Source organism: Boleophthalmus pectinirostris, unplaced genomic scaffold, assembly GCF_026225935.1.
Source record: "Boleophthalmus pectinirostris isolate CB_2022bp ecotype Guang Dong unplaced genomic scaffold, ASM2622593v1 HiC_scaffold_2, whole genome shotgun sequence".
Lineage (NCBI taxonomy): Eukaryota > Metazoa > Chordata > Actinopteri > Gobiiformes > Gobiidae > Boleophthalmus > Boleophthalmus pectinirostris.
The window spans coordinates 16,245,247-16,389,425 of record NW_026571152.1 but is presented as its reverse complement, the minus strand read 5'-3'; the positions used below and the strand labels follow the sequence as shown (position 1 = coordinate 16,389,425).

The 144,179-nt window shown below is 38.2% G+C and overlaps 1 protein-coding gene across 1 annotated transcript; it reads right to left on the bottom strand.

Moving 5' to 3' along the window:
- Window positions 1-53,298: 53,298 nt before the first annotated feature.
- Window positions 53,299-124,119, bottom strand: LOC110166846 (hepatocyte growth factor). The gene is made up of 18 exons (XM_020932166.2): window positions 123,929-124,119; window positions 112,422-112,581; window positions 108,877-108,989; window positions 106,199-106,313; window positions 100,316-100,464; window positions 87,974-88,094; window positions 84,662-84,780; window positions 80,277-80,442; window positions 78,280-78,413; window positions 77,205-77,298; window positions 72,773-72,903; window positions 70,902-70,931; window positions 67,511-67,616; window positions 66,685-66,759; window positions 66,445-66,594; window positions 65,462-65,568; window positions 64,403-64,545; window positions 53,299-58,285 (listed from the first exon to the last, which is right to left on the bottom strand). Exons 1-18 carry the CDS (start codon window positions 123,996-123,998, stop codon window positions 58,106-58,108), a joined length of 2,163 nt encoding a protein of 720 aa, XP_020787825.1. The 5' UTR covers window positions 123,999-124,119; the 3' UTR covers window positions 53,299-58,105.
- Between the last annotated feature and the right edge of the window lie 20,060 nt (window positions 124,120-144,179).

Sequence of the window (144,179 nt, the reverse complement as noted above, 5' to 3'; positions counted from 1 at the left end):
AACCTCACACATCAAGATGGAGTTTCGTAAGATTTGTGAAGTAGTAGTAGAAGAAGGAGGAGAAGAATGAGAAGAATGACATCCCAACATTCTATAGGCCAATGTTATTAAATACAGATGGGTGCAGCTAAAATGAATCATTTTAAAGTGTATTTTTGTTGTAATACAGTGAGTTCTTGGGTCTAGTCACAAACAGAAATCATCAGGTTAACGCACAAACCCTGCATATTTAGGCTGAGTTTTTCCTCTCAAACTGAAAACACTCTATTCCTCCTTCTGATGTCATGTGGTAATACAGGAAGTGCTCCACTGTGTTTTTAAACTCGACACACATTTCAAATATCTACAGAACAAAAGGTAACTTAACTTAAAAAAAACTACGCAGCATTTTGAGCTTTGGAGATGTACACAGACAAATAAACCAGAATTACTCAAACATGTGAATGAAACAAAACACAACTCCAGGTATGTTTTTGATGAGCTAACTGCATTATAACATGGCTTGAAGCTCACATGAGTCAACTCCGTGTAACATAGGACCTTTAAACTAGGTGATTTGTCCAATTATTAAATACATGAATGTCAATCGATGCTAAACACAATTGAACACACCAGTTATGCCCTCCCCATAACAGCCCCTCCTGTCAGAGCTGTGCCCCAGCAGGAGAAGCAGTTACCAGGCAACAGTTCCAGCAAGACCCCCATATCAGTCCCAGTCGTGGTACTCACGGGGCCCGCACTGATGCTGGGACAAGTTTATGCCTGAGTGAGCCTCTAAGTGTGGAGAGGGGGAGTACATCAGAATCAAAAAGATACAAGATACAGCTCCAACAGTGAAGAGGAGGATGAGTTTGGGTCTATGTTTATTTTTATTGTTTGTGCATTTACTATTTGTTTATTTATATATAGACCTTTATAAACTTTTTACATGCCTATGACAGGTTGAACTTCTCATCTGACTAAAGCACAGTTAAGATCATTATATATAAGATTTTGCAAAACATTTTAAAACATTTTTTTTTTTTGGAAATCATTAGCCTGATACATCAGTTGGTTTCACTTTGTGGAAACTGTCTGACCTCGCAGCATTAGGATTTATTCGCTCGACGGTAGGCGGGTACTTTTTTATTTAACCAATTACTGCTATTTGGTCATGATGTATGTAATGCACCAAATCTTGTAGGAAGAAGGGTAATAACGTCTTTCCCCTTGATAAAATTCACCCAACATTCTCTTCGTTCCGGCTTTAAATCCTTGATCTCGCGAATCGTTGTCAACACAGAATGTATGGCTTCATCTACATCCATTTCGACCGCTTTGTTTACTGTTGTGCTGTAGCACAAAAGGCGGTCATGGTTTCACAGGTCATCGCTGATTGGCTGGTGCTAGAACTTCCAGGGTTCTTGCAAAACGTCTAGTGTATTTCAATTCCTGACCTAGCAGCTGGAGAGAAATGAAATTGAGCAGAGGCACTAGGTGGCGCCAGTCTGGCTAGGAAATCATAACGTCACGCTAGGGAATTCCACTCCTAGCAACCTTGTAGTACACTGAGCCAAAACGTCTGTATTTTACAAAGAAAATTTCTTTTGCTGAAATCATCTTTAAAATATCAGAAAAAATATATATTTTGCATGTAAATTGTGTTGAACTTTTGGATACCTGTACTGTGATGTCCTTTGGAACTCTCTAAAACAGAACTTTCTACTTTCTGTAATTTCATATTTTTCAACTTTTCTTCGCAAAACAGCTTATTGATTGGTATAAAATTATGATTTATCTGTACAAATGATATTATCCCACTAACTAAAGTAGAAATTCGAGAATTGTCCAAACTTGTCATTCACACTTTAAGCCTGTTATAATGGTTTTCTCTCATTAGCCTGCTCACTGTTGTATGGCCATTGATTTGTTCATGTTTGAGTAATCCTGTATTGATCACTCACTCAATATAATGTTACTTATCCTGGAGGGCAATTTTGTGTTGTTCTACATGCTTTACAAGATACTTTTAAAGCCATAATATGTCACTTTTAGCACAAAATAGATAAAAATAAAAGCATGTTTTTGTTAGTTTTTTGTTGTTTTTTATTGCACTGAAAAACTGAACCATGAGTGGGATTGCATCTTCAAAATCCTGTCTCTTATTTAGCTTGGAAGTTGGCTTCTTATTTCCATGAGATTATATTCTTTTGGCTTTAAAATTCCACCGTATGGCATAAAATTGATCCACCTCCATGGAGAATGTTTCAAAGTATGGTTTTAACTTCTATTTCCATGCCATCATGCAGGTGATGTGCTAATGCCAGGAAGTTAGAAACTGTACATTTAAAGGTGTACGTCACAACTTTTCTGTTGGAGGGTCAGTCACCTGCTTGTCACCTGCTTAAACATATCCAGCTAGCATTTACTCATCGCAGCTTTTTGTATTGCTCAAAAATACAATATTCCCTCTGAGAACAGAGTTGCCTCTCCACAGATCTGAACTGTACTGAAGCCTATAGTTGTCTCCCCTGAGATAGGGATAACATCTCTATGAAGTCAAAATACACCAACAATTTCCTCGCATGATTAACTTACTCAAAGTTGCATTTTGATCAATTCTTGCCTTTTGAAGAATCCTGTATTTTCCTGGATTCAAAGTTGCCCATATTCCTAGTTGCAATTGTTTACTTTAGGTTAAAAAATGCAGCTACTTTTCCAAAAATAAAAATCCGCTGTGTGCTCCCACTATGAAGAGATGGGGCATGTCAGTTCTGCAGTTTTGAATGTTTTTTTTTTTTTTTCTATCACTTATATAGTGATTAATACTAAGTAGTTGGGGGGAAAGCGTAATATGTCTACTTTAAAGGTGCATTATGTAACTTTTGTGGTGGATGGAGTAAAAGTACGTGCAGTCACTTCAGTAGTATTTGTTTTATTCCATGTGACATCATTATTTTACAGCAAATACAAGTTATTTAAAATCTTATATTTATCAAATGTTAAATTCCTACTTTCTCTCTTGCAGGCATGGACAGTGCAGGTGACATCTCCCTGTTTAGTACACTTATTTTGGCTGCCATTTAAAAATAACTTATCTGTGGATTGGCGGTCAGAGAGAGAGATAGGGAGAGGCAGAGAAGTAGGACATTTTGAGTCCTCAGGCTACAGGCTCAACATAAGCATAGAAAGCAGTCCACTAGTGATCAATATAATCTTTATTTGTTATGTTATTATGTTCTCTCTTAAAAAACATACCCAGAGTTGTGTTTTGTTTCATTCACACATGTTTAAGTAACCTTTTGTTAACGGTCTGTCTACATCTCCAAAGCTCAAAATGCTCTGTTCCACCTTGTGATGTCATGTGGTAATACAGCCTCATACACCGTCACTAGAATAATATGGATAATTTCAGCCTTGGAGTTGCCCATCTGTACTGAACTAAAGGTAAAAGGTAGTTGTTAATTTGAAAACTACAGCTTCATGACATCACAAGGTGGAACAGAGCATTTTGAGCTTTGGGGATGTACACAGACTAATAAGGATTACTCATAAATGTGTGAATAAAACAAAACACAACTCCCGGGGTGTTTTTGAGGACGAAATGGCATTATAACATGAATCTGAAAATAGCGTGATATGGGTTCTTCTCCTGCGTCAGGTACCTGACAGGTATCCACAAATAGTTGCTGAAATGAGCAGGTTTTAACATTCTGGAATTTTACGTGCGGGTATGCTGGTGGGCAGCGATTACACACGGGCGGGTCAGGTGGATCAAATGAACTACAAACGGGAAAAAAACTGTTGCCCTGGAAACAAGTGCCATTTCCCGGTCTTTTCCTGGAACGATGGACCAGGCTGAGAGAGACTTTAGTGTATTTAATAGACGCATCAAGAATCTCGGACTTCTGGTCATTGTGCAATCCATACTGCATCAAACCTCCATGTTTGTTTTCCCAGTGGGATGTGTCTATTGACAAAGCCGATCTTTTCAAGTCTTTTTAACCATATCACTTTTTTTTCTGGTTCTGATATTGTAATATTTTAGTTTTGGGATTCGGACATCGTCATTGTTTGGTTGTTGGGTCCTAACAGCAGAAAACGGCTCGAGAAATTTGTTTGCGAACTCCATAAATGCAAAAGTGAATCTGATGTGTGTGACTGTAAACCTCTGTACAAAATGTTTCCCTTCCCAACGGAATTGAAAAATGGTGAAAGGTGAAGGTGATGGGCAGTAATGATCCACGGGAAGGATGAAAAAGGTAACCTTTGACTGCCTAAATCATCCCGAGTTTGCAGAGAACATTTTGTTTGAGGAGCACCATCAAAGCGGGATCCCGCTTGTTAAGCGAGAGGTGCAGAAGACAAACAGACTGAGCTCACACTTTCTTGTTCTTGTGGCTTTACAGCAACATTAAGTCCTGGTCGCTTTGCAGTGGAAGATGTTTGGCGAACAGCTGGTGCCTTTCGCTTTGGCGTTGACTTTTTAAATTCATAACCAAGTCTGAGCGAGTGGTCGGGATTTTGCTTTGATGGCGCTCCACATATAAAATGTTCTCCGCAAACTCGGGATGATTTAGGCAGTCAAAGGTTTCCTTTTTTGTCCTTCCTGTGTATCAATACTGCCCTTTGTCTTGCACTATTTTTCAATTCTGTTGGGAAGGGAAACAATTTTAACGGAGGTTTGCAGTCACACAGATCTGATTCACTTTTGCATTTATGGAGTTCGCAAACAAATTTCTCGAGCTGTTTTCCGTTGTTAGGATCCAACAGCCACACAATTACGATGTCCGAATCCCAAAACTAAAATATGACAATATCAGAATCAGAAACAAAAGAGATATGGTTCAAAAGACTAGAAAAGATCAGCTTTGTCAATAGACACATCCCACTGGGAAAACAAACATGGCGGTTTGATGCTCACTTTTTCGGAAAATCCTTCCCAGTATGCATTGCACAATGACCGGAAGTCCCAGATTCTTGATGTGTCTATTAATACATAAAACCCATCAGCGGAGGAGATGGGCTCAGCAGCTGTGCTCCTGGTTTAGTCCTGGTTTAGACCTGGTTAAGTCATGGTTCAGTCCTGGAGTAGTCCTGACAATCGTCTCTGTGGTTTGCAGTGTGTATATATTGATAATTTACTAATGATATGATGTAGGTTCAGTCCTGGTTTAGTCATGGTTTAGTTCTGGTTCAGTCATTATCCAGTCCTGATATAGTACTGGCGATCGGCTCAGTGGTTCCGGTATGAATATATTTATGCTAATCACACTGGTTCGGTCCTAGTGTAGTCCTGGTGTAGTCCTGGTGTAGTCCTGGCGATCGTCTCTGTGGTTGCGGCATGTATATAGTTATAATCCGCTAATGGCACAGTGTAGGTTCAGTCTTGCTTTAGTCCTGGACTACTGGGCTGTTGGACTAATGGGCTGACCCCGATTTATCATGGGCACGGGCGGGTAATGGGTGGAATGTTAACGTGTCGGGGTTAACGGGCGGGTGTTGTGCTGTATTGCGCGGTTGCGGACGGGTGCGGGTCTTCAAAAATGGACCCGTGCAGGACTTTGCTTCCTGGATGTGACCCTTTGCCAAGCCTCCATGCCAAAAAAAAAAAAAAAAAAGATTGGATATCACTTAAAGAGGAGGTATTACACTTTTTTGGGGTCTTAATTAACATATAACATATTTCGATCACTATGTTACCGTTTATTGTTTTGAAAATGCTATATCCGCCAAAACCAATGTATTAAAATGCCACATCTTCCCTTTGCTCTTCGCACTGTCACTCCCCTTTCAGAATGAGATGCCATAACAATCGTTGTGCATCTGCTAATAAATCCTCTGCACATCGCATCAGGTTTGTGGAGTTGTAGTGTATTTTTTTTGTATCGTGCTTTTATATATCTATGAAAAAAATTGTGCTGTAGACTTGTGGGCTGAGCTTTGGATAGAATTGTACTACTAACCGTAAGTACTGTAAGTTTGAACAGAATAGATTACACAAACAAGCATGGATGACATATAAAACCACTCCTTGCATGTTTTTGATAAGGTAAGATTACAGAAAGTGGATTTTGCATAATACCCCCTCTTTAAAAAGCCAAACATTTCTGCAGTGTAACTTGAGCGTCACTGAGCTTGACAGATGAAATGAATAGAGCCGTATCTTCTGTAGAGGGAGCAGCTGCTTTTCCACACAAACACTTTTAGCTGCATTACAGATATGAGCAGACAGTCGCGATCTGTCAAGTCCACGCGGTTATTGTGAGGAGGCTAAACTATTACTTTGATATATGTTGTGTTTTAGCTCCGCTGCCGTACGCTCTTGTGATGCTTGAGATTAGAAGCATCCTTTCTAAAAATGGAGCTCAGATAACTCACACGCACACTTGACTTACGGACGATAAACAGTGAGGAGTGGATTGGGCAAAAATGGACTTCTAAGTTATTATATGGGAACATGGGTTATACTGTAGTTCTACAAGAAGATATTAAAACTCACCAATGATTTTGCTTATACAGCCCAGATTAGGCAATTATTATTATTTTTTTTTTATCTCTGTTGTAATGTTGTTTCCTTATCACAAACATACCTGGACTTCAGCGGTGTATAAAGGCAAACAAACGTAAAGTCATCAGCCCAGTTAATTTTTACTCTAAATGATGCGGAATCATTAACGCCATTCATGATCACCTACAGAATATAAATCATAGGCTGCAACACATCTGCACAGGACTGAACCAGGACTGAACCAGTTTTAAACCAGGTCTATAGCAGGATCAATCTTGGACTTGAGAGCAAGATGAAGAACCCTGAGCCCATGGAGCAGGGTGTTCGCAAAGCGCGATCGGGCGACAGCTACGCAGAGATCTGCACTAGTTCTTTCGCTTGCGGTCACCCAACAAGCTACGTGGGTGCAGTGGTTCAGTCCTGTTTTAGTCCTGGTTTTCCTGGTTTAGTCCTTTTAGTCCTTTTAGTCTTTTAGTCCTGGTTTAGTTCTGGTTTTAGTCTGGTTTTAGTCCTGGTTTAGTCCTGTTTTAGTCCCATTTTAGTCCTGGTTTAGTCCTTTAGTGGTTTAGTCTTGGTTCAGTCCTGTTTTAGTTCTGGTTCAGCTCTGGTTTAGTCCTGGTTTAGACCTAGTTTAGACCTGGTTTAGTCCTGTTTAGTCCTGGTTCAGTCCTGGTTTAGACCTGATTTAGTCCTGGTTCAGTCCTGGTTTAGACCTGATTTAGTCCTGGTTCAGTCCTGGTTTAGATGAAGAAAAAGAGGTAGAGCGCTTCACTGGGTCATAAAAGAGTAAAAAATAGAAGTACAGGTGCTCTACGAGGGTTAAAACAGTACTCTTTAAACAGAAAGCTACCCTTACTGGAAAATGAAAAAGTGGGCAAGGTACAAACCCAAGGCACTCCGACAAATATATTAAAAGTCCTTTATTTCATGAAGAGATGCCAACGCGTTTCGACCAGTAAGATGGTCTTCATCAGGGCAAAGTGGTAAAACAAGACACACCGGTGTCATTAAATACAATCAATTATCAATATCCTGGTTTAGTCCTGGTTTAGTCCTGATTCAGTCCTAGTCCCCTCATGTCTCAGGTCACTATAGGACAGTACTGCAGATGTCATTTTCACCATTGCCAGTAGCTCCGGTTTGACATTTAAGTTGTAGCTATTTTATATTTGTTATTGTTTTATATCTCACGTCGGGAGAAGTGTTTGGACTGTGTACCCCCGCATATCACGCCCACTACACCCCTGTTGGAGTTGTGTTTTCTTCTCTCAGTCTGATAACACTCTGTTCCACCTTGGGATATCACGTTTTTTTCCCTTATCCATGGCGACTGTGCAAGAGACTAACTAATGAGCTAGCTTTGAACATTTGAGATACTACAGGCTTTTTACACTATACTGTATGTGGCAGCAAATGTGGGAGAACACCTTTCAGAGTAAACACTTTGAGGGACTGAACCATTTCATCACCAACCAAAACACCAGAGTAGAGTGAGTTCTTTCACTGTTGTATTCACCTGGATCCCCTTGGACATGGCTGTGATGCTGGAGGACATAGAAGAGGGACACTTTTGTCTCTTCGCTCTCCTCAAACTGCCCTCACACAGATCTACAGACACTACCTGACCAGGTTTTCTGTTATGCTGCACTGAGACCTTTGACTGAGGCACAAAGGCGACTGAGAAGCACAGTGTAAATGTTGCACCAGGCAAAACCTGAATTTCCCTCGAGATCAATAATAACAATAATAATCTCTCTCTCTCATTCAGAAAAGTGCTCCACTGTGTTTTATAAACTCCATATACTTTCACTAGAATCATTTGTATGATTTCAGCCCCTGGAATTGACAATCTGTACTCCATTAAAGATAAAATGATAAAAGGAGCTGTTAACTTGAAAACTACCACTTCTGGACATCACAAGGTGGAACAGAGCATTTTGAGCTTTGGAGATGTAGACAGACTAATAATAATGGATTACTCAAACATGTGTATGTCATATTGCTGAATAAATTATAGAAGATAAACAATAAAAAATAATATTGAAACTAATTATCCATCCAAAAAAAACAAAAACCTAAACGTACAATATTATTAAATAACATGAGGTGTAACAGATAAATAGCAGAAAAACACTGTAAATATTATTATTTTTTTTTTTTTATTTTTTTTTTGTAAATTATACATTAAAAACATAATAATACATTTAAATTGTAAACTATATATAATGAGTGATAGAACTGATTTATTCAATCCTCTACAGCCAGCTCAAATGTTAATGCTCATGTTCATGTTAATGCAGTGCAGAAAAATAAGACTAAAATATCTCCTCAAAAGTAAAGAAATTGTACATAGCCCCAAAATATTGTTCCAGCTGACATATATCAAATGATAAGCAGTACTGTAATAATTGTGACATATATAATCAAACCAGGACAGGTCTGAATATTCCAGTAATAGTTCCTAGGTGAAAGTACTGCTTATTATTGTCTTTAGACTGTCTGGACTTTATCCCTTTACTTTAAAACCCAAAGGTGACCTGCAGTTTGCACATGCTCAGTGCGATGACATTGTTCTTCATTATATTTAGAGTGGTCTGTCAGCATCTGCATCACCTCTGCTTTTGGTCCAATGTGAGCACAATGTCCTGCTTTTACTCCCACTACAGTATTCTCGCCAAAAGTTTACTCCATTTTGTTCATTTTTTAATATTATTGTAGTTTCACATCACTGACGTTGTTTTTTTGAAATCCTTTTGAATAGAAAGAAGTGAAAATGTGAATGTATTTTCTTATGTTTACGGTTTTTCACGGCGCTAGACATTGAAATAGAAAGGCTGAGAATTTCAGATGAGAGTTTCATACAAAGGTCATTTTTTCCTGAATTGCATTCACACATTTTAGGGGCAGCTATTGTTATTTAAAGCGGAGCTAAAATCAACTTTTTTCCCAGCTATCTAAGTGTGCATACAGTGTTTTGTTAGCATTATCTATTGTTCCTTGTCATTTTTTTTGGCAGTTTTAATGCAAAAAATAGTGTGTGCAAATTCAAGTAGTATGTGACATCACACAAGACTGCCCTGACCAGGCTGCAGGGGTGGAGTTTGAATTGTGGTTGTGTTAAAAAGTGGTTCTGGGCAGAGTTTATGAGTATAATCTTAATTTAAATTACTTTAAATTAACATCTACTTAAAGGGACAGTCCGGAATTTTGGACATAGGACCTCATTTTGTAGTTAGCCAGAGTTTTGGAGATGTGCGGAGACACTTTTTAAAATATTCCGTCCAATCCTTGTATTTGCAGAGGTCGCTGGTGCTAGGCTAGTGCATGTCAATGGCCATAGTTAGCCTGTCACTAAAAACAGTCTTACCCACTCCACAAAACACCCAAAGCAAATCTATTATTACACCAAACTATTGATGTCAATGTCTGTGTCAATAGAATAATGTTTGAAATAATACTAACTTTGTATTGCATGAATTGTCGCATGTTGAGGGGCTATTTTCTCGGCAGCAGCAGAATTTTACTTTGCCGGTAAGATAGGTGCTAGTACTGCTGTCGCTCTTTGGAAATTTCTCCTGTGGTGCGGTATAGCGGTTCAACAGCGCAGTTTGCGATGATATCGCAACTCCTCCCCCACCCCCCATCCCCCCAAGTTACACTATTTCCAGTGGCAATGAAAACTCTCTCTGATGATGCACTTGTTGCGCAAATGCATATGTGGTTTGGTTGTCGTGTGGATATAGCGTGTGTAGCGTGGGAGAAGTAACATTTGGCTGCATCTCTCCAGCTCTCACTGTGGCAGCTCGGGTCCTGCACTGGGTCGGGTACCCGCTGACTTAAAGGAGAGAGCCAGCAGAGCAGGGTGTCCGCAAAGCGCGATTGGGTGACAGCTGCACTTACCTTCGTGGGACGGGGAGCTCTATACGCCAGTCCTTTCGCCTGTGGTCTCCCGACACGCCTTAGTCCTGAGTTAGTCCTGGGTTATCAAGGACATAGGTGGTGACAGGTGGCATGTTAATGGATCCGGGCATGTGTGGGTCTCTAAAAATGGACCCATGCAGAACCCAGGGTCGGGTCACGTGGTCACATGCGGTGATCACGGTGGCCCAACATACACCGCAGTGAACCTCTTAGTACCGTGGTGATTCATTTTTGAGGTTATTGCGACACCCCTAGGTGCTAGGTGATATCAGTCTGCCACTGCCAAGCTTCCTATAAGGAAGTACAACTCACTGCTGCTGCTCAGACATAAATCCTTCAAATGCAAGGTTGGTTTTATTTCTAAAATTATTCTATCGACACAGACATTCACATTGACAGTCTGGTGTAATAATAGATTTGCTTTGGGTGTTTTGTGGAGTGGTTAAGAGTTTTTAGTAGCAGGCTAACTATGGCCATTGACATGCACTAGCCTAGCACCAGCGACCTCTGCAAACACAAGGACTGCATGGAATATTTTGAAAAGTGTGTCCACACGTCTCCAACACTCTGGCTAACTAGGAAATGAGATCCTATGTCCAAAATTTTGAACTGTCACTTTAAAATGATCTCCATTCCACACTGTTGCCAGCAGAGGGAGCAAGAACAACCAAGGCCGAAGTCTGACCACCACTTACTGTTAGCATGAACCATTTATATATTGGAACAGCGGCTGAGAGGCAAGCACTCATACTTCACAACAAGACGATTCCAGGTCCAATCCCCAAGTCTTTCTGTCTAAAGGTTGCATGTTCTCCCTGTGTGTGGGTGGGTTCCTTTGGGCACTACAGTTCCCCCATCAATCCAAAACATGCACAATAGGTCAAAAGTTTCAGGGACGATAAAGTGTATATTTATCTGAACTGTAACCAAGACTAATGATTTAGAAAATGCATTTTACATTTGATATTGATTTAGTACAAGTTTTATTTTTCTTTCTAAAAGTTAAAAAAGTGTGAAAACATCGCCTTGTTAGCTACACTGATACGTTATAGTACAACTACAAGTTTTGTCTCAGCTTACACACTGGAATTCACCATGTCCTGCATTTATATAAACTACCTTTGTTATGAGAGCAGTAGTGTCTGCATCGTGCCCTCTTCAGATCAAGGATATGCTTATTGAATAAAGTAGTAAACAGACCAGCCAAAAGGTCAGGCTGCGCTAGCTCTTCAACGTAAACACCTACACATCGGAGTCTTTATGCATTAGCTCAAACAACATTACCAGACATTCAATTTCTTTTGACGAAAACATAAAAGTTGCAATTATCACCTTTTATGAATTGTAATCTGTATCATTTTGAATTCTAGTTTTTCCTGTTTTATAGATATCTAGACAACAACTTACCTCAGTCATACAGGGTGAGTTTAAGTGGCCACCCTTAAAGGCTCACTGCATAACGTTTTGGGTGGGGGTCCGTCACCTGCTCGTTACTATGGAAATGTCATTGCTCTGCCTGTAATGTTCCATAGTAGGACATTAAACAGCTCAAATTTACATTTATTAAATTACAAGTGGTTTTACTGCTCAAAAATTGCTAGAAAAACAGGCAAACATCTACATGAAGATAGAAAGGTTTAATGTAATACTGTGAAACAACAAACAAACAGAGCAATAGCATTTCCATGGAGAAAGGCATTTGACAGACCCTCCACCAAAAAGTTATACAATGCACCTTTAACTGGCAAAATTGTAGCTGCCGTTTTGTGCCCTCTTTTTTAACACTTTGGTTATAAAGATTTTGATAAAGAAAACATATTTATTTAACAAAACATATGACCAAACTTTACTACCCAGAAACAAAAAAAATGTAATAATAGTGGATGCAGCAAAATATAAAATTTTAAGACATAAAGTTGCAAGTTTAGTTGAAGTTCAAAGTAGTGGTGCAAAAAATATATACAAGTAAGAGTAAAAAACATATTTGGGAAAACATAATTTAAGAATACCAGTCTGGACATCACATATGATTTATAATTTGAAGCTGATATAATTGAAAAGACAAACTTCTGTTTCTCTGAGCTCTGAAATCACCTCCTGAGCCACTTGATCCACTGTGAGCAGCAAGTGCAGGATCCCCAAACGCAGAACAGCATTCGGAAACTCAGCCTTTTCATGCGTGGCCGTCCGTCAGTGGAACATGTTACCAACTGAGCTGATCACTGTACAAACTGCATCACTTTCTCACGCCTGGTGAAACAGTGGCTCCTCTCAAACCAAACCTGCGCCCATAATGTGGACTGATGAGTGTCTGATTAGTGAAGAGAGTGTGATGTTCTGGAGGGAATGAACTGAATGATGATTTTGATAAGGATGATGATTTTAAGATGCTGAGAGAACTGGGGGTGAATGATGATACAGAACTGTTATGATGCTCTGGTCATTAAAAAGGCATTCTCTTTGTCTGTTTGATTTTATGAACTATAACACCAACATGCCCAGAGACTACAGGTGGAAATTAGCCTGGTACAATGTGTCTCTCCTGTTAAGGTTAATGTATATTGTGCACTGTCCCTGTCTCATTAAATAAATAAACTAAACACACAAAACTGAGAAAAAAATGAAATCATATCTGAAGGAGCATTGCAAGAAACTAGGAGATCAACAATTGTATACTCCTTCACATAAGTGTACTTGAGTAAATGCAACAGCATACAACATACCTTTCTTTACAAGTCACTGAAATGGTACATATTTCTGGGTACGCTGAAATAAAAATAGTTGAGTTTCTATCTCTCTATGATTGTCTGTCTGCAGTTTGCAATTTCAGGGAATTCTGCCTTCGTCTAGACAAACTTCACAAACACAACAGTCTTTGAACAGTAAAAGCATTTCTACTGGTTATCTTCGCTCTATGTAGTCGATTCTGCAGCGAATGCATTTTGGAGTCAACCATAACTAGGGATATAAGCATATCAGAATCTTGCAGTACTCACAGTAATATTATGATGGTAATCAGAAAATTATTATTATATTATTATACTGCATGATGTTAGTAATAATAGTATTTATACAGCACCTGTCAAATGCTCTGGGCTAGACTGAAGAAAGTGAGGCAGCCATTCTGCACCATCAGCTTCCACCAGCTCTCGCTTATGTCACATTCACACTAGGCAATGTGGTTGCAGTGCCTTGCCCAAGGACACAACAGTATGTAAAAGCATCACATGACAAAATCTACTTATGTACAAGTAACCATTTTAAAATGTTCTCAAGAGTAAATAGTAAAAGTATTTCTCTCATATTTTGAGGTCTAATGAGGCTTCAGATGCAGTGATTTTGTTAAGATTAGTGCTGAATTTTGTTCAACAAAAACAACTGAATTGCACAAAATGTTCCCAGATTTTTTTCTTTGTATATTTTAGTTTGCTCAAACTATGAACAAAATTCAGTAATTTCTGCAGGTCTTAAACTATCATAAAAAGGGTTAGGGTTAGCCATATTAGTCAGTCTTGTTCAAAAATATAGTGAGGTACAAAGTACAGATACCTACTCTCAAATGTAGTGAAGAAAAAGTAAAAAGTATCCACTTTAAAATGTACTAAAGTAAAGTACAGATACCTGATCTCAAATGTAGTGAAGTAAAAGTAAAAAGAATCAAGTTTAAAATGTACTTAAGTAATGTACAGATACCTAAAATGTAGACACAAGTACAGTACTTTATTACTTTTCCTTCATTACATTCCACCACTGCATGTACAGTAGATAAAGTCCCACCTCCAGTTACACAGTCTTGCTTTAAATGACCACTGTATGAACAAGTACCAAATTACCTTCATAATTTTATGATAGTTCACGGTAATAACTTGAGCTGAGATTGTATCTGCCAGAAAATTATCAAACTTAACAATATTTTCTTATCACCACTCCACCCGCTCCCGAAGTGAGATAAATAACTGGGCAAATGTACAATCCATCAGGCAAGCACACTCCAAAAGCAGTCTCCGAAGGGACCCCGAGTCTCTGAAGAACAAAGACACCAAATAGCACCAAACGGTGGCTGTGAGGAGGCCGCTCTGGACTGTCATCAAGCACTCCCGGCTCTGCAGCTTGGCGGGCTAATCACCGCGCACACGCCAGCAAGATTCGACAGAGAGGGAGAGAGAGAGAGAAAGAGTGAGAGCTGAACTTAGCGTGAACTCTTTTAGGACTCAACAGGAGGCAGACGGGAGTGTTCTGGAGTGGAGGTACACTCTCAAACAGTTTACAATTTTAGGTTTTTCTGATGTCAAAAAGTATGAGGTGTGTGGGTGAGTGATTAGTGGTGGTCAGACGGGCAGGTAGATGGTTGGTAATATTATTATTATTTGAAGAAATTAATTATGGATGGAAAATAAATATTAGTGTCATTTAAGTATACTGCAAAAAGGATAAAAAAAACATAAAACACACACACACACACATTATAAATAAATAATAAATAATATATATATATATATAATATATATATAATAAAAAATATATATATAAAAAAAAAAAAAATGTGTTTCTCACCTTCCACGGTGGTAGGTCTCTCTCACCTCATTGAGCTCGGGTCCTCTACCAGAGGCCTGGGAGCTTGAGAGTTCTGCGCAGTATCTTTGCTGTTCCCAGTACTGCACTTTTCTGGACTGAGATGTCCGTTGTTTTTCCCGGTATCTGTTGTAGCCACTCTTCCAGTTTGGGGTTACAGCCCCGAGTGCTCCGATCACCACAGGCACCACTGATGCCTTTACTTTCCAGGCTCTCTCCAGCTCTTCCTTGAGCCCCTGGTATTTCTCTAGCTTCTCGTGTTCCTTTTTCCTGATATTACCATCGCTTGGTATTGCGATGTCAACCACCAACGGCTCTGCTCTGTTTCTTATCCACCACCACTATGTCTGGTTGGTTCGCCATCCATTCTGTCAGTCTGTATCTGGAAGTCCACCAGGATCTTGGCCGGTCATTCTCCATCAACCTTTGGAGTGTTTCCACCTTGATCCTGGGGTCTCCAGCCCATACTCTGCCAAGATGTTTCTGTACACTATGCCCCCACTTGGTTATGTCGTCCATGTATGCTTTCCTGCACACTCTTACACACCCACATATATATATATATATACTATATATATATATATATATATATATATATATATATATATATATATATATATATATATATATATATATATATATATATATATAAATTGTGGCGAATATCAGTTACTAGCCACTGTAGCTAGAACAGAAAGGCCATTATTGGTATCAACTGAAAACATTTGTTATCAGATCATTCCTAAGGTTAAAAGAAAAACAAATAGTTAAAATAGTTACTTATAATTACATATAAGAAACACCTTTTTACATCTTGGCACCTTTATATCAGATCTTCCTCTGTCTTCTTAGTCAGGTTATGATGTTAGAAGAATATGTTAGAGGAATTTTTTGAGCCAATTCTTCCGAGCCTTCCTGTTGGTCTAGCCTTAGTGTTGGCCTAGGGCCAGCAAAATATTGCCCTGAGGAGGCAGGCCGTAGTTTGGACATGCCTGCTTCAAAGGTTCTATTTTATGCATTGTGCAGGCTATTTCATATTCTGTTAGACCAGAGTCTTGGTCTGTCATTGCTTGGGAAGACTACACATTTTTACTGTTCTACTACAGACCTTTTGAGACTAACTAGCTCCTGTGAAAACTCCTTTGTAAACCAGAAAACACAATGCAACTCACACACTCAACTTCTGTCCATCATCGTGATGGACACCTCAAGGTCTTTTCTCCAACATACCTCAGTAAACATATGTAGTATTGTATGTATCTGTATGCATGCAATAACCCAGGATCAAAGTACTGCCCTCTCAAAGGAGTATGCATACACACACACACACACACACACACACACACACACACTACACACACACCCCCTACACACACACACACACACACACACACACACGCACACGCACACACACACACACACACACACGTGCGTGCGCGCGCATCCCCCCCGCACACACACATATACTCCACAAGGACGAAAATGCGAGACATCATCACTGCAACATCTCCCAACGCCAGATGTTTAGGTGGAGTTCCATAAATGTCATCCATGTACGGGAATGACGGCGGGCGAGGAGGTTACGATGGCGCTGAACGAGCAGCCATGGTGATTGACCTAATTTTGCAGTAGATGAACATACATAAAAAGGCATGGGAGAGTGTTTACGTTCCGAGGCATCGTAGTGAATGCTCTCATAAAAGCGCTGAATGGGCCAACTAGAAATAAACGGTGGTGAGAGATAAAGGGGAGAGTGGTGCGGAAGGAGGGCACTGTATTGGAGAGAGGGAGGAGGAGGAGGAGAGGAAGAGGAGGGGAAGTCTGCTCAGTCTGTCCCGTGCCTCCAGGTTTAAAAATAGTGATGCTGTAATGAGCCAGGAAAATAAACTCTACAGACATAAGAGAGGGGAGATGAATTGGCTGCGTAGAAGGAATTTAATTTAGAATGGATAAAAATAATATTGTTTAACAGCTGCTTATAGGTCATACTCTATAATTTGATGCTCATAATGTGTTTTATTGCATCGCCTATCTTGCCTGGGGTCTAGGATACACGCCTTTCCAACACTTTAAGAAGATGTGAGTCTGGTCACTGGTAAACCTCATTGATGGGAAGTGCTCCACTGTGTTTTTTAACTCCATCACATGCACTTGAATAATTTGGATGATTTCTGCCCTGGAATTGATGATTCTCTACTAAATTAAAGGTAAAAGGGATGTGTGTGAGGAGGTAACAACACTCTAACATGGCTTAAAGCTCACAAGAGTCAATTTTGTGATAGGTCGCCTCTCCACAGATCTGACCTGTAACTCTGTCTGGTTTGGTCTCCCTGAAAATAGAAAGGTTCAATACCATACTGTGAAACTTTCCAGACAAAGCAATAACATCTCGATGGAGCATTTGATGGACCCTCCACCAGAAAAGTTACACAATGCACCATTAAAGGGTCCATATTACGCAATTTTCTGTTCTATGTTGTTTCCTCATCAATACATACCTGGAGTTGTGTTTTTTGTTTCATTTACACATGTTTAACACACAGATCTTGCATATCGTTAGCCTAATAGCATAGTTGCCCAAGTCATATTTGAACGTTTTTGGAAAACAAGAAAAAAACGGATTTTTTAGCAAGCACATTGGTATTTTTTATTGATATTGTAAAGAGATGACCAAGGAAACACAGTGATTTTAGACTCTAACAAGCGTTCTGATAGGCTGAGGACATAGGCAATAAGGCAGGGTGATGCAGCAGTGGCAGGAGAGTAAAGTTAGGCAGATATCACAATTTGGCAAAAAAAATTACTTAGGCAATTATGCTATTAGGCTAATGATATTTAGTCTGTGCTCTTCTCTTAAAGATCACATATTGTGTTTGAACTTGTTATATAGTTAAAGTGTACAACATCCATGGATCATTATGCTGTTATTTACCGTATTTTTTGAACTATAAGTCACACTTTTTTTCATGGTTTGGGTGGTCCTGTGACATATACACCAGTGCGACTTATATATTAAATTTTTCACACTGACAGTCGCGAGAGGGCACTCTAGGTTTGTCTGTCAGTATCTGCTGCTCCTATTACTTCTGTACCACTGTCACTTGGGGCTCTGCGCATGTCTCCTGCAGAAAGGGTCTCTGTCCTGCTGCAAGTAGTGAAATATTCAGCCGTAAACGGTAATCGAGCAGCAGAAAAAAGTTTGAAGTGAGAGAGAAACTTGTGAGAGACTGGTGAAAGGAGAACACAACTTCCGGCAACTGGACATTTGCACCATGCAACTTCAGGTCATTGGATGGATCGACAAAGCCTGGACTTCAGTGATAACCGAAACCATCCTGTCGGGATTCAAAAAGGCCAAAATAATTCTAACTGGAACTGTGATGAGTCTGACAACAGCTACGCAGAGGAGGAAGAGGCGCTCCATTTACATCCGGAGGTCGCCGAGTTTAGTTATTTAGAGTGAGATCGAGAGTTTGGTAAACTTGTTATGTTGTTCTCTACTCTATTGTTATTTTACTATAACTTGCCTTTTGAGATGAAATGTTGCTTCCTGGTCTCTGATTTTATAAAATAAATTTCCCCCAAAAAGTGCGACTTATAGTCCGAAAAATATGGTACACATTTTAAATCACAATAGTCATCTAAATCACTTAATTAAAGAAATAATCCACAGAGTACTGCTTTAGAAAGATGCAGTTCCCAATTGGAGCTGACGTCGCTGTGGACAAACACAAACAGAGTCAGTGTTCTGGATTTGTTGTGTGTACATGGCTCATATCGAGCACGCCCTCTACAGACCTTTGGGATGATTTAATAAAATGATACACACTCAAAACACGGGTACTGAGTTTAAAATGGAATATTAGGTTTATGAAAGCTGGGTCCCCGTAAGGCACACCCACATCTCCACATGTTGACATATCATCACCAACAGATCCTTAACACCAGCAATACATGTGGATATCTGTACATCACGCTAGCGAGCAGTGTTTTTTTTTTGTTTTTTTTTTCATTTCTGCTAGGACTACACTGACAACACTACGCTGCTGTATGCTATGTGTATTACTGATTGAGAAAATAAAATTGTAGAACGAAGTTATTACAGAGCAGTGGCCGTACGCCGGTGGGGGTGAACACAGGACATGATTGGCAATATGGCTTCTTGAAAATAAGTGATTAAAGTTTACTCAAACAGGCACAAATCACTGCAAACACAACTTCCAGAGGGTAAATGACATGATAAAAAGTTCTGAAGTCAATTTTGCATAATAGGTGTCATTTAAACAGAAAACACTTGTGATGTCATGTGGTAATACAGGGTGTGCTCCACTGTGTTTTTAAACTCCATACAGCTTCACCAGAATCATTTGGATGATATCAGCAGTGGAGGTGCCAATTTCCTCTGAACAAAAGGTAAAAAGTAGCTGTTAACCTGAAAACTACCACTACATGACATCACAAGGTGGAGCAGAGCATTTTGAGTTTTGGAGATGCAGTCAGACTAGTAATACAAGATTAATCAAACATGTGAGAATGAAACAAAACACAACTCCGAGTATGTTTTTGATGACACAACAGTATTCTAACATGGCTTAAAGCTCATTTTCAAGAGTCAATTTTGCGTAATATAAGACCTTTAAACAAACCACACATCACACTCCAACAAACACCTCTTGGCTCTGAGCACCGCCTGCTCTGACAGTACGGGGCCAATTTTAGCGCTTTAATAACAGTGGCATAGTTGGTACCTGCGATAACCTGGGGGAGAAGGAAAACAATTCTCTCCTCCCCAAAGCCCCGCTGTTTAATCCAGGCCATATCCTTGGGAAATTACGCTCCGTCTAATCATTGCTGTGGTCATCCTCCTGCTCCGGCATCGATGTCCTTTTGTGTTGGTGGAGCCCATTAGTTCTGACACATGTAGAATTGATTATCATATTAACGGCGAAAAATCATTGCACTCATTTTTGCCGAGGCAGAGGAGATGGACAGGGTTTATAATGGTTCTGGGCACTTGGATCCATATTGGCTGTCCCCTTTACTTTGGCTGCATGGATGTGTTGCTTCCTTGTTCAGTTTGATCGTAATACGCACCGTTGATTAAGGGGCCCATGTTATGCTATTTTCTGATTGATGTTATAATGCTGATTCCTTATCAAAAACATGCCTGCAGTTGTGTTTTGTTTCATTCACAAATCCTGCGTACCGTATTTTCCGGACTATAAGTCGCTCCACAGTATAAGGTCGCACCAGCCAAAAAATGCATAATGAAGAAGAAAAAAACATATATAACTCGCACCGGACTATAATCTAGTCGCACTTTTTTGGGGAAATTTATTTTATAAAATCAGAGACCAGGAACCGACATTTCTTGAAAGGCAAATTATAGTAATAACAATAGAACAGAGAATAACAGGCTGAATAGGCGTCTAGTATGTTAACGTAACATATGAACAGTTATTCAGATAACTATAGCATAAACAACACAACATAAGTTTACCAAACTCTCACTCCAAATCAATAAACCCACAGAATTCTTGATCCTCTGTGTCACTTTTGCGCAACCTCCGGAGGTAAACGGAGCGCCGTTTCCTTTTCTGCGTAGCTATTGTCAGACTAGGCATCAGTTCCAGTTAGAATTATTCCAGCCTTTCTGAATCCCGACAGGATAGTTTCAGTTGTCACTGAAGTCCAGGCTTTGTCAGTCCATCCAATGACTTCCAGGAAAGCTGCATGGCGCACCTGCCTGGTTGCCGTGAAGCTGTGTTCTCCATCCCTGCTTTCTGCCAGTCCCTCACAAGCTTTTCGCTCACTCTAAACTTTCTATCTGCTGCTTGATTACCATTTTCGGCTGAATATTTCACTACTTGCAACAGGACAGTGGCTCTTTCTGCAGGAGACATGCGCAGTAGAGTAAAGTGACAGTGGTACAGGAGTAATAGTAGTAGCAGATACTATCACACGCCTAGAGCCTCACACGGCTGTCAGTGTGAAAATTTTAATATATAAGTCGCTCTGGAGTATAGGATCACCCAAACCATGACAAAAAGTGTGACCTATAGTCCAAAAAAATATGGTATTTCTTCTGTCCTACTTTGTGGTGTCATGTGGTAATACAGGAAGTGCTCCATTTTAAACTCAACACACTAGAATTATTTGGATAATTTCCTTCCTACAATTTCAAATTTCTAGTGAAACGGTAGCTACTGACATGAAAACTTCATGACATCACAAGGTGCAACAGAGTGTTTTGAGCTTTGGAGATGTAGACAGACTAATAATAAAGAAATGAATGAGTGAATGAAACAAAACACAACTCCAGGTATGTTTCTGAGGAGGTAATAATATTATAACATGAGTCAATTTTGCATAATATAGGATCTTAAAATGCGTATGACAAAATTTAATGATTCTCTAATTTTGATTTCATTTGGTGGAGTTATAATTATTGTAAATTTTAATTATAGCTTTACACAAATCAAGAAGAAATTTGTGAAGAAAAAATGACTTCACACTGGTCTCAGAGAGTAGTGAAAAGTGCTTATAAACTCATCACAGTGAACAATAAGGATGCTCAAAATGTAAAAGTGAGGAATAAGTTTGGACTTTTTAAATGAACTTGTTCTACAAACCTTTTAAACCTTTTGTTCACAAACCTTTTAAAATGAACTTGTTCTAGGTGTACTTTGTAACTTTTCAGGTGGATGGTTGTTCACCTGGTTCTCTCTGTAAAGATGTTGCCTAGAATGTTCCAAAGTATGGCAGAGACCGCAGGCGATGTCACAGGGCCAAGTTACATATTAGATCTGTGGAAAGGCAAGCCCACTCACAGTAAGAATGCAAGTTTTTAGGTCAAGAAAAACCCACGCTATTGAGTAAATGCAAGATACATTTAATGCCATACCGGGACATTCCAGACAAAACAGAAACATCTCCATGGAGACAAGCAGGTGGCAGACACTCCAGATCAGAAAAGTTACACAGCGCACCTTTAAGACAGTACAAATCAGGTCCAGAAATGGCTTCACTGACTTCCTTTTCAAAACCGCAGAGCTGAGTCTTTGCTGCTGGTTCCATCACTTCATTGAAACATATCATAGTAGCAAAAATCTCATTTGATTTTAGTGTTTTGTTTCTTTTAAATTGGCTTTGTGGCCCCTTGTGTATTTGCGAGGCGGTGGCGGTGGTAAAATTAGACAGTTGTCATATTTTGGAACCAGCGTTGTACATCTGGTTCCATAATACAACTTTAAGTAAGTGAATAATGTGAGGAAACACTGTATTATGGTTAAAAGCTCCTCTACACACAAAGGCAAATGAGTGAGGCCCCAGTAGACAAGAAACCAACAGATGGAGATATCAGCAAGGCGATGGGGCGGAGAAAGTTTAAATGAGAAAAGGAGTGGCTGAGGCGGCTGATGTTTCTGCTGCTCTGATGGACATGGAGCGCAGAATGGTTTTAACTGAAATTGTAATTAAAGCTCCTATATTACACAAAATGGACTCTGGTGAGCTTTAAGCCATGTTATAATGTTATTACCTCATCAAAAACATACCTGGAGTTGTGTTTTGGTTCATTACACATTTGAGTAACCCTCTGTTATTAATCTGTCTACATCCCCAGTGCTCAAAATGCTCTGTTCCACCTTGTGATGTCATGAACTGGCAGTTTTTAAGATAACAGCTACCTTTACTTCCTACATATTGGCAATTCCAGGGCTTTTATATTACTGTAATTTCTGGACTTTGAGCCGCTACTTTTTTCTCACACTTAACCCTGCGGCTAAAAATATGATGTGGCTAATATATGGACAAATTCTTAGTTTGACACATTATCCATTCATATATACGGTCTATGGTTTGGCAACATAGCAGACGCGCACAGTCTGAGTGCAGAAAACGCCACTGTCTGTGCGGTTAACACATAGAACATGAACGTGCAGGATTACCTAGCAATGTTATCAGTGCACTTAAACAGTTGATCGTCATGTGATAAAATAAGGTATGATGATAAATGAACATTAGTGAGGAGACGAGAAGAAATGTCTCAAACTTCAGTAGCCGGACATCCACTCATACCTGATCGACACATCTAACCTAGCCCTCGGGAGAGACTGATATTTGCTGAAATCTTCCAAGACACTGACATGATACAGACAGGAGAGTGGCTCTTGCAGGAGTCATGTGCCGTAGAGTGCGGGGAGAGACGGGGGTGATGCGCCGAGGAAGATGCTCGCTTGACTGTATTTTTGAACAGTTATTTTGCGCTTCATACGCACACCCTCCTCATGGAAAACACACGAAGAAATGCACGTGACCTCGGCATCAGTGAGTCGATGATGAGATTTTGGCGACGGCAGCGTGACGAACTGACTCACTGCAAAAAGACGACAAAAGCTTTCAGAGGCGATAATAGCAGACAGCCCTAACTTGAAAACGTTCTTGAAGATGTGGGACACCTGCAGCTTATATTCAGGTGCTAATTTTTTTAAATTTAGTTAATGCGGCTTATATTCAGGTACGCTCAATAGTCCGGATATTGCAGTGGCTCATCCAAAGGATTCTAGTGAAGGTGTATGAAGTTTAAAAACACAGTGGAGCACTTCCTGTATTACCACATGACATCACAAGGTAGAACAGGGTGTTTTAAGTTTAAGAGAAGGACTAAATATGCAGGATTTGTGCTCAACATGTTTGAATGAGACAAAACAAATCCAAGTGTGTTTGTGATGAGGAAACAACATTATATCATACATCAGAAAATTACATAATACAGGCCTTTTAATACTGAGTTGAGTTTAGTTACACTACTAGACCGACTCATCCTAGCACACACAGTTGTCCAGGAGAGAAGTATTACAAAAGTGAAGAGCCAAGCATCATTACAGTACTTGTCTCTGTCTGGAGTTCAGAGTTCAGTGGTCAGCTTAACTCAAGAGTCCAGGAGTGGAGCAGAGTTATACAGACAGACGCAGAGGTAGTCTGTGCACCTCCAACACTGCAAGACATGACCTGAACAAAATGAAGCTGTAAGACTATTTAAAGGGTCATTCGTTTTTTGCTGTTAAGTTTTTTGTTTTTTTTTTACCTTAAAGGGTCTATATTACATTCTACTGTATGTTATAATGCTGTTTCCTCACCACGGACATACCTGGAGTTTTGTTTTGTTTCATTCACAGATGTTTAACGCACAACTTCTGCATATTTAGGCTCTATTCCTATGAGGTCATGTGGTATACAGGAAGTGCTCCACTGTGTTTTTGAACTCCATGCACCTTCATTAGAAAGATTTCAGCTCAGAATTGCCGATCTTTAGGGAAAAAAGGGTAAAAGATAGCTGTTAACTACTGCTTCATGACGAGGTGGAACAGAGCATTTTGGAGATGGCAGGCTAGTAATAAAGGGTTACTCAAACATGTGAATGAAACAAAACACAACTCCTGGTATGTTCTTTCTGAGGTGACAACATTATAACATGGCTAAAAGCTTACAAGAGTCCATTTAGTGTAATATATTGTAGAACCTTTAAAGTCTATACACCTTCACCTGTCATATTCTGATATCAGGGCTCCAATGGCATGGTATGCTTTTATTTGTACAGGGACAGTGCGCAGCAGTCAGGCGAGCTGCTGCCGGTGCTAGGTTATAGCATGAATGCTAATTTACACTTGTAATCCCTGAGCAGGTTGGTGTGAGTATGTTAAGAAAAGACAACTGAGGGACCCAAAAATGCAGACAAAAAGGATTTATTAACAAAAATAGTCTTAGGGAGGAAGTGGGTTCTGCGGCAGGACAGGTCCAGGAAGGCAGCACACAGGAGGTAGGTGGTGGCTCGGAGTGAGCAAAGGTTATCAGAATATGAGGCAAATGTGATGAGGCTGGCTCCACCTGAAGGATCTGAAGAATGGACAAAAGAAAACTGATAAGTCTAAAAAAATCTTCAACATACACAGACAATAGAAAAGCCTGAGTTAAAGTTCACCACTTGATGACGGAATGATCTGACACTGGAGAGAAGGTCAGCAGGTCATTTACGGCAGGAGAAGATGGAGTGATGAGGATTGGGAGTGGAGCTCAGCAGGTGAGTGTAATCGGGATATACCCAGGAAACTCCAAACAAGGTAAGGAGAGAAGGGGAGAGGGAGCAGGAAAGGAGGGGTATGAGGAACAGGATGAAACCCTCTCAAGCTGTCTTCAGGTTGGTCAGAATGGTGCCGGTGCTGATTCCCGCACCAGTTCCACTGGGAACAAAAGCGCTCACCGGTGAACAACCCGCGTTCATACTATTCACGTGATTCCCATTGGGAACCAACTTTCCGGTTCCCGAATGGTCTGATTTCCAGTGTGAAGACAAGATTACGTGCGGCAACCAGAACCGGCACGGTTCACTTCAGTTATCAACTTCAGTGCTAGCAGCTATTGTTTGAGCCTGATTCAAACTGCTTGTGTGCTTGTACCTTCTCCTTGCATGACAATGTAGGGGACTTAATTTATTTTTGATATATTGTACATTCATTTAAATGTGTGTAACTTTTCTGGTGGAGGGTCAGTCAAATGCTTTTCGCCATGAAGATGTTATTGCTTCGTCTGGAATGTTTCACATTATGGAATTAAACCTTTCTATCTTCATGGAGACCAAACCAGACCAAGTGTCAGATCAGATTTGTGGAGAGGTACCTGCCCTCACAGCCTGTTTTTCTAAGTATCTTTGAGCATAACAACCATGCATAATTGAATAAATGTAAAGTAGAGCTGTTTAATGTCACACTGTGGGACAGGCACAGCAATGATATATCTATAGAAACAAGCAGGGGACAGACCCACAACCAGAAAGTTACATAGTGCATCTTTAAGTTACATAACACAAATGTACAAAGATTTAAATTGCCCAAAGGCAGTTAAAAAGCAAGAACAGTGCAGAAAATATCCAAGGACAAGCTTTAATTGCTATTTTGGTCTGATGAAATTTGTTAAAACCCAAAGTAAAAAGTAGGGTCCCAATTCTCTGCAACTTGTCTGTTGCAGAGATTTCAAGGTTTCTGCGCAACAATTGTGATATAATAAAAAAACGGACTGTGTTTCTTGGCTGAGGAGTGTTTTATGTAATTCTTGGAGAAAGAAATGTCAAGGTAACTTTTATAAGAACATTCTTGCACGTTGCAGTTGTGAAAGTGGGGTTGAGACAAAGGATAAAACAGGATTTAGATTGGGTTTATCAATTATTGTGTGGATATGGCTGTAAATGCATTAGAAATACCATGGGACTAAAGATGTGTATTCACCAAAAACAGACCTGGAGCTGTGTTTTGTTTCATTCTCACATGTTTGAGTAACCCTCTATTATTAGTCTGTCTACATCTCCAAAACTTGTGATGACATTAAGTGTTAGTTTTTTTTTAGTTAACAGCTCCTTTTACCTTTAGTAGAGAGTGGCAATTCCAGGGCTGAAATCCAAATGATTCTTGTGAGAGTGTATGGAGAATAAAAACACAATGGAGCACTTCCCATCTTGCCACATGACATCACATGGTGGAACAGAGAAGAATTTATGCCTCAGTATGCATGATTTTTGTGTTAAACATGTGTGAATGAAACAAAACCCAACTCCAGGTATATTTGTGATGAGGAAACAACATTATAACATAGATCAGAAAACTGTGTAATATGGCCCTACATTGTGGAATTAACCATAGCTAAATTCATTCAAACAGTGAAACAGTCTTTGGTCAATAACCAGCAGCAGATTATCCAACATCCACAACAATGTTACTTTCTTAAAATCAAAGGAATACTTGTACAGAGGTGGGTATTTACATTACATATATAAGCTGCATCTGAGCCACTTTTATTGTAGCAGGTCAGTGCCGCATTACCCTGATTTTCCCCACTTCCTTTAAGTTGCGGTTTCGCGGTGTCACCTCCTCCTCCTCCTCCTCCGCTATGGCTGTGGCATGGTCTGGCGTCGGCAAACAATTACCCCAAACTTTAAAACTACGGATCTTACAACCGTCTTACTTAGCTCCTCCATACACGTTCTTGCAATACGGGCCGTGCATGGGGAGCCTATTACTGCCCGGAATTCAAAGGTAAGGTTTTTTTGAATGGACTGATTCAACTCTAATTCCACTTGGCCGCATTCTCCAACTCAACTAAAAAACATACTGATGGCGAGTTAATATACCCTGAAACTGGATTAAAATACCTCAGATTATACGAGCTATACCCATAAAGTGCAATAACTGGACTGTTTTTTATTTTCTATTTGTTTGTTGTTGTTGTTCTATTTAAATTATTTCAATATATATCCCAAAAACTCTAAATTCTGTCTCTGGTCTCAACAAATCTTCTGATGCAGCTTCTGAAGCCGTAGTCTGCCCCATAGCCCTAAAATTTGCGTCACACATACACATAATTAGAGTACATTCTTAAAGAAATTTTACTTTTCTGGCAGCATTCTTTTACCTAGTAATACTTTTACTGAAGTAACAGTACTCATGGGCTTACTCAAGTAAAAGTTGTTCCTCTTCCCATTGTGACTAAGTCTACAATTGACTTCACGTTGACAATATGAAATGATTTGAACATTTGTGTTTCTTGTACCGCTCTTTCATGATTTAGTTTGTCCCATTTTGTATCTATTCTTTGAAAATACCAGATTTTGTTCATTATTTAATGTTTTGTCTTATCATATCTTATTATAAATTAGATGTTGCGGCCTGAAAGTTACTCTTACTATGTGGTTTTATACTTGTTCTGATTCAGCTCAAGATTATTATAAAGCTATTCAAGAAAGGTTCATTTCTGTCCTCTAAATGTGACTTTTTATTATCTAGTTTTTGTATTGATTCGTGATAATTACGGTTAGATTTGAATTATTAATATTGTTCATTAAAAAAATTATGTGTTGGAATGTGCTTGGAGTGAAGTATAAGGGACAAACCAGGCTGGACACGCGAGAAGGTAGAAGATAGACTGTTGATGACGTCAAGGAGGAGTTGGCTACAAACCCACCCTTATCTGTGGCTTGTATCCCACGGTTACCATATGCCCAACACCGGCGGGATCCTGGGCCCCGAAACGCACGGTGACGCATTTACAACATGCATTCACCGCAGGAAATCTGGCTTCTCCGACTGGAACCGGAGCACACAAACGCAACGCGGTTAATAGTCTTTTGAACGCACTGCGATAAAGAGTGTGTGTGCTTGGCTCCAGCTCAGGGGAGGTGTTACACAAAGCTCCCAGGGTTAGGAGCAACACAGAAGGCTAATATCTGAAGAATCTCCGACCGCGCTAGCTAACACACCTCTTTCCCCCGCGGGACAGAGCCGAAGAGGAGAGAGATGGAAGGAGAACTAAAAAGGAGAAGACGGGTGAGAATATATAATGAGAAGGGGAAAAAAAACAAAGGGATTATGCACATAGAAGTGGGGTAGAGTCTTGAGACAGACAGGCTAGCAGTGCATGCCGTTGGTAACAAGAAAAACACACAGTTGATTTAGTGGTGTTGTTAACAATGGCTGTCCTTGTAAGCTACGAATCTGTAATCTGTGAACTTTTCCACAACAATCTTACCTTAAAATCTCTATTTTTACGAACACAATGAAACAATATGTCAATATAATTCTACTTGAGTGGTTATGTAACTAAGGCTACGTTCAGACTTCAGGGCGTAATGCTCAATTTGGATGTTTTTGTGAAATCTGATTTTTTCGAAAGGTCGTTCACATTTTCAATAAAATGCGCCTTGTATGTGAACTTTAAACACCCCAGAAGTGTCCCGCATGCATATTGAAGGACACGATAACGTCACATGCAGCGAGTGTTCTCAGTATTTATGGAAGTAGCCTAAAAGCTGGGCTTGTCTCCCAAAATATGGTCCAGTTCTTCGTAAATGGACAGGTTACATGTCCACGGCTGCTTCGTTTGTTTGAATCTTTATCCTCCTTGTATTTGGCTTGCAGGCTCTTTATTTTTCGTTGACACTGAAGCAAGGAGCGCCTGTAGCCGCGCTCGGCCATTTCTTTGGCAATCATTTCAAAAACCGCCCAGTTCCGATAAGACTTCTCCAATTTGTCCTGAATACAGCGTCCCCCCAAATATTAACTCGCTAACCTCGCTTTCTATCCATTGACTAGACTCCGAGCCTAACGTGTGGGTGGGACTGAAGTCGTATGTCACAAAATCGGATATGTATTCGTTTTAGGAGCATATATCCAAGTGGCCTGGGTTGCATTTGAAAAAAATCTGATCTGTGTCATTCAGACTGTCATTAAAAGATCAGATACAGGTCGCAAAGGGGTGAAAAAATCGGATTTGGGTCACTTCAGGCTGCAGTTTGAACGCAGCCTTAGATTTACACCCTGAGAAATGGAACTCAAAATTTTTTTTTTTTTTAAATTCTCATGAAACATTCTCCTGTACGAAGGACACTGGCATAATATTAGGCCACAAATTACAAACTTGTGATTAGAGTTTTCCCATAGACTGTAAATATAAATGGACATAGTTTGTCTACTAGCCACCGTGTTTCAAATAGGAAGTGAGCGTGAACACAAGCGTCCGGCTCCATTCACATCGACTCCATCAAGTTTCCAATTCACTTTCTATAACTACTGCTGTCAGGTTCCTTATTTTGGTCTTAAAATGGTCGTATTAACCTGCTCCACATTGTCCTGGTGTTTTTATTTCACAATTTTGTCCACCGATTAATTCTTATTCCAAATATGGAACATGGCTCCAAGTTCTCCACATCTCCAGTAGCACTTTACAAAGGTGTGAGTGGTCACCAGTGTATCTCCCCGAGTTCAGATAAGCATGACAAACAGGTGGATTAGCCAATCAGCGGCACATATCGTCTGTCTGTATCAAAACAAGTATGGTTACATACAGGGAAAACATTGTACATTTCTCAGTTCCATGAGTCATTGAGCAAAGCTCTAAACTCGGTGAATCTGAGGTGAGAGGAGTTTCATTTTGTTCAAAATGACAGATGACCAACGACCTCCTTCGTTTCACATCCGTCACAGAAATCAGCACAGAGAGATATTATTCTGGACATGCAGGTAAAGCCACAGGACCAAACAGAGAACTGTGATGTTTTCTAATGAATATTGTTGCAATTATTTTACATAACTTGAAACTTATGTATAACCAGCATTTACAACGTTTACCTTGATTGATCTCCAGTGGTAGAAGAAGTACTTAATTGTGTTGTACAAATACTTTAGCAAAAATCTACGTAAGTAAAAGTATTAAAGTACCTCTGTAAAAATGTACATAAAGAGTAAAAAGTAAAAAGAGATTTTCAGGTCTAATGCAGTGATTTTGATACAGATTTTTGCTGAATTTTGTTCAGCAGAAACAACTGAATTTATTTATTTCCCAACTGTGTTCATTAGTATATTTTTGTTTACGCAAATTACGAACATGGTAAAAATAAACCCCTCTGGCTTTTTAGTAAGTCTCATACAATAATGTAGTAGTAAGTACAGATATGCTCTGTACTCTTAAATGTAGTGAAGTAAAAGTAAAAAGTAATCACCTTAAAATCTACAAATACCTACAATTCATACTTAAGTACAGTACTTTACTACTTTTACTTTGTTACATTCCACCACTGTTGATTTGGCTCTACTATCATTGCATATTCCTTGGACGAGACACTTACTGCCCTTTTTCTCTACAATTATGATTAATACTACTACACTGAAATAGTATAAGAACTCCTCACAGCTTATCCAACTCTCTGACCCCGCTACATCAAGCATAAAGGCTCGAGATAGCGAAGAAGCCGGACGGATAGCATACAGCCCATATATAAAAGTGAGCAGACAAGAAAGCGGTGGAAGTAGGAGCATATGGTGGTTTTGCGGTGTCCTATGAGAGATCCAGCCTGTTTGTGGAGTGATAGCTATCGGGTCGGCGGGCTGTCTCCGGAGATACTACTGCTCGCTGGTGTACTTCGCCAGATAAAACCTCCCCGCGCCGCTGATAGAAAGTCTCCCACAGATAATGGCAAGGTGAAAGGCAAAGCGGGAGCAGGTCTGTCAGACAGGCTGTCCGACAAAAGATTGGAAGAATAGTTGATCACCTGCGGTTCAGGAGTCAAGCTGCTGTAAGGGAGGAGGTGTGGGGAGGAGGGGAGATACATGGAAAATGAAGGGTAAGGAATGGCAAAACCACAGCGTTATGGAACCAACTGCTGTCACAGATATAAAGATGAAGTATCGGAGGATGTTGACAATTCTGATGATGCATGACTATAATATTTTGGGGATAAATGTACAGAAATTGAACTTTAGTATTTTTGTTTGAGGTTGGGTCCACAAATTGAGGTCTATTTAAATTATGCAAATTGTGAGTTTTAAGCCATATTATAATGTTACCTCCTTAAAAATACCTGGTCTTGAATTTTGATTCATTTTCATATGTTTGAGTAATCCTTTATTATTACTCTGTCAACGCTCAAAATGCTCTGTTCCACCTTGTGATGTCACAAACTGATAGTTTTCAAGGTCACAGTTACCTTTTACCTTTTGTTCAGGAGAAATTGGCAATTCTAGGGTTGAAATTATCCAAATGATTCTAGTGAAGGTCTGTGGAGTTTAGAAACGCAATGGAGCACTTTCTGTATGGCCCAAAAAATTGAGTTTGGCTTTAATGCAGTGGCTCCGTCTCCATCTTCGTCAGTACTCACACTCACTGCACCGGGGCTCGAGGATCGATTTGAGTGACTTGAGGCAGACACGGACATTTTTTTTTTTCCCAGGGCACAGTCCCTGGCTCGTCGTTGACATCTTATAGAAGTGTGCGGGAAAGAAAAAAGAAGGCAGCGTGAGCAGAGACTCCGCCCACGCAACTTCTTATCCAGTCATCTTAGCCCTGCTGGCTCCTAAGCTCTCCCCGCTCCTGCTGATGATGTGTGTGTGTCTGCTGCATGAAGCCTGACACAGCGGCGCCTCATTCAACCCAACTGTAACGTGTCACTTTGCTTTCCCGGTAACGATAACAGCGTTGCAACTATGGGAAGTTAATGCCTTTGTACTTAAACGCCGTTATTCCCAACACTGGTTTTGCCACATGACATCACGAGGTGGAACAGAGTGTTTTCTGTTTGAGAGAAGAACTCAGCATAAATATGCAGCGTGTTTGTGTTAAACATGTGTAATTGAAAAAAAAAACACAACTCCAGATATAATTAAGAAAAAAAAAAAAAAACATAACTAAACATCTCGGGGTCTTGTTCACGAGTGGGGGAGGACGGAACGTGAGATTGACAGGCGGATCAGTGCAGCGCCGGCAGTGATGCGGTCGCTCTATAGGACCACTGTGGTGAAGAGGGAGCTGAGTCGAAAGGCGAAGCTCTCGATTTACCGGTCAGTCTTTGTTCCTACTCTCACCTATGGTCATGAGCTCTGGGTAATGACCGAAAGGACGAGATTGCGGATACAAGCGCTCGAAATGAGTTTCCTTCGCAGGGTGGCTGGGCGCTCCTTAGAGATAGGGTGAGGAGCTCAGTCACACGGGAGGAGCTCGGAGTAGAGCCGCTGCTCCTCCACGTCGAGAGGAGCCAGTTGAGGTGGCTCGGGCATCTGTTCCGGATGCCTCCTGGGCGCCTCCCTCGGGAGGTGTTCCGGGCATGTCCCACCGGGAGGAGGCCCCAGGGGAAGACCCAGGACACGCTGGAGGGACTATGTCTCTCGGCTGGCCTGGGAACACCTCGGGGTCCCCCCGGAGGAGCTGGAGGACGTGTCTGGAGTGAAGGAAAGTCTGGGAGTCCCTGCTTAGGCTGCTGCCCCCGCGACCCGGCCCCGGATAAGCGGACAAAAATGGATGGATGGATAACTAAACATAAAATTGTGTAATATGTTTTGTTTCATGTGGATATGCTCAATTGGTTAGTGTGCTCCTTCATGAACTACCAATGTTGTGTCACTAGGCAAGACACTTCACTCACCTTGTTGATGTATGAATATAGTAATGGTTGCCTCGCTTATATCAGTATATTTCAGGGTAGCTGAGACTAAAGAAATAACAAGTAAATGAGTATCTTTGACTTTTTGAAACTTGTATTGGTTTGTCTCATCTTTTGATCAACAGACGTGTTATATGCAAAACCTAAAGCACTAATTCTTTTGACCAATATGCTGGATACAGATCTGAAGAAAGGTACCTGACACATACTTCAGTCTACTTCAAAAGATACCTTTTATCCCCACAGATGCCCTCCCTTTACAGGGAACTGGGGTTAGGACACCATCTACTGGCAGAAGAAGAAACTACTATTGAAAAACAAACAAAATCTAGGGTTAGCAATCTTTTCCGACATGCGTTTAACAGAAACATGCAGCTGTAACAAACGTCATTTGATGCCAGAAAGTGTTGAACAAGTTTGGTGATGATTTACAAACTTTTAAACAGTCTATGAGACCTTCAGACTTTTATCTGCAATGCAACAATCCTGGGATTTTTTACTAAGCATGTGTGAATATAATACAACTGTCCAGGTTTGTTTTAAGAAGCAAAGTATTGTGTCTGTGCTAATGCTAATACAGCGTCCTTTTCTAAACATCAGTGACTAAAGGGCAGACAAACCAGGAAATGGAAGTGAGCAGTAGTTAAAATTCAGAGGACAGAATTTATTACAAAAACTATAATTTGTGTCTATAATATCTAATAATTTAACAAGTGGTGCTTAAAGTCCCAAAGAAGCTTTCAATAAAACTATCTGCTATAAACATTCAATTGCAGTGAGACTAAACTGTAGAGTCCTCTATTCTCCTCGTGGCCCAGAGGGGCTCAGTCTGACCTAGGCCACACTATAACAGAGGTGGCAAATAAAATATTAGCTATAAAGGTGCACTGTGCAACTTATCTGTCCAGTACCTGCTTGCCTCCATGGAGATGTTATTGCTTCCTCTCACTGTTCCATGGTATGACATTAAACACATCTATGTAGTTATTAACTACAGGTTTTTCTACTGCTCAAAAATACAATAATTCTTTCTGTGAATGGGGTGACTCTCCACAGATCTGAATTGTAATGTGCAGAATTCTAGTGCTGTAACCTGCTTATCTTCCTTGTGATAGGTAGGTTTAAGCTGCACTGTGGATCATTCTAGACAAAGCAATAACATTTCCATAGAGACAAGTAGGTGACCCTCCACTAGAAATTAAAATAATCAAAGTTGTAATGTTGGTTTATTTGCATTTTTACACACACACACAAAACAATACTACTACTACTATAACTGTACTATAAAGTTCATGTTTTATATCACCAGCTCTAAATCTTGTTTGTAATTAACCCATGTGTAAGTGTAATTAAGCGATGTAAGCTGTTATGATGTGTCCGCAGTAAGATCAGTTTATATCCTAGCCTGTATATATAAATGGACATCGTTAACGCAGAAGCCACCGCATTCCCAATCGGAAGTTCACATTCGTACGCTTCTGGCTCCTACTGACCCTGGCTCCCACTGACTTGCATTGGAATAGTTGTCTCCCCTCTCTGTAACTGCTGCTGTGAGTCTCATCATTTTAGTCTTAGAATGTTCGTGTTAATCCACTCTACATGATCCTGGTTTTTGTTTTGTTTTTTCACTATTTTGTCAGTTAAATAATCCTACACATAATATAGAGACTGGCACTAAATTTGCTCCTGTAACAGCGAGCCTCGTGAGCTTCAATTGTGTGGAGCTGAACGCTGTGCTTGACGTAGTCCACTCCTTTATACAGTTGAGGATTTCTGTCCAAGATCTTCAGAATATTGCACTTGTATAAAACAGCACAGACAATGATCAGGGGCGTCAAACTCAAATTCACAGAGGGCCAAAATTAAAAACTGGGACTAAGTCATGGGCCAAAGTAAATATTAACTGAAAAATTTTAAGAACATCTGCATGTTTTCTCTTCTTTCAAGATATGTAATCCTCCACTCCTATCAAAATAAAAAATAATTTAACCTTATTAAAATAAATGTTTAATAATAGTTTTGCTTAAACAATCTAGAACAAGCATAATATAAAATAACAACATTTTAAATAAATAATGTCTCTATAGTCCATCTGTAGCTGGCAGGCAGCTCTAATACATATTTGATATGATCTTGCGGGCCAAGTATGATTATATCGTGGGTCAAATATGGCCCTTGGGCCTGAGTTTGACATGTCTGGACTACATGTTTAATGGATAACACCACAGTCAAACATGGTTCATAGTTTGCATAGCCTACCTGTGCTGCAGAAGAACCACACACAGACACAATTTAGCTGTGTATGAGCACTCCTCTTCTCATCTTCTCCCTCTCCTCCTCTGCTCATCCTCCACTCCTCTGTCATTTCCTTCACTCATCCCCCTCTCCTCTGCCCATCCTTTACTCCTCTACCATCTCCTCTCCTCATCCTCCACTCCCCTGCCATCTCCTCCTCCACTCATCCTCCACTCCTCTACCATCTCCTCCTCTGCTCATCCTCCACTCCTCTGTCATTTCCTTCACTCATCCCCCTCTCCTCTGCCCTTTCCTCTGCCCATCCTTTACTCCTCTACCATCTCCTCTCCTCATCCTCCACTCCTCCTCCACTCCATTGCCATCTCCTCCTCTGCTCATCTTCCAATCCTCTGTCATTTCCTTTGCTCATCCCCCTCTCCTGCCATCTCCTTCGCCCATCCTCCACTCCTCTGCTACCTCCTCCACTCATCCTCCACTCCTCTGCCATCTTCTCTCCTCATCCTCCACCCCCTACCATCTCCTCCACTCATCCTCCACTCCTCTACCACCTCCTCCACTGCTCTACTCTTCTTTGTAAATTCACAATGCCAACGTTCTTTCTGTCCTCGGCATTCAACAAGTGCTCTGCAGTCGTGTTGTGAAGTGAAAGTAGAGAGTAAAGCCGTATTATCTGGTAATACATCTAAGCACTGCCTGTTGTAAACATCCCACTCCTTTAATTTACAAGAAAACTGAACTCCACCTACAAATAAAGTTTTGGGCAGCTAAAGTAGCCCGCTGTTGATCTCCATCTCCGTTTTTTGGTCAACCAGAAACCAGGAAATGAAAGGTTCCGTCTTACAATAAAGTGAAAACTGGAAAGCTGGTAGAAAATCCTTGTGTATTTTTGCCACAGACGGGTCAGAGACATGGCACCGTGTTGTAAACAGCTTCTTTCTTATTAACGGTGCATTATGTAACTTTTCTGGTGGTGAGCCCATCAAATGCTTTTCTCCATGGAGATGTTATTGCTTTGTCATGAATATTTCACATTATGGTAGTAAACCTTTACATTTTCCAAGAGACCAAACCAGACGAAGTCACAGGTCAGATCTGTGGAGAGGCAATCCAGCTCACAGTCAGAATGCCTGTTGTACAAGGTATTTTTAAGCTATAAAACCATACGTAATTGAATAAATGTAAGGTAGAGTTGTTTAATGTCATACTGTGGATCATTCCAGACAGTGCACCTTTAATAACTTGACTTGATAAATATTTGTTTTGGGGTTTTTTTTGTCAGGTTTTGAATAATCTAAACATAGTGCTTGTTTGTGTAGGAGCTTGTGATATTACTCTACACAGCCCTGGAGTACATGGACGTCATTATATTTCTCATTATCAGGTCCAAACTCCAGCAGGGCTCTCACAAAACTGGACATCAGGCCAAGGCCAAGGACAGGCCAGGATCACAAGTCTGTTGGAGTGAATTGTTGGAGTTTTCATTTCCAAAACTGCTCCTTGTTCAGTTCAGAGCTGTTTGTGCACAGGGGGAATCGTCTCAAGGTCAATGGCATCTGAATCCTTCATCATGGGTCTGGCTTTGTTGATTGTTCTAATTAGTTATTCATCAGTGGCATTGGGTGACTTGTCAAAAAGGGAAATTGCTAGAAGCCCTCAAGACCCACTTCAACTTTTTATTTTTTTCAGCTTTGCTATTTTGTGTTGTACAACTTATTGTAAAGAAAGAAATGAGAAAGTGATGAAGTGCAACAAATGACTGCTGGTAACTTTCAAAATAAACCAAATTTGTTACATTACATTGTAAAGAAATGTTAAAGCAACATGTCACTTTCTAGAAATGGCACGCCACCTGCATGATTCCATGGAAAAAAACATATTTAGCTAGATAAATGTAATGCTATATTGTGGAACATTAATGGCCATTGGAACATTTCCAAATAAGAGTCAGGATTGTGGAGACAAAATTGATCCAAAATGAAAAACAAAACAACACCCCTCTGCCCTCAGGACGGAGGTACAGGGCGCTCAGGTGCAGGCCATCACATTTCTAAACAACAGGCCCCACTGAGTGTACTGTAATGTCTACTGTAATGTGTCTGTGTGTGTTATGTTTTTGCTGTATGTGCTAAACAAGCAAGTCTAAAGTCTAAAACATGGTTTCATTTTCTAGTTCCATTTTCACATTAAAGGATTTTTTTTTTTTTTTTTTTATGTATGCCTTGGATTTATCTCTTTGCTGTCAGTGTAAGTGATGTTTCTGCTGTGATCCTGTTGTGCACCTGACCTGATAATGAATTGGCCCATGCACTGAAGCACTCATCTTTCTAATCATTAATGGCATTATTCTTTTTTGGGGTCTATTTTTTGGCTAGAAAGTTACGCGATTGGGCTTAATGTGCTGAAATAATCAGAATGAATTAGATGAAGGTTTGCAGTTTCTCTGAATCTTCTGTGACTCGTTTGACTAAAAGCTCTTTTTTCCACAATTAATTAGTTTGATCATATTCAGAAAGAGATAAAGGCAAAACAAATCACTTGAAAAAATGAAATAACTTGGGACAAATGGAATAAATATCATGCAAATCTCATAAAAATAAAATGTTCTGTCTCCTTAAAGGTGCATTGTGTAAGTTTTCTGGTGGACAGTCTGTGAAAGGCTCCTTGGAGATGTTATTGCTTCTGGAATGTTTCACAGTATGGCATTAAACCTTTCAGGCCACATCTGTAGCGTTGCAACCTCGCTCACAGTCAGAACGCCTGTTTTTCTAAGTGTTTTTGAGCTATTAAACCAATTGTAATTGAATAAATGTAAAGTAAAGCTGTTTAATGTCATACTGTGGAACATTCTAGGCAGAACAATGGCATATCCATAGAAACAAGCAGGTGACGGACTTTTCAAAAAAAGTTATACAATGCACCTTTAAGACAACCTTGTGAGAGACGTGCACTTCTAGTCAGTCCTCACAAAATATTTACATTCAAATGACTTTTTATAGAGAAGAAGTGTATTTGATGACACTTCTTTTCTTTTCAAGACATAACATTTTATAGAGAACAATGAAGTTACATCCACCTCGGCTCCTGACCATGCAGAATTATCCTCTTTGTGACAAATAAAACTTCACGTCCTGTTTGAAAATCAATATCACTGTTTTGGACTTGCCTCAAATGAACCACAAGGCAACCATCTCACAAGTACCACTGTTTTATTTCCCATTTGAAGCACTCAAGCTACAGGCTGGAGGGTTTATTTATTATGTCCGGCACTATTGTCCGGTATTGCTGTTGTGTAGTTGAGCAAAGCACTATAGCCTTAAAAAGAAAGATGAAAATAAACAGTTTTTGAGAGACTGACATTCCATTATTTGCACCATAATCTATAAAGGTCCTATATTATGCAAAATTGACTCTTGTGAGCTTTAGGCCATGTTACAATGCTGTTACCTCATCAAAAACATACCTGGAGTTGTGTTTTGTTAGCCAGGCTGGTGCCACCTAGTGCCTCCGCTCAATTTAATTTCTCTCCAGTAACTTGGTCAGGAATCAAAATACACTAGACAGTTTGCAAAAATCCCGGAAGTGCAAGTTCGGGCACCAGCCAATCAGCGAAGAGCCATATATTCTGTGTTGGCAACGATTCCCGAGATTGAGGATTTAAAGCCAGAATAAAGAGAATGTTTGGTGAATTTCATCAAGGGAAAAGACGTTATTGCCCTTCTTCCTACGGAATTTGGGGAAAGCTTAATATATCAATTACCTCCGTTAGCGGCACATTACATACGTGACTATCAAATAGCAGCGACTGGTTAAATGATAAAAAGTACCCGCCTACTGTCGAGTGAATGAATTCTAATGCTGCAAGGTCAAACGGTTTCTAAGAAGTGAAACAAAGTGAAACCGGCTGATAAATCAGGATAGTGTTTTGTTTCATTCACACATTTGAGTAACTCATTATAGGACTGTTTACATCTCCAAAACTCAAAATGCTCTCTTTCACATTGTGATGTCATGAAGAGGTAACAGCTCTTTTACCTTTAGTTCAGTAGAGATTAACAAGGCCAGGGCTGAAATGACCCAAATGATTCTAGTGAAGATGTATGTAGTTACACCCTATCATTTTATTTAAATCTATTTCGCAAAGTTTTCAAAACATTTTAGACTTCTTTAGATTCTGTAACAAAACAGATTTTTTTTCTTTCTTTCTATTATCAGAAACAATGTTTACTTGATCTTTATCATGGAGGTGTAAGCATATTTTGATAGCAGTGAAAGCCTAGTGACTTTCAAAACTGTGTGTATGTATGCATTGTATGTTTTGTAAAGTAAACCTGCAAGTTTGTATTGTTCTGTACTGTACTGTGCTTTATTGTGTATGACTAATGTTTTGTCTTTTTAGACGTGATTGCACATCTCAAGGGGCATTCCAATAAAATAAAATGAATTAATTAAAAAAAAATTGTACTTCTGTTTTTTTGGAGAGAAAACAACGCCATGGACATTAGCAAGCCTCCGTCAAACCTTTTTTTCATTTTTTTTTTTTAAAGTCTATGGCAAAAAATTTCTTTGAAAATTTTGCAAACTTCGAGCTCCAATGTCCAATGCTTATCCTACCAAAGATCCAGAATTGTATGCACATCATTTGCGTTTATTCATCTATTCATCTTAAAGGTCCAACATTACACCAAAATTGACTCTTGTGAGCTTTGAGCCGCGTTATGATGCTGCTACCTCCTCAAAAACATACCCGGAGCTGTGTTTGAGTGATCCTTTCTTAATAGTCTGTCTACATCTCCAAAGCTCAAAATGCTCTGTTTCACCAAGAGGCAGTAGTTTTCAAGTTAACACCTACGTTTTATCTTTCATTCAGTAGAGATAGACATTTCCAGACATGACATCACAAGGTGGAACCATGGATCTATTAAAATACCTGGATAGGGTATTGCTGCTTGTAGCTGCCTCCAGTTGACGTAGTGGCCCCTCACTGTTACTCCAGATGAAAAAATCCCATGGGTTGAGAGAGGATTTTTCTCACAGAGTGTAATGTAATCACAAACTGCTCATGTTTGGCTGACAGGGCAGCTACAACTTTCAAAAATGTTGGATTTTGTGGCAATTTTAACTTTTTTTTCTCAGCTCAAAATCCTTCAGTTGTCTTAAAAAATGCTTTATAACCATTTGCTCCAACTCCGCTCTGCTCCGCTCTAGCTCCTCTCGCTCTGATTGGTCAAAGTGATCACGTGATACACGAGAAACACACACACAAAAAGAACACTACTGTGCATGCTCAATCGGCCCACAGCCACCGGAAGTACCAAACCGGGCTAAAGGCTAATCTGGAATAATGCGCCGTTGAGCTCGGCCCATTGACTTGAATGGGCGGCCATTTTGAAACACTGGGGCTTGGGTGGAACAGAGAATTTTCAGTTTGAGAGAAGAACCCAGCCTAAATATGCAAGGTTTAACCTGTGAATGAAAACAAAAACACCACTCCAAGTATGTTTTTGAGGAGGAAACAATATAAAATAGATTTTTTTTTTTAAATAGCATAATATGGGCCCTTAAAGTTCTGATTCAGTTATGCTGTGGTTACATGTAATCATGGTTACCTCTACTTGACTCCTACTCACATCTTCTTATGGAGATTTTTCAACAGTGCACAGGTTAACATAAAGTGAAGTATATGGACTGATACACCTGTAAAAAGCTCTCTAGTATGTATTTATGTACGGTGCAGGCCAGAGCATGTGGTTAAGGTTACCAAATCATCTGTATTTCAGTGCATGGTGCCAAGTTCAATATTTTTTCTACAGTGCTCCAAGCCAAGGTGAGATGCAGGAGCGAAGAAATAAATAAGATTCTTATGGTGGCTGAGGGAGCTGCACATTCAACCACTATAGGGGTACCATTTTAAATAGGCTACAATACGTGGAGTACATTTCAAAAGAGTTGGAAAATCTACTTTTAAATTCATTTCTGAAACTATAAAATGAGCTGTAGTTGATTTTTACTGAAAAAGAAATTAATTTATGAAAAATAGAACTAGTTCATTTTAAAAGGGCCCATATTGGGCTATTTTCTGATTTGTTATATTTCCTCCTCATAAACATTCCTGGAGTTTTGTTTTGTTTCATTCACACGTTTGAGTAACCCTTTATTAGTCTGACTTATCTCCAAAACTCAAAATGCTCTGTTCCACCTTGTGATGTCATGTCACTTGTAGTTTACAAGTTAACAAGTACCTTTCACCTTTAGTTCAGTAGTGTTCTGCCCTCGATATGTGCTGAATACAACTGGACAGACAGCTCAACCCCTTCGTGACATCAAGACTGAAGACGTTATCTCGTTGTCCACAGCTTTATTGACATGGCAAAAAAAGATGAAACTGAAACAGACATAAAACATAAATTACAATGTGCACCTTTAACACATTCACAACAACATATGCAAAACAATGTTTAAATGCATGTTTAAATCACAAATTGATTGTATATCACTACAACACAAATTTTTTTAGCTTTTTTATAATATTAGTTATTTCGAATGAAATGCATCGTGCCATTAGCCTGATTTATCAGCCGCTTTCACTTTGTGGAAACTGTCTGACCTCACAGCATTAGAATTTGTTGGCTCGACAGTAGGCTGTATTAAGCTTTTCCTAAATCCCATAGGAAGAAGGGCAATAACGTCTTTCCCCTTGATAAAATTTGCCAAACATTCTCTTTGTTCTGGCTTTAAATCCTCAATCTCGGTAATTGTTGCCAACACAGAATATATGGCTATTCGTTGATTGGCTGATGCCCGGACTCGCACTTCCAGGGTTGTTGCAAACTGTCCAGTGTATTCCGATTCCTGACCTAGTTGCTGGAGAGAAATTAAATTGAGCGGAGGCACTAAGTGGCACCAGCCTGGCTACCATCCCATCACATGAAACCAAAGATACAGTTGTACCCTTGAAACCCCCTTCCCATGAACCAAAATGGCTACAGAGCAGTTCAACATAGTAGCAACAAGAATATGGCATCATCAATTTATAGCTTCCCTTTCCAACCCAACGCCCTACGATTTCCCATCAAATAGTCATATACTAGTGAAGATATTAAACAAATTAACAGTACATACCCACCATGCTACCAAAGGCATAAGATTTATGTAGATGTGTCTGGATTAACTTGGATGAGAACAACACTCTCAGATCCATGCTTTCACTGAACTTCCTGATGTTAGTGTCACATGACCTATTGATACAACAATTCCTTTCTTAAAGGAGCCACAACACAAGAAAATATGAAACAGAAACAAAAATAGTAATTAGCGGCCTCAAGTGGAAAAAAACTAAAACAACACAGTAGAGATTGGCCATTTAAGGGCTGAAATTATCCAAATGATTCCAGTGAAGGTGTATGGAGTTTAAAAAAAAACACAACGGAGCACTTCTTGTGTTACCACATGACATCACAAGGTGGAACAGAATGTTTTCTGTCTGAGATAAGAACCCAGCCTAAACATGCAGGATTTTTGTTTTAAACGTGTGAATGAAACAACACACAGCAGCACGGTGGCTGAGTGGCTAGTAATCATGCATCACAGCAATAAGGTTCTGGGTTCGATCCCCAGGTCGCCCAGGCCTTTCTGTGTGGAGTTTGCATGTTTCTCCCTGTGTCTGGATGGATTTTCTCTGGGTGCTCCAGTTTCCCCCATCAACCCAAAACATGCTACAGGTCTCCAGAACAGTTGATAGTCAAGGTCAGTTACATACAATCAATTTAATCATTGTGTGTCCTTAGGCAAGACACTTTGCCCACATTGCCTAGTATGAAAGTGGTGTGTGAGTGATGGTGGTGGTCGGAGGGACTGTTGGCACCAATTAGCATGGCAGCTGTACTTCTGTCAGTGTGCCCCAGGGCAGCTGTGGCTACAATAGTAGTTTACCATCATGGAGTGAATTAATAATGCTCTGTAAAGTGACTTTGGGGACAAAAAATGTCTGTGAAAAGCGCTATATAAATAAAGATTTACTAAAACACAACTCCAGGTATGTTTGTGATGAAGAAACAACATTATAACCACAGATCAGAAAATAACATTATATCGCCCTTTTAATTGCACTGAAAATACTTCATCCCGTAAATAAAGGCACGTATAAAGTAACAGTTGAATGAAGATAACCATTCTTAACATCTCAATATGTCGGATGGAGAAAATTGCTTTGTCAAAACAGATGCTAAAGCAGTGTGTAGTTAACAGCGCAGAGGAGAGTGGAGCATGTGGAGTGTGTGCAGCGGAGGCACTGTCGGAGAACGTGATTTCGCTTTCCTTATTTTTGTTTTGGCCTTGTGAGGATCTGCGGCGAACAAAAGATGAAAGAGAGCTTCACCTTGATCCTCCAGGACGTGCGAATAGCATTGTTTGCGTCAAGTTATGGCCAGAAATACTGATGTAGTCTGTGAGAGTATTTCAAAAGACAAACAGCCGTCAGCGTGGTGCAGAATACAGGGGAGTAGAGGTTGTTGTAGTAGTATAGTAGTAGTAGTAGTAGTTTTACGCCTCATTCACACATAGATCCCAATAAATTGTTGGGTAAAAATGCCATACTTGACTTTTTTTTACTCTTTTTACCCTTCAAAAGACAAACAGCCTTCAGCTCAGTGCAGAAGTAGTAGAAGTTGTAGTTGTAGTAGTAATAGTATTAGTAGTAGTATTAGTAGTAGTAGTAGTAGTAGTAGTAGTAGTAATATTAAGCCTGATTCACACAGATCCCAGTAAATTGTGGTTAAAAAAATGCCATATACTTTACTTTTTTACTCATTTTACTCTTCGAAAGACAAAAACCCTTCAGCTCAGTGCAGAATACAGAGTAGTAGAAGTTGTAGTAGTAGTAATAGCAGTAGTAGTAGTCTTAAGCCCCATTCACATGCAGATCCCAATAAATTGTTGAGTGTAAAATATATATATATAAAAGTAAATTTAAACTAACAAAAAAAAAAGAAAAACAGTAAGGGGGAAAAAATCAATTCAGTTGTTCACTACATTTGAAGCCTGATCTGTGCAAAGTACTTTTATGTTTTACTCTTTAAGTACATTTTTAAATGGGTACTTTAATACTTTTACTTAAGTAGCTTTTTTCAGGGGATACTTTTACTTAAGTAATACAATTGAGTACTTCATCCATCAATGGCAAAGACCATCTTTCACACATGCACAGAGGTGGGTAGTATGTAGTTACATTTACTTGAGTAACTTTTTAAAGAAATTGTACTTTTCCAGCCACATACTTTTATTTCTACTTGAGTAATGTTTGAACTGAAATAACAGTGCTCTTATTCCAGTCCAATCCAACTTTATTTGTATAGCACATTTTATGAACAAAACAGTTTCCAAAGTGCTTCACATACAGTAGCAATGCAACATTTTACATAAAAAAAATAAAAAAAAATCTGTTTAATAAAGACACTGATAGAAAAATAAATAAAATAATAATAATAAAACCAATGACCAAAAATAATAAAATCAATACATAAAAGCAGTACTAAAAAATAAAAAGATAAAAAACAATAAATAAATAAATAAAAGAAAAGAAACAGAGGACCACACAACTCAGGCTGTATTAAACGCCAGAGAGTAAAAGTGAGTCTTAAGACGAGACTTAAAACACTCACAAAGCTTTAAAAACAAATAATAAAATCTTAAAATCAATTCTACGCAAGAATTGGGGTAATGTGATCGCGCTTTTTGCTCCCTGTTAAAAGACGCGCAGCAGAATTCTGAACTAACTGCAAGTGATGAAGTGCGTTTTGGTTCATTCCTGTGTAGAGCGCACTGCAGTGGTCCAGACGAGTAGAGATAAAAGCACGACCTGTTCAAAATGATTAAAAGGTTTCACTTTGGATAAAAGACAAAGGTGATAAAAACTGGATTTAACCACAGAATTGACCTGCTTGTTAAGTTTAAAATCACAGTCTACAGTTGCTCTTATCAATTACTACCACATGACATCACAAGGTGGAACAGAGCATTTTGAACTTTGGAGATGTAGACAGACGAATAATAAAGAGTTACTCAAACAAAACACAACTCCAGATATGTTTTTGAGGAGGTAACAACATTATAACACGGCTTAAAGCTCAAACAGTCAATTCTACGTAATATATGACCTTTCAAATGTTAAATTAATTTGTTCTTTGTGCTAACCCACTCCCCCTTCAGAGTCTTTTCACAGCCCAACCGAATTAAACTATAGCACATCGCATCAGATTTGTAAAGTTGTAGTGTATTGTTTTGTATCGCATGTTTGTATATTTATAGTGGCGTGGGCTCGTACCTCTAACCGTGAGGAGGGTTTGCATTGTGCCTGGGAGAAATACGCCTACATCGAGCCTACACACGCTATAACTTCTAACGCATAAACCCCCGGTGGATGTGTTTAAACAGCTCAGAATAAAGCCTGAAGTGGCCTGACATTAGCCATGGTTATTAGATCAGTGTTGGTATTTTAAACTAGACTTGATTATCTCTAATGGGGGTCTTGTGGTATTTAAAAGCTTTTCCTAGAATTCTTCCCTGCTGTTTTTTCCCCTCTCTCTCTCTCTGTCTCCCTCCCCTCACCTTGCTCCCTCTTTTTCTCTCATGTTTTATTCTGTCTTTCTTTGTTTCTCACACCCTCTGTCTATGTTATCTCTTGTTCTCCTTATCTGTCTTCTCTTTCTTTCCCTTGCTCACCTCCCTCTCTCTTCCTCTCCTCTTCTCTCCATAGACCCTATAAAGAGGTGGACTAAGTGTTTAGCTCCAGTCAAATGAAGCTCATCGAGGCTTGCGGTTATAGGAGCAAATTTAGAGCCGAGTTCCAAATTAGGAAAATCGAAAATCCAAGCGCCAGGATCACGTAGAGCGGCTTAATACGGACGTTTTAAGACGAAAATGGCAAAGCTCACAGCAGCGTTTACAGAGAGAGGGGCGACAATTTTTTTTATGTAAAATCAATTGGATTGGATTCATGGGGCACTTCCGAGCTCACTTCGTATTCGGCGGCCAGCGGGTTAGCTCTGTCCATTTATATATACGGTCTATCTACGGTCTTCTCTCTTCCTCCCCCTCTCGTCTCTTTCTCTCCATTGCTCACTGTCCTGCTCCCTCCTGTTCTCCCTCTCTTGCCCTTTATCTCTCTCTCCTCTTTCTATCTCTCCTGTTCTCTCTCCTCTTCGCCCTCTCCCTCTCTTCTCTTTCTCTCCTTTGTTCACCATCCCCTCTTCTCTCTCCCTCTCCCTCTGTTTTCTTTGTCTCCATTAGTCACTGTCCTGTTCTCTCTCCTATTCTCCCCCTATCTCTCTTTCCTCTTTCTATCTATCATGTTTTCCCCTCTCTAGCTCCTCTTTCTCTCCGTTGCTCAATGTCCCGCTCACTATCGCTCCTGTTTTCCCTCTCTCTGTTCCGTTCTCCCTTTCTCTCTTTCTCTCCCACGCTCACGCTTCTGTTCTCCTTCCTTCTCCCTTTACCTATCTTTCTTCTTTCTGTCTCACTGCTCTCCCTCTCTCTTCTCTTTCTCTCCTTTGCACACTCTCTCCCTCCTCGCACATTTGTGTTGCACCGCTCCTTCAGATATGATTTAGTTTGTCTCATTTTTGTGTCTGTCCTTTAAAAATACCAGATTCTGTGCATTATTTACAGTTTTGTCCTTCCAGTTATCGTATTTTTTGGACTATAAGTCTCTCCGGAGTATAAGTCGCACCAGCCAAAAAATGTGTAATGAAGAAGAAAAAAACATATAGAAGTCGCACTTTTTTGGGGAAATGTATTTAATAAAATCAGAGACCAGGAACTGACATTTCATTTTGAAAGGCAAGTTATAGTAATACCAATAGATTAGAGAACAACAGACTGTTAACATGTAACATATGAACAGACTAGGGATGGGCATGATTAGTCGATTAATCGATAATTGATCATTAAGAATTTCATCAAATACATTCATTTTAATTGACAAACCGAATGTAGGTTGCTGTGCGTAGCGTAGGGTGACCAAACGTCTGTGTCTGGGGACAAACGGTCCATGCATGTATCTCTCTGTAACTCAGAAGGAGCGAGACACAAACAGGTGGTCAGATGCAATGTGCTGAAGCGCAAATGCGTATTTAACGATGACTTGTGCAAGAAATTCCACGCTTTCTGTTGCGTTTGGGACAAGTGTCTCATATATGCATCATATGTGTCAGCACATATGTTTTCATGTCCAGTGCGAAAAAGTTCACCAGGACACAGAAAACATGAAAAAGTTTTGCCAGGTGAGAGTCGCACGTCGATGACGAGGCCCCACCTCCCACCCCCTGTAAGGTGTCCTAGTTTTGACAAAAACTGGTTATGGTTTATATGTCATAAAGTTGAATTTATTTATGCAGATTAGTAGTGCAGATAGTAATAATAATGATGATCATTTGAATATAAAAACATTAATGATTAATCGATACACAATCATTAATTCTCCCGACGATCGATTAAGAAAATTTAATCGAATGCCCATCCATAGAACAGACTAAAGCATAAACAACAGAACAGAAAAATTTACCAGACTCTTGATCTCACTCCAAATCACTAAATCCATTGAATTCTACATTCTCGGTGTCACTTCTGAGCAACTCCATTTACCTCCGGAGGTAAATGGAGCTTTTGTGTAGCTGTCGTCAGACTCAGCGTCAGTGCCAGTTAGAATGATTCCAGCCTTTCTGAATCCCGATAGGATGGTTTCGGTTGTCACTGAAGTTACTGAAATTTAAAGTAATGGTGCAATCGATTGACATGATACAGACAGGACAGCGGCTCTTTCTGCAGGAGACATGCGCAGGAGGGTGAAGTGACAGTGGTACAGGAGGAGTAATAGTAGCAGCAGATACTGACACACAAGCCTAGAGCGCCTCCTCTCGCTGCTGTCAGTGTGAACATTTAATATATAAGTCGCACTGGAGTATAAGTCGCAGGACCACCCAAACCATGAACAAGTGCGACTTATAGTCTGAAAAATACAGTACATTCACTTTAAATTGTAGCTCCACCAGCCACACTACTCACACTTGTGTAGAAGTTACGTACATACTTATCGCTGGGCACTGCGTTATACTTCAGCTAGTGCGTATTTGTGATAAAAGATTTGTCCGTTTATTCACCCAAAACATACCTGTGTTAGTGAATTCCAGTCTTACACCACTCGCAGATGGAAACAAACTGTACATGTAATCTATAGAATTCCACTGACAATAGCAAATGTTCTGAAGGTGACATCCATAATACCTTTAATACTTTGCTAAGAAAAAACAACAAAAAAAAAACAAAACTGTTTTGTATGTTTAAATAAGATGTTTTACCAGAAACAAGGTCAGAATTTTTGAAGATATTTTCTAAGGTTGGTTGTATTACATTATATTAAACCATATTTTGAGTTTCAGAACATTTTGTATAAAAAGAAACTGTTCAGCCGCTCTAACACAGTAAATTCTGAAAACTCTACAATTATTACTCCATTCACACATGGACTAGTCTTAGAACATTGCCGGGTTTCTGTTTTTCTTTCTTTCTTTTTTTCATGAATCAGAGCTCACTGAGGACATCCACCCCTGGGACAAATTTTTCAGCCTGCTCAGTCAAACGTATCATGGGATAATTGCAAATAATCTAGTAGCCCATGTCAAGAGCGTGACCTTTTATTTAGCCTAAGTCATAAGACATGGTGACATTTTATTGAAATAGCCATATTTGTTTCTAGATAATAGATCTTAATACAATCATAAGTCATACCATTTTATAGATTTTTTGTTCAATACAATTTTAATGTAACTATAATTTGGTGTGGACCTTGGACCTGTCTGGGGTCCACGTCAGAGCCCCGACCTTATTAAAAGTAGGCATCAAATTGCAACATAAACAACTTGTCCAGTGTTTTTGTCATTAAGAATAAATCAGCATTATTATTGTTGTAAAAACCTACATTTCATTTTAATTTGTTTACCTCATATCTGGGGACACAGATATTGTAAGTGTAAATACATCAAAATAAATGTCATCGAACTTACATACGACTCTTTTAGGTAGGTAAAGTCAGGATCAGTGTCAAGGAAATGAACGTACGTCAATGCAATGTCCCCAAGAAGCATGGAAAGCCAACATGTGTGTGGAGTGAGAGGGGGAGATGCCACATGTATGACAATGCTGCTGTGGCGCCATCTTGTGGAAGGGAACTATAGTTTATACTGCAGCAAAAGACAGAGCTTTAATCAAGAGCTTTAATATTAAATAGTAATAATGAATACATGATCACGTACAAGGATTAGTCTGAACCTCATTTATTCAGCGGGAATCCTGATGTATTTGATAGATTTCATAAACATGACCTGTCTCTGTCCTCAGATATGAAATGTTAAAATAACTTCACTGATGACAGCTGTAGTGTCATTTATGTGTGAGGGAAGTCATGTTAGTAACAGAATGTAAGTTACAAGTACCATTACTACTATTACCAGTGGTGGATGAAGTGCTCAGTTTTGTTACTTAAGTATACCTAAGTAACAAAACCTTATAAAAGTGCAGGTACAGAGGTAAAAAGTTACTCAAGTAAAAGTATTACTTCAAAAAAATCTACACAATCTACTTACCAATACAGATCTTTCATTTTTTTAATGAATTTTGTGTGTTTACTTTTGGTTCCTGAAAGATGAAGCTTGAACTCAAAACCTTTAGTCAGGATGTTATCACAAACATGGTAAAATATAACTCTATAAGTATACTACTTTACTACATGTACTTTGTTACCTTCCACCATTGACTATTACTACTTCCTCAGGCATTACGTGACTGTGTATTATCCTGTTAAATAAATGAAATACTTTAAGGTTTGATGTTCAGTGCTTACAGATCAAGTACATTATGATTATTATCACATGAAATTGTATTTTTATTAGGATGATGTACAGTTAGATTAAAGTTTTGGAGGTTCAGGATTGAATGTGTTTCTACTTGTGACTTGGTTTGGTGGGGTAGTACCTGTGGTAAAGATTTATCATAGTTTTACATTAGTCTAATAGTCTAATTTGTGGAAAGAAGTTGAGATGAAAAGGACAAAATGCCATCAACACAGAGAATGTCTTCTAAAATACAATTTGCGCATGAAGAAGGCAATTATCTGACATTGATTTAGCAAAATAAAGCTGTTGTCATTTATTTATATAACTAGCAGACATGGTTTTGCCATTGTTAAAAGGCTCATGACAGGTTTTGATGACACTCTAATTTCTGGGATAATACCTGCTGTAAATATAAATCATAGTTTTACACAAATCAAGAAGCAATTTGTTAAGAAAAGATTAAAATAATATGTAAAAAATGACAGAAAGTGGAGGGTTCTATTTTAGAAAGTTCCATATTGACGATATCACACTGTGGAGAAATCTGTCCCAAACAAAATAAATATGTTTTCTTATATTTGTATTTGTCACATCATTATTTCTTTGTGCATTCGAGGAGTTTTGGCCCACTGTATGACGTGGATGCAAGCTAATAGTTCTACAATTTCCTAGTTTAATGTCATGATTTCGACGTAGGAGGTAAAATCTGAAACCTTAAAAATGGTCAAACTGGGCAAAAATGTTTTTTTTTTTTTTTTTTGGTAACACTTTATAATAACTACACCTTATTTAGCCTTAATAAAGCATGAATAAAGATGTAATTAATACTGAACAAAGACTTAATTAATAATGATTCACGCTTAGTAAATGTTTAATAAAGGATAATTAGTCTTCACTTTAGAAAAGCTCTCAAAAAGACTTAACTAACAGATAACAGCTGCCTGAATTATCATTGCATTGTATTATTAGTAAATCATTCTCTCATAGTTTACTAATGATTAATAAATGCTCAAATCTTTAGTTCATGAGTAATTAAGTATGAAATAATTATGAGTAACTATTTACAGCACAAGCAAATTAAGTGCAAGTGCTAATTAAGGTAATAATTAAGTAGTTACTAAGCGTGAATCATTATTAATTAAGTCTTTGTTCATTATTAATTAAGCCTTTGTTCATGCTTTATTAAGGTTAAGTAAGGTGTAGTTATTATAAAGTGTTACCTTTTTTTTTTTTGTAAAACCTTAAATATAATGACCTTAACTCTGCGTAAATGTGTGTAAAATGAATAGTCCAACCTGTCACGGTCACTTAAATACTATGGTTGTTAGGTAACAGTTATGGAATTACCTCTTCGTCATGACTCCACTGCTGTAAATGCTGCTCTGTCACATACACTTTAAGCATTAATTGTAACGAAATTGACTTAGGCAGGCGTTTTTTTTCATCCAATCTCAAGTGTTTTGTTTGTGAAAATGCATTATGCTGACGATGGTCCCTCAACTTTTGTTTTGAGAGAATAATCAGGACTGTCACATTTTTGGAGTGGTTTTCAAGAGCGTTTCGTACACAATAGATTACTGCTACACTGATTGCTACTTTTACTTCTACAGCTATTAAAAGGCCTGTACCTGAGTTTTACCATGTATTTGTATTAAAAGTGTCTTGTCCCAGTACAGATATATTGCATAAGCAGCTCTTGAGGTGGAATAAGTGAGATGGGTGCTTCTGATTCTCATTATAAAGCCTTTTATTGTCCAAGAATCAAGTATGCAGTACTGTATCCTATAAATATGTTTTGTGTGTATTGTGACCAAACCCATATATATTAAAACAAAACAAAACACGCACACAAAAAGGACATGGTTCATGATAACTGTTTCATTTAAATGTTTTCATATTTAAATTTTTTTGTCATAATTTTGTGTGTGTTGTGTGTTTTTTCGATTGTAAAGTTCTCTAAAGTTGTATGCAAATCTGGCAAGCCATTTAATATGCATTATGTAACAATTTTCTCCATGGAGATGTTATTGTTTTATCTGGAATGTCTCGCAATATGGCATTAAACTTTTCTATCTCCATGGAGACCAAATCAGACCAACTTACAAGTCTGTACTGTGGAGAGGCAACCCTGCTCATGGCCAGAATGTCTGTTTTTCCAGGTATGTTTGAGTTATAAAACCACCTGTAATTGAATAAATGTAAGGTAGAGCTGCTTAATGTCACACTGTGGAACATTCCAGACAGAGCAATGACATATCCATGGAAACAAACAGGTGACAGAATCTCCACCAGAATAGTTACACAGTGCACCTTTAAATTGTTTTGACCGTTCAGTGGTGATGAACCTCATTCTGTGAGCTTACATAGCTTCTTAGGGTCGCCATGTTTTTCAGTGCCAAATATACTGACATACACTACAGGTCAAAAGCTTTAGAACACCACACTTCTTTTTCAAATTTTTTTTTTTACTGTTCATTGTGTCATTGCACTCTCAAATGAAAGCATACAATAAATATCATGGAATCAATTTATAGACCAAAATATATTCTACACTTTTGATTCAAAATAGCCACCTTTGATACAATAGCTCATGGCATTCTTTCTACAATAGTAATATTCTTCTAAATGTGTGGCACGTGTAGGTTGTTTGGCTTTCACTCTTCTGTCCAGTTCATCCCAAACCAGCTCGATGGGGTTTAAGTCTGGAGACTGTGCTGGACACTCCATGTTTTCAAGCTTTACCATCTTGTTCTTTTTTCCTAAGGTAATTTTGGCAGAGCTGGGACTTGTGTTTTGTATCTTTTATTTTATTTTGTTTAACCTCTGTCTGTTCAGTTTTTACCTTTGTACCATTTCAAGCTCTTCATTGGACTTGCACGACTTGAACTGCAATAAATAACTGGAAAAATTAAGGTGTTCTAAAACTTTTGGTTGATAGTGTACATATTATAATATATAAATATACAATATACACTTGTGTCTATGTGTGTGCATGTGTGTGACCATACATATAATATAAATTGATCAACTGAAGTGCACAGTTAGCATGCTAGTTAGTGTCAGACAGCAAAACAAAGTAGTGAAAAGCGCTTACAAATTCATCACTAAAAATCAGCTACAGCACATTTAAAAACGACAAAAGAAATACAAAACAAAGAATATAAACTTTATTATAACATTGAACAAATACATTAGAGGTGTAACGTGGGTAATATACTCCTATAGGACATATACAGTCATATACATACAACATTGTACAGGTTCATCAAACATAGCAGCTTAAGCCTCTTCAGTGCTTTCACTTGACTTAAAAAGGATCATTCAGACAAATTGTACTTTATTAACAATATTGTGACAGCGTATGTGATGCTAATATACAAATACATACATGAAACATTATATAAAGCATATTATTGTTATGGAGAAAACAGACCTGCTTGTGAATAAGTTCTATCTTGAGAATAAGTCACCATTTTCTGTATTAATACAGATTTTTGATTACTTTTGTGAGCCCATATTTTGAGTTGGAACGCCAAGATTTATTACTATGGATGGGACGAAAGATAGAACGCAGTGTGAGATTTAAACATAATTCTTAATATATACATTTTAGTTTCCAATTTTGGCCTCATACTTTTGGATTTATTTAGTTTAATGTTTTTTTATTCCATTCTAGTGCTGTTTTTTGGAACTATGGGACCCTTTTTATTCAATCCAAATGTTGACACTAAAACCATCCCTATTTATTATATGTTTTATTATGAACTTGAAAGGCACAGTATGTGACTTTCTGGAGGAGGCCAGCTGCAAACTGTGTGATTCATTGGAAATAGATTACAGTTATAACCATATTTTGAAAGATTCTCCATGGGGAAATATTTTATGCCATACTGTGGAATATTATAGTTATAGGAACAACATTTCCATGAAAACAAACAAGGGCAAGCCCTCTTCCAGGCTGAATAAGAGTCAGGTTTGTGGAGATGCAAGCCGCTCACTGCAAGGATTGAAGCTTTTCAGTGCAATAAACACAAACTATTTTTAGAAATGCCCAAACAGTTCCATACTGTCGCTTTAAATTTGTTTTTCTTTTCAAATTTGGTTTTAGTTATCTTACATGCAAATAGTACTAGTACTAGCTCATTTGTTTCTCAAGATAAAACTTAAATATGATCCTTTTTTGGACTCATGGAGATCCAAATTCATTGATTTTTAAAAATTTTCATTCTCATTAAAGCAACACTATGTACCTTTTCTTGCTAAGTTGGTCTCCATAGTGATGTTATTGCTTTGCCTGGAATGTTCTACTATTTAACTATTTAATCTATCTCCCGGCAGTTAAGCAGGTGGCGTTACCAGACTAAGTTACTTCTCTGATCTGTGAAAAGGCGAGCCCATTCACTGCATGTTTTTCAATTTAATACAAATATATTTTTTTAAATTAACAAATTAAAGACACCTATAATTGAATAAACGCAAGACAGATATGTTTAATGCCATACTGTGGAACATTCCAGGCAAAGTGATAACATCATGGAGAAAGAGGTGGATAGAGTAGCCAAAAATTACTCAAGTAAGAGTAACAACAACATCAAACTTTTATCACTTTTAGACTTACTCACAGTGAGGAAAGTCACCAAATCTCAAGTAAGAGTACTGTTTCTTCAATAAAAATATTACTCAAGTAGAAGTAAAAGTATGCTGCTAGAAAAACACTAGCCAACTACAATGTTTTTAAAGAGGGGGTATTGATTCTTTTGACCTTTCTAAAATGTTATGACGTTCAAAACCACGCAGCCTGAAGAGGTTTTAGATGTATCCATGCATCTTTGAGCAATTAAGTGATCTCTCCCAAGTCCTATTCAAACCCTCCTTCCGGTTCTGTCCAATTCTCAGCCAACAAGCCTACATCACCCATGCTCCCACAAAAATACTCCATGAACATACAAAAACTGTACACATCTACTTGACAAAGCTGATGCGATGTGCAGTAGTTTCATAAGAGAGATGCACACTGATTGGGTTGTGATAGCGCTCTGAAGGGGGAGTGACTTTGCACGGGGAGTAAAGGCAGAAAGTCAATACATTGTTTCCAACGAATATAGCATTTTCAAAACAATAAAAGTGTAATACCCCCTCTTTAAAAACATATCCAAGTAAATAAGTAAATGTAAGTGAGTAGTACCCACCTCTGCATGGAGACAACCTGCATCAGAAAAGTTACACAATGCACCTTTAATCTGACATTTCAGTGGTTGGCTATTGGTCAAAACAGAAAACTTTACCATAATGAAATGATGAAATGTTTACATGACAAAACTGTACATAAGTTACCCTTCAAACATTCTGCTCATAGATCTATAAGACCCAAATGTATAGGCGAGTGTCAGAAACGCACTCATTAAAATACTATGTACATAAGGAGCACTTCACGCGAGCTCGGCCCAGTGTCCTTAGCAGCGCCCCCCCGGTGGATGCTCTCAGTCTATGCGCCCTGTCCATGCACGGGTCTACGTCTTTGGTCTATCTGTGATTCAAGTAACGCCAGGAAGCAAAACCGTGTTCAACTATGACTGATTTGCTGCTGAGCTAAAGGTCCTACATTACACAAAATTGACTCTTGTGAGCTTTAAGTTGTGTTAGAATGTTGTTACTTCACCAAAACATACCTGGAGTTGTGTTTTGTTTTGTTCACGCATGTATCTCCAAAGCTACAATCCACCTTGAGATGTCATGTAGCGGTAGTTTTCATGTTAACAGCTACTTTTTACCTTTAGTTCTGTAGAGATTGGCAATTCCAGGGTGGAAATTATCTAAATGACTATAGTTAAGGTGAAAACACAGTGGATCACTTCCTGTTTTGCCACATGATGTCACAAGATGGAAGAGAGTGTTTTCTGTCAGCCTAATATCAGCCTAAATATGAAGGATTTATGTGTTAAATGTGTGCGAATGAAACTAAACAAAACTCCAGGGATGTTTTTGATGAGGAAACAGCATTATAAAAGAAAAAAGATAAAAGTGCGTGGTGAATGGAAGTGACTTGGATATGAAATACAGTGCCTTCTATTAATTTAATATTGAAACCATTGGTAAATTTTGTACATAAAAAGAAAGAGGTTGGTATTTATTTTAAAGATAAATGAACATTCCATTTTGACTCCCCCAAAAGTGTGATGATCGGGGCTTCCACGGCTTTGTCTGAATGTCCCCCCTAAGCCACCTTGCCCCTCACTGCATAGGCCTGCACGCTTTAGCGGACTATACAGTGCACTGATTCACAAAGAGATTCAGACGCTCAGCTCTCTACAGTCAGGTCACGTGACTCTGGTGTCTGGGTGAAAAAAGTCTCTGGATTTCTGTAATAAATAATGCTAAAATCCGACTGGCACACGATTATTTATGAACTAATACATTTTTCAAAGCTAGATCTTAGGTAAACAGACTCATTGTTCAACTTTTTGTCTAAAATAGAGAAGTTATCAATCTTTTGACAGCTCAAGCTAAGGAAAGCAGCTACAACTTTATACAGAAAAAGTTTATTTAAAGGTGCATTGTGTAACTTTTCTGGTGGAGGGTCCGTCACCTGCTTGTCTCAATGGAGATGTTATTGCTTTTCGAGGAATGTTCCATGGTATGACATTAAACAGATCCGTCCTATTGCTGATAAATACAGAAATTATCTCTGTGAATACGGTTGTATCTCCACAGATTTGACCTATAATGTAGCCAGTAGAAGCAATAACATCTCCATTAAGACAAACGGGTGACAGACTCTCCACCAGGAAAGTTGAGCAATGAACCTTTAATAATGTTGTATTCATAATCAGGGACCAACCACGTGATAAACCAGCGCTTCTATCTGCTTTCATAGGTTTTGTCCAGTCAAATACCTATTGCTTTTTATTGTAGCAATGCATTGTGGTCTATATTGACCAGCTTCGTGACCAGCTCTGGACACTAGGCCTGTCACAATGATTACTATATCGACTTTTCGTTGAATATAAAAGCTGGAACAATATTTTGGGGGTCAATATTTATACACAAATGGGAAATTTTTGGTTATTTTTTGGCTTTTGGCTATACAAATATAAATTAAGCTGCAGAACATTTAATTAATAACTTCTGTGGTTCATTACAGATGCAAACTAAGTAGGAAAAAGTTTCATTCTGCTGTTTATTTATTGCAGCTCTTGATTTTTTTAAAACAAAACTTTACATTTAGAATATTTTTTGTTGTTTTAATCTACTCTTATCATCTCTTGTCATTATCATTTATCGTCTAAATTTACTTCAGCAATAAGGCCTACTGGACACTACATTTCAAGATGCTTTGTGGGAAAGTTTGAGTTCACAACTTTTTCCACTCACCGGACTTTCGGACACCACTAAAAATTGCGTGACCCCTAAATAGTGCCTTAAGCAGGGGACAGTGTGGACATCCAGACACAGCCAGAGATCTGCATGAGGTTAATTGAGTGTATGGCAGGCGACCTTCAAGGTGTTTGACTTAAGATTTTGTATATATTTAGAATTAAATTTAATTATGCACTCAATAGACGAGAGACAAAACTATCCCGTCCTTATAGAGTGCAATAACTAAAGGCAAAAAATGGTCTCTACAACTCAAGAATTCCTACATCGCCTTAAATATGACCCTAGACAAAATACCAATAGAGGACACTGTATTTTACTTTAAGTAGTGAAAGGCACCATTATCTGCAGCCGCTGAGTTGAAGATATAAATATAAGCACGCTCATGTCTTTTATATTTACAGTCTTAACAATTTTGAACTTCATTTGTGAACATGTGAACAGACGTGTGTTTAAGCAGAATTCTTTTGTCTTGAACTTCCATTGACAGTACATTCATAAATCTCTCTTCTCATTGCATGTTTACCACGGCAGGATCCGGAGCACCACCAGAGCAGCAGAGTCTTTACAGTAGTCCAGTCCGGTTCTTTGGGTCCTCACCGAACTACACCAGATCTGGGTTGGGGCCCGGGACTACATCATGTCCGGGTTGGGGTAGTGCTTGAAGACCTTGTAGATCCACTGTGTGTAGTAGGGCACGTTGATGAAGACGGCGGGCTGGTTGGTGCGTGCACAGCCTCGTCCGTGCACGCTCACGCCCACGATCACCCGGATGTCCCCATCCTGACACACCAGGGGCCCGCCGTAGTCCCGCTGCAACACAACAGTAAAATTGTATATTTCAATATGAGTTTTGCATGGTATAAAATATTGTGCAAGTATGGAAAACAACTATTTATCTGAAAACTTTTGTTCTTGCATTGGAGTAAAGGATATTCTAGTGATAAATGATGATAAAAATGAATCTGGTGAAGGTGAATGGGCTTTAAATAATAAGCATTGGATTGGCTTTTATTCAACACCCTATAAGCTCTTTACACTGCAATATTCATTCATTCCACACTTGGTGGTGGTAAGTTACTATTATTGCCACGGATGCCCTGGGACAGATGCACCGAACCAGGTTTTTCAGTTCTGATACCGATTACAATATTACGACAAAGATATTATGAAGTATCGGATCGGATATCAACCGTTATGCAGACGACACACAGATCTATGGCTCACTGGCAGCAGGGGACTCACTCTGCTACTGCATCCAGCAGATCAAAACAACTTTCCCTTGCTAAACTCAGACAAGACAGTCGTGGTCTGTGGCCAACAGAAACAAAGACACAGTATCAGCAGTCACCTGCAGTCTCTCGCTATAAAACCTTCAAATCAAGTAAGAAATGTAGAAGTAATAATGGACTCAGACTTGAACTTTAAGAGCCACATCAAATCAATAAGATCTGCAGCCTTCTACCATTTAAAAAACAGCAAAAATCAAACTGCAGACTTGGAGAGACTTATCCATGTGTTTTTCTGTCCAAGTCTTTAATTGAGGAATGCAGGTCCAACTTGAAAAAACCCAGAAAACTGACACAAGGCTCAACTCTGCTTCAAGACTTTATATTGAATTTTTTCAACTTCTTCAGAAGCAGTAGTATTTAAAGTAAATTTAAGTAGTTAAGTATTTGTATTTTAATATATTTGCATTTGAATTAATCTATTTTAATCATAATAATATTTATTAATATTGATTTTACATATTAACTTTATTAGGCTCCAATTAAATTAAATTATTTTATAATTTTAAATATTTTTTAAATCTTAAATAGAACTTATTTTTAAATGACAAAATATATGAAACAAATTTTATATTTTATTATATTGTTTTTGTTTTGTTTTAATTATTTTTATTAAGAGACTTTCTGGGCTGCATATGGCCAGGAAATAGAAAATAACATCAAGTTGTATCATCTGAACCAATATTTGGAAGCCAATATTCAATGCATCAAAATTTTCGGAATATATCCGATATTGGTATCGGATTGGTGCATCCTTAGACACAACAACAGTTTCCACTAGAGCCACCCCAGTGGCACCTCCCAGGGTCGGGTCTTATATATACTGTATATCTTCTGAGATCTAACAGAATTGGGCATTGACAAGGAGGTATGAATACAAGAGTGTCAGTCTGGTTGGCTTCAGTTATTGTTGATCAAAAGGATGAATACTTAAGTTGGGCAAAATGTCACATAATGCCTTCCTAATTTAATACGTTTTACTCCCTCTTGGCTGTCTCCTCTATGCCTTCTCCTTTAAATGGATTGTAGAGATTCACAGACAGCTCTCCTCTCCCCTCCCCTCTACCCCCTTTCCCCCTTCTCTCCGCCTCTGTCTCTGTTTACCCAGCCTGCTGTATTAAGCCTATGGATTTAAAGCACATTTGTTGGAGATTTAGATCAAACCGGTTTCACACAGATTTGGGTTGTGAGTCGGGCCGACGTGCTAATGTCTCTAAACTCACACAGGAGATATACTAAATCCAACTGGCTTAAGCTCTGCTCTTGTTTAAAGGAGATGGATAATTCTTAATAGACTTTTTGTGCTCTCAACCACATAGTTTGTACTAGTTTTTGAGGCATTCATTCAAGTAAAGTAAAAGTAAAGAAAGTAACTCCCAATTTTGTCAGCTTGTTGCACAGTTGCACTCTGGGGATGTCAAAAACAGACAAAAACACAACACAGATACTAATGGACACTAATGGGTTGTGCTCCTACCATAGACTCTTCATATAGATTTTTAGCTAACCCACTAACCCCCACATTCCAAATCGGCAGAGAGCATTATGCAGCTTTCACACAGTATGGTAAAGACAATCCTTTCCATTTGTGAAGTGGAAATTACGAGTGTTTTATGTTCAAGTGCTTTTGTTGTCGTAGTGAAGTGAAACACGGTAGACCCAGAGTTTATCCTGACCTGTTACTAGGGTAAAACAGTTTTAGACTTGCTAATTCATCTGCTACAGCAGGAAGAGAATGCATCAAACACAAACAGTAGGCTAAATACTATGCTGTATATTTTATTGATGGTGTATAGTAGAGATTTGTTAAAGGAGAATAGCTAATGCTTCTGTATTAGCTAGCCTATATAAGTAAAGCCTGACCTTATCACACAATCTTGCCTATATCAGCTCAAAAACAGCATTGTTGCAATAGTACATACATATACAAAGTGACTGTTTAAAAAGACTGGAACTGCCTGGATGACCCTTTTGGATATACAGGACAGCACATTTAAGAAGTTCAACCTCTTCTGCGATCAAGTAGGCAACATGAGATGACTGATGACCATCCATCTGGAGGTCCTCCAAGAATTCCTGTACAAAAAAATGACGATGCTGTTTTGGTATCTTGCTAAACAGAACTCATTTTGTGAGACCTCTGACAAGTTTGATGTCAGTCAAGGATCAGTGCATAATGTTACCATGGAAATGCTTGACTGTACATGTGCCATCGCAGAACGCTACATTGTCTGACCAGATGACTGTCAGAAGACTGACAGTCATCCAAGCAGCCCTATTCTGAAGGGCGTGCGGAATAGATGGAATAGTTGGTGCAATCGATGGCTGCCACTTCAGCATCCTGCAGCCACCTATAGGTAGTTGGAAACAGAAGTTGGGAGACTTCTAATTACTTGGGGATAGTGCATATATAAGCAACAGCTTCCCTTTCATTGTCACAATGGGGGGACAATGGGGCCTTGAGTGAAGATGTAAAAAGTAATAATCAGCAGAAGGAGGGTAGTAGTTGAACAAGCCTTCAGCTGCCTAAAATATAAGTGGAGACAACTTTGTGAAATACAAAATTCTCATATAGACATGGTGGTGAAAGTAATTGTAGTATTGTGTATGCTACTTCTCAGTATTTGTATTGTTATTGAAGCAGCTTGGTTTTTACACTTTTACTAACATAATTTCACAAGTGAAAAGCAATGCTAAGCAAGTGTAATATAATTCTAAATATAATTAGCAAATTAAAGATATTATTGTCTAACGAAGAGAAAGTAAAAAAAAAAAAAATAAACTAAACAAAAAAAAAAAAAAAACAGACCTCGTGGTTTCTTTTAGTGGTTATTTTATTTCCAAACACTCTTTTCCAAGTCAAAGCAGAACACCAGCTTCAAAAAAATGTATCTTATCATTTCAACATTATTATTTGTACATATTTTTCTAAGCCTTTGTTACTGGAAATATGTAAAAACTAAAATGTAATGTGCAAAACCACATCTGCAAAACTTTTGTAAACTAAAGTCTCTTCTGTAAACATCTCTCTGTCAAAAATATATTCCTTTACACCCTGGAAATAACAAAGTATACAGTGAGGCATAGGTAACATTCCCCAACATAAAACATACCTCTCCATTTTAATGCTTCATAAAAAGAAAAATAAAGTCTGCATCTTCATTCCTGCTGGTGTGACTACAACAACTTTTCAAACAGAGCATTTGTTGTTTTAATTTGGCCCATGACTTCCTTATGTCTCAGTTGAGAGGCTACCTCACATCCTTTTAGAAAACACATCACTTTGTTTTTGTCTTCTTGATGTTTCCTTTTACGCTTCAAAACCACAGAGGTATGAGCTGGTGCTTGTGATGGTGCTGAGCACTTGCTCAGGTGAAGACATGCCTTCCTTTGTGGAAAAGTGAGCAAACTGGGGTGTTTGAATGGTTTGGTTCATGACCTCTTGGTGCCTGACAATTACTACCTTTGCAGTCCTGATAACAGGAAAGTTCACATCATGGTTTTCCTCCGATTAGTTCACCCATATCTTTTAGAAACTAGAACTTTGTGGGTGCTTTCCCTGTTGAGGCATTGTTATCTATTGCTATTGAGTTTTGCCAGATTGCGTAGGCGCTCACAGCTGTCTTTCACTAAATGCTGGCGCATGAGATCAATCAAAAACAGGGTCTGGACTTTGATGAAAACTTGATTTTGAGGCAGCTCTTCTGTAGTGCTGTCACCTAAATACATGGGGAAAACTAATTATTCAAGACAAAACACAAGTTATTTTGTTAGCAAGCATGTTTGAAATGACCAAACATAATTCTAACCATTTTGTGATTCATATTTGATGGGTTTGTGCTTTTTAGCAAAGCGTAATACAGTAAATTAAAGACAGTGGTCCTCAAATTGGCTGGCTGCAACTGCATCTCGTGCAAACCTGTTTCAGCAGATCTGGGGGGAACTGGTCTGTCCTGGTCTGTACAACCTGCCATCTCTTTCCTGTTGATAAAGAGTTTGGGCTATGGGTGGGGTCATCTCCTGGTCCCAGTATAACAGGCTGTCACTGGGATATACTACAAATAAATTCATGTGAGAAAATTGCATTCCACCGCACAGTACCCTACTGAAGGTTATCCTCGACTGACTAACGTTAGCTAGCATCTGCTCTAAAAGTGGGAGTAAAACCAAATGATAACAGTATTTTTAAAAACGACAATAAGTATAAATGGCGATGTTATTAAAATTATGTACAGTATGCCACAGCATTATGTAGAGTACAAACTAACCAACTAATAGCAGCAGAGAATGTTTAACAGAATGCAGTACTTACCATTCACGACACTTTCGCTGCTCTCCGCCATGTTGAAAGGTCAAAGTTTATCTCATCTCGGCAGCTTGTGTATTATAAAAATCTTCCAGCTTTCCAGTGGAAATTACGAAATGGGTGGGTGTTCATGTGCAATTTTGATGTCGGTTTTTGGTATTTACGATAGGACGTGAAGTGCAAGATTCAGTTGGCTTCCTCTGGTGAGAGCAGAAAGCTTTGGCTGACTTCACACTCCCTCAGTCCACTTCTATATACAGTCTGTGGTTCCTGGCTGTTCTTGAGTTGGTCATGGTCAAAAAAGATTTTAGTCCTGACATAGACTGGTTTAGTCCTTCTGATTTTCCAAATGGGAGTCCAAACTGAGTAGGTGGCAATAATTATCTGATTATGACAGAGGTGATGAGCAGTGTTCACTGCATAAGACAAGTCCACCTAAAACTCTTATATTCATTAAAATATACAAAATGTTTGCGCTTTCCAGTGGCGTAGTAGGTTAAAGCAGATCTATTAGGTGAAATTGACTTTTGAGAGGTTTTAATCTAATTTACTCATCCAAAGTTTTTCTGATATTTATATATTTGAACAATCTTTAATCACTTATTTTCAAGATGCCATATTGCCAATCAACACCCTTTTTTACCGCCGCCAGCATACAGCCATTGCTCTCCACTTCTTTTATTAAGTCGTTTTAGATTAATATTGCAATTTAAAATCCAAAATCATGGCCATACCAGCTTGTGTCGGATTGTCAAAGTCTGATCTCGTCAGATCTCAGAAGCTAAGCAGGGCCGGGCCTGGGTTGTACTTGGATGGGAGACACTGGGAAAATCAGGTGCCACAGTCACGAAAACTGTTGTTAGGTCTTATGTAAGGTACTTCACCCACATTGACTAGTAGGCAAGTGGTTTGTGCATGAGTGATGGTGGTGGTCGCTGACTGGCAGCCTTGCTTCCGTCAGTCTGCCCCAGGGCAGCTGTGGCTACAATATCAGCTTACCACCACTGGGTATGGAGTGAGTGAACAATGAATGGTAAAGCGCTTTAGGTGTCTTGAAAGGCACAATATAAATGCAATGATTAATTAATTAGTTAATTAATTTTAAAAAATGATGATCCACTCAAGTTATATTTATATTATAAATAAACCATTAAGATTATATTTAGTTATAATTATAATGGACAAACTGGCATCACAACAAAGCCTATATCAGTTATCTTGTTAAAAATAGCAGCACTGCTAATTTATCTTTCGAAACTGCTTCACTTCCCTCTGTTGCCAGCAGAGGGCGTTAGACACATGAGTGTAAGTGGTAAAAGCATGAACATGATTTACCTCACAGACCCCTTCGTTCTTTCTCCCTCCTGCACAGATCTTGTTGTTGCTGATTCGCAGGTTTCCCTTGTGCAGATTCTCACACCTCTCGTTGCTCACGATGGGGAGGTTAACCGCCTTAAGCATCTCGTCATGACCCGTGTCTGAAAGTGAAGACTAGTGAATATTTCTTTTCCTGATCCAAATAAAGGTCATAATTAGCATTATATTTAAATTGTCCTTAAAGGAGTATGTAAATGTAAATGTAAAATTGACCTTTATGAGTTTAACCATGTAACTGTTCTCTCATCATTATCTTATTCTCAGTTGTATTTTTTCATTGATTCAAGCCAACGATATAAAAGAATGAGAACTTCGCACATCAGTTACCTGAGATGGGCATTGGAGGAGAGGGAGCAGCCCAAGAACATAGAGAAAAATCCCGTCTTACTTGCAAAATGTGACATTTATTAGGACAAACCATAAAACATTTCGGCACTAGGCCAGGTTGTGCTGGATTTTTCTCTCTGTTTATTGATTCATGCGTAATTCCGGACTGTCCTGCATTGCCTTGAGTGCTCAGAAAATTTCAGTTTTCACCTATCTCCACCCATATCTCTGTACTTGCTTACTGACCCTAAGTCTGTTTTTTAATAATAATAATAGGAAGTAAGTACAGAGCAGTGGGCAAGATACGGGATTGGTGAAAACAGAAGTTTTCTATGCACTCAATCCTTCAGTTGCAGGACAATACAGGATTACACAAACATGCATCAGTGCATAGCGTGATGTCATGATTTCCAACCAGAAAGTAAAATTTAAAACCCAAAAAACGTTGTTAAATTGGGAAAAAAGTGTGAATGTTTTAAATATAATGCACTTAACTATGTTTTAGTAAAATGAGCAGTCTAAGCTGACAATTTAAAATGACATCCTATTATGCCATGCCAGACTGAATTTCTCCCACCAGTGTTATGAATTAGTTATCCACCAGTCTGCCTCGTGACCTCTGACCCCTGCTCTCCCCACAGCCTGGAGCTTGAGCAGAGCCAGCAGAATAGAACCAGAGCCTGAGCTTACTTTTGGTCTCTCCCCAGCCGTACATCCTACACGTGGTGCCCTCTGGGATGGAGCAGCCGGCCACAGGCAGCTGGATGGTGTGGACATTTTCAGTGGGGAGGGCGGGTCTGGGTACATACAAGAGTCAGGCATCAGAATACTTCAGAAATGTATTACAAAAATGTGCTGCAGTCAGCCATAGTGTTATAACTATTGAAAGGAGAAGTTAACACATTATTATTGTACTCAATGTACTAAATACAAATATTCAAGTTGCTGTAATTGAGTAGGCCTTTTAGGTAATTGTGCTTTAGTGAGTAGATTCTACATGTCTTATATTAAGCAACATTAACTATTATGAGCTTTACGCCATGTTATAATGCTGTTACCTCATCAAAAACATACCTGAAGTTGTGTTTTATTTCAGGCATACATGCTTGAGTAATCCTTTATTATTTGTCTGTCTACATCTTCAAAGCTCAAAATGCTCTGTTCCACCTTGTGATGTCATGAAACAGTAGTTTTGTTTAGTAGAGAATTTCTACTAAACATACTAAACATACAGTATGTGAATGAAACATACAACTCCAGGTATGTTTGTGATGAGAAAACATAACAGAGATCAGAAAATAGCATGGGCCTTTTAAATCTGTACTTGTAACTGAGTATGATGACTGATTATTTAGATTTATCAAGTTTAGAATAAATGTGTGGTCTAAAATGCTTCTAAAATTGTGTTAAAAAGTAAAGAGTACTGCATGTGTGCTTTTTTATTATTATTCAAGTGTACATTTGGCAGCAATATTTGTACTTGTAATTGAGTATATGTTTAGCCATGTAACTGTACTTATATTCATAAGTACAACTTTTCAGTACCCTTTCCACCTCTGCAGATCAACTGTGGGCTTTGACAAATTGACACGGCAAACACTATTGCTTTTAAAAAAGAGATGGAAAGAAGAGACAGATAGAAATAAGGATAGAAACTATTTTTGAGCACTCACTTCGAGAGGCGTAGAAGAGCCAGGCTGGATCCTTCGGGCCCACAGATCACATGAGCGATGCTGACCTCCTGTCCTCTCGCCCAATCAGGAGCTCCCTCTTCTACACTGGAGATGCCCAGCCACACCCTGTACTCGCTCAGGTCTGGAACACTGTACACGTAAAAGCAATGTTATTATCATTACAAATAATTTATTACTTAAATATATTTAAACACTGAAATCCAGACAGAGTAGCCGTACCACGAGGAAAAGCACTGCTGGTCAGTCAGGACCCATTCTTCTCGAATTAGAGAGCCTCCACACCAGTGCATGGACCTGGACATAGCAGAAACCAATCAATTGGCCTATTATTATACAAATGATTAGAGAACAGAGATAAACTCTTTGGTGTTTGGTAAAAGTGAAAAATAAAAGGCAGAGTTAAGAAGAAAACTGAGGTCTCATTTAGAGTCCTGTGGTTCATTGAAAGTTGCCTATAATATTTTTAAATTTGGTAAAGCTTCATTCTGTCTTCAGTATCAAACTTAGCATTAGCAAAGAATATCAAAAAGAGTGTGAAAAGAAATGGCCAACTGACAAACAGATAAAATAAAACAGCAAGAAGAACAGGAAAATGTGAAATCAGCCATATCAGACAAAACCAGATCATGGAACAATGCCAGGGGTATTTGTGCTGAAAGCCACAAAAATCAGCGCAGTCACCATCAAGGACATCCAGATCCAAAAACAAGGCCCAAAGAACATAAATCATGATAAGGGAGCATACACCTTATCACACACATGGGAGGAAGGCTTCAGGAAGTAGCCAAAACAAGTAAAGCAGGTAAACAAACATTCCTGTCTTGCCATTTCCAAAATATTCTTAATTCAGCTTTAAGAGTGTTTTATTTGAATGATTTTGTAAAATGCAGATGAAGCTAATCAACTATATAGATGAAGTTTGTTAAGTAATCGATTTTACTAAAAGAAACACAAGCCAGCCATTAAGACAATATAATACAGTAGGATTTAACTCAGTGCATTTGTACAGGCTACAAATGAGTACATAAATATAGCAGATTTGTACCCTTTCTGTATGCTGACCATCCAGATGCCGTCGGTGATGCTGACCAGACTGCCTCCCACAATCCTGGGCTTCTTGTGGATGAAGCAGCCCACGGACGACAGCTCCCCTGCACAACACACACAAACACACACACAATGTTACAGAGGGTCACTTACTGTAAATACTTGTACTATCCTTGTTGTTGTTGTTTCATATGGTATTGCAGTAAAGGAAAAATTGCAGCAAAATGATAGACTTGTAAGATGTGTTGGATGAATAAATACATAAATATTATAAAAGTTAATGTTTTATAACACAACTTTCTTTGACAAGCAAGGTCACTTTCCTCTACTTTGGACAGACTGACAGAGATTTCATTATGGAGGTTTTAAAATACCTTGAAAAACATGAGCTCTCCACAGATCTGACTAGAAACTTAACCTGATCATCTCCATGAAAATATGTAAGTTGCATGTACTGTCGAACACTGCAGTTATCTCCATGGAGACAAGCAGGTTGCAGACCCTCCACCACAAAACTGACTGCGTGACCATTAAAATCGTTTGCCGAACTTGGTATGGATTTCCAAGAACTAGGTCTAATCCAATCTAGAACCAAACCAGGACTAAACCCAGACTACACAAGAACTAAACCAGGTCTTATGAGAATTTAACCCAATGTCAAAAGATGACACCACAGCACTTGCAAAACAGCAGGTCCTTTTCTCTCAAACAGAAAACACTCTGTTCCACCTTGTGATGTCATGTGGTGATACAGGAAGGGCTTCACTGTGTTTTAAATGCCATACACCTTCCACTAGACTCATTTTGATAACTTGGGACCCAGAATTTCCAAAACAAAAGGTCAAAGGTAGCTGTCAAAGTGACAGTTCGGAATTTTGGACATAGGACCTCATTTCCTAGTGAGCCAGAGTGTTGGAGACGTGTGGAGACACTTTTTTAGATATTCCATCCAGTCCTTGTATTTGCAGAGGTCGCTGGTGCTAGGCTAGCGCATATCAATGGCCATAGTTAGCCTGCCAATGTAAACAGTCTTACCCACTCCACAAAGCACCTGAAGTAAAACAATTATAACACCAGACTGTCGAAGTGAATGTCTGTGTTCAATAATTTTAGAAGTAAAACCAACCTTGCATTTGAACGATTTATGGAGAGAGTGGCGGACTGATATATGAGAAAATAGTCCCTCAACATGGGACGATTCATGCGATGCAAGGTTAGTTTTATTTCAAACATTATTCTATCAACACAGACATTTACATCAAAAGTAATAATAGATTTTCTTCGGGTACTTTGTGGAGTGGTAAAACTGTCTTAGGTTGCAGGCTAACTATGGCCATTGACATGCACTAGCCTAGCACCAGGGACCTCAACAAATACAAAGACTGGATGGCTCACTAGGAAATGAGGGCCTATGTCCAAAATTCTGAACTGTTCCTTTAACTTGAAAACTACTATGACATCACAAGGTGGAACAGAGCATTTTGAGCTTTGGAGATGAAGACAGACTAACTATAAATAGTTACTCAAACATGTGTGAATGAAACAAAAGTCAATTCCAGGTATGTCTTTCATGAGTTCATGGGATTATAACATTTCTTAAAGCTCACAAGAACCCCATTTATGTAATATAGGACCTTTAATATCATATGGTCAAATCAAAAACCCACCATTTCTAATCTGACTTTTAAATGAACAGAAATTATGAAATGATTTGGTACTCTATAATTACGAGATTTCTATTGATAGCTTTGACAGACATCCAAGTGCGCAGATGCTCCAGGAGAGGGCCCCAGCTCGGGCAAGCATCTGGCTCCACCACTCGCTGACTGTCATGTCAACTTATGTGATTTTCATATCTCCATCTACCTGTCATATGGGCTAAAAAGGATAAAGCATAGCCCACACTGGTGCAGTGTAGACCATGATTTACAATAATTATAACGGTACAGGGGATAAAAGCTAACGAGATGTGATGAGAGTCATTAATTTGGGCGATTATGCAGATGTTGGACGGACACGTGGGTGCTGTTGAAATGGTAGAATGGTGTTTTTATTTCCTCGTTTGAGTTATTATAATGTGAGGTGAGTTATGGCTCTATATGGACTCTATACCTGTCTAGAGAGATCAGCAAATTAGAATAACATGTGAGTGTATATTTATGGCAGTTGGTCTATGTGAAGGGAAAAAGATGTAAAGATGGAAGTACTGAACGCAATTTGGTCAGCTTTCTTGCTTGAAATAAAATAGTACCTCTCAGAGCAGTATTCAGTTATCATACTTTTACTCCTATTTGAATAATACATATGACAGTGTAACACACTTATTTGAATAAAAGCTTTGGTTTTAGCTTTTGTTTCTAATAATAACTTCCCAAAAGTGAAAAGGCTTAATGCTTAAAGCTTAATATGAAATGATTCAAATATTTGTATTTCTTGCACTGCTCTTTCAGATATGAATTTATTTTTCTCATTTTTGGTCTGTACTTTTAGATTTTGAGCAATATTACATTTTTAGCCTTCAAAATTCAAATCTTATTAGCGTAGTTGTTACAAGTAGTAGTTTCTCCAAGTACTTTTCATTCCTACATGAATAGTTTCATTAACCACTACTTTGCATTTCTACTTGAGGAATATTCATTTGAAATAACAGAATGCTTATTTAAAGCTACATTATGTAACCTTCTGGAGGTAGACATGCAAGTCAAATAAGAGTCAGGTTTGTGGAAATGCATGGAAATAGCTATAATCTTCCACCTACCTATCTCCATGGAGAATGGTCTGGTTCAATTTCAGTTTAGATAAGATTAGTTTTTATTTAAAGGGACAATGTGCAGAGACATTAAGCTCATGGAAAACAAAAATGTTCTGCACCAGATTACAGCTTAATAGCTAGTTTCCATCTGCAGTCCCTGAATTACAGAAATAAATTATATAATGCATTTAGTTAACAATAAAAACACACAGCCCACTCTCTGTCAAACGCACACACACACACACACACACACCATATCACCCCTTAACAGAGCAAAGCATTAGGTATTTATAACGTCATGAATTTTATCTTATAAAATACATATTAACCTACCATTTCTGCATATTACTATTATATCAGACCATAGCATACAAAAATACAATATATAGAGGTACACACAGTACTACAGAGTGTGTGGTATTACACACTCTTTATTAATGCTTGCAGGTTTGGTTATTTCATGTCCATTTCCATGGAATCATGCAAATAACTAGAAAGTAACATACTGTACCTTTAAGTTAAATCTATGATTACTTTGCCCACCTCTGTGTACATTTTGGAGTACACTTTGTATCACAATGGCTACAAACAGTCACAAAGCAGTTGTTAAAACAGATCAATGCAAAGTGACACTTACCCAGTGGAAGGGTGTTCTGTGGAATCTCACCTGAGGAGAGACAAACAGCAGGACAAAAACATTACACAGTTGTAAACAGAGTTTGAAAGGTGCTGTGCCTGATTGTCGTCTTAACAATGTGAAAAACACACATTCATTTCAAAAGGTTTGCAGTGGTCCAAAGTTATTCCTCACTTACCTTATACATTCCAAGCATCCTAATAAGCACTTTTCATAAATTTCAGAGCTGCAGTGACAGTAAAGCTAAGAAAAAACAACTTGTATGCTAACCACGCACTTCCTGCTAATTGGACAATAAAACAATAAAGTAGACGCAGGCAGTATGCAGCTGACTTATTTTGACCTCAAGATCTGCTTATACACTATATCTGTACTTGGGCAAGACATGCTTTGCTCAAGTACATGGAAAAAAAAATCAGGTACAGGGCCTTCAACTCCATCTATTTCTAATCACTATCTGGGTTCTTCATTGATATTTGCAGCCCGGTGACAGAGACTACATCCAGGCTTTAGATCTGGAGAAGGCCCACCACTGCTCTTGACAGCTCCCTCGGTGGCATGTGATGGATGGGTCAAACGCAGCCAATAGATTTCCCTACAGGAACGCTCCGGTCTATAGCGATAATGAAAAACAGACGTAGCTCTTCTTATGGGTCTATACAGGTACAGTATACACACTGTTCTGTCCCATATGGAGTCAGTTATTACAATATTTTCACTTCAGACTTTCTCATGGGAAGCTCATCTCTTTTGACATGCTATGATCGGACACATCTTGATACAAAGAGAAAGACTAAACCAGGACTAAACCACCCTACCTTATGTAACAGAGACTAAAGCAGGACTAAAGAAAGACTAAAGAAGAACTGAGCCAGGACTTAACCGTGACTAAACCAAACCAGTATTTCTCCTTTAAAGGCGCTGTACTTAATTTTTACATTATTAAAAATGGTAAACAGAACTGATTCATTTAAATAGTTGAAATAGTAAGCTATTTTATCCCATTTTAGTTTATAAATTGGTGAAATAAGACAATGTACTGGCCAATGTTGATCCAAAACGTCTCATAATATTAAACTTGTACTTTTACAAAGCTGTTATAACTGTTACAAAAGACTTTTGGATCAGTTTTTACCTCACGCTGTTTGTGTTTAAAGGAAATCATTTGTATTTTCAGTCTCTGTTAGTCTTTCCATAGTAACAGTTGATATCGGGTAACGGCAGATACTTAAAGCCAAAGTATTGACATCGGTATTGGAACAGAAAAACCTACATCGGTGCATCAGTAATCTTGTCAGTGCTGGATGACAACTAGCATGCTAACAGTGCACCCAGTGTTCCAGGTTCACAGAGGATATAAACTTTATAATTTGATGCAGACAGCTCACAGTGCTGTCATTTTGTCTGACTCTAACAGTAGTAGTTTAATAGTTTAATATTCATGAGCCCTAACAATTCGCCAAGGCACCAGTTCTCTGGGAGACTTTAAAACAGCTTTGTAGTCCATACAGAACTTATTTACTGTAAACATCAGCAGCCCCATACATAATAACACAACCTCTTATTTGAGTGGATGCAATTAGCAGATCGCAAAGGCTCCTTTTTTAAATACCAAATGCCATTTCCTCTACAAACAACAACACCTCCTGTCTTACTCTGCATAAAAACTGCTAACGCTGTAGTTTAAATCTGCACAAACATGTTCTGAAATGTAATTCTTATATTAGATTGTCAGTTCATATTTCAGTGGTTTTGTCAGTTTGTCAGGCATATTTAAAATTGTAATTGTAATTTTTTCCCAAATCGTGCAGCCCTATACATACACACACACAAAAAAGCTATATCTTATATTGTGATAAAGTAGTACTCACATTGCTTTATATTGCAGTAGTCCCATGGTATGGCTGAGTTGTTTGTATAACACCAGGGCCCGTGCTTGTCCTTATCTGGGTTTCGGCAAGAGCTGCCCTCCAAACCTGGCACCTGCATCCCCCTCTCGCCACTGGAAAAAAAGGTATTACATGTTCATTTATTTTAGTGGTTATTTTGATGTTTCTTGTCAAAAAAGTGGAAACTCTAAACAGTGTACTAGTGTTCACTTGGATTATGTTTTATCGCCCTCTGCTGGCAACAGTGGGGAGTGAAACATGATGAAACGGAAACAAGCAGCAGAACTAATTACAGTAAAGCCCCATTCATACATGCAGCCTGACCTGGGAATTTGATTGCATTTGGCTAGAACAGGGTCACGTGTGAATAAAACCAGAACAGATTTCCCTGCATCCAGCAATTTTCCAGGTAAACTCCCGGGAATATGCAGAGGAAGCTTATGTCTGAACAGAGCCAGAAAATCGCCAGTACCACCCATAGACATTTAAGGACATGAAATCCTCTATTTCTGCCTGTTTTGACAACTCGAATTCAAATGCTCCTTCAAGTATAAATGAATGGTAAAAAATGTTGATTAGATTTCTGTCATGTATTGGTAAAAAAGAGGTTTAAGGATCACTAGATGTTTATAAAATGCACAGAAGTTCAGAAATCTCAAATAAAACTTGGTTAGCCATTTTACACTCTAATTATTATCTAAAATAAGACATCAAAAAGTTTACAGACTCGACAATGACTTTAAAAGACGCTCTGATCTTACAGAAATGTGGTCAATGGATTGGTAAAACATGACACCCTCTGGATTATCCATAATTTATTGTTTTAATGTATCTATTCATTTCTGTAGACTAAAACTATCAGCTATAGGAAAAAAATAAAGGGGACTGGCTCCAGTGTTCCAAAAGCTTTCCGGGCTAGCGGACTTGTTAAGTAGAAGATAGCATTAGCATCGAACGCCATGTCTACAAATGAGGTCTATGGTACCACTGCTTGGTTGCTTTGGGAAAAAAAAAAGGCATTATGGATGAAGTACGTTGCACAAGGACACAACAATGCATGCACTGATCTTAGGCGGTATCAAATCACAGACATTTGGGTTAACAAATGTTGTCATCACAATGAAAGAGAGATGGGAGACTTAATATTATTCCACAGCATATCTTATCTATCTTTCAGGTGTACAAGTTTATTTACGATGATTAAACTACATCACTGAACACACACAATAGTTGATCTGGTCTAACAGGTCCCTTTAGTTTTGCAGAGCCTTAAGCTGTATTTAGAGCAAGCACATTTGGGCCTCTAATTCCCATGTGATAAAGAGAAGGGGGCAGATTTATTATGGAGCATTAGTGAGAGCTGAACTAATTCCCTCTGATACTATCTGGACTGTGTGATAGTGCAGCTGTGCCGGCCCCTCCCTCCAGACAGAGAGTGGAGACACCCACCCAAACAGCAGATTTGTGGAGCATATGCATACAGGCTAAGCAGTAGACTTGTGTGAATACTGTAGTTGAATATATTGGGATAATGATGTAATTTGAGATTGTCATAGTCCAATTGAGAAACTTTTCTAGTGCATGGTTCATCGCCTGCACGTGGTTCAGCGCCAGTGCAGTGGCCGCAAGTATTCCAAATAATTCAAAGTAATGAGAGCTCCAGATTCCGGTCTATTTCCTTTCAGAAAACACAAAACAAAAACAGATCCACGCTGCAGTCCTTTTGAGCTACACATTTTTGAGTATTATTATTATTTTTATGAATAATTTAAAAAATGGGAGCTCCAAAGAACTGCCGTGTGGATCAATTTTTTTTTTCTTCTCTACAATTTTTGTCTTTGGACCCAGGAAGCAGGTGCAACTTTTATCAGATGTGCGTGTCTCCATCTACCAGTCTATTTCCTTTTTCCCTAAATGAATAGTTATAGCATGAACATCTGGTTTTACACGTGAGAGATAACAGCATTGAAAGCTAAACTTTGAATTAATAAACAGTAACTGGGGAAAACTAGGACTGAACTAAGACAGCATGAGACAATCTATGGCATGGGACCAAACCAAGATTAAACTGGGATGGCATATGAAGAGTCTATAACACTGCAAAGACTAAAATCTAGCCAAGTTAGGATAGCTTGAATTGAAAAAGTAAAATTATCAACAACTAACAATGGAACAAGACATTTTGAACTTAAAATACATCTCAACAACTTAAGATATGGAAAACAACAATGCTTGGCACTTAAAATAATAAACACAATCTAATGTTAAAACACAAAATTAAAAACTGTAGTGATCCTGATGTCCTACTCTTTATATCTGAAGTCCACCTGTGTATATTTTCAATAAGATGGAAGAAGATCCAACTGAAAATCGAGATCCATTTCCCCATATTGCCCTGTCCTACTTTGGACATGATCTGAATTGAATCTCATATAATCAGTGCAGCTCGTGAGGACAGAGTTTCTAATGTCAGGTGAGTCCCCCAGTCCAGTTTCCAAATCTGTTCTGTCAGATCTCATGATTACTAAGTGTTATGTGTTAATGTTGACAGCCCTAATTGGGACTAAACCAGGACTAACCTAACGCTAAATAAAGAACTACATTGGGTCTAAACCAGAAGTTAACAAGAACTAAACCAGGACCAAAACCAAGACCAAAAACTAGACCAGGTTTCAAGCATGACTAAACCACACTAGACCAATTCTTTCCCACGCTCGCTAAACCAAAACACTTCAGTATACATACTCTTAATATTCGCTTTAGCCTCTCTCTAACCCTGAGTGAGATGTTGGCCCAAAGCAGGGACCTGATGACACTTTGAAGTGTCGGACCCTGGGGCGGGCTGGGGTCAAAGGTCAGGGGTCAAGTGTATGCCCCAGACTCACAAACTCCACTTAAACATGTCAGAGAGTCATTCCTGTACTGTGAGGTCACCTGGATAGAGAGTGTGCTAAAAGCAATAACAGTGTTTGCAAAAAAGGCACAAGATGAACCCTGATATGTACAGAAACATATAATTATATTGCACTAATGGTTAGAATTATGGTTGATAATTATGGGTTTCATGTCGTTACAGACGGTAAGTTATAACAAATACGCATGCTACTGTAATTAACTAGATTTCTTGGTAATTAATTAAGTTAAGGACATTATCATGGTGTGATTTGAGCAGTTTGTTTCTCCTGTATCAAGACTTTTTAAAACAATGCATCAGGCTTTTACACCAAATTTGGCAGATAAGATGTTCAAGAGGAAACATTTTGAGGCAATGGCCCGTCTCATCACAGGCTGAAATAGCAGAGCAGAGATGGAGGCTTAGAAGAGGTTTTCTGGTTGTATCTCTAGAGTTCACCTGGCTGCCCCTGGAGGCTGCTGTGATGCTGCAGGACAAAAAGGAGAGACACTTTTCTCCTGCGGGCTGTTACCTCCTCAAGCTGCTCAACAAGGCTGTTGAGCTGCACTACCTGTTGAGCTGCACTGAGACTTTTGTCTGAGCTTTTCTGTTGTTATTGTATTTTCTGCTCTATGGGCTTAATTTGCCCCTGGGGAACAAATCAAGTGAAAGTGATTTAGATTTGATTTGATGTTATGACAGTTTGCTGGTTAGTGCAGTACATTTGGAATACATGTCACTGGGTTACATAGTGTGATCTTCTGATGAAAGAAACCAACTCCCATTCAAGTGATCAAAATCCCTAAAGGATTTGTTCAATGCTTTGGCCTGTGTAGCGCAAGTCCAAGCCAGAGACTTTCATGTCTGAGTCCAAAATGAAATTCAAGTTACTGAAATGAGTTCACATTCATTGCTCTGTTGTGTCACAATACTTTTGAATGAACGCTACGTTTTAGCATCTTAAAATCTCCATGGGTTTAACATCAGGCTCACTGAACATTCAATGATTGTGTGAACACAGATGTCTCCAATACTGATACTTTGCAGCTGATGTCATCAACATTCCATGGGGTTGTGATGCTATAACTAAAGGCACTGCACTGTCTGAAGCTCTATTAAGACTTAAATCCAATCTTTATTTTAACAGAATCTAACCAGGAGAGATGATTTGTCTCTTGCACATAAAATTACAGTCACAACATTGCAAGCAGTATCCAACGGTTTTCACTCTCATCTTTTTTTTTTAAATCAAACACCTAAATGGGACGATCAACACTTGCATTCAGTGCAGGCTCCTACAATGTGGTCTTTAAATCCATTTCATATTTTGACTAGAGTTTTCAGATCTTAATCTCTCTCAGATCTTTTTTGACAGTGTTTGCTGATGTGTGCATTGTGTCATCATGGTAATTGCTGAATATTCCACCATAGAGATACATATAGAACACCACAATAAGATGTCACTGCAGAGTATCAATAGAGGACACAGAGGGTGCTTGTGTACATTGCTTGTGGCCTGACCTGTTGGCGTGCTCCCTCCAGGGGGTGCAGGGCAGGTTGGAGCGTGTTCGGGACAGGTCTCCTTGGTAATTCTCTCCAAACCCTTCGTAGCAGTCTGCAGACAAGAAGAGAACCCAAGCCATAATCAACAAAACCTGCTTTTCAATTGGAAAAATAAACAGTCAAAAGCGCCATTGTCCTCCTTAATCAACCACCGACCACACCACACAAGACTTCGATATAGGGCCATATGTATGTTACTTTGAAGTGTAAAATATGAGGAGAAATACGACCCACTCATTTATGTTTTGGAATATTTTTTCAATAATTCTGTAAAAAGGGTTGTGTTATAAATATGCATCTGTCATCGGTCGCCGTGGGAACGTTTCAAAGCTCCAGTCTAAACCACAACACAGAATGGGAGAATCTTTTATAATCCCGTTGTGAGCCACATCTAGTACAAATGCCCCCCTGGGATATTAGATTCTGTGTACTCAGCCATACATGCACATTTCTGACTCACTAATCGCCTGGTCTCTCTTCGTCCTCTTATGTATCCCACCCAGATCTAAGCCCAGATTGGATTCATGTGAAAAGGCATTTAAATGCATATGCTCGGGTCATTCCTTCCCACACGGCAAACTAAAATGGTACCAAGAAAAAATACAGTAACAAAGTAATCAACAGATTAGCTACCATGCATCTGTGTAACTCAAAGAGACAAGATAGGAGAGGTGAACCTGGCACATGCCAGATTGATATGTGCAGTGCTCTAAATAGAGATTTCACAAGCAAAACAGTCTATATTTTCAATAAACTAGGCTGAAGAATGATTCTCGGCATTGCCATGTTGTAGTTCTCTTGTGTGCTTTGTCTTGGTCATTGGCAACATACTGCTGGCCAAATTTGAACTTTACAGGTTTTAAATCTCTAACCTACCTCTCAATGTTTTTTCTGCTATTGTTGAAAATAATTGTAAGTAATAATAGTAGTAGTAATAGTATTTGCACTGATTTATTGTTGTAATAGTGTTGATTGTGAAAGCAAAAGATTACATTTGGAATAAACCATGTTTAAACCTTGAATGTGACAGTACCTTTGAGGGGCTTGTTGTGGGCTCCACACTGAGGGATGTGGGTGCACAGCATCATGCGCACCCGTGGGTCTGTGGTGAAACACCAGGGAGACTCTCGGCCATCTGGGTTCCTGCAGTAGTTCTCCTTCAGGTCTCTGGAACAGAGAGATGAGAGAGGTGAGAGAGAAATAAGAGTGATGAGCAGAGACTCCAAACAAAACCAAAACTAATTACAAATGTTAATACATTGTTTACGGCAAATATAGCATTTTCAAAACAATAAGACACGGTGATTTGTATTTTATGCATTAATAAGTAATATTGAGCTGAAGAGTCCTGAATCTTATTTTTTCCATTTAGATGTTGCTTAGCCTGAAATGTTTCACATAATTGCAAAAGTGTTTGTATACCAGTTACATAATTTCTGGCACTGAGACCCGTAAGAGAAAGTACTGTGTTTTTTTAACAATTACTTTATTATTCTTTCCATATATTTTGATTATAGCGCGTCGTAAACTTTAATTTGATCTCCATAAGTCATGTTTTCTCTTGTGCCGTTTGATTCTCAGCTGTAGTACACAGCATGAGTAATGGCAAGATATAACATTTGGATGTAATGATTTATTATTTATGGTTTTGAACATTTTTCTCAGCACACGGACAAACAGAAGCACTGCCAGAGGAATATAGCTGGATGGTAAATTTGACTTAAAATAATAAATACATTTCACTCAGATATGAAGATTTAATCCTTGTTGGGTCATACAAAGATAATTATGGAACTAGAATGATCAACAGATATTTTGTATGTATTTGCACACATCCTCTCTTATCCTATTTGGCCCTGACTTAAAGGTCCTATATTACACAAAATTGACTTGTGTGTGCTTTAAGCCATGTTGAAATGTTTTCTCCTCATGTTTGAGCAATCCTGATTTATTATTCTGTCTACATCTCTAAAGCTCAAAATACTCTGCTCTACCTTGTGATCTTTATGTAGTAGTTTTTCAAGTTAACAGCTACCTTTAACCTTTAGTTCTGTAGAGACTGGCAATTCCTGAAATTATCCAAATGATTGACTGAGTGAAAGGGACATGGAGTTTAAAAACACAGTGGAGCACTTTCTGTATTAATACATGACATCACGAAGAGGAACAAAGGTTGTTTTCAGTTTAAGAGAAGAACTCCTGCCTAAATATGCAGGATTTGTGTGTCAGATGTGTGAATGAAACAAAACACAACTCCAGGTCTGTTTTGATGTGGAAAAAACATTTTAACATAAAGTAAAAAATAGCTCAATATAGGCACTTTAAATAAACTGTTCATTGGTTTTTAAGCATATTTCCAAATTGGGCTTTAAAATTTGAAAGGCCAGAGAAATTTTTAAATCCAATCCAAGAATCCCATGCATTTCAGAGCATGTATCAGTCTAAACTTTAGACTCTAAAGTATGGATTAACAGCTTTCATGCATTCTTAAATCCCAGAATATTTTGTTGTCAGCACCGAACATCCAAGAGGAACATTAGCACACTTGCAAAACAAAGCATTATATAAAACATAATATATTTTAAATGGTCACATGTTCTCAGAATGTTGCAAGTTAAAGGTGCATTGTGTAACTTTTCTGGCGAAGGGACTGCCGACACTGTCTCCATGATGATGTTATTGCTTTGCTTGGAATGCTTCACAGTAAGGCATTACACTTAACTATCTCCATGGAAACAAGCAGGAGATGCCACCAGACCAAGGTACTGATCAGATCTGTGCAGAGGATGACTGTAGATATGCATGTTCTTAGAGTAATGAAAACACCCATAACTGAATGAATAAGTTTAATGACACACTGGGAAACATTTTACTCCATGGGGACAAGCAGGCGGTGGACCCTCTGCCCGAAAAGTTACAAAAGTTACAATGCACTTTTAAAAAACTTGAATAACCTAAATATATGCAGTCTTTATAATTTGTTAATTTCACGCTTAATATGTGTATTGAGTGTGATTGTGTGGTACTCACTTGCAGGGGTAGGCCTCTGGGATGAACGAGTGGTTGTGTGGGTACTGTCTGTCCCAGCGCTGGCAGGTCAGTCCAGTGGGGGTCGTGTCCACTGTGCCCCTGTAGCCCTCTCCTCGGCCCTGGGTACACTCTGTAGTCTCCTCCACTGTGTGCTTAGGGGGAGTGTCTGTCAAAACACACAGCACATGGTAAATGAAAGCTATTTTGTTCTAATGATTAAAGGAAACTACCGGTCAAAAGTTTGGACACACCATCTATTTTTCTTTATTTATACTTTTTAAGAAATATATTCATAAAGAAGACGTCAAATATATGAAGTAAGACATATGGATTTATATAGCAAAGAAAATATGTTTTATTTTATATTAAAATCCTCAAAGTCACCCTTTGCTTTGTCAAAAAAGTTATAAAAATAGTTATTTAACTTTTTAACTTACATTTCTTTACATAATCCCATATAGCTTCATATATTTTATGTCTTCTGTATGTACTGTATATAAATGTAGAAAGCAGTAAACATATAGAAAAAAATTGAATGACATGGTGTGTTCAAACTTTTGACTTGTAGTGTATATATTTTTTATAATTTAGAGTTGTTATATACTTAGAAGGTCTGCATTTCTGGACTTGGTAGCTGAGTGGCTAACCTCAAAGCAAGATGGTGCATGTTCTCCCTGTGAATGACTGGTTTCCTCAGGGCACTCCTGTTTCCCTCATCAACTCGAAACATGCATAGTGTTAGCCTCATAATTGTCAAAATCACTTTTCAAGGTTTTGAGGAAAATACAAAAATAAACTGCCAATGTCAATAAGATGATTTGTTGTGATTGGCCAATGACAATGGAATCAGTGACCCTCACAGATGTAGCAAAGTCTGGAGAGTCGAAGGAGACAGAACTCAATGTGACCAAAAAATGACTTGGGCAATTATGTTTTGAGGCTGGCAACAGGCCTGACCAAGATTAGCTCAAGATCTGGAGATGGGACCCACTGCTCCAGATGAAATGCCCCAGTAACACTGAGGAATGGGTCAAATGTAGAGGACAAATTTCCCTCAAGGGAAAATAAAATGTACCTTAATTTAACCTTAAACTAGACTTGTCAAAAAGTAAGTTTAAAATTAAATAAATATAATACAAAATGAACAATGAGATATTGTGTGTTCACAGTAAAGTAAAGGAAATGTATTGCTAGCTACAGAGGGCTTACAAAAATAGATAATGTGGTGTGGGAGTAAAAGGAAGATAACAAGGTGCTAATGACTTCTGTGTTATATAAGCTGTTGTATTATAAGTCAAGTTTCAATAAAGTTTCCATTATGTAGTAATCATTTATGATAAAAAGCAGTATTATCATAAATAGGCATCTTAATACTGTGGGGGTTGTAGTATTGCAGAAAACAAAAAGCAATTCAATTAAAGTAGAACTGTGTATAAGGTGTTTTAATGGAATAGTGTTTTGTCCCTTAATGTTTTCTTGCAACTTTAGCGCAGACTTGGACAATTTGCAGCTTTGTGTAAAAATAGCCAAAAACCCAAGCGTGTGCTGCTGCAAGTGACCGCTGCAATTTTAAGTACTACGTGACATCACACATGACTGCTTATAGCAAGGTGCTTCTGATTCCAAAAAACAGGCTGCAGGAGCAGCGTTTGAAGTGTGGATACCTGTTAGACCAATCACACCGTTCTTATACCTCCAGACTCTGAACTGCCTCCTCCTCACTCTATCCGCAGTTCTATTTGAAATGTGGTTGTGGGAGTTAAGAAGTTTAATCCCACTTTAACCACAAAGGTGCAGAAATAGTAAATCCATCATTAACTTGGCATGTCCAAAAAACAATTGTTAGCTTATTGTGTTTTTTATATATTCACCCTCTAGCTGTAATGTAAATAGTTCAAAAGTCTCCCAAATGGAGTCTGGTGTAAACAGGGCCGGGTGGGCAGGAAATCCTGTCATATACATCCTTCAGCAGCTCATTACAGAGTAGAGAGAGAGAGGGCAACAGCCTCACAGAGGGCACTGCACTGTGCTATCTGTCCATACCACTCCAAACATGTACCAACGCAAAGACCTGACATTCTACAGTGGACCCGCTCCACTAAACAACACTTGTGGATCTACTAGGACAGCAAGACTGGTCACATTTGAATAAAAATGAACAAATCACAAAGGCTGCGTACCATGGATAACAAAATGTCCTATCACAAAAACTAACCTAACACAGCAGGATGGATTCTTGCAATATTTTTTCGGTTCACCAACTCATGAGAATCCATCTTGGCATGCGTCCACCGTAAGGTTAAACGGTGGACCAATCACAGAGTAGCATAGTCCCAAAACAAATAAACCATAACAAATGCCAACAGACATACTTCAGCCTATTTTAGCGTCACTGCAGACTAGCAGAAGGTAAGCGCTTAGTGCATTTGCAGACAGGGAAAATGTCTGTGCTTTTCTCTCAACTGGATGTAACAAAAGTTTGATTTGATTTTTTTCTTATTCCAGTGTTGGTGAAGCTTTCCCCTAGTTTAGATATATTTAGGTTTCAAATTTGACTTCCTGGTTAGAAATCACACTACAAAATCATGTTGTACACAAGGCCAAAGCTCCCCTAAAGTAAACAAAAAATATTATTTGAAAAATAAAAACATACACTCATTGCACACCAAAGTATCAGAGTAAAATGTGTTTCTTACTCAAACTGTGCCTAACTTTTGGATAGAATTAATCCAAAACATTATCAATCTGAAAATAGAACTCCTTCCTGTAATTTTCAACACCAAATGTAGTCAAAATTAGAGAATTATCAAAACATGTGACCTTAATACAAAAATTAGCAATTAGTATCAAATCAATATTACAAGGCTGCCATAGTATTACTTGGTATCAGATTGAAACAAAAACCACTGGCACCACCCAACACAATTCGATATTTTCCTAAATCATTAAGCATAAAATCCCCCGTCTGCTCTGTTTTGATTAGGGCTAACTGTCTTGTAAACTGGCTCCTATCAGAAGCCCCGTGCACACGCAGGCTGTACCGGGGCGTAGGGAGCAGTGTAGTGCGGTGCCAAATGGAGAGGAGCCATATGCGGAGATGCTGCCAGCTCTCCAGGCCAAACAGTATGCCCCCCGATGCCCCATACTGCCCCCCGGAGGTAGCTTTACACAGCACAGAGGCACTTAGCAAGCAGCTGAGAGCACAACAGAGCAGGAGCTGAACGTGCTGCAAGTGTCTGCTGAAGTTAAATTACACTTGTACTAGAGTCTGCAAATATCATACGTCATGTTTTAAAGGGCTCGTATTATGCAATTTCTGATGTACGTTATGAAGTTGTTTCCTCATCACAAACATACTCGGAGTTGTGTTTTGTTTCATTTACACATGTTTAACACAAATCCAGCATATTTAGGCTGAGCTTGTCTCTCAAACTGAAAACACTCTGTTCCACCTTGTGATGTCATGTGGTAATACAGGAAGAGCTAAACTGTGTGTTGAATTCAATACACCTTCATTAGAACCATTTAGATAGTTTTAGCTTTGGAATTGCCAATTTCTACTGAACAAAAGGTCAAAGGTAGCTGTCAACTTTAAAACTACTGCTTCATGACATCACAAGGTGGAACAGATCATTTTGAGGTTTGGAGATGTAGACAGATGAATACACCAGGATTACTTAAACATGTGTGGATGAAACAAAAACAGCTCCAGGTAAGTTTTTGATGAGCTAACAGCATTCTAACATGGCTGATGGACATAGAACGTTAAAACAATACTTCCCAACATTCCCCATGGAGGTAAATGCATTTTATGTCTTGCTATGGAATTTTATAGCCAAAGGAACAACATTTCCATGGAAACAAGCAGGAGGGAGGCCAAATAAGTAATTTTGTAGGACACATGTTTTTCATTGTTTCTTGGGGCAATAAAAAACATGATGGTCTATTTTTGTCAAAAAGTTACATACTGTGGCTTTAAATTTACAATTTAAACTTGTTATTAAGTAAGCAGTCATTGATGCTGGCATTTTGAAGTGTTAGCAAGGAAAAACATCACATATTCTTTTAGTGTAAATTACAATTGGGGGCCCTTGTGAGATCTTCAGATTGATAAAGGAGACTGCAGACTTTGGGAATAGAGCGTCTAGAGTAATAAACATTCTCTGTGAACACGGCTGAGGTGGAGCAGGGGGCCCGTGTTACAGCCCCACACAACAACAAACAAAAGGAGGTGGAACATAAACACAGCACCTTTTAGACATGCTCTGAGCTGATCGACCAATCCCTGACAGAGGAGGAGCACTGTAACGCTCATGCACCAGTCACCCTTCATGCTAATGCTAATGCTAACACTAACACATGCACCACAAACAAACAGACAGTACCACAGGCTCTGATGTGGCAGTACTCCCACGGTGTCTGGGGGTCTGTGGTGAAGCACCAGGGCCTCTGACGCCCGTCCGGGTTCCTGCAGTAGTTATCATCCAGGCCTCGGTCTGGATACCTACAACACACAAGCACAAAACACACAAAATGATACTAGCACTGTGTACCGTCAAAAAACTATCAAGAATATTGTGCTGAGTATATAATAGTGAGGGCTGGGCAATATGGTACTAAACATCTAACAGCGATCTTATTCTGGTGATGATATACTATTTTAGTAAAACTGTCATATCATAATTCACTAAATGTTCTCTTAAATGTAGCTCTATGCCCAAACAAAGACACTTTTTACCCCTTAAACTTCTTGGTCAATCACATCAGTGCTCAGCGTGAGTGAAATTTATTTGACCAGTTGCAATAAAGGAGCTGAAGCTTTAATCCGTCTTCTATGTCTTCCATGTGAACATTTGTGTGATTATTATTTGTTGTTCTTTCTGTACACACATAAATATTACCAGTTGTCTGATTCAAAAGTGAATTATTTTCGGTTTGTGGAACCATGGTATAAGCGGATTACACAAGTCAGAGCAGTGTGTTTTAACGCACTCAGTGCTGACAAGACTAGCATTGGTGCGTTAAAACTATTTAATGCTTGTTGTTTAATCCTTAATAATAATAAAAAATTATAAATAAAACAAAGGTTCAAAAAGCTTTCCCCTTTGTGTTTATTGTCCTGGTCCATAGCCCAGACACTGACGCAGAACAGATGGATTCTTGTGAGCTCTCAGAAATATTTCAAATTCATGTTGTTGCACAAGAAACATTTCTTAGGTAATAAAAAGGGAACTTAAGTTGGGTGAATCTGATAAAGAATGAATGATGTAACATTTATTTGAACTGTATATAGAGTCAATTACGAGCTGTACATTGTATTTTAATGGTTTTTGTCTGTTGTGGTGAGATTTTTTTCACATGTTTAAATAAAAAGGGTTACATGTTAGTGAGTTACATCTTTTATAGTTCCAAAAATCAGTACTAATAACAATACAAATATGAATTATTGATTTGTGGGGTCAAAATTATGAATGGAATTATGTTAAAATGACATCTCTCGTTCTCATGGACATAATTTGTATTCATGGTACCTGGAAAATAGAACCCAGGACCTTTTTCGTTTTATGTTTCTGAGTCCCTCCCATGCCACATATTATCAGCTGTATACCACTACAATATGAATAGCACTTCAAATGTACCACCGCCATCTGTGCACTGAACTCTAGGGAGCGTATGGATAATAAACCAGAGTAGTACAGGTGTTGTGTTGATCGTGTCCCCCTGTCTGTGGTCTCTGGTGGAATATATAGGTCCATCGCCTGGGGCCCCGAGAACGTCAGGCCCCGGAGCCCCTCATTATATTACATTAGTACAATGAGCAGACTGGGGCCACAGCTACACAAACCCAGGGATGATTAAGCACGTGTTAATGAGTCCCCTCTAATCCAGACCACCTGGCTCTGCCTTTCCATCCGATGCACATACAGTCACCCTGCATGCTAATCACCAACAACTGTAAATGGCTATGTACAGTAAAGGGGACGTGCCATGCAAAATTGGCATACCTGGAGTCTAATTTTGATTCATACATGCTTGTTAATGTAATCCTGTAAACTATATTCTCCCTTTGTGGGTATGGATGCATCGATTCAAAACTCATATTGGATATCAGCACCGATGATTTGCTGGACTGGCCTCCTAATATCAGTTCAGACAATGTTTTGTTTGTACAGATAAATTGATGTAATAAGGCAATTTGTTGGTTGAAGTCGGTCCAGAAAGGCTCATAATGTTTGAACTTTCATTTACACAAAGTCGTTACGTAGCTACTTGAGGGATAAATAACAACTACATAACACAATTACCATATTTTGTTGTAGTTTACAGGAAATAAATATTAGTATGTATAGTATCAGAATTGAAAATATCAATCGGTATCAAAAATCAATGAGCACTCAAAAATCACCCCATTTCAATTTCCCAAGATTGTTATGTTGTGAAAGTCTTCAAAAAAAAAAAATAAAAAATAAATAAATAAATCTTTTTGTATGTTTAAAATACTTGGGATATTTTTGCAAGGGACTGAACAAAAAAACTGCTAAACTAATCTCTCCCTGAGCTCTCTACTGGAAACAGTGATATATATATGTATATGTATAAAAAAAAGGAGACAAGCATCATTGCTAATTTGATCAACAAATGCTTGAAAAATAGCTATTGTTGTGTCCACGGGCAAGACACAGCTTTCCAAAGCTATTCTCAATATTTGCAGTCATGACAAAAATATACTAAATACATATTGGCCACACAGCTTGTCAGCACTGAAAATCCTAGTTTATAGACAAGAACAGGCTCCATCCCTGTGTTCCCCCCATAACAATAGACAATGCTCCAAATATACTCCTGACCCAATTCTAGAAAAGGATAACAATATCAAAAGAGATGGTTAACCTTAAGTATATTTAAGCTATTGTTTGATGCAATGTCTTTATAAGTTTGGTTTGCTAAAGATCTATGAGCAGAGCCAAAGTTTATCCCACAACATGACATTAGAGCTTTCCTGAATTCCTTGAACGAAAGGGAAAATCTCTGTCTCCTAATCTGCTAATCTCCAGACTAAATGCCCTGTCATTAGACCTCATTATGGCATAAACGTGTTATTACGATGACTGTAAATCTGACCCTGTGAACCGGGACATTACATAAGTGCATATGGCAGGTTTTCATGCTTTATTACTTGGTTTGGGGGGACTGTATCTGTGGTAAATGTTTATCATAGCTTTACATCAGTTACACGGCAGATTGTAGAAAAAAGTTGCAAAGGAAATGTATGTGAAAATGTATGTGAAAACAATTTGAACATAATACATTTATTCTCATTAGTCTAATCATAACTACTCTATAATATTTAGATCTGAGGCAACAGTTTATCTCTACATACGTAGAAGTATCTCTGCATCTGTCATATCTGTTGCCCAACCAGGAAGTAACAGTGGTAGAAAGAAAGTAGTAAAAGTATTTAAGTAAAATGTAGAAAGTGAGAAACATAGAAAGTGAGACAAAGCCTGCACACTTACTCCCAAACTGCATTTAATGATGTTTAGATCGGTGGATCTTTGTCAGGTCATGACCTGAAGATTGACTGATCGAAATGTATAGACATTTTCTGATGAGAAAATAACCTTATAACATAGATGAGAAAATAGCATAATATGGGTCCTTTAAGCAGCAGAGCATCAGAGCCTGTTCTCGGTTACCATTTAGGATGGTACAGGTGCTTGTGGGGCTCCTCCAGGTCCCAGCGCTGACACTCCTTCCCAGTCTCTGTGTGGTCCATGGGTCCTCTGTAGTCCTCCCCATTGCAGGTCATACACTCCACTAGACACAAGGAGAAAAACTGAAATTGTTAATACACACACTGAACTGATTTTTTTTTTTTTCCAAGAAAGCTGAGGAATGTTCTTGCAGCCATAAAGTCAGCAACAGATTCATTTTAAATATATTCATTCTCCCAACCCACATTGGAAGAAGTACTCAAGTAAGTACAGATAATGCAGCAAAAAATACTCAATAATGGTAAAATATGACATGCAAAAGTAAAACGTAAAAGTATTAAAGTACCCGTTTATAAATGTACATAAAGAGTAAAAAATGATTTTGATCAAAATTTGTGCTGAAACTTGTTCAGCAGAATATTTTTATTCTAGCTGTTTTTATTTGAATATTTTTGTTGGCTCACACCACAAATGTGTTCAAAAATAATAATAAAATTCAGCCTTTTCAGCAGGTCTCACATAATAATAATAAAAAAAAAAACCTTTTACTTTCCAGTCCTGTTCAAACATGTAGTGTAGGAGAAAATACATATATCTTTTTCTCAAATGAAGTACAGTAAAGGTAAAGAATATTCACTTTAAAATCTACTTAAGTGAGGACCAAGTGGCACTTCCGGTGATGATGTGGGTGGCAGCAACGCTCTGAATATGTTGAAACACCTCCTCAATTGTGCTCAAATTTGCCTCTCTGAAACATAAAGTTGATATATTTTCCAAGTGGAAAAAGAGAAAAAAAGAAAAAGAGAAGCACCAATGCTTATGAAAAGTTTGTGGAAAACTAAGAACACACAAGGTCTAAAAACTGATCAGCTCTGGGCCACTCGGGCTACACCACCCGATGCCACCAATGATTCAGTGGATGGTACCAAGATTAGCGACGCTTACAATCTAGAAGACATACTTGCGGATGACAGCGACCGTATGCGTCACGAGAGTGTTGAGGAAGACTTGCTGAACAGACTCTCTAGTGAGAGTGTAAACTTTCTGCGTGAAGTGCACCTCATGATACAGAACGTACAGGAAGAAACACACAAAGTAGGAGCCGATGTGGTGATTGTCAAGGACGGAATGACTCACGTAACCATGAAAGTAGACAAACTGGGAATGAGAGTGTCTGAGTCTCACGACTCGAAGATGACAACAAAATCCTGACTAGTCAAGTGCAGAGTATGAGCACGATCGTATCCCAGCTCCAGACTCGGGTTGAATACCATGAAAACTACAGCAGGAGGAGCAATTTACGGTTAAGAACAGTACTGGAGGGCCAAGGGGATGGGAAATTGAGATGGAATGTATGAAAAATATTTTGAACTGTCTATTTAAAGACACAGGAGAATCTATAGATGACATAATTATTGAAAGAGCCCACCATGTCCCCCGGGACACAAACGGGAGCAGTGGGGAAATCTGCCTCGGTACATCGTGGTAAGATTTCTGAGTTTTATGGACAGAGAAAAGATACAACTTAAGGCTAGAAATGTCAAGAAATTTCACTGGAAAGACGCTCAAGTGGACGTTTCGTGGATCTTACCAGAGAAGTACAGAAGAAAACAAGACAGTTCACCAAGGCCAATCAAGCCCGAGTGCATAAAGGGCTGCGCTATTCAATGCAATTCCCTGCTGTACTTTGGATCAACACGGGAGGACAATGACAGCACTTTGATGACCCTTTAATCGCAAAAAAAGCTGTAGAAAATTTCCAGCTAGGGGAAGGGCATCATTCATTTGAGCACACCTATCTATACATTATAGACTTAGACTCTGCAAGAATAATACTTATTTTTTATTATGAACATTTAGAATCTAAAGTAAAATATCAAACAAGGTAATAAACTTCATATCTTGGCATGTTTACGGTTTAGGATCACATGTCAAAAGGCATAAAGTATTGAATTATTTGAAGCAGATGAAGGCTGATGTAATAATGCTCCAGGAAATACAACTCCTAGAAAAGGACAGTTAGATTTAGAGACAGATGAATTGGATATACGCTCCAAAACAATTTAAATCTGAAAAAAAGAGGTGTGGCCATATTATTCTCAAAAACAGTGTTCAAATACAGAACATTTAATTTCCATATTTGAACATTTACAAAATTAAGAATGCAAAGATAAATATGATAGGACTATTATTAGTTTGGCTCATATATCAAACCATATATTATTATTATTATTTTGAGCAATATTTATGTACCTAATGAGGAAGATCCATAATTTTTCTACAATATTAAAGACTTTGGGGACTTCCCTATGATCTGTTTTTTTTTTTTTTTAAACAGACTCTCTGTTTCTCCTGTATAGACTTTTTGTTATCTCACTCTTTAATTAACTGCATAGATAACTGTAACATAGGCACAATAGGTATTACACACCATGCGCCCATCAAGCTATGTATTTCTTCAAGAAGAGAAAAGGATACAAAAAATCAATGCCACATTCAGTGGGCCTCTTTTACAGTTTTTTAATGGGGGGGGATTGTTAATGATGGGTTAAAGAAGGCATGGGAGAAAGATCTTAAGATAAACTTTGGGGGAAAGGAATGAGCCACATTGATTTAAAAAAATAATAATAAAAAAAATGTTGATTCCTATGAGACATGCTGCATCTAAACTGATTCAGTTTAAAATCCTCAATAGACTTTTTTGGACACCAGTTAAGATACATGGAGCAGGGTTTATCAGCTCAAATCACTGTTGGAGATGAAATCTAGAGAGTGGTAGCACAACTCATATCATTCTCATGCTCTAATATCAAAACCTATTGGGAGAAAATTATTTTAAAAAAAATTAGTAAAGTTATAGGCTTAAATATTTTCTAATCCAACCCTATGCATTTACAGGAAAACTAGAGTTATAAAAAGACAACATGGGTAAAAGAGAGTGAGCACTCTCAGCAAAGAGAGTGAGTGATCCTTCAGTGTTGGAAGACACCTGAGATCCCCACATATACAGAAAGGTTTACAACTTTATCTGAAACCGATTCCTATGAGAGCCTTATATAGAAGATTAAAGGAAAAATACAAACATTCAATGAGATATGAGAGCCCTTCTTTAAGCAGACGGAATAACTCCAAATATTACATCGAGAGGTAACTAAAGCACTCACTGGGTGGGGAGGGGTAGGAGGTGATAATGGGTGCACACGGGATTAAAAAAAAAACATTAAAAAATTAAAAATTACTTTGTTTCGGACAGTTAATTGCCCAAAGAAAAGTCTTAATTGGGATAGGGATGTAATAATAGCCGAGATGTCGGGAGGTAGCTCGCAGGTATGAATATATATATGTGTGTGTGTGTATGTGTGTGTGTGTGTGTGTGTGTGTGTGCGCGCGTGTGTGTGTATGTATGTATGTATACATATGTGTACATGCATGAAAATATGTATAGATATATAAGACCCCATCTTTATTTTCTTCCTTTTTTACTGTATAATATTTTTGATTTATATAACTGCCCTGAAAGAGTAAATAAGAGATTAAAAATATCTACTTAGATAACTTAAAAGTATACTTAAGTACAGTACTTAACTACTTTGTTATGATCCACCACTGCTCCCTCCGTGGATTTTGGTAGCAACATTTTCTTTCAATGGAGTTATTAAGGTCTAAACTGAGACTTCTGCTCTGTTAAAATGTTTCCTAATCACGAACATAACTGGGGTTGTGTTTTATTTCATTTGCACAAAACTCCTGTTTATTTAGGTTGGACCAAACCACCTCACCAACTATGCTGTTGTTTTTGCCATATTTATTAGCTCCTTCATTCCACAATGTGCTTCCAGACCATTATCATGACCCACTAACACACTAATCTCAGTAAAAGTTTATTTAGCTAATTAATAACCTTTTTAGCGTTAACATTAGAATCACGAATGGGCAAGCTCTGCAAAGACAAACAAAACAATTACAAAACCTCTGTTCTGCTGTAATGAGTCTGTTTGGCACATTTTCACAGTTAGTCAAAAATGTGTTATAAAAACCCTTGTAAATATTTAGCTGTAGGTCAAACAGCATAACACATAACATAGCTTAAAGGTCCTATATTACATAAATTGACTCTTGTAACCTTATAATGCTGTTACCTCCTCAGAAACATGTCTGGAGTTGTGTTTTGTTTCATTCACACATGTCTGAGTAATCCTTTATTATTAGTCTGTCTACATCTCCAAAGCTCAAAATGCTCTGAAGTGGTTGTTTTCAAGTTAACAGCTCCCTTTTACCTTTAGTTTAGCGATTTAGAGATTGGAAATTCCATTCCACGATGCAGGGTTTGTGCGTTAAACGTGTGTGAATGAAACAAAACACAACTCCAGGTCTTTTTTGTGATGAGGAAACAACGTAGTATAGCGCCTGTTTACATGAGAATGAGAAAATATTTTATCAGAAGTGCCTTTCGTTTAGACGGTGATGGCGTTTTTGGGGCTTAAAAATGCAAAAAAAAATCTGAAACCACCCTCCAGAGTGTAAAAGTTGAATACACTCCACCGTAGCATTTCTGTCTACACTGCCCAAGATGCAAAACTCTGGTCAGATCTGCTTACATCTCGTATGCATTTACGTCACATGCATCACCACCTAGCCGCCTGGCATTCATACCCAATCAAATTCGACACACTTTTGCGTCACCGTACGCACGCAGATTTCCTCCCGAAACGCTCGTCTAAAAAGTGAAGACACATGGACACTTTTGCGTCTTCTTTTCAGACCGTCATATAAATATAGCCATAGATAAAAAAGTAACTGGGGCCACCAGTTACTCATCTCCATGGAGATGAGTAACCTCTCATATTCCAAAGTATGGCATTAAACCTTTCAATGTCCATAGAAACAAGCAGAAGACACCACCAGGCCAATTTACAGCTGAGATCTGTGAAGAGGTGATCCCATGCAGGTATTTTTAATCAATAGAAAGCCCCACAATTGAACAAATGCATTTTACATAAGTTTAGTTCCATACTGTGGAGTGTTACAGGCAAAGCAATAGCGGATACCCAGCCTGAGATGTTACACAATGCACCTTTAACGCACTCTATGGGATGACATATACTGTAGCTGAGATGTCACGCTAATGAGGCCCTAGCTAGCATCTCTGTTGGTTCAAAGCCGGCACGATTAGCTGAGCGGCGGGTAGTGCGCGTTAGCTAGTGTAAACAAAGCCAGGACCAGAGATTAGAAGCAGATGTTCATGAGTTAGTTGCTGTCATGACGGAGCAGTGTGCGTGGCCGGGTGGCACATGGTTTTCATTACAACCACCTAATATTGTACAAATCCTGTTCCAGTAATCTTCTGCGTTCCATTAAAATAAAAGTCATTGTTGTTTTGCGATCTGGATGACCCAAGAACATGTCATGTGCTGGCCTGTAATTAATTGTTTTTATCAAAGCTTTTGTTATTGAAGAGATATTGAGTCATACGTTTGGAAACAGCATTCACAGTATCCATTATATGAGATTAGTTAATAAATACATAGCCTATTATTGTTCTGGGGTATTCAAAATTGGTTTAATTATGTTTATTAATTTAAGACAAAGTATAATATGTTATATTCGAGGAATTGTTTGGTTGGGATGCTGGAGTTTGGCAGTTTTGAATCACTAGATCTTACTGTTTCTATTCTTATTATTGTCTGCCTACACTACTTGATTAAAAGGCCCATATAACACTATTTTCTCATTCTGGTTTGTAATTACATGTCATGTTTTTTTTACATTATAATTTAATGCAACTTGGTGTAAAAGTATTCTAAGAATTCGAATACAATAAGCTGATTGGTCTAAGTAACCGAATACATCATAAAATACATTTTATTTAGGTATTCAGTACTCTGTAACTAAATACATTTTCAAAGTATTCTTCTAGGATCTATTATAAGAAATTAGTAAAAAAAAAAAAAAAAGCAAGAATAATGATAATAATATCTTCCATTTATATACTGCTTTTCAAGACACCCAAAGTGCTTTACAATAACACGCACACGAGTGTGGTTAGGTGGGATTAAAAGACAGATAAAACAGAAATGTTTTGAGAAGGTGATTTGGATTGATCAGTGGTTTCAGCAGTTTGTATGTGTGGAGGGAGAGTGTTCCAGAGTGCAGGTGCCTGGACACAGAAGGCTCTCTCTTCATGGTCCACAACCTGGAGCAGGGAATGGAGAGCTGAGAGGAGGAGGAGGATCGGAGCGTTCTGGAGGGTGTGCAGGTTTGGAGCAGGTCTGAGAGGTACTGAGGGGCCTGGGCGTGGAGGGACTTGTAGGTGCGAGAAAGAATCTTATACTGGATCCGTATTTGGCATATGGTATTTTATGGGAAGCCGGTGCAGGGTGAGAGTGGGCGTGATGTGCTGCCAGGGCCTGGTGTGAGTGAGAACCCTGGCAGCAGGACTCTGTTGCAGTAGTCCAGGCGGGAGGTAATGCAGGAGTGGATAAGTGTTTGAGCAACCGAGTCCAGGAGATTTTATTCTATGTTATAATATTGTTTCCCCATCAAAAACATCAAAAACAAGTTGTGCTTTGTTTCATTCACACATGTTTAACACACACATCCTGCATATTTTGGCTGAGTTCTTCTCACAAAAAAAAAACAAAACAAAAAAAAAACACTCCTTCACTAGAATCATTTGAATAATTTCAGACCTGGAATTTCCAATCTCTTCTAAACAAAAGGTTTTGAGCTTTGGGGATGTAAACAGTCTAATAATAAAGGATTACTGAAACATGTGTGAATGAAACAAAAACACATCTCTGGGTATGTTTTTGAGGAGGTAACAACATTCAAACATGGCTAACATCTCACCAGAATCCACTGTGTGTAATATAGAAACAGTACCCCTGGGAGTCACAGGGCCTCAGCTGGCAACTACTGATTTAGCAAATTGTTGGTAGAACTAGTTTGTCTAGTCAGTCCACTTGTTCTTAATACATTCAAATAGAGGTAATGTTTAAACATTCCCTTTAAAGGCCCATCATGACCTTGTGATGTCATGAAGCAGTAGTTTTCAAGTTAACTTGTTGCCTTTTGTTTTGTAAATATTGGCAATTCCAGGTCTGAAATCATCCAAATGATTCTAGCAATGTGTATGGAGTATGGAGTGTTTTCTGTTTGAGAGAGGAACTTAACCTAAATATGCAGGGCGTGTGTGTTAAACGTGTGAATGAAACAAAACATAACTCCAGGCAAGTTTGTGGTAAGGAAACAACATTATAACATAAATCAGAAAAGTGCAATATGGGCCCTTTTAATACATGCACCTTTTTCTGACCTTATCTATTGTAATCACAGTCAATCAGATGGGGATTATGCTTATATCTGGAGACAATCTGTGATCACAGGATCTTAAAGTGGCTATGCAAACACACTGATTTACAGGTCAAACAGGAACAGTCTGGAGGCTTGGCCATTCAATCATTTCCTGGGCCTATTCTTTCTTCAGTGTTGTATTGTGTATTATGCAGTGTAACTTGATTGATTTCATTTCTTCATTCAGAGCTTACCTTATACCTTAGCACTATTCTAATATTGACAGCTTTTTTTGACATTAGGTGAGTCACTGCAGCAAAAGCTTTGAGCTGCAGTGAACCAAAAACAGCTGCTAACTCCTTGTAAACAAGGCTGGCCCATTAGCTACATTTAGCGACTTAGTGACTTTGCTAATGTTTTGTTATGTAGCTGAGCATGTCTCCAGTTCTTTTTGTCTCTATCTGTTTAAAGGGCCCTTATTACACTATTTCCTGATCTATGTTATAATGTTGTTTCATCATCAGAAACATACCTGCAGTTGTGTTTTGAGTTCCTCTCTCAAACAGAAAACACAACATTTGGTGGTGGTAATACAGGACGTGTTCCACTGTGTTTTTAGACTCCATACACCTTCACTAGAATCATTTGGATTATTTCAGACCTGGAATTGCCAATCTTTATTGAACTAAAGGTAAAATGTAGCTGTTAACTTAAAACCTATCGCTTCATGACATCACAAGGTGGAACAGAGCATTTTGAGCTTTGGAGATGTAGATAAAATAATAAAGGATTGCTCAGACATGTGTGAATGAAACAAAAGGTATGTTTTGATGAAGAAACTACATTCTAATATGGCTTAAAGCCCACAAGAGTTTATTTTGTGTAATATATAACTTTTAAGAGATGTATTTTTATAAATCATTTATATCTTTGCACCATTTCACAATTATAACCATGCTGCTATTTTATTTTCTCAAAAGGCTTCACTCCTCACTATTTTCAGCAGAGTGCGCAGGCAGCTAATCCAAAAGAAAGTGAAAGAAGGCCAAAACATATGTATACATTTTACAGTGGTATAAAGTTGTTCAGAATTCAGATTTTATCATCATGGTAAACAATTACCATGCTAATACACACTTCCTGATTATCTGTCAGTGAACACAGCACACAGCGGATTTATATTGACTTCAAGAGCTGCTTCTACAATATTACAAAACAAAGACAAAGACATGTAAAAACCTCTGGTAAAAGGGGTTTTAATGGTTTAATAACTCACTATGTTTTTTTGTTTTTTTTTTGTAATTGTTTGTTTCCCCATTAATCAGTATTGGAAATTTTGACATTTCACATTTTGGAAAATCTACAGCTGTTACCTCTATGTGCTTACTCAACATCTGCAGTCAACTACAGTAAAAAAGCTAATTATTTTTCACACAAAATACTGGTATCAGCCTTGTCCAACTACATTCCAACATGGCCACCTTTAGCTTTAAAGCCTTTAAAACTCAAAAGTGATGAGATGGGAGCAGACTGGGTGAGCTGAAGCCCACACCTGGAAAGCACTATAGCTGGCCTCAGGGTACACTTAACAAAATGTAAAATTAGCTCGTGAAAAAGGGCGATGCTGTTGCCAAGTTCACCACAATTAGACAATCAAGTGGCAACTGGTGAGCTGGAGAGCAGAATGGGCAGTGATAAAAAGGATGTCAAATTTTGGGATGTGTGGCTGAGAGCTAAACCTGGCACAAAGGGGCGGTGCAGTGGCAAAGTGGAAAGCTATTTTACCTCACAGCATGAGGGTTCCAGGTTTGACAAGACTAGGACAATAAACTAACCGATCATAGGAAGAGATGTCAGCTTGTATTTAAAGGGCCCATTTTTTCCTGATCTATATTATAATGTTGTTACCTCATCACAAATATATCTGGAGTTGTGTTTTGTTTCATTCACACATATTTAACTCACAAACCCTGCATATTTACGCTGAGATCTTCTCTCAAACAGAAAACACTCTGTTCCACCTTTTGATGTCATCAAGTGCTCCACTGTGTTTTTAAACTCTACGAAACTGCCAACTACCTACTGAACAAAAAGTGAAATTATCTACAATATAGGTCAATATTTTGTACTCAACTGTACTTGATTTTCCTTGCATGTATTTGAGCAACATTTGTCTTGACCTGTGCAGATGTATTTTGTTTAAGCGGTTTCTGAGGTTCAAATAAGTCAGCTGTGTACTGTTCGGAACTAATTATTAATAGTTTTATAGTCTGATCATCAAGAAGTTGCTAGTTGTTGTTAACATTATAAAACTAGGGTGACCAGATGTCCCCATTTACCCAGGACAGCCCTAATTTTGAGCCCTGTGTCCCCTGTCCCAGCATATTTAACCAGTGATTTGTCCCAGTTTTATACATGAAATGTCCCTATTTTTGACCAATCTGATACCTGCCAACAGTAAAGAGAAGCATAAATTGTCGTTTGTTTAGGTAAAATACAGAAAAGCTGCTTAAAAATGACGAAAACACAAAAGAAAATGTGACTATACTGACTTAGATTAGTGCCAAGTGCATAACAATTTTCCTTAATTTTGCACTCTTTCACAATTTGATTAATACCAGTCATCCCAAACCAGGGATGTCCCAGTTTTTTTTATTTTGAAAATCTGGACATAAACCCTATATAAAACATCACTCTGGTCTCTGAAAGTTGTGAAAAGCACTCATAAACTCATCATGGTGAATAATAACTATGCTCAGAAAGCATAAAATGAGAAATAGCTTTGAACCAGATCTGGTTATTTTCAGTTTTAAATAAAAATCTGGTACAGCATCTTTATGTCCTTATTCCTGACGCATACCCTGCAGCTATGGGCGGGGTATGTGACTTTGTAAACAGCAATTGCTATTTTAATTGGTCCAACTGTTTAATGACAAGATACCCCACCACCCCAGGTAAAACAGAACCCATTAGAACTGGGTCATATCACTCCAGCTGGATTAGCAGAGAAATTTAGCCAAGTTAACAAGCTGTTTTTAAAGGATTATGTTATACCTAATCTTACAACCATGTCCCATTATTAAAGAGCCCACATTACACTATTTTCTAATCTATGTTATAATGTTATATGTCATAATCAGAAACATACCTGGAGTTGTGCTTTGTTTCATTCACTCACTCACGTTCAACACCTTCTATACCTCTATATTTAGGCTGAGCTCTTCTCACAAACTGAAAGCACTCTGTTCCACCTTGTGATGTCATGTTGATACATGAAGTGGACCACTGTGTTTTTAAACTCCATACCCCTTCACTAGAATCATTTGAATGAACTGAACTACAGGTAAAAGGAGTTGTTAACGTGAAAACTACCTCTTTGTGACATCACAAGGTGGAACAGAGCATTTTGAGCTTTGGAGAAGTAGTCTAATATTAAAGGGTTACTTAAACATTTTTGTGAAGGAAAGACAACACAACTCCAGGTATGTTTCTGAGAAGGTAATGACATTAAAACATTAAGCCCCACCCATTTTATAGCACTGACCAATCAAACCTAACTCCTAACCCTAACCCCATAATTAAGCAATAACAAAGCTTTATTCATTCTTAATTCACTATTTGTATTACTCTAAATGTGCGTGACTAAAGCAAAACACAACTTCAATTATATTTTTGATGAGTGAGCAGGGTTACAAGCTCTCTTGATGCTTTATAGCTACATTACATGTTATAGTAAAGTGGACAAATTGGTCTTGATTGTTAATAACGCTAAAAACATTAAAAACTAACTAAAACAACTAGTTGATTTTAAAGTATTCCTAACATGAATACTGAGCATCCTAATTGTTTACCTAATTTAACACTGCTTATCTAATTTTTCATAGGCTTGAGGTAAGTTTTGTTAGCATGCTAATAGCGCACCAGCGAAACGCCCTGGTTCACGGAGGATAAAAATGGTTTATAATGGGCTCTGTTCACAACAGCACCTGACAACCTCACTGTTTGCATCACTACTTCCTGTGTGTCTGGGTGTTTATTGCTGAGTCATGCTAAAATTAATAAATATTTAAAGGCAGTGAACTGGGAGCTGCGGATAGATGTCACTGACATGTTGTTAAATAGTACATACATCAAATGAATCCTTGGGCGGAGGACACTTTTGTGTTTACAAAGAGAGATGTTTGTCTCAGTGCTAATGCTATTGCTAATTTTGAGGCGTAGTAAATATAAAACATAAAAGTATTTTGCACATACACACAATCAGGCAGTCTTGATGTTCATTAATTAGAATTTTAATAGGTTGTTTATTTTATAATTTACAATTTTAATAGAAATGACTGTTAGCTTTGGGGCACAGTGATTTAGCTAACATGCTGCTGTGCCAAGCATGGATTTATTAAAATAACTGGATAGGGTACTGCGAGCTTGTAGTTGCCTCCAGTTGACGAAGTGGCCACTCACTGGAACTTCAACGGAAAAAACCCCAGGCGCTGTTTGAGGATTTTTCTCAGAGAGTGCAATGGAATCACAAATTGCTCATGTTCAGGTGACAGGGTACCTACAACTTTCAAAAATGTCAGATTTGTTGGCAATTTTTATCTTTTTCTAAGGATTATAAAGCGTTTTTTCAAGACAACTGAAAAATTTGAGCCAAAAAAAAGTTTATGATCTAAAAATAGGTAAAAATCACCACAAAATTCAAGATTTTTGAATGTTGTAGGTGCCCTGTCAGCCAAACAAAAGCAATTACATTGCGCTCATAGTGGCCACCAGTGAGTGGCCACTACGTCAACTGGAGGCAGCTACAGACTAGCATTACTCTATCCAGTTATTTTAATAGATCCATGTGCTGTGCACAGTCAATTAACAGAAGCACACAGCGGTCTCATTTTGACACTAACAGCTGCCTTCACAATTGGCATACACGTGTTTTGGAGAAAAAGAGATGCAGAACTATCTAATATTTTTAATGCCCTTTAACAAATTAAGACACACACACACAAGAACTCGCCCATGCTGTGCCTGACTCACCCTGAGAGCACTGGGGGATGCCACACTGCTGGTGCCTCATGTGGGGCCGGGGGTCAGTGGTGAAGCACCAGGGCCCCACAGTTGAGTTGTCTGGGTTCCTGCAGTAGTTCTCCCTCAGGTCCTTCTTCCGGAACCTTCTCGCCATAAACCTGACAAAAGCAATCGAAAGACAAATCAATAAATATTTGTATGTATGGGGCTACAGAGGTGTAAATGTAAATGTACTTTAAGATGTACTTGAGTAAATTAAAAGAAATATATCTATCTATCTATCTATCTATCTATCTATCTATATATCTATATATATATATATATATATATATATATATATAAATATATATATATATATATATATACTTGACATGTTCTGTCAGTAGGACTTCTGCTTGACTAAGTGGGCCGTGGGTGTATACTAGTCGTGTGCTCATACTTGTTCTGATACAGCTCAAGATCATTCTAAAGCTTTTCAGGAAAGGTTCATTTCTATCCTGAGAATGTGACTTTTTGATCAAAGTATCGATACAAAAAAGTCTTGAAATGTTTTGAATTGATTAGTGTCTAATTTTTGATTCTTTTGCCAATCCTACTATGAGCACAGCAATTTTAATAGTCCAGTCAAGAAGTATTGACTTTAAAAACATGGAGGTGCACAGGACTGGATTAAAAGAAAAGACATTGAAACTAGTGTGAAATATGCAGAGAAAAATCTGTAGAAAAAGTTAAGTTTTCAAACTAACATCCAAGGACATGCTACCTACAATTCAACAAATCTTTCAAACACAGAACAGAAGATATTTCACGTGCTTTGCTGCAGTGGAAATGAACTGACATTGAAGGTCAAATGTTAGTAAAAGAAAGCTTAATAAAATATTGCTCAGTACTAAAGCTAAGACTTTATAACTGCATTTGTTGTTTTTTTTTAAATTTCTGTCTGAGTAAAAGTTCCACCTAAACTATGACACACAATGAGTCATACCTTTTTGAAAACAACATATGTTTTGGAGAGGTGTATAATTTCCATAACCTGGTATTTTCTCAATGTTTTTCAAGGTTTACTGTGTAACTTTTCCGGTGGAGGGTCTGCTAACTTAAGTCATGGGTCTGTCTGGATTGTTTCACAGTACGGCATTAAACATATCTATCTTGCAGTTATTCAATTACAGGTTTATTGCTCAATAAGTACCATGGATTCCTACTGTGAGAAGGTTCACCTCTCCACAGATCAGACCTATAACGTGGCCTGGAGATAAATATCCAAGGTGGCAAACCCTAGTAGTAGTAACAGTAAATAAGTAGTCATTGTTTTGCCATTAATTAAAAAATTTCTAATGCATTTGCGCAACTTCAGAAGCTGCAGATGTTTTGGGGCAGACTGTTGGAAGCCTGTCTGCAGATATGTGCATATGGCAATGACTATCACATCTTAGATACAGTTTTACAATTGTTAAGCATGTATGTATGTAGCCTATGTATGTATGTATGTATGTATGTATGTATGTATGTATGTATGTATGTATGTATGTATGTATGTGTGTATCTGTAAGACTCTGAAAGTTAAGTGCCAGAAAATCACTAAATCACAGTATAGGATTGTGTCATCATGCATCATTGTATTTCTTTTAGCCTAATGTTAAACCAGCGGCGATTCTAAGATGCTAAACTAAATTTAGCATTCACTCAAAAGTATTCTGCCATTAGATAATTGACTACATAAAGAAAGTCTTGCTTGAAAGACATGTCCTGCCATTGTATTGGTCAACGTTTGCCTGCTATATAATCTACGATACACTCTGGATCATTATGTTATTATTTGGATATTGCAATATTGCAATAAAATATACAAAAATCCTAAATATATCACTAATTAGGAACATAAAATTAGAGAACAAAGTTAGCACAGAGCAGTGGGTGTATGCCGGTGGCTGTGAAAATGGAGGTAGATTGGAGCAGTGGCGTCTTGAATGCAGGAGAATAAACATGCAAACATACAAGAATCACGCTAAATACAACTCCGAGAGGGTAAATGAGGAAGGGAGCAACTATAACATGGTTAAAATCTCATAACAGCATAATAGGTTCTCTAAGGGATATTTTGGACCAATCTGTAGCCATGATATAAGAATAGGTTTATAAGGAAATACATCAAAACTATCTATCCTCTACAATCCACTAACACAAATATTTGACCCCACAGACTCCACCACAGCATATGTCAAAGCAAGCGCTCCTCCTCAGCATTTCGGAATAGTCTTTTACCCCGGCTTGTGACTCCTCCCTGGGGTATTTAGCCTGCGGTTCACTACCAAACACTGGCTGGGTAAATAAACAGCGTTTTGACCTTTTCTGTTGTCTGTGGTATGAAGAGTGTGCCAGCTTTCCCATGACTCCAGGGACCAAAGCCATAACAAAACACATGCTTTCAATTAACAAAGACTGATAAACAGGTCCCGAGAAGGAGCGGATCACTACGCACTTTTATTCTCCTGCACTGAATAATCGTATACGGAGAAGCTAAAAACACATGAAGTTATCCACAGAAACTGTCATTGCCTTATCATTTCATAACTGAAAACTGTGATTGTGTTGAGTGTTGAGTGAAGTGCCTTGCCAAAAGACAAACGAGACAAACTGGTTCTGGTTGAACAGTTCCTTATTAAAAGAGGGTTGGTGATTTGCCATTCTAGAGAATTTGTATTTGGGCAAGACACTTCACATTAGGATTAATAGTGTTGTCAGAATGCTAAGGATACTAAGGGATGGACTCGATGCCAATTCCGATACCACAGTGATAATCAAAAAGAGAATAGAATGTGATTTTCAACATGAAATCATAGAACTTCTTTATAGTACTTCTTTATATTACCATTTGGTGTCGCCCAGGTAGATTCCATAGTGGTCCATGGGGGTATTAGCCTGATTCATCAGCCAGTTTCACTTTGTAAAAACCGTCTGACCTTGCAGCATTACGATTCGTTCGTAAGCGGGTATTTTTTTTTCATTTAACCAATCGCTGCTATTTGGTCTTGACATATGTAATGTGGCAAATCCCGTAGGAAGAAGGGCAATAATGTTTTACCCCTTAATAAAATTCACCAAACACTCTTTGTTCCAGCTTTAAATCTCGGTTATCATTGCCAACATAGAATTTATGGCTTCATCTACATTCATCTCAACTGCTTTGTTTACTGTTGTGCTGAACCACAAAAGGGACCAAGACAGGCGCTTGAGTTTGACATCATGGCTTCACAGCTCTTCGCTGATTGGCCGGTGCGTGATCTACAACTTCCGGGGTTCTTGCAAACCGTCTAGTGTATTCCAATTCCTGACCTAGTCGCTGGAGAGAAATGAAACTGAGCGGAGGCACTAGGTGGCACCAGCCTGACTATGGGCATATACTAATCTATGTGCTCTTATACTTGTTCTGATACAGCTCAAGATCATTCTAAAGCTATTCAGGAAAGGTTCATTTCTGTCCTGTAAATGTGACAGAAATGATCAAATGAATCAAAACCAGCTCAAATCACTATCTAGTTTTGATACAAGATTTAGTATTGATTACTATCTGATTTTTGATACTTTTGTACCTATGTTAGAGTGTCTTGATTCAATTCTACTGCTCTCAAAGCTTCCCTGTAATTGAAGGGCAGCAACTGGATGTACCTAGCCACAAAAGGCTAAACAAGAGACATGCGCCATTGAGCTTGACCCACTGACTTACATGGACGGCCATGCTTAGGCCCCGGGGTTTGGTATTGTCTTTACCCTTAGTAAAAGGTGCTGTGTCATGTATTAGAGCAAAATTTGTCCTAATAATCATAATAATAATGTCCACATCAAATTAGAAAGCATTTTTGTGTGCGACCCAGGAAGTGCGTGTTAGCATGCTATTTGTTGTTTTTACAGTCACGCAAATCTCGCTCTGCTCTGTTGTGAAAAACTCTCATAAACTCATTGTGGTGAATGGTTAGGATGCTCGGATTGCATAAGGTAAGTGAGGAATAATTGTGGACCACTGCAAACCATTTAAAATGAACTAGTTCTGTTTTTCCACATTTTTTAGACAGTAATGATCAGTTAAAGCTATTCTCTTCATGCTATTCCAATTAGGCTTTACGGATCACTCACGACAGCCCATGCACTCTATAAAACCTAATATAAAAGCTTCACTATGACCCTTTACTCACATTTATCCTCCAATCTGTAACTCGCCTTCCTTCCCCTAACACCAAACTGATCCAAATGGAATTGAATATGATATAGTGTGTGAATGAAATCCACAGATGTGCGCACACCTAGATAAACAGGACAAAGGGCCACAGGAAATGATGGGGTGGTTGTGAAACGCTATAACAGTGAGGTAAGAGCAGATGAGTGAGCGATCACAGGAGCCCAATCAAGCCCTAATAAATCACACGCTAAAATGCTAACGCCACAGCCTCAGGCTACTGGCTAATTACACAAAGTTAACAAGAGTGTGCAAACTTCGAGATCCAAACAGTAGATACAAAAGTTGTGTACTGTGTTTGAAAAGAGTGGCAAAATGTGTGGTCATTTATTATTTTAAAGGGAACACAGTAAAATAGACTTTTACGAGTTTTAACCATAATCCCTCATCATTAGCTTACTCAAAGTAGTAGCTCTAATGTTGTCTCCTTCCAAGTCAGTCTTTAATGAATCTAATCTAATACTGCGTTGTCTTGCATTTGAGGCTTGTGTAAAATTCAATACATTTTCTTGAGTCACCTACCACCTACCTCTGCTCACTGCTATAAAAATTCAGACAAATAATAAATAATAAATAAATGTCAGCAGTAATAACAGTGGATGAAAGCCTGCAATACTGTAGTAAGTAGTGCACCCTCTGAGAACTGGGGTTACATTTAGAACCTTCATGCCTCACAGCAAGAAGGTTCCGGGTTCGATCCCAGGGTCGCCCGGGCCTTTCTGTGTGGAGTTTGCATGTTTCTCCCTGTGTCTGGATGGGTTTTCTCCAGGTGCTCCGGTTTCCCCCATCAACCCAAAACATGCTACATAGGTCTCCATGAAGAACAGTTAATAGCCAAGGTCAGTTAAATACAATCAATCAATGAACCTGCCCAGGAAATTAGCCCTGGTGCTACAACCTGGTACAATGCATTTCTCCTGTTAAGTTTAATGTAAAAATTGTGCACTGTCCCTGTCTCAAATAAATAATAAAACAAAACAAATAACGTTTTTTATGTGCTGTTAATTTAACTTATGTGTGACACTTAATTATCATAACTTCATAAGGAGCATTGGTGATATACAGTACAGTATAAACAAACATTTTTCTGCCAATTATTGAAATTTGACTTGAATATAATGCAAAACATAATATCTAAGCAAGTTTGGAGTCATTCCTTACAAATATCTGGCCGTGATTTGAGTAGATTTTTATTAAAATGATTTGCCTGGGACTTATTTCAGGTTCAGAGGAAGTACAGATCACTACACACTTTTATTCTCCAGCACATAATAACTGTACACTGAGAAGATAAATACACAATAAAGTATTTGATATTAAATGTGCATTGCGCTGTCATTTCAAACTGATTATTGTGACTGTGTTGAGCAAAGAAAGAAAACACCTTTTTTCAATTCAATATAATTAATTTTTCTAATCTTAAATTCATTTCAAAGTGTAATTTTTGACAGATATTTTTCTTGATTGGCAAGTCAAATCTACTTAAACCAAGATCAGATATTCATAATTTATTTCAACTCATCAAACCATTGCTTTAAAACCATCACACCTTTCGTGTAGATTTGTAATTGTTAATCACTATGGCAAAATCCTATTAGAATGATTATAATAGCATTTATTCTGTTTTATTGTATTTTATCTTATCTTCTGGGGCTTACTTGTGCTCATGTGGGATGGGTGAAGACCAGGCCTGGCACATGACCCCGTCCACAGTCACCGATCGTCGCCCCCGGTAACTCTGTCCGGTACCCACAATGCACTCCCGCACATAGTCTGGAAGAGAGAGCAGATATTATGTTTTTATATCAAGACTGAGTTCACAGTAGGGCTGCAAGATCAATCATAATCTAATAGAAATCTCAATTTGAATGGATGCAATTAGCATATCACAAAGGTTACACATTTTTAAGTACCATAATTTTCTCCACAAACAACAAAATGTCCAGTCTCATTCTGCACAAAAACTGCTAAGCCTGTAGTTTAGATCTGTACAAACACTGAAACCTGACATACATATGATTCTTGTATTCATTTGTCAGTTCTTTGTCTTTCTGTCAGTTCTTCTGGATCTGTTTTGAACATTTTGACAAGAATGCTATAATTAAAAGACAAATCGAAAATCTAATTACAGTGTTTGTCAGGAAACTACAATTAGAAATAAATCGTTCAGCCACAGTCCACAAAGGTCATTTTAGAACACATCCTGGAGCATGCAACATTTGAGAGAAGACTGACATATGTATTACTAAACTAATCACTAATGACAAAATGAATCATTCCTTGGCTTATCCGAATAAGAACAGTCTGAAGATTTGTTTGCAATCAATCAAAAATGTGCTAAAACACACTGGTAAATGTTATGGTTGTTATTCAAGTATCAAAAAAAAGGAAAAAAAAAAAAAAGATTGGATCAAACCTGAAGGAATGATATGTAAGATTTAGATTTTAAATTCCACAAATATGATCCATCTGTGTCCCTGAGGTAAACATGTACAAAATAAATTTTACATATGACAATTGCAATGTTGATGTATTTTTTATTACAAAAACATTGCGCATGATGGCCAAATTTTGTTATAAATTTATGTTTTTTTGTTCTGAAGACAATTATCCAATCAGAAAAAAGAATGAGGCTCACATGAGTTTCATTCCAGTTGGTTTAAATCTAAAATGTCTCTCTCTGATCCAAGTGGTCACTACCGAAACTCCTACCGCTGCATCATTAACTGCTAGTGCTAGTGCAGCCTCTACAGCTCAGTAAGGGAATTCTGGAGGTTCTGAGGTTTCACATGAGGCATGACCTGTTCCTGTACAGAGAATGGGAAAAACTTGTATGTGTCTCTACGTGCAGGTTAAGACACTGGCAACAGAGGTTCAGTTGTGATTGTAGTTCCTTTCTTAAACCCATAAGAAGTGCAGGCTACACAGATCCAGACTCTATTATTTTCTATTTAGTTTTAATAAGCAATACCTGCACTTTTAACACATTTGGATAACTCAGTATACTCATATTCAACCCATGCATTTCAAAACTGTGAAATATTTGTACCTAAATAATTGCAGCCTTTTGCGATGTGTGAATATTTGAGCATGCTAACTCCTTTTTGATTTGTTTGCGGTGAATCGTGCAGCCCTAATGTGCATGTTTAATGAGGAAAGCAGACAGAAGGACATGTTTGGAAAGAATCACTGCCTGTGTTTGACAAAGGGGACAATGCCAAAAGATGGGTCTGCTTTTCAAATCAGGTGCACGACGTTAGTCCAAGATGTTAACAGTTGACATGGGAAAGATTAACTATTAAACTGCTGAGTAGTTGTTCCAGGATATATCCACTGGGTAAAATAAAAATTATTATATATTTTAACCCTACTATAAATATAACTATAACTACTATAAATTTATCCTAGTTTTCCCTAGTTTGACAGTTAGGGTGAAGTTAATAATTTGACTTCCTGGTGGGACAGGGGCCGTAGAGTATTATAGTTGTTTTTTTGTTTTTTTTTGGGTCAGAAAAGTATGATAAATTTTGACCACAGGTACTGTCCAAAAAAACAAAGTAAGAAAAACATGAAAACCTCTCATATATTTTTAGTTTAGTTACAAAAACAAAGGCCTAAATAAAAATGTAATTCTAATTTATAGTTGTTAATGTATTTGTACATTCAACCATGATGTAGTCATTTCAAACTCGATTTCGATAATACAGAATAGACTCGATACTCAATACCGTCTCCCAATGTAATTCCTCAGGCGTCCAGGAAGGTTCCATAGTGGTCCATCTGCTCTGATACAGCTCAAGACTATTCCAAAGCTATTCAGGAAAAGTTCATTACTAGTTTCGATACTAGTTTTAGTATTGATTTGTATCTGATTTTCGATACATCTGACGGCAATTCCAGGAAGACTCATTTGACTGATTCATTCATGTTTTGACTAATTCTACATTTGCTCATCAAGAGCCCATAAATATTCCATTTTCACCTACCCCTTATCCCAACTCAGCCCTCAAACTAGTGTAGTAGCCTTGCTCAGGGGCACACCAGCTATAACTGCTTGGATGTGATTCAAACTAGCAACCTTCTCATGCGCCACTCTGACATTACAGTTAACAATTTCTTTCTATTCACCCATGTCATGCACTCTTATGAAATGCAATGTGGGACTTTCCATAGTTTAACCCAAGCTCTAATTAACGTAATCTACAATAAACACAACACTGGCCCCTGCCCTTCCTCTTCAGACCTAAATATTGACACTAAATATGTATACTTTTTATTGTGTATGGAGTGATAACTGTGGTGTTGGATGGTGAGATGAAGAGGGGGAAATACTCACCTTTCTTCTGGTACAGGTCAAAGTTGAAGTTCTGCACGGCCTGGACTCCTGGAGAGTTCCGGTCAAAGGATAACCACTGGCACTTCCTGTTTTTATGGTCATAGAGAAAGGCTCTGTGGAGAGAGGGGGATTAAACAAACAAACAATAAATGAACGAATGAATAAATAAATAAATAAAAATAAATAAATGTGTTGCTAATTAAAGAGGTCCACATCACTGCACTTCTGGTAGACATGAGTACGTACTCACTTTGGGATAAGTTTTTTTTACATTTTCTAACTTAAAACTGTTTGCATTTCAAAAACATACTATTTAGGCATTGCAACCCTTGCGCTGAAAACAGTCTGACCCAGAATGACTCCAGTGATGGTTTATGGGCCTAAAAACTGCACAGAACGAGTCTGGATTTATTTTATTTTTTCCTTTGACGTAACAGTCCAGGGAAAATGCATTATTGAGTGCTCAGGGAAGACCACTTTAGATTAATGAAACACGCATGAATAAAGAAAAGTCGTTTATTTATTTTTTTTTTTTTTTTTTTTGCTGAGAGAACAAAAATATAACATGGTTTCAAAACTATCACAAAAGAAAATTGTATTCTGTCAACTGGACGAAGTTTTGGAGTGAAGACATTTCGACGTTCATCCCGGGGGGTTTTCTAACTGGAGAAGTGGCAAAAATTGCATAATAAATGTTCCTTTAAAGGTGAAGTAGTCTACCTGATTTTCAAATTATTCACATACATTTTTGCCCACTTTCTTTAGAACAGGACCACCAAAGATCAGCCAACCACCTCTCATCCCAAAGCATCAAACAGTGACTTAGATGGCTCTTTCTTACAAGTTTGTGATCAATAAAAAGTTTGAATTATTAGATACTTTGGACATAAGTTTTAAAGATACTATATCAGATGTTAATACAATAACAGCTAAACCTGTCTCTCACTGTCTTAAAGGGATCGAGACTGAATGTCCAAAAACAAAGGTCATTGGCAAACTACAATGTGCTAGCTGGAAGTGCAACATCCTTTGAGATGCATCAGTCTATCAACACGAACAATATGAAAAAAACAGAGCTGTGGAAAAACTGAGTTACTTCTGGTAAATACATTTATGAATGAAAGTTTTAATTTAAGGTTTTATCGTTTTAAAACCTCCATGGGTGTCTTATTGGGCAAACTGATATTTAGTGCTACAGGGAGTCCAAAGCACTGATACCTAAACACTAATCAATACTAGAAAACTAGATAACATCACATAAATAGGAATGTTTGACTTTTCCTGAATTGTTTTAGTGTGGTTTTCTTCATCTATATTAGAGCACATGGTAATATTTTAGTAGTACGAGTACGAGAAATTAGTTAGTATTGTGACAACCACCAATCACTCACCTCCACACCTACACGCACACACCTCATTCATATTATGTACATCATGTGGGTAATGTATCTTGCCCAAGGACACAACAACACTCGCCTAACCACCAACCACAACTCAAATCACAGCTGCGACAATCATGTGATATTCCAATTCCATTTAGTCAGCACAGAAAATCCGGCATCACTTTATAACAGCTAGACCCTAACCTCAATAGAGCTTGTAACTACTTAATTAAGGGATTTTGCAAGTTAGCCTAAATAAAATCCTTGAAAAGGCTCATGGACAAGTTAATTAGCATTGATAATATATTACAATATTGTGCAATATTACATGTTACACTTGAAGTTACCTAGAAAGCTCCTACAATGCACTCTCACTGACTCCCGTCTCCTGACAGGTTAGGTCTCATTCTAATCACTGTAATATTCTTTATGGCACTTTTAAGACCTACATGTTTGCACTTGTATTCTTAGTATGTCAGGATGGTATATCTGTTGTTTTATCTGTGTGTGAGGCACCGTTTTTCACTAGAATAATTAGAGATCAGATTCTTGTCTCCCATGTATTTGAGCAAAATGTGTCTTTCCCAATTAACTAATATACTTATACTGCTTTCACTACTGCTGCTTTTGTGGCAGTCTGACTTAAGATCAACCTGCCATGGGACTACACATGGAAATTAGTCCCATTTAAATAAACAAGCGTGTCAGTTGTGTTAGTTTTCGCTGACCAAAAAGTTACACAGTGTCCCTTTAAAGAAGAAACTGTTTGTTAACTCCTCTTCCTGTTTACATTGCCACGTACAAACTGCACTATAGACCGTATATATAAATGGACATAGCTAACCCGCTAGCTGCCACGTTCCAAATAGGAAGCTCAGATGCGGCTCTTCTGGCTCCTATCTCCCATTGACTTACATTAGAATATTGTCGCTCCTCTCTCTGTAACTGCTGCGGTGAGCCTCGTCATTTTGATCTTAAAATGTTTGTATTAACCCGCTGTACATGATCCTGGTGCTTTTTTTCGCTATTTTGTTCGTCAACAAATCCTGTTCGTAATATAAAGGCTGGCTCCAAATTCCCTCCTATAACCACTAGCATCTCAAGCTTCATTTGAGTGGTGCAGAAAGCTACGGGTGACATCCGCACTTGCTTAGCCCAGTTTTGTTACACAGTTTATGTACTCTACATGGCAAGCTCACACTATTATTTCCACTTTATGCAAATAAGCCCTGATGACGTGCAGAACCAGACAGACAAGAGGCTGCATGTTTCAGACCTGAGTTTGAGGTAAGAACGAGACCAGCCACTGTCACTGAATATACAACTAAAAATGGCAGACATTTTGGATTACGTTCAACCACTTTGAGTCAGACATAAGAAAGTCTGACTCACTACTTATGTCTATTAGTGTAGTCACAATACTAACATTTCAAACTGAAATACTGAGGAAAACAACAGAGGCTTGATACTCTATACCGATTTTTATAGCACAATGATAAAAATGCAATTTCTGCATCAACTGATTAGAATGATTGTAGTGTCTTTATCATTACCATATGGACATAATCATTTGGATATAAATCAGTACCATGCAAAAACATTTCAGCAAAGGTCAAATTTTTTCCTTTACATGTCCTTTTTTCAGTAATGATACCAGCCTAGTTTAATTTTCCACTTCTCTTTCATTTGTTAACTTTTCCAACAGTGAAAACATTGGTAACATGTAGCTCAAGCCTCCGCTAACTAGTACAACTACGTTTAATTATGGCACAGTAAACTGCCAATGAACTAAATCACAGATACAACTGAAAAATGTTTAATCCCTTTAAGCGTGCTAATTATTATACTGAGTTTCGCCATCAGGGTAAAGCTAACAACAACTAGCATGCTAACACACACATCCTGATTATTGGACAACAAAATGCAGACATATTTTCATCTAAAGAGCTGCTTGTGCAATAAATCTGTACACAGTAAAGACACATTTTGCTCGGATACAGAACCTTTAATTAGCTTGTATTCCAGGATAAGTGCTGGTTTAAACTAAAGCTTCTTGTAGAATACAAATACTGTCTTTTGTTGTCAGCTGACCAGGGCACATTTTTGCCTCCTCTTCAGGCCAGAAGAATGTGGAGGATGTGGACAGGTGGTGTAGTGTCTTACCTGCAGGAGAAAGGCAGTCTCTTGTTGCGGCTGCAGGCGCGAGCACACCTGGCCATGGGGACCCTCCTGCTCCGGGTCAGGTGGGACGGGTCAGGGGAGGACACGACCAGTTTGAGGCTGTCCGTCCTCTGGTAGTCCTGCAGGGCGTTCCTCTTGCCCTCTGAAAGTAAATCAGGACTCTAATCAGCATAAGGTATTACACACTGGATTGAAAACTGAATTGAATTGATGCAAACCTGCTCACAGTAAGGTCAGTGGAATTCAAAATCATTAAAACGAAAAACTGTTACTATAGTTACACTGTGAAAAATGAATGAGTGTTATATAACTTTAGTAGCAGATGTCATTGGTTTGCATGTAATGTACCACAGTATAGTATAAAACTCATGCATATATACATGAAGACAAGTATACAGCAATACAAATGTACTGCAGTGTCGCGTACTTGAATACATAGGCGGCAATTAATGTTTTTAAGTGGGAGTACTCAGTGCACTCCCAAGCACACATGCACGTACACATACACATTTTACTTTTTTCTGCATCTTTCTCATGCATTCCCCTTCCCTATAAAGGTGCACACACTCATATAGTTTTATAGCTTCCTCACATCCTCGTCTCACTGCCTCTGGTGTCCTCGCTCTTAATGTCCCGAATAGACAGTCTTGGCTCGCGCTTGAGTAAATAGCGTTTGTTGTTATTAAGTTCAGTTTTGTTTCTGATCCCTGTTTTATGCACAGTCGAGGATTTAACCATTGTCACACGAGGGGAAACACAGTTACCCCAGTCCTCTGATCAGACCCACACAAACTGAGATGGCAGTGAGAGAGAGGAAGAGGAAGAGGAGGAGAGGGAGCGTTCGGAGATTTGCATGGATTCTCTGACCTCTTGACTCCCACAGGATCTGCGTCTAATGAATAAATGCATGTTTAATGCCACAATAAGGAGCATTTCAAGCAAAGCATTTGACATCTCCTCAACCAACGTGTTCAAGTAGCGAGTAGCCTTTTCAAAAATGTACATCAGAGTAAAAAGTATTTCAAACAAGGTAAGAGAATACCTCAGTTACTTCAGCAGGACTTATTTCAATCCAGTTACAAAATATATAGGCTATAGTGTAGAAAGTACTGCTATTTTATTTTTTTTTTAAATTGTAAAATACCCATTGCAAAATTCTGAGCTTTCACATGAGGCATGACGGAAAAAAGCCCCCGAAGCTAGAATCTGGAACGAGAAATATTGCCCTTGGACATTATGTGACCATATATTATCTGGTTAAATAAATAAACAAACTGATATATTCATTTGTTTCAGACAAGCAATTCCTCCCTGATTTGAACTCATATAATTTGAATTGCTTAATTGCTATGAAGCACAGTTGCCATAGTTTGAACCCTGTGAAAGCAAACTTGTATGTGTCCTCTATGTGCAGGCTGAAGCACGAGTAACCCAGGCTCATTGTGAATGTGGTACTTTTAAACCAGTAAAAGTGCACACTACAGACAATACGTCAACTTATAGGAAAAAATAGGCTAACCTCTCAATGTACTTTTGTTTTTTTATTTTGTTATTTTCCACTTCTGCATTCACCTTCTTTACAAAACAGTAGAAAACTCGTGGTTAGCCATAGAATAGAAAGTTGCACATCTGAGTGAAACTTGATAATGTTGAATCGTTAAATTTGAGTATTTCCTGAATGACTGATCAGCGTTTTGTGGGAGTTTTAACAACATTACTCATCTGGTCATATGCTGTCTGCTTCCTTCAACAACACATGTATAAAGCCAGTCTACAGTACACTGTTAGTACAATATTGTTGCATAAATAAAAGCAAGAAGTACTGAATGATACCACAAATCCAGTATTGAAAAAGTAATCAATACTTAAGTAAAAGTACAGATACTATAGCAAAGAAATAATCAAGTATAAGTAATAAAATCACATGAAAAAATCTACTAAACGCATTCATGTACCTTTTTTTAAAAAATACTTAAAAAGTAAAGTATTTCACACATATTTTAATTTCTTATGAAGCTTCAAATCTACTGATTTTGATAACTAATTTTGATTGTTTTTTGTATATTTTTGTTAGCTCAAACTACGTATGTGTTAAAAATAAACCCTCAGACTTTTCAACAGATCTCAAACAATGATAAAAATACTTTTACTTTTCAGTCCAGTTCAAAAATGTAGTGAAGCAGAAAGTACACATACCTGCTCTCAAATGTAGTGAAGTAAAATTATCTGCTTAAACTTTAAAAATACTTAAGGTTTACTACTTTTACTTTTGTTACTTTCCGCCACTGGCATAATCCCACAATTTTCCATAGCCTATTTATGAAAAACGTCTGCAAAATCTACTTAGAAACAAATCAGCAGCAAATATGTGAAGAATAATAAAACAAGCATATCTCAGTAGTTACAGATGTGTTAATTTATGCGCTCCTCTGCTTGTGCAACGAGCTAGCTACCATACACTGGGGCAAATAAAATTACACAAGAGTACATTACAGATTTGAGCCTGAAATTGTATACATTTTTCATATACTGAACTATAGGGCTGCAAGAGTAATCGCCATCGAATCAAAATCACAATTGGAACGGACAGGGTTAACAAATTATTGCAGTTTTTGAAGTACCATTGGTTCCTCCACTAATGACAAAATTTATTCTGCGTAAAAAGCTGCTAGCCCTGTAGTTTCGATTTGTACAAACATCTTCTCATATTAGTTTGTCAGTTCATATTTTCTCCAAATTGTAGGCTTAAAGCAGTTGTATCGAAATGTACAATATTATTAAAAACATGACAAACAAAAATCAATCAATAAATAGTAGAATAAGTTACTATTGATTAAAGAAATGGTCACGATAAAAAAAAACTAAAAAATCTCGATACTCAATACCCATTCTGATACTACAATGATAATAAAATAGACTAGAAAACAGAACAGAATGTGATTTTCAGTTTTACATTGCAGTTCTTTCTTTTATATAACCATGTGGCCTTATATCTGTGTAATCCTTCAGTGTATTGTTTACTAGTCTATGAGGTCTTATACCTGTTCTGTTAAAGCTCAAGATCATTCTAAAGCTGTTCAGGAAAGCTTCAGTTCTGTCCTGTGAATGTAACTTTTTTAGTATTGATACCTGCTCAAATGAGTCTAGTTTCAATACTGGTTTTAGTATCAGTGAGTATCTGATTTTCAATACTTGTGACAATCCTACTGTCACGTACTGAAAGTTGATACAGGCCCAAAAGTGTAGCTGTACAACCAAACACTATAAGATTACATATTCATTGTAGCAAATCCATAGTGTTTGTGTGATAATAGAGCTCCAGCCTGCCTTCCTTTTTATGACGTTATGTGAACACTGCTTTTAGAATATTCACTCATTCTGTTAATCCAACTACTGCTTAGTGATGGTACTTGTAGTTTGTTCATGGGATCTGAATCTTTTGGATCGGTTCATTTCAAGTTAGTTCAAAAGACTCTTTTTGTTTATTTCACTAACAGAAGCCAATGTGAGAGCTCATTCTGTCTACAAACTAATCAAAGAAATTAAATGATAAATTACGCATTTCTCAATAAGACATTGCACAACAATAAAACGAAATGGACTAACATTATGAAGCCATATTTTTTGTGTGTAAAAAAGTGTGTTGTTAGCACGTTAGCTGTTGTTGTTGTCTCTCTGAGAGTTGTGAAAAGTGGTTATAAACTAGGATGCTAGGAATGATTTAAATGTTTAGTGGAAGGTCCATCACCTGCTTGTTTCTATAGATATGCCATTACTCTGCCTGGAATGTTCCACAGTATGACATTAAACAGCTCTACTTTACATTTATCCAATTACAGGTGGCTTTAGAACTTAAAATACCTAATAAACGAAGCATTCTGACTGTGAGTGGGGCTGCCTCTTCACAGATCTGACCTGTAACTTGGTCTGATTTGGTCAAGAAGATAGAAAGGTTTAATGCTGTACTGTGAAACATTCCAAAGAAAGCAATAACATCTCCATGGAGAAAAGCATTGGACGGACCCTCTATCAGAAAGTTACATAATGCACCTTTAAAAAAACGAGGAACACATTTGGACCGCAACCAATAAACAACCATGGAAATGTTTCTGGCAAAATGCACTGTGGAACAACCTGATAAATGACTAGATCACAACTAGTACTGGTAAATACATTTATCGTTCAGAATGAAGGCATAGGGTAGTATTAGCATCTTAAAATCTCCACCTCTTTTTCAACTAAGAATCACGGGAAACCAACTGCCTGACACCACCCCAGACACTTGATCCTCAGGCATTTCCAACAGTAACAAAAAAAGTAGAGATTGTAGGTTAAGATATTAGAACTATAAGGAAACAACTGCATGACACTATCTCAGACACTTGTTTCCATCATGGTGCAATATCACCAGAAGGGCCAGAAGGGAATAACGCATGGTTTAAAATCAGGTACAGGCCCTTTCACATTAGACTGAAAATTCACAATCATATACTAGTACTTTGCATGTTTTTGCAATCAATACAAGATCTTCACCTGCACGCTTAATTTTGACATTGCAGAAGGCCAAGTATTATTTATTACAGAAGATAGTTTTTCCCGACAGAGTTAGCTGCCAGACACAACAGACGGCTGAGTCATCGCTCCTGCCCATTACTCCAAAGCAGAAGTCGAAGTCCATTACGGTGACCTAGTGACAGTACTGACAGAGATACTGTATGTTACGCATTCTGGATCTGGAATGGTCACATATGGAAAATGTTAAAGCCTGTAATTATTATTATTTTTATTAACTGATATAAGGAGAGCCAGTCAGAGCAGATAGAGCATGGATATTAGGCAGTTGGTCAACAATGTCCACTGCAGTATTGGGAAGAATACCTGCATTAAATAATGCAGAAAATGCAAACCAAGGTTCCTGCAGAGGTGCAAATGCAAGGAACAGCAAAACAAAACAGAAAAGAATACCTGCTTTAAAATGTATTTGGCCATATTCTGTTACATGATCCAATGTAAATGGTAAATAGTCACATTTTTATACAGCATTTTTCCACCTTCAAGGCACTCTGATCTTGACAGCATTCATCTGTAGGAGCTGGAAACGGCCAACCTTTAGATCAGTGGACAAACGCTCTACCAACTGAACTACTGTCACCACTGCATTCTGAATACTTAGAATACTTTCACATGGAACGTATAGGACTAAAACATCTACATGTTTGTTTTGTTATGCATTTATTTAAGCAGTTTGAAGCCTAAATTGCAGGATCAAATACTGACATGCATTCCTTTGATTTAAAGAAAGTAACTGTATTGTATGAAGAAGTCTTTTCAAAGTTAGTATTTGAGTATGTATTTTTGGTAGATATATTTAGTTAAGTTTCCAACGCCAGCTATGTTCTATCTGATTTCTGGATAAGGCTGGGTATCATTAAAAAGCTTCCAATACGATACATACCTCAATACAAAGGCCACGATATGATACATATCTCGATACAGTGCACTTTTGGTTTGATACAAAATATTAAAATCTGATATCAATAAATAATGGCTAAATCATGGCTGTGTCTTTGTTAAATATATTTTTTTTTGTTTTTTTTGTTTCAAGTTGTCAATGATAGCATTATAGATAGCCTTGTAATTACAAAAAAAAGAGAATAAAAATTCATCAACTCTGGACGCCATAACATGCCAATAGATAACGACACGGCCTGTTATCTGTAGCTGACAGGCTATCAATAAACTCCCTAATTCTAGCGTAACTGATACACGTATCACGCATACAGACGCTGTTTATCCACCAACGCAACAGTTCTTAGCGCTTTTTTGATATCTTCCTCGCAGTAGCACAAAGTTTGTTGCAATGGCAGACAAGAATCCAGGAGCATAGCCCAAAAGAAAGTCGTTTTTGATCAAGGGGAAAAGCAGCGAAGCCAAACTAAATTCTTATTATTTATTATCTATTATGAAAACGATATTGCAAACTTTTGGATCTATGTTGATACAAAATATTTAAAATCTATTTGATATGGTTCAATAAAAAATAATGGCTAAATCATGGCTGTGTCTTTGTTAAACCATTAAACGTCTTGTGCAAAGTTCATATGAAACACACACCACATTTTACAAAACAGTGAATATGTCATATGTGTTGCATAAATTACTTTCCTTCCACTAAACAAGCAGCAAAACTGTAGTACTGTAACAAAATAGTTGAGTAAAATATACCAAAAAACACTCTTGGTGGTATATCGATACAGCAGCCCATGATATCGATACTGTATCATTACATTAAACATATAGGGGTGTGCAAAATATATTTGCACACCCCTATTTCTGGAGATATTGGATTACTGACATGTCATCTAAACCAGGATTTCTTAAACTTTTCACTGTTATGGTCCAACTTTTCTGTGCAATCTATAACCCGGGGCCCAATCTCATTAAATGTATGATATTCTACTGACTGTGAGGTCCGCAAGAATACAGCATCTAAACAACTGCATAAGAGGTGAGTTATCTAAATGTTTGCACCAGAGCAAGTTTTGACAAGGAAAGTGATGCTAAAAAGAAGAGAGAGAAAAATAGGAAATGTTAAACAAAAAACATTGTACTTTGTCTTCCAAATACAATGGTTATCAACACTAAAAACATCCACTGATTAACTGACACGTGCATGGTTTATTTATGCAAACACACACAATCAGATCTTATTATTGGGATTTCTTATTCTAGCTGATTTATACTATTCATGGCAGAGAACTCCAAGCCCCTGTGTCTCCATGGGGTCTTATTCTGTGTAAAATCTGCTAACCCTGTAGTTGAGACCTCTATAAACATGTTCTGAAATACATAGGATTCTTGTACAGTATTGTTTTAATCATTCATATTTCAGAATCATGTTCAATCATTATGGCCTTGGATCTGTTTAAAAAGCACACTGTGAAACAAATCTGGATTTTATGACAACATTGCAGATCTTTATCTCATCATTTGTCACAAGAAAGCAATGGCAACTTGTCTATTCAGTTTGTACTGTCTAATATTTAAATTGGATGTGACAGGTTTTCATGTTTTTCTAATTACTTGAATTTAGAAACAAGGGAGGCATTTATTTCTGACAGACTGGTTTAAAATCCTGTATTATGCAAAACTGACTCTTGAAAGCTTTAAGCTATATTAGAATGTTGTCATCTGTCATGTGGCTCATCAAAAACATACCTGGAGCTGACATTAGTTTATTTCACACATATTTGAGTAACCCTTTGTTATTTGTCTGTCTTCATCTCTAAATCTCAAAGTGAAATTAACAAAATGATTATATACATGCATCCCGAATTTCAGACTTCAGGTCATCGCGCAATGCATACTGGGAAGAATTTTCCAAAAAAGTGATCATCAAACTGCCATGTTTGTTTTCCCAGTGGGATGCGTCTATTGACAAAGCCGATCTTTTCTAGTCTTTTGAACCATATCGCTTTTGTTTCTGGTTCTGATATTGTCATATTTTAGTTTTGGGATTCGGACATCGTAATTGTGTGGTTGCTGGATGTCCTAACACCGGAAAATGGCGCGAGAAATGGGCTTCGGAAGTTTGTGAACTCCATAAATGCAAAACAGAATCAGATCTGTGTGAATCTATGTGAAACCTCTGTTAAAACTATTTCCCTTCCCAACGGAACTGAAAAATAGTGAAAGGCGAAGGCGATGGGCAGTATTGATACACAGGAAAGATGAAAAAGGTAACCTTTGGCTGCCTAAGAAATCATACCAAGTTTGCAGCGAACATTTTGTATGTGGAGCGCCATCAAAGCGGGATCCCGTTTAAGAGAGAGGTGCAGAAGACAAAAAGGCTGAGCTCACACTTTCTTGTTCTTGTGGTTTTACAGCAACATCACATCTTGGTCGTTTTGCAGTGGAAGGTGTTTCTTGGTGAACAGCTGATGCTTTTTGCTTTAGCGTTGACTTTTTAAATTCGTAACCAAGGTTGAGCGCTCCACACACAAAACGTTCACTGCAAACCCAGGATAATTTCTTAGGCAGCCAAAGGTTACCTTTTTCGCCCTTACTGTGTATCAATACTGCCCATCGCCTTCGCCTTTCACTGTTTCTCAATTCTGTTGGGAAGGGAAACAGTTTGAACGGAGGTTTGTAGTCACACAGATCTGATTCCCTTTTGCATTTATGGAGTTCGCAAACTTCCAAATCACATTTCTCAAGCCATTTTCTGCTGTTAGGACATCCAGCAACCACACAATTACTATGTTTGAATCCCAAAACTAAAATATGACAATATCAGAACCAGAAACAAAAGCGATATGGTTCAAAAGACTTGAAAAGATCGGCTTTGTCAATAGACGCATCCCAATGGGAAAACAAACATGGCAGTTTGATGCTCACCTTTTCGGAAAATCCTTCCCAGTATGCATTGCGCAATGATCGGAAGTCCGAAAATCATGATGCATGTGTTGAAGGTGTATGGGATTTGACAACACAGTGGAGCACTTCCTGCATCACCACATGACATCACAAGGTGGAACAGAAGGTTATCAGTTTGAAAGAAGAACTCATGCTAAATATGTAGGGTTTGTGTGTTAAATATGAGTGAATGGAAAAAAAAAACACAGATATGTTTGTGATGAGGAAACAACATTAGAAACAGATCAGAAAATAGTGTAATATGGGACCTTTAACATTATGGTTGGTAGTTACGTAGAATTACCTGTACATATCTCATATCTGCTCCCCATGTCTAACCAGGAAGTAAAATGGTAAACATCACCAAAATTAAAGAGGGTATTACACATTTATGGTGTATTAATTGACAACACATAACATATTTAGATTACTATGTTACATCGTAATGCTATATTTGCCAAAAAAACAACATATGCAAATGTATAATTCGTTTTTGTTTTCTTTTTGATGCTCTGACTCCCCCGACTTACCTTTGCTCCCCAAACTAAGTCACACCCCTTTCAGAGAGCTACCCCAACACAATCACCGTGCATAATGAAACTACTGCACATCGCCTCAGGTTTGTGAAGTTGTAGTATAGTTGAATCATGTTTTTGTATATTTATATGTATAGGCTTGAACTGCTAATTGTAACGAGGGTTCAAGTAGTGCCTGGTAGAGATCACGAGATTACTCAAACCTGCACAGATCACTTCAGGCATGTTTTTGATGAGGGAAAACTTTATAGCCAAAGACTGTATAAAGAAGTGGACTAAGGAAATGTGACGTCACCCATAGCAGTCGGCTCCAGTCAAATGAAGCTCACAAGGCTAGCAGTTAAAGAAGCAAATTTGGAGCCAAGTTATATATTAGAAAATAGCAAAATCATAATAAAACTAGGATCATGTAGATTTTTCAATGTAAAGGCAATTGGAAAACAGATTCGATGGAGCCGGAAGCACCCCCATGCTCACTTCCTATTTGGAATGTGACGGCAAGCAGGTTAGCTATGTCCATTTATATATACCAGGGTTTGGTTATAACAGAAAGCTCCAAATGTAGTCGAATTTGCATTATACCCCCTCTTTAAATAACTCAAAAAAGTAGGTAATATTTATAGTAAAATCTTAATTATATCTGCCATATGCAATTTAAACGCTAACATTATGTGAACTTCTGTATGTATTCCAGGCTATAGGGCAATGGGCCAAGATCTGTCGCGCCCGCTACTCGCATCATTGATTCTGTACTGTAAGCATTGTAAACGTCCATTCACGGGGATAGGAAAAGCACACAGCCGTACAGTTAAAGGTGTTGACAGAAATATGCGGCCAATATATGTAGCATGTCAAGTCCGATCAACACCAGCAGGGAGGTTACTGGAAGGATTTATTTAAAGTAGGCATGATACGATATGGGTTTCTTTCAGCCGATACGATATCACTTATTTGTCTTGCTGTATTTGTTCATTTTACATCGCATTTTCTCAAGTAATAACTAATATAAAAGCTAATGACAGGTCACCTCTATCATCCAATCAGAAACATTTACTAAGAATCATGGGAAACCAAATGCCTGACACTATCCTAGACACTTGATTCTCGTCACGGTGCATTTTCAATAGTAACAAAAAACAGATGATATGTCCAATATTTGTGTGAATTTGTGCATCGTTTAAAGGTAACATTATACAAAGAAGAAGGCTAAGGTCTCTTTTGACAGGACGGTGATACAAGAACACAAGCAAGTTCTTGGGCAGTGTGACTACAAATGAATAATGAGTCTTGTTTTTCAAAATGGTCTTCAATGTAGAGATATTTAGTTTGACACCCTCTCTGTAACGGAATCACGTATTCCTTCCCAGGAAAACTATGTTTCTCTGTGTTTTTAAAATCCATACTTTAGCATTGGGCTGATTTTAGCGCTCATGCTAGCAAACCTTCTGTTTTAGCGGCAAATACAGCAGCTCACATGGTGAACTGTTGCCAGCAGATGGGGCAGTTCTTTTTCATCTAACCTGTGATCAAAGTTAAAGGATGGTTTAACAAAGTTTATCATGGCCTTTTATACATTACTCTGCCCTCTTCTGGAAACACTGGGGAGTGGCTAGAGCATTAGAAACCTGTTCAATCATCAAACATATTTTGATAATATTATTTCCAATTATTTCAATAATGTCTCCTCGGTCATTTTTTCCTGAAAATGATGATGTACCTCAAATCTGTACTGCATACTCTACTGGAAACAGTGGGAGTGAGCCATATCCATCGAGAATTGTATGATTAAATCATTATTGTAATAGAGCCTATTGATGGCAAACTCCCTTATTTCACAATTTTCTGAGTAGGATACAAAGCTCACTTTTCTAACACTTTAATGAGGAAAACTGAATGGTAGATGATATTGTCATGGACAGGTAATGTTGAAAGATGAATAGGCCATAATGGTTGCACACTTACACAATGCACACTCTAAATCTGACTGTTGTCAGATTTTTGGAGTTAAAATATTATTAAGATGACATGTGATAAGCAAAACCACAGAATTTCTTTCTGATCATGGTTTCTCTGATTACTCACATGTAATTTTCATGGCATTTCAATCACAGTAAAGGTCCAGAAATCAGATCATAATCAGACACAAAGCCATTGTATGATCACCATTACATTTTTGTTTTCATAAAGTTTCACTGAAATGATTTATCTTTCCATATCTGCTCACACATCCACTGATAAAATAGGCTTCAAAAGTTGGACACGTTACAAAGAACTAAATAAATGTTCGCCTTTGAATATCTTATCTTTAAAAAAAAAAGTACTGTCTTCTAAAAATGAATTCTTATTTTGTACAGCAAAACAAAAACTTTCCCATTAATTCAGTTTATTCAGCCCATGAGACCCACGTGTTGGCTCTTCGCTAAATGTGTGAGAGTTGCCATTCCCAGTCACATCATTTCACCTTCTACTAGCCAAATCACAGTGCGTAAAAACCCGCAAAAACTTGACACTTTGCAGCATTTTCGCGTTCAAACTTACCCGCAAACATGGACATGACGAGCAATCCCAAAACAAGCGTGTAAATCCACATTGCGTCAGCCCAGGACATCGTACGTAAAAAATAAATAAATAAAACAAGGGAAAAATAATACCACGAGTGAGTGAGAGTTACGTATAGCGCGCAGCGGTCGTGCGTTCCGTAGAACTGGTCTCTCCACACTGCGCGGAGGATGCCACTCGTCTCCTAAGTAAGCTCCCTCCTCCTCCTCCTCTCTTTTTCTATTCCCCTCTCTCTCTCTCTCTTTCTCTCAACTTTCCCTCGCTCGTATCTGGCCCATCTATCCTGCGTCGTTCCGTCGGTCAGCACGCGTCACAGATCCCCGTAATTGGCGTTAAAGTCCAAAGAAATTCACTCGTGTCAGTCCAGGAATTGGCGTATCGTTTCTGTGTACACGAACTGTGCTGTCAAGGGTAGGATTACGAGCAGCATAAACAACATGTAAAAATGATACGGAGAAGCGTGAAAAGTTTTTTAAGGAACGCATGCAAATCGGATTATTTTTAGTCTTTAACCAAGTTGTAACAATCCGCATTAAAGGGCCTATATTACGCTACTTTCTGATCCATTCGATAATGATTCACTGAAAAACATGCCTGGAGTTGTGTTATGTTTGATTCACACATGTTTTAACACACACACACACACACAAAAATGCATTTTTTGGCTGTGTTCTCTCAAACTGAAAACACTCCACCTTGTGATGTCATGTGGTAATACAGAAAGTGTTCTACTGTGTTTTTAGACTCCATACATCTTGACTAGAATCGTTTGAATGATTTTAGCCCAGGTCATCTCTACAGAACAAAAGGTAAAAAGTAGCACTTAACTGTATTACATCACAGCGCATTTTGAACGTTGGAGACAGACTAATAATAAAGTGAAACAACACCTGGTATGTTTTGGAGGAAGTAACAACATTTAAACATTCTTGTCTTAAATTTTCACAGTAAATGTTGTGTAATATAGGAACTTTAATTTGTTAATTAGCTTTCAAAATTATCAATTAGTGTCAATATTATCATTTATCTTGTATAGTTTATTCAGCAATATATTGCTAGAAGGGAAAACGTGCAGTTAGAAAGCTCTTACAAATTCATTTCACACAATTTTTTGATTGACACAAACTGCTTCACTCCTCAGTGCAAAAGCAAATGAGTCCTTGTGCTCTCTCTGACATTTTGACAATTTAAATGCCCATTTTGTATTGTTTGTCTCATGGAATGTTGTTCAAAACGACCTTTTTTATGTTTGTCATGTCAAACTGTGGTTTCCTTGTTCAGACAGAGTTTTGTTTCCGAAGAATTTCACATATTTAGCCTGTTATGAGCTGAAAGTTAGTCCCTTGGGACCTGAGGGTCATACACACATGGTAATTCTCAGTTAACTGCAGGTGTAACATTTGCTGAAAGAAAAAATAACCAGCCATTCACTTCCACGAAACATTTCATCTGAACACAAACTTTTGATATTTGCCACTCTAAGACTAAAATGAAGCCACTATGTAACATTTCTGGTGTTATTCCTTAGCCTGAAACTTGATGCATGTATTTAATTATGAAACTTATAATTTAAAGGTAAATTTTTACTGTGTGGGCTGGCCTCTCTGTAAATCAGACATGCAATTTGGCCTGGAGGTGTCACATTCTTGTCTCCCTGAGGATAGATAGGCAGACAAGCAGGTGACAGACCCTCAACCAGAAAACTTACAGTGCAATATAGGTTAATATACTGTATATTGCATCAATGAATATCACGATAATGCTATTACAATATGCTATTACACTTTGTAGTTTTGTTCTCCCTGTATCCAATGTTTTTTTCCATGTATTTGAGCAAAACATGTTTTGCCCCAGCACAGATATATACTGTATAAGTAGCTCTATGCTGTCTGTGTGCATCTAATTATAAAGCATTTTTGTCAGAGATCAGGAAGTGCGTGGTTAGCTTATAAACTCATCAGTGAATAATTAGGATGGCCGGAATGCAGTGAGTGAGGAATCATTTGGACTACCACTGCAAACTCTTTAAAATGAACTAGTTCTGTTTTTCATGTTTTTAGGACAAATCAGGTATACCTAAAAAAACAAACAAAAAACTACTGTTATATATATATTTTTGCTTCCGTTTTCAGACAGACAGTTTGAGTTTATCATGCCTTAAAACAGGAGCGATTAGATTCTCCTGATTCACAGCTCACCGGATATGCCATAAGTGAAATATTAGTTTGAAACATAAAAGTTTGACAGTGACAAACGACTGAACTGTGAATGAGCATATTCTCTAATGGAATGAATTGTCTAATAACAGACAGGAACTGTCACCCAAAGTAGGTCTGCTTATAAATATTCTCATTGGTTCATTGGTTGAAATGAGAACATTTCAACCAACTTGTTTGACACCTCTAAGCTATAGGATGGGACTGAACTTTTTCTTTATTGAAGCTGCTAGTTTGCTCCCTCTTGCTACAAATACTTGTTGGCCAGGCCCCAGCTGCACTGCTCAGTGTGAAATTCAGTTTTTAGAGCTGACGTCATAAACTTAGCATCTGGGCACTCCAAGCTCTTCAAGATAAGTAGCATACTTGTGACCAAGATCTTGGGTCAAGAACTGGAGATGGATCCCCAATACCAACTCAGAACAAATTGGGATTTCGATGCTGTGAATAAACCTATATGTCATTTTTAAAGCTAGGCCCCAATTTTGGACATTTTAGAGGTATAGACGGACAGACAGACAGACAGACAGACAGTGTGTCCAGCAGCGTCCACGGGGAGGTCTTCTAAGCTGCATTCTTCCTCTGCTTTGTTGCTTCAGTTGGTGATAAAATGGGTCATTCCCTTAAAGTATTTCCTCTGGAAGGCCTTATGCTACCTTTGCTGCCACATTTGGTGTAAAAAAGTTTTTAGTATCTCAAAAGCCCATAGCCTGCAGCACAGTGAACTGATCCATCTGTGGGTGCTGCACTGGCCAGATGCCCGGGTGCATCGGTTGAAGAATGGAGTATGTTTTTTCTTACGAGTCATATAACGTCTACAAAACCACAGTTGTTTGAAAAAAAATCTAATACACAAAATTGTGGAATACCATCACCAGTATTTAGTAGGTTGCAGACATGGGTGCACTTTAGCTCTTTGACCTACTAAGGATGGCACATTACGTGAGACAATAGAAAAGCATTGTTCTTGCCAGAATTGAGCCAATTCAGAACTACCACATTTATTCTCATTGCACTTTTGTGTTTAACCTTTTGTTTGTCATGGAATGTTGACAGATTAAGTCCTAGTCAAGTAAATAAGTATTAAGCAATAAGTCTCATGTCGTTTGAACTCTAAATAGCTTTAGCAGTGTTCTTAAAGGTGCACTAGGTAACTTTTCTGGTGGAAGATGTACCACCAGCTTGTCTCCATGGAGATGTAATCTCTCTGCCTGGAATGTTCCACAGTAAACTTACTATGTTCATGGTCAGATGCAACCCTGCTCCCAGTAAAAACATTCAGTTGCATTTACTTGAGTAACTTTCAAATACATTGTACTTTTCAGAGTACATTGAGTACATTTCTAGTAGCATAATTTTACTCCTACTTGACTAATATTTTTTTACTGAATTCACAGCATTTTAAGTCGAGTAAAATCTGTGGTTACTCTTCCCACTGTGTGACAGAAGTGACAAAAGCTTTATATTTTTCAATATTAAATGATCAGAGCTTTTGTGACTTTTTTAACATAGTTTTAATTTTAAATGTCGTCTAGTGCTTTATTCTATATGCATCCATCTCTTTCTGTCACTTTTCCCAACCACTCAATTTATAGTTCTGGTGCCCTGGTCCAAGTCCACTCAGCAGTCAGAGCATATTGGCAGTGCTGTTGATGGAGGAGATTCACAGGGCATTGAAAGCTTAATATGAGGCTGACATTTTGCTGAAGTTAATCCAGTGGGCGGATGATGACCTGACGAGACAAACCCATCTGTCTTCACTTGGGGTTTACAACAGGCAAAATGAAACAGTTTTGCTAACATCTGATGGACCAATCACAGGTTTTGAGTTATTACAAGCAGTATGTTAAGCAAATAGTTTAGGATTTTATCATTTTCATCATGATACAAAGTGATGATCATGATCATCATCTGTTAAATCATGATATATTTAACCCTTTTGCACATTTTGCTGTTAAACTGTATCTGCAGGACTAAAAGGGAGCAGTGTGATTGGTCTAACAGGTATCCACACTTCAAACTCTGCCCCTGCAGCCAGGTGTTGGCTGTAATCAGAGTAGTCCTGCGTGATGCCACCAAGCACTTGAAATTGCAAATTGTTGCAAATTTGTACTGTAAGTCAATGCTATTCAACAGTGACGTGCGGTGAGGTTTACTGCGGTAGGCTCAAAAATGTTAATGGAAACTAAACTGCTTATATTTTCTTTACAAACACAAAAATCACATTTACTAATAAATGCATTAAGCGTTGATGATTTTTTTTTTGGTTGAAGGTGAAGAAGAGAAAAAAATTTAACACAAGACTTGAACTCCGATTGTCCACACTAAAGTTAAGCAATTCAACCATTTGAGCTAAACTCCATTATGCCAACAATGTTTTGGTTGCTTACTGAGCATTCCTGTAAATAATTTGTGGACAGAATCTCCACATTAGGACTATAGTTAATGTGTCTGCTAATGATTTCTTTAGTTGTAAAAAGGCCCAGTTAAACTGTGCAGTGAAATTTGACACAGTCTATTTTAAACTTAGAGTCCATATTTCTGTAGTGAATTTGTGGTGTAATCCTCCATTCATTTGTCATTCGAGGTTTCATAGTTGTTCATCTGGACTGTTTTTGCAATTGAGGCACTGCATCTCCCATCCAGAAGCCATTTTTAATTGATGGAACTGGCTTGAAACACTAGGAATTTATCTTACTTTAAGTTACTAAGTCTACCAGCAAAGGGAAGAGTGTTAGGGTGCTTTCTCATCTGGTTCGACTGGGGACTAAAGCTGACTTCACAAACTACAAGTGGGCATACTAACGGAGTTATGACAGGTTTATTATGACTGTCTGAGAAGTAAAGACACGGATCCAGGTAACATGACTGTACAGGACACTAGAGTATGAGAATATAGCAAAGGAGAAAATTCAATTCTGTCAGTTGGACAAAAATGTTTTTGATCATTTCGCAGCTCATCCAAGGTGCTTCTTCAGTTCTTCAGCTCAAAATGCTCTGTTCCACCATATGTTGTCTTGTGGTAGTTTTAAAGTTAACAGCTACCTTTTACCTTTTGTTTAGCAGAGATTGTATAGACACTGGAGCACTTTCTGTATTACCACATGACATCACAAAGAGGAACAGAGTGTTATAAAGTTTGAGAGAAGAACTCAGCCTAAATATGCATGATTTGTGTTTTGAACTTGTGAATGGAACATAACACAACTCCAGGTATGTTTGTGTTGAGGAAACAAAATCCTAACATAGATCAGAGTATAATTTGGGCCCTTTTATGTTCCCTTTGAAGACTTCGAGAAACATGTGCTTTTCCGAATACACATTACATAAAATTGTTAGACCTGAACCGCCAAATGTTTCCATGCTTTTTTTTAGCCAGAAGGATAACATGTCTTGCTGGGGATGTCAGAGGAGTGGAGTGAGTAATCTGAGTGTGGTTTCCTGATAACACCAAAGTCACTCTGCAGTAACAACCAAAGCTGAGTCAGACTCTTATTGTACACACAAGCAATGGTTTAAGATGCTATCAGGACCAGAGCAGTGCAGAGAGTCTGAGTAAGAGCCATAATCCCAGTGGGAGAAGAAGTACTCAGTTTTGTTAGTAAAAGTACAGATATCAGGACAAAAAAATACTCAAGTAAAAGTATAACATGGAAAAATTAACATAACTAAAAGTACCTGTTTAAAAATGTATTAAAAGCATAGAAACTAAAAGTATTTCTTGCAGATTTTGAGATCTAATAAAGCTCCAAATGTATTGATTTTGATCAAGATTTGTGCTGAATTTTGTTCAACAGAAACAACTGAGTCACAAATTTTTCTCCTAGCTGTTTTTTATATATATTTTTTTGTTTGCTCAGACTACAAATGTGTTAAAAATAGCCCCCTCAGGCTTTTCAGAAGGTCATAGACAATAATAAAAAATATATATACTTTTCAGTTCAAAAATGTAGTGGAGTAGAGTGTCCAGATACCTGCATTCAAATGTAGTGAAGTAAAAGTAAGAAAGTATCAACTTTAAAATGTACATAAGAACAGATACTTCAATTTTTTACTTCAGTACAATACTTTACTATTGTTCCTTCATTACCGCATAAAACTATGCCAATAAAACAAAATAATATGTGGGATTTCTGTTGATTTATTGTGGTGTTCAGTGTGCTGGGATAGTTACCGCTACCTGTGATATTGCTTTGCCTTGAGATTAAATAAAAATCTTGCATAATTTTAATTGCAGGTCATTTAAGCAGACCTATTATGCAAAATTGACCTTTTTAACGCTTTTAAACATTTTATAGTTGTTTCCCCTCACCATTTACTCACCCAGAGTTGTATTTGGAGTGATTCGTGCATGCTTGAGAAATCTGTAAATATTTATTTTCAAGACGCCACACTGCCGATAAACTTCTTCTTTCCACCGTCACCTGCATATGCCCACAGCTCTATATTTACTTGGCTCTCCAATTTTATTTTCTTAAAGGGTGTTGTGTGGACACTTTGGTACAAATCTTGTCTAGCATGATGTGCTGCTATCCACCAGAGGTGCTGGCAGCTCTATGGCTCTTTGTTGTGATGGCATTTATGATAAAGTCAGTTCTCACTGGTACAGTAGTTTTCTAATGCAAAAATCAGCATTAAAAAAATAAAATCTTTGTGAGCTCAAGGACGCCTCTTCACAGAACTACCCTGTAACTTAATTTCAAGCTTACCTTACAAAAACTGTTTAGTGTGCACTAGGGCTTCAAGATTAATGAGACTGAAATCACAATTTGCACAGACACAATTAGCAAATCATTTCTTACTTATATTTTGGTGGCACAAACATGTTGTACAACGTACAAAGGTCAAAAGATACAAGTTTTACTTTCTATGTATAATGCATAAGATAAACGAGGAATAATTTTGGACCACTCATAGACCGTATATACCAAATAGACCAAATAGGAAGTTTGCCAGGAGGCTCTTCTGGCTCCTTCTGACCCTGGCTTCCATTGACTTACATTCGCTCCTCTCGCTCCTCTCTTTGTAACTGTTGCAGTGAGCGTCGTCATGTCATTTTGGTCTTAAAATGTTTGGGATATTTATTTATTTATTTATTTTTGCTCATGACTGTCAAAAAATCCTATTCATAACATAGAGCCTGGCTCCAGATTCACTCCTGTAACCTTTAGCATCATGAGCCTCATTTGAGTGGTGCTGAACATCACACTCACTTAGTCCACTTCTTTTATACAGTCTATGGGACCACTGTAAACCATTTAAAGGTTGTATGGAGGATTTTTTTTTTTTTGTTTTTTTTGTTTCAAGTTGTCAATGATAGCATTATAGAGGTGCAGTAGCCTTGTAATTATGATGACCAAAAAAAAGAGAATAAAAATTCATCAACTCTGGACGTGGTGGGGCTAAACATTTGCCAATAGATAACGACATTGCCTCGTTATCTGTTAGCTGACAGGCTGTCAATCAATCTCCCTACGTTTCTAGCGTAACTGACTTGCCTGCGCGCCGCCGGTACGTGGTTTACGTACGCCTGTCATGCAGTCCACAGACGCAAGACGCACAGACGCTGTTTACTCCACCAACGCAACAGTTCTTAGCGGCTTTTTTTGACCTATATCTTCCTCGCAGTTAGCACAAAGTTTGTTGCAATGGCAGACAAGAATCCAGGAGCAGTTAGCCGCAAAAGAAAGTCCGTTTTTGAGGTCGCTGAAAGAAGAAGACAAGGGGAAAAGCAGCGAAGCCAAACTAAGGTGATTCTTGAAGATTCATTCCAGCGATGGCGCGACTGAAGCAGACGCAGGGTCTAAAGACTGACGCACTGGTCCACAAATTACTCCTGGACAGGTCACTTCTGCTTATTATGAAAACGTACTTTATTTCCAAGAGCTAGTCAAACGTTTTTCAGGACACGAAAGCGATATCCTATGTCTGAAAACGTAATTTTCAAGGCAAAGAAAGAGTCCGCTTGCTGCTGCGTGTTGTAGCTAGTTCATTCGCACTGAATCCTCCGCGCACCGCTCCCCTCTCCTCTCTCCTCTCCCTGCTCCGCTCTTCTCCCTGCTCCTCACTTCTCGTCCGCGAACGAAATGTCCGCACACCCGCTCCCCCCGCTCCTCACTTCTCCGCCTTGCCTAACCAACACTGTCGTAAAGAGGAGGCGGGAGGAGGCGTTTCTACGTAGGGAGCTGTAGGGGAGGGGGGGTGGTTTCACGCATGCGCAACATTTGAAAAAGGACAAACAGTCGCTGGATTTCTCGTTCCTTGGAAAATCCTCTATACAACCTTTAAATTAACTAGTTCTGTTTTTCAAGTTTTTAAGACAGTAAAAATCGGGCACAGCAAAAACCAAACATCAATTTAGCATAATGTTTCCTGACTGAATTGAACATTCTTCTGTAATGTAAAAAACTAAACAAATGTTCATTCTTGTTTTTTCAATGGCTCTTCAAAAATAATAGCTTGTTATCGCTCTGTCTAGCTGAACCAAAACTGTAAAAGAAATTCCTCAGTGCCCTCAGGCTCTCCATAGAATGACATGCTAAAAACCTTGAAACCAGGTAAACCACTCACTGCCTCCTCAACCAGCACAGCTCTCAACCACTGTTTAGAAGAAGGTCCTCACAAGTCTGTGCGCGTCCGCGTTCTCACGTGAGCTGCAGGTATCTCCTCTACTCAGATCCTTTACACCTCAAAGGCAAAAGGGAACGTTCTGCCCTCACTGATGATGTGCTGCAGGCTCTTCATTCATTCATCACGTCTAAACGTATTTCTCCACGTGGTGCACATGGTGCTTATTCTGTCAATGAAGAAATGCATGAGGCCCATGATGGAACTGCAAATTTTATCACAGAGGTTGGATTTTGTTCTCTTCACTGACCTTTTGACTGTGTTCAGCTGTCTTCCCAACAAAAAAGTATCAATGGTGGTAAGATACTTCTGTAGCCACAGCTGCCTTGAGGCAGACTCATGGAAGTGAAGCTGTCAACCGGTGTCAGCCCCTTCAACCTCCACTCATTCGTGCACACACCACAATCATACTAGGCAATGTGGGTGAAGTGTCATGTCACACAAGGACACAAAGCTCTAACCACTGAGCCAATGTCGCTCCCATTTTTAGTTTTCCTGAATGTTCTGTTGCTTTAGAGGTTATCTTCTTTTCTATGTGGTTCACCTGTGGTGGTTTCACCTGTGTCTCTTTTCAATACACTTAATACAAAACTACCTTATTCTTTCACACCCACTCGACAACATGCATCCACTGAAAACAAGAACATGATAGCAATGTCTTGCCCAAGGGCACTGTGCCTGAACTACAGACTTGACTGTTATGACTGCATTTCCGCACATAATTTCCTGAAATGAAAAGTTTAGACACTTATAACAGGTCTACAGTATTTACCTGATGTACAGGCTGACGCGGCAGCGTCAAAAGTAAATTTCAAAGCACTAATTGACAGTCATTCTGGACCTGGGCTCTTTCAAACAGTATTTAACTACCCCAGGAATATGTTGTGCTGCTGTTAAATGCACAAATACAACAATAGATGCATGCTCTCTATGTATTTTGATGGGGATACGTGCCTATGCTTGCCTAGAGCGTCAAAAAATAGGTTGGATCCTATTTTCTGAAATCTATGCACGCAGAACGTGCTGCTCCATACACATGCCTAGCGCAGGCAGTGTGGCCAACCTCATTCAGTTTTAATGCTTTCTAAAAAATATGCATCCAAAAGTTACTGTTTTTACATTCACGTAGAGTGAAATACGCGTGCACTGAAGCTAGGCGATTAGGCAACACTCACGCATGTGAAATGGTGAGCTTTGCGGTAATTCACTTCATCTCATAGTGTCACAATTTATATTGTCTCACCCAGCATTTATCTGAAATGATTCCATTAAGTTGGATATTCAGATCTGGCTCTGCTGGTTCAGTGAAAAGGAACAGATTTTGTATCAAGCTAAAAACAATGACAGTTAGCATCAGAATTGTAGTGATTGCACTGAAATGGTCAATGAAGGTGTGGACTCTAAAAACAGAAGCTTCAGAAACTTATTGAAACTTGTTCGTTTTTTTAAGAGGCAATTCCAAAACCCACCATGTTTTATAACCGACTTGTGTTTAACAAGAAATCCAAGATATTCCGAAAAAACCTTTCTACATATGATCACTTAGATTGTATTTTTTTTTTTTTTTCCGATTTCCTTCCTTTACATTAGTCTATCTGTGCTTGGTTCACTAGGGGCACAGTTCTGAAACGTGAGCCTTCATAGCGTCCATATGTTACTGGTTATGATCCGAAATGTCCAGAACGGTTAGCGGGAAATGATCATGTCAGTGTTGATTTGGAGATACGAGGAATTTGGTAAAAAAAAAAAAAAAAAAAAAAAAAAAAGATTCTACAGTCCTGATGTTGTACCCGTGTAGTAGGGGTATGTTGTGTTGTGCTAGAAACAAAAGAACCACTTGAGTGATTTCTCACTGCTTCCTTCATGCACAAGTTTAATACAATCACACTAGCTCACAATGTAAAAAAAGTCTTATCTTATTAATAATAAAAACACAGCAATCAAACTTTTAGCTAATAAAACATTCTCCTATTTCAACAGATTCTCGTTTTAACAATGTACATACAACAAAAACATTTGGCAAATCTCACCTGAAAACAAAAGAACCATTTGAGTGATTTCTCACTGCTTCCTTCATGCACAAGTTTAATACAATGAAGAGAAGGAGCGCGAAATCCCCCAAGTGGTGCGCGAAGGCATTACCAATCACCAGATCATTGAATCCCAGGCTAAGCAGTCGATAACAGATGTGATGGATGGTACTGAAAAATAAACTAAAATAAACGTATTAAAAAACTTTTAACTCTTTTTGAACTGTTTTTAAGGCTTATTTAAATTTATATTTATTAATATTTATTACCAACCTTTTTTACTGTTTTTAACTTATTAACATGAAATCTCATGAACTGTATCACTGCCACTGGGCACAAAGCATAACAGTAGGGGCATATAGCACCACTCTAACCTATCACACTGTCACATATGTTATATATATATATATATAGCAGGTAGCTTGTTACCTTATATGGCTTTGAAAATCTATATATACCAAAAACAAGGTATTAACATAAGTTTAATTTCTGTTTTTGACACTTCTTTTGCTCCCCAAGTCACTCCCCAGAGTGAATGTTTGTTAAGTTGTAGTGTATTGTTTTATATAATGTGTTAATATATTTTTTGAGAATTGTCATGTGGGAAGATGGGTGACGCAAGCTTGTGGGTTGAGCATGGGCCAGGACTGTACAGCTAACTACAAAGAGAGATTGTTAAATTACTCAAACATGCATGGATGATATCTATAGCCTCTTCAGGCATTTTTTGATGAGGGAACAATCTTATCACATAGCAGAAAGCTTGAAAAAGTCGACATAATACCCCCTCTTTAATAAATGTCTCTTAAAGGTGTGGAGTTTTTCATGCAGCGTGGCCTCGGGGCTGTAATATCATCTAGTGCATAAACGCATGGTGGGCTAAACCATGTGTTTATGCATTTCACCTGGAGCTTTTTAAAATCACCCTCAAACGATTATAAACTTTGGAGTACAACAGCATGACCTTGACACAGTTATGTAATGACAAAAGGGAATGAGCAATGACGAGAAACATGAGGCTGGCCAGGTCAGAGGTGGGTAGTTAAAACTTAAATTAAAACTAGTTGTCAACCAGGTGCCCTTCCCGTACTGAGTAAAGTGTTGTGCTCTGAAATACATCAAAAGTCCACCTCTCAACTTTGGCTTCTATGTTACACAGGATTTGAATGGTTCATAACCTGATGCAGACAGCACAAATTGGTGACATTTATTTCTGCTTTTACATGCAAAAATAACATACTTTCTTTATACTATTCAAAGACACACATTCTGGGACCTTGTCTAATATCCCTGAGTATTGATGGAACAAATGGCAAATTAACCAATCAGTGATCCAGTCATGTTAAACAAACATGATGGATTACACATGAATAACATTGAAAATAAGGATCCTCTGCCGTACCATTGAGGAATTACTAAACACTGTGTGCCCAGTCCAATTCATATGCCAATCAAGTTTATACGCGCAGCCCAGGTGTTCCGCACCTGCGTTAATCCAAAATGTACGGTTTGTTATTGGATTGTTGCTAGATAAACACAGTACTGTATTTTTTGGACTATAAAGTGCACTTCAGACCCATTAATTTTCTCAAAAATTGGCAGTGTGCCTTATGTATTAATTCTGGTTGTGCTTACGGATCTCAAACCAATTTTATGTGGTACACGGCGCTCAAAAATCTGTCTAAATGTTTTAGTACAACTTTGATAAGCTACGAAGCCGCACCACCTGATGGATTAATGGAGCATTACGGTTACCGTAGTCAGGAGCCTCGTGAAGTTAGTCTGATAGTAGCTGACTGCATCAGCGCAGGAGGAGGAGGAGCAAGGAGCGAGCTTGTTATTTTAGAGCTTATAGTTCATGCAAATTAGCCATAAGGTTTTAAGTTTTTTTTCTGTAAAACTTAACAAATGTGCACAAAGCTGCATATCTCAAGTGTGCGCGGGTGTGCCTTATGTATGAAAATAGATGAGCGAATTCAGCATTATTGATAGTGCGCCTTATAATCTGGTGAGACTAATAGTCCGAAAAATACAGTAGTTTGGTTCAGAGGGACAGTCTGCCACAGTTAATGGTTAAAAGGAATTAAGTAAGTAATTAATGAAATGCCCAGCAGCTTCTACGTTCCAAATCAGAAATGAGTATGGACATGAAGTGGTTCCTTCAAGCTCTGGTTGCAGTTCACTTTCTATAGGAAAAACCCTCGCCCCTGTTTCTGTAACTGCTGCTGTGAGCCTTGTAATTTTGGTCTTAAAATGTTTGTATTAATCTATTCTACATGATCCTGGTGTCTTTATTTCGCTATTTTGTCCTTAAAATAAGATATGAACATTAATAACCAACAAATTCTCAGAGGTTACTCTCACTGGTGACAGTTTTGATTGACAGCATTGCTAAGCACCTGTCCCCTGCTAAAACAACATTGCGAGCTGGAGGCTCCTGATTGGCTCAGTGATTTCATACTCAGATTTCAAAATTTGAACCCTGGTTGCAGATTAGCCGCTATAACTGTGGCCTCACTGAGCTTTATTTGGCTGCAACCAAATAAGTAACGTTACACTCCCTAGTCTATTCTAAAATACAGTCTATGAATATGACATTAAAATACTAAATATAGTGGGTCAAATATTCATTCATTCAAATAACATTTCAATAAAAGCAGGAATCTAGATGCATCTGACGTACCAGCAAATCATCTTGACAAGGCATACCAACTGGACAGAACAGGCTGGATGTACACTTAATGCAGGACACGTTCTGCAAGTATTCTGTGTGGATTACTTACAGACTGCCTGTGGTGCGTATTTCACCAAGGCAGAGTGGTTTCACCTGGATTCACACAATGACACATGTTTAATGATCTGAAAACCACTCCAGACCACTGCGCTGTCTTCCCTAATCTACTCGCCTCATCTTGGCCTGGTTCTGTTTCCATTACTCTGTAGAATCTGGTACTGTATCCATGGTAACTGCCCATAACAAGTCAAAATTCTTGCCTGCTTGGCCTAGTTAGAACCTAGGCCGAACAGTGACTAGAAAAGTAGAGGTTATAGGTCCTGCCCCATGTATATGAGCAACATTAGTCCTGCCCCAGAACAGATATTCTATAAGCAGCTCTTGAGGTCAGGTCCACTGCATGCTGTTTGCATCTAATTATAAAGCTTTTTATTGTGCTATAATCAGAGAGTGTGCGCTATGATGCCAGCTGTTGTTTGCTTTACCATTGCAACAAAATTCTTGAGAGTCGTAAAACACTTATAAACTCATCGTGGTGATTAATTAGGCCGTTTGGAAAGCATAAGATAAGTGAGGAATAACAATGGACTGTGAACTAGTTATGTTTTCCACTGTTTAAAGGCCCTATATTAAGCAAAATTAAGCAAAAAAAAATATATATATATATAAATAAATAAATCTCTTGTGAGCTTTGAGACATTTAACTTTTTGGGTTCTTTTTAAAGACAATACAGTAAAGTGTATGGTGGTGACGTGTTGCATATCAGCTGTTGTTAGTTCCTGTAGGCATGGTCATCCTGATTGACCTGGCAGGTCATTCAGACTGACAATGCCTCCATAAAATTCAACAAGAACAAAAATGCGGCGCCATATATGAAATCCTGTGCAAATCATGCCATAAATCATACATAGGGCCGGGCATTCCATATTTGAATGCGAATGTGAAAAGGAAACGTCAGGGAGACTCACCAGAACACAAAAAGACAAAGCAGAACAGGGAACCCTAAAATCCGCCATATCAGAACACTGTAAAAGAGATAACCACAATGTGGATTGGGACGGGGCACAGGTCACTGGATCGGAAAACAAGTTCACACGTTGGATCAGGGAGGCCACTGAAATCAAGAAACAAGGCACGGACAGTATTAACCGTGATGATAGAGTGTTTCTCCTTTCACACACCTGGGACACCCTCCATCAGAGAACACCGGGCGACGGGAGGCATGGTCAGTCTGAACGACCTGCCAGGTCCATCAGGATGACCACACCTACAGGAAGTAACAACAGCTGTCACCACCAACACCGGGACAGTTCTGAAGATGACTTGCAGCTAGCAGCCGAAACATGACAACAAGGTAAATACACTATATTTTATTGTCTTTAAAAAGCACCCAAGAAGTTGTAGTACATAAGAAGACAAAATGAACATCACAACGTGGAACAAAATATTTTCTGCTTGAGCGAAGAACATAGCCTAAATATGCAGGATTTGTGTATTCAAATGTTTGAAAGGAACAAAACCACACCACTTAAAACATAAATCAAAAAATAATGTAATATGGACCAAGGAAACACGGTATCTGTCTTAGATTAAGATTTGAACCAGCTACACTTTGGTAGAAGGGCAAAAGCTCATCTGTGCAGGTAATGCATCCTCATCAGCATTATTCAGTCTATTCTTGTCTGTGGGTGTTGGCGATGACAGTGTTGGACCCTGGGAGCTGTAAACACCAGATACTGTGTCAGAGATGGTGCTTAAATAAACAGCATCTTCCTGTTGTGAGAGCAGCGTCTGAACTGGCGGAGGCTAATTGAGACATGCTGACAGCTCTGGCAAACACAAACAAACCATGAGTCCGTACAAATTGTTTTACGGTAAAGATAAAGCTCAGTGGAATAAGAGAGGAGAGGGTCTACCATGGAAGTCACCCCGGAGCTCAAAATAGGCTCCTAATAATCAACATGTGCAGTAGTATCAGTAAAAGTAACATCTGGAGCGTTTGTGCAGATATGACACTTCTGGAAAAGTTGAGTTGACACTAACTGACTAAATATAGATTTTTATTGGAAGGACATTTCGTTTATAAATTAATAAATTCTGATAGTTTCATGCGACAGTAGCCCAGTTGGTAGAGCATTTGTCCACTGATACGCCATTCGAATGCTGCTCTCGACATAATGAAACATCATTGGTTGAGTGATCAGATCCATTGACAAACAGGTTGGCGGTGCAATTCCAGCTCCCAAAGATGAATGCTGTTGTTGTGACCTTGGACAAGACACTTAGCCCACCTTGCGTAACATCTGCATACACTGGTGTATATGAATGTGAGTGTGAATAGGTGATTGCTTCCTTGATGTAAAGCGCTTTGAAAGCCTTGAAGGGGGAAGGGCCTATATAAAACTGACCATTTACCAAAAATACTGTGCCTGAATTTTATAGTTGTGAAATTGTGAAATAAAGAAGTAGTTCATTTTAAATGGTTTGCAGCACTACAGATTCACTGCTCGCTTACCTTATGAGTAACCTGGCTGTTTCCAGATTGATAGTAGTATGTGTAGCCCTCTGACTCAAGTTGTACACATCAGTCTGGGATGAATCTCACTGAAAACGATGGGAACCAGTGATCGGAGTGTTCAAACAAATACTTCACGCTGTTTGGTGGAAGTGTCACAACAGCGGAACAAACCAAAAAATCAAACATTTGTTACATCCAGATGAGAGACGAGCACACACGCACTTTGCTTACACTCTTCCCTCTGCATGGCATTCAAAAATAGTCTGTATTTCTTCTAAAGTCGACCAAAGTACGATTGTCGACATTGCCATATTTGTTTTGCTTCGTTCACAAACAAACCACAGTGGTGCGCTGTGATTGGTCAGGACGTGTTACAAGCAAATGCTTCAACTGGAGCCGAACAAGATGGATTTTCAAGTGTTTGTGAATTCTTGCTGGCACGGTTACCTAATGAGCGCTTTCACAAGTTTCAGAGAACAGAGCTGAGTCATGCTAACAAAAGCTAGCAAACATTGCCATGCTAACAGCACAGTTCCTGCTTTTACACTAAATCTGGGGTAATGCTGCATTCTGTTGTGCTCGGGACTCAGGGAAAAACCAACCTCCACCTCGAGAAAGTGGAATGGAAAGGCCAATCAAATTGGGGTTCCAAAACATAAACTTGGGCTAGTTGGGAGCAGACCGAGTCGGATGAATTTCTGAACATATAATAGTCAAGCTGCCATAATTGAGTCACCGACAGCTAATGTAAGCTAACAGACCCTCTTTATTTATTCTACTAGTGACACCTGACATTACCTAAGCTAACAAAATAAAGATTAAACTTTCTCGGGCATCCATATTTTCCCGACTGTTGCGATGGAATGCATTTGCAACAGATGTCGGGAGAACTGACTGGATTTATCAACTACCGACATTCAACAGAATCCAGCATCAAACACGCAGATCAGAACCTCACAACATCAGATAAGCCTTTGATCCAGATGCTTGTTTTACACTCTAATTGTAATCTAAAACAAAATCTGGATCTAATAAAAAGGGGAGCTTGGGTCAGCTAGCCTAAACTAAAAATCTGGGCTCAACTGGCAACATGCACTACTGAGCTCGGCTCATTGACTCAAACTCGCAGCAATATTTAAACCCCAGGGATTGGTTTACACACTCACCAGTGGCTTGGGTTGGTACCAGCAGAAACCATCATGATAATTCATCATTTGGTTTGGAACAAATACAGACAATTTTAAAAACTTTGCGGACTAGCTTGATGGTGAATGATCAACAGCATTAGCATGCAGTGGTGGAAGAAGTAGGCCTACTCAGTTTTATGTAAAAGTAAAAGTACAGATACTGTCAAATGAAAGTAAAAGTATCACATGAAAAAATACATAAATACTAATATATTGTTTAAAAATGTACTTAAAGAGTAAAAAGGAAAAATGTTTCACACAGATTTTGAGTTTTAATGAAGCTTCAAATGTGGTGATTTTTTTAAGATTTGTGCTGAATTTTGGTCAACACAGACAGCTGTTTTCATCTGTATATTTTGGTTTGCTCCAAAAGCAGGTCTCAGTTAATACTTTTACTTTTCAGTCCCGTTCAAAAATCTAGTGGAGTAGAAAGTACAGATACAAGCTCTCAAATGTAGTGAAGTAAAAGTAAAAAGTATCCACACTGAAGCATATTTACTACTACTACTATGTACTTATTTTACCACTTATACTTTGTTACATTCCACCACTGTTAGCATCGAATATCATGTCTATCCATTACATGTCTGTAATGTTAATGCTAGAATATTGTTTTGAATTATGAATCGATCTGACAGCCATCCTTTGTCATCACTGTTAAACAAATGGCTGCTGGCTTCATCTGTAGTCACACATAAGGCGTACATTCCCATAAAATATTCCAAACTGATGCCATTTCCTATTACCCAGTCCCTCACGGTGTTTATGGGTGTTGATGTGAACTTTGTGAACAATTGATTGACGAAATGCTTGGTCTGCTTGTGTATCCGCACTAATCATAACTGTTTGGGTATAACATCCTCTACTGTGCGTTCTCATAAAGTCACAATGCATTTCAATGGACTCCCAATGCTACAGCTTTCAAATGCCCCACCAGATACATATACGCAAATATAGTCTGTTTATATGCTGTATTTTATAGTCACGGACGACCTATTTTCAGCTATTGTCTCCACATCTGATAAGGATTTATTTGTGTGGGTTTTCCTGAATGCACAGACATACCGTATCTGTTAAGGGGAGATACTACATGCATATACTTTTTATTTATTTATTTTTTTGTTTGTTTTTTAGGTCAGTTTTACATATATACAAGTTGTAGCACCTCGCCTTAACTTATTATTTTTATATATTTTATTGTTTTCTGTGTTGTTGTTCTTTTTTTTAACAGAAGAATTTGATCATTTATTCTTTTCTTTTAAATGTAGCAATAAATATTTATTTATCTTATTTGTTTATTCACAGAATCATTTGTTAATTTCAAATTTTCTGCTCTGGCATCTCTAAAAGAACAAGACAAATTTAGATTTTTAAACACAAATGGTTTCACTCAAATATTAAATACAAGCTCCTGTATGCAAAAAGAAATGAGTAAATACAATAAATAAATAAATACATAAATAATTTGCTTTGTCTGGAATGTTTCAAAGTATAGTATTAAACCATGCTATCTTTCTATTTTCACACCTGACTAAGGCCCCATCCACACTAGTACGTATTCGAGTCATTGTGGATGCAGTGTTCTTCCACACTAATCCAACAGAAAACGGCTCCAGAGACATAATGATCTGGTGCTGTCAGCTCCGAATTCATCGGAGTACAGATCTGAAAACACCTGAAAACGTTGATACACTGACGTAGGAGCTCTAGTTGTTGTCCTTACTGGACCACGTCACTGTGACTTGCGCCTTCCTGATTCGCTGGGTTCGTGACATCAGTCATGTGACGCTATTGTGGAAATAGTTTAAACAAACCATAGACAAACGGGAAACAGTGTAGCTAGAACTACATGTCATGTGACTAAGTGTTTTAGGTGGTTTCGTGTTACTGTGTGAACCATGTCTGGACCCAAATCGTTTCTGGTACGGTGATACGGTGATACGGTGATTCGTTTCAGTGTAAATGTAACCTAAGTTAAAGGTCAGATCTGTGGAGAGACCTGTATTTCTAGGCATTTTTGAGCTATAAAGCCACCTGTAATTGAATACATGTAGGTAGAGCTGTTTAATGTCACACTGTGTAACATTTCAGACAGAGCAATGACATATAGAAACGAGCAGGTGACAGATCCTCTACCAGAAAAGTTATACAGTGCAGATTTAAGTGTCATATTTATATCTCCATTTAAGTTTTGTTTGTTTTTTTCACCTGCAGTCTCTTGTACTCCACATGCGTTTCAAGTTGACCACACACTTCACACGGTTACTGATTTAAAAAATGCGATGGGAAACACAACAGCGCCTGGGGATGGTTCTTTGATTCTCAGTCAAAACCAGACTGCCTTCATTTTTACAAGTTAATTTATCTGCAACTTTCTGACAGTTACTGAGAAGATACAATCAAACATGTACATTTAAAAATATCTAACTACTCCCAGACAAAGAAAGTAGTAAATATGTCAGATTTTGCTCGTACTTTATAATGAAAAAGTTTCTTGTGTGTAATTTTAAGAGTGTCTTGTCATAGAGGGGTATTCAAAGAAGAGCGATGGTTTCTTGCAACATTCTTCAAGGGCCTATATATATTATTCAAATTTTGGATCTACTGTATATGTTATAATGCTGTATTCTCATCACAGACATAATGTATCTGGTGTTGTGTTTTGTTTCATTCACACATTTTTAACACACACATCTAGCATATTCAGGTTGTGTTCTCTCAAACTGAAGCCACTCTGTTACGTCCTTATGATGTCATACAGGAAGTGCTCTACTGTGTTTTAAAACTCCATACGCCTTCATTAGAATCATTTGAAACATTTGTGAGGCTGGAATTGCAAAACTTGGAAGGTACAGCAAGTGTTTGAATGAACTTTCTGTGGCAATCTCAACTGAATAAAATGTAAAACTATTTTTGT

What these genes read in the sequence shown, in the direction of transcription:
- LOC110166846 (XM_020932166.2), bottom strand. Translation starts at nt 123,998, where the DNA reads ATGTCCTGGGCTGACGCAATGTGGATTTACACGCTTGTTTTGGGATTG. An exon ending in AGACTGCCTTTCTCCTGCAG is followed by an intron (nt 108,990 to 112,421) that starts GTAAGACACTAC and finishes CTCTCTCCACAG; the next exon opens with AGCCTTTCTCTATGACCATA. An exon ending in TGGAGGGAGCACGCCAACAG is followed by an intron (nt 72,904 to 77,204) that starts GTCAGGCCACAA and finishes CTTTTTTTCCAG; the next exon opens with TGGCGAGAGGGGGATGCAGG.